The 129,495-nt window shown below is 39.9% G+C and overlaps 1 protein-coding gene across 1 annotated transcript; it reads left to right on the top strand.

Annotated features, from left to right (window-relative positions):
- Nucleotides 1-9,786: 9,786 nt before the first annotated feature.
- On the top strand, nucleotides 9,787-103,909 carry CFAP58 (cilia and flagella associated protein 58). The gene is made up of 17 exons (XM_041730926.1): nucleotides 9,787-10,113; nucleotides 12,223-12,371; nucleotides 16,389-16,545; nucleotides 17,573-17,767; nucleotides 20,069-20,206; nucleotides 22,371-22,530; nucleotides 26,397-26,479; nucleotides 29,712-29,903; nucleotides 41,033-41,194; nucleotides 41,973-42,119; nucleotides 48,567-48,707; nucleotides 49,456-49,679; nucleotides 52,694-52,805; nucleotides 54,841-54,945; nucleotides 96,837-96,956; nucleotides 99,785-99,918; nucleotides 103,798-103,909. The coding sequence occupies exons 1-17, from the start codon at nucleotides 9,787-9,789 to the stop codon at nucleotides 103,907-103,909; spliced, it is 2,658 nt and encodes an 885-aa protein (XP_041586860.1).
- The last annotated feature ends 25,586 nt before the right edge of the window (nucleotides 103,910-129,495 follow it).

The raw sequence follows: 129,495 nt of genomic DNA, 5'->3' as shown, positions 1-129,495 counted from the left end.
GGTGCTAGAGAGGAGTTGAGCACTATGTATATAATGCTGTGCTTATTACCGAGTCACAACACACAGTTTAGAAATCCTAAGAGGATACCGTCGGTAGAAGGCACTATATTCAGGTTTAAACAAAGAGCTTTGCAGAGGTATTACAGTTCATGATCATATATTCAAGTTATCTGGCAGTGCAAATGGGTGTGTCCTTGGCTGTCCCTGGTCTTTGCATTTGCAGCCACTTCTCTGTTATTCCTCCAAACCTCTACCATTCACCCACACTCTCTTATCAACATTAGTGTCCACTTGCCCCTGAGACGGACCCCACCCTCCCTGTAGCAGGATTTTTGCATTCTTGCCTTGGTATCTATTCCCAATGGTCCCTCCTATACTTGGGATTCCTTCTATTTTCTCATTTAAGGTCAAGTTCAAGGGCCATGTCTACGATGTAGCTTTTCCTAATATGCCATCCTTCACTGTTCTTCCTTATTTTAGAACTCATTCAATAGACATTTACTTAATAGTTATAAACTGAGAGGAGTGATGGCCATTTATATCAGTTTCCTGGGGCTGCTATAATAAAATACCACTGACTGGGTGCCTTAAACAACAAGAAATTTATTTGCTCACAGTTCTAGAGGCAAGGAGGCCAAGATCAAGGTGTCACTGGGTTTAGCTTCTCTACTTGGCTTGCAGATACCCTTCTCACTCTATTTTCCTCTGTGTACGTGTATCTCTGGTGTCTCTTTGTACGTCCAAATGTCCTCTTTTTATAAGGACACAATTTTGATGGTTTTAGGCTCACCTTTATGGTCTATTTTAACCCAATCACCTATTTAAGGGCCCCATCTCCAAATATAGTTACATTCTGAGGTAGGTGAGGGTTAGGGCTTCAACATACGAATTTTAGGGGGACATAGTTCAGCCTATAACACCAGCAGAGATAGGGCTGAACAAGGTATACATGATCCTTGTCTTCTTATTGTTCGATAGTCTGTTAGAGAAGACAGATTTTAAGCAATCATTTCTATGAATACATGATTAATTACCCATTGTTGGAGGGTCCAAGAAGTAGAAGACATGGTATTTGTAAAAGTAATCTGGTGTTGAGGGCTGGTCAGAAATGATCTTGAGAAAATGAGATCTGAAGGAAGGGTGGATGGGAGTCAGCCAGGTAAAGAGGGAGGGTTAGCATACCAGATGAAAGATCAGCCTCTGTGAACTCCAAGTAGTGGGAGAGAATGTGACATACACAAGGAATTGAATGAAGCCATTGGGGTAAGAAGTGAGCTGTGGGAGAAGGCACCAGAAAGTCAAAGGGGCCAGATTACACTGGATATTATATTTCGACATCCTCATTTCAGTGCTCACCATCCAGCCTTGGACTGTATTGAAAATTTTTTTGTGTAGGGGAGGGGTGCCATACATGTTTTGCTTCTCCTTATGTTCCCATAGGAGGAGATCCTTTCTTCAGCTCCTTTTTTATTCTCCACAGTATGCAGCATAGGATGAGCATATAGTAGATGCTCAATAAATAAATTAAGTGGATGTTATGAGAAATGAAATTGTTAGAAGCACTCTTGTCTAAGATTAGGAGCTGACTCAGTCTTGGTGGGGGAGTTTTCTCCTTGAGACTTTAAAAGGTAAGGACTTTTGGTAGTATGATGCCACCTAGTGCTCCTTTTTATTACAACCACAAAGGGGAGCAGGGGCCTCAGTAATCTGGGAAAGTGGAAATGAAGCGCTTTCTTACATCAGCATAAATTAATTTGTCCAACCACTCATCCTCTCATCCATTCATCCATCCAAGATGATGTCCACCTGCATCCCTTTCCTGTGAGTTGAATGCGTCATGTTCCTTTCCACCTCCTGTGGATCCCTGATTTCCTTGGTTCTGGTCCTTTTGTCCCCATATTTTGAGTAATGCTCTCAGGTATCAGTGTCTAGATGGCCAGAGCACCCATAGTGCTTGCTGTTGATATGCCATGTTCTAGATGATGGCATCATATAGTGTTAGAATTAATTGCATATTTTCCTTTCTCTCTTTCTCCCAAAGCCAGATTGTGAATGCAAAGGGCAGTGACTCTGCGTTACTTAACTCTGTGGTTCCTGAGGCCAGTCTTGTATGAACAATATAGCCAGTGCTTTAAAAAAGTGTTTTCTGGATTGAATTTCTATCACCCTGGCAGATCATCTACTTGTAAAACAATCCTTCAGGTGATTTTTGGGAAATGGGAAGATATGTGGCACCACAATGGACTCCAGCACAAGATATGGGTGGTCAGGGCCCTCTAAGTCTCTCTTTGTTGTTATGTACTTTAGAGAATGTTATAGAGTCTCTCTGGATCACGGTGGTCCCACAACCTGATAGTCTCCATATGTGATCAGGTCTCCTGTAAACACACAGAGCAGTCTGAGTCATGTTCACTGCCCTATGTTTACTTCATTTCTATTATCTTGGCTTGCAGTTTGGTGCAGACTGCTTCTCCAGCTTCATCTGCCACCTCTCCCATCACCTCCATGCACATTATGCCTCAACCATATTATGACATGTTTGTCTACCACATATACAATTTCTGTTCACAAAGGAGATATAATTATACAAATGTGAATTTTCCCCAAGTTAATTAATAAATTCAGTAATGTTCCAATTAAGATTTCTCATGAGGAACTTGAAAAACATCCTGAAAATTATATGGGGTGATGGAAGTTCATGAGAAGCCAGTGCAGTTTTGACAGAAGACATAGGGGTGGGGGACTTGCCCTTCAATCATGATGACTGGCTATAAAACCATCATAATAAAACCTTGTAGTACTGGCATAGGAGAAAACCAGAGAGCTCAGAACAGACCCATCTATGTTAGGGGACCAAGATGTTGAAAATGTGCTCATTCCATTGAGAAAAAAAATTGGCTCCTTATCTCACACCATATGTAAGAGTGAACTCCAAATGGACTCAAGAACTGAATGCTAAAAAATAAAACTATGAAACTAATGGAAGAAAATGATAGAGAATCCCTTTATGACCCTCCTGAACTTGGAGTTGAGAATGTCTTGTTAAATCATTTGAAAAGGCATATAAAAAATTAAAAAAAAAAAAAGAAAAAAAGATGACGGGCTACAAAATGAAGGATTATTGTCTTACAGAGGATGTTACAAGCTAAGTTTCTAGTCTTTGAAAGCAGATTAATGTCCAGACTTTACAAAGACCTCTTGTAAATCAAATCAAAAAGAAAAAAAGGAATTGAAAAATAGGCAAAGGCTATAAATAGAAAATTCACAGAAGGGGACCCCCAAATGGCTTATAGATACATGAAGAAATATTCAATTTCACTAGCAGTCAGAGTGATGCAAAGTAAAAAAAATACGTTGACACTACTTCCATGATAATTGACAGAATTTATAAAATTGGCTAATTAGATGAGTCAGTATTTGCAAGGCACTTAGAATAGTATCTGGTACTTAGTAAACACTATGTGAGTGTTTATGAATAAACAAACTACCATGTGCTGGCAAGGATGGGAGTGGAGGACAGAAACCCTTATATTATGCAGTGGAGCAGAGTATGGTGCAGCAATTCTGGTGTGCAATCTAGCAGTACTTGGTGAAGGTGAGTACATTGGAAAATAGTGTCCACCACTGGGCAGATGAATTTGAAAAAGGCATATCCTCTGGGTGGTTATAGCCTTCTTCTAGTTTCATGACTTGTCCAAAGAATAGAGCTTTTGTGGGAAGAAAAGGGCACATCTTCCTTCAGCAGGGCACATGGCACAGGATAGAGTAGGGGCTGAGTTCCAGCCCCCACAGGTCCCTTGGCTGGATGTCTTTGTACTGGACAAATTGCATAACCCAATGTGATGGCCCTGTGCATCCCCTGCAACTTCACCAATCTCATTCCTAGGCATATATTTCCTTGGAATTGCACGTTGGTCCATAAAAGACCATGCCCAAGGATGATTATCACTGCATTGTTTGTGGTATTGGAGAGGTGGTGGTAGCCTTGGTATCCATTTGGGAAATGAAGTCACTTGGGTGGATGTCCAATATGGAAGGCTATGCAGCAATCAGAAGTGATGAACTAGGATTGCAACACCAACCACAGAAGGACAGATGCAGAAAAAGAATATTGAGTGAAAAAAAGAAGAGAATGAGATGATTCCTAAAGTCCAATAGCTTTATGAAACATTTAAAAATACACCAATAAAAAGGTATATACACTTTTCAAAAATCCATATCCATGCACAGCAGCATGAATGACTATGGGGCTGAGGAAGGGTGAGAGTAAGAATGAGGATAGAGGGAAAAGATAAAACAAGAGCCGGGTCTTGCACGTTTCATGAACCAAGTTTTTTAATCCACCTTTCAGTACCTGAAGTCTATAGGGGGTGGTGGAGGAGGGGGAGAGGGAGAAGAAAGGGTCTTGGGAGCGGAGGCCCGGATGAAAGGTAGCTTTTCACAATGTGGCTCCACATTCGTTTTCCTAGGGTGCATCGAGCGCTGTACCCTATTCTTGTCACCACTGGTGACTGAACCTTTGGAAAGCAGGGTCTGTGTTTTCTCTATTTTGCTTTCCCCTCCGTGTCTTGCGTACCGCAGCTGCTTCATTAGGGTTGAATTGACTTGAACTGAGATGATTTCTTGTCCTCGCGACCGAATGTCACAGAGAGCAGAGGGGGGCTGCCGGTCCTTCCCGAAGCCTTTGATCCACACTTCCACTGGCTGGCCCTAGCGGCCTCCGGGATCTGCCCCTGCCTTCTCCCCGGGCGCCTCGGGCACGCACCTTGGGGTTGCGCGCAGCCTCTCGGAGGCCCCGCCCCGTCGCAGCCTTGGCCCCGCCCACTCCGGGTAATTTGCATACGCCTCTAAGGAACGCCCCAGGCGCCCGCCCCGGAGGCCCCGCCCCTTCCCCATCCCCGTTTCCCTAGGGGGCGTGGCGGTTGCCAGGCGACGGGAGGACGCGCCGAGCGCCGGGTTTCTGCCCCCCTGCGCGGGATACAAATAACGTGGCGCCCTTATAGACGCTGGGGGGAGTGCACAGCCCCTTCCTCAGACTCGGGCCCAGTTTCCGCGGTCACCACAGCAGGCTTTGAGGCCACCCCCAGAGAGCGTCAGGATGGCCGAGGTTAGGAGTCGTGCCTCTCTCTCTGTTGTCTCTCGCTCGACTCCGCCCCGACTCCTCCCCTCCCCGTCGTCCCTCTCCCCTGTCGGCTTATCCCCTGTCACATCCACGGATTCCCGCATTCCCGCCATCCCGCATTCTATCCCCACCCGCAGCCTCACCCCACCCCTCTGTCTCGTTGGTTCTGGCCCCTCTACCTCTTGTCTCACCTTCAACTGGGTAGACACCTCCCACCTCCACTCTTAAAGTTGGCGCTGTGTGAAATGTCGTCTGAATTCCTAGACGCACACCTGACAGGCACCCGCCCCTTTGACCCGTAAGGTGATACCACAGGACAGAGACGCAGAAATGTTGATGTCTCACTGGCTGGGGGACCTGGAAGAAGGCTTCATAGATACCCACTGTCACCCTTATTCACTGACCTCTGTCTGCCTGTCACACCACGATTCCCTATCATCTGATCACCTGCTGTGAACACATCTCCATTAAGCTCTTCTCCCATGGAGGATGCCCTGTGTCGTCATTGATCACTGTGTTAAAATCTTGTAGCATCCTTCACTCCCTCACTTCGTAGTATCCTCCATCTTTAGCCTCACTAATGAGGGGTCGTTTCTGCAGCCCCTTTATTGACCCTTTCCCATTAGCGCCCCTTTATTGACCCTTTCCCATTAGCATCCTCGTTTGTGATTTGTACAACCTGGAGTCCCTGTCATTTGCTGGTCACAGTCCCCATTCATCATATCCTACCCTATTCCTCCACTGTCCCATCAAAGTCCTCCCTCATCTCCCCTGTCACAAGGTCAGTCTCAACCAGGGTCAGCTACATAATTGGTGGGGCTCAGTGAAAAGTGAAAATGCAGAGCCGCTTGTTAACAAATTATTAAGAAATTAAAAAGGAGATAGCAGAGCATTAAACCAAGGGTGGGGCTTATTGAGCAAAGAGTTCCTGTGCACCCTGGCAGGTTGTGTGCTCATGAAATCAGCATGGTCCCTCCATCATCGGTCATCACCGTCATGCCCTGACCCCTATTCTAGTTCCTTCTATCTCCTCTGCACCATTCACATCCTCTTCATTCTGTCTCCTCCACATCGAGCCTCTCCTTATAAGCTCCTTCCTTCTGTGGACAGAGCTTCCTCCTTCTCTTAGCATCCAATCCCTCTCCCACCCTCCTCTTCTTCACTCCTGGGCTCCTTGATCTCTGTCCCTTTCACATCTGCACGGCGGTGGCCACCATATTCATCCCGTTTCCCTCGCTTGGTCATGTTCCTTTCCTCTCCATCTCCTGTCCCTTCATTTGCTTTTGAGCACTCCCATCCTTTCCCCCTCACAAGTCATCTTGGTTCATTTCATTCTTCTTCATAAGCCCCAGATACCCACACCATGAACAAATGATTTCCCAGTCTCCCTTCCCCTTCGTGATCTCCTCTCATTTCTTCCCTTCTTCTATTTTTCTTCTCTCACTCGATGTCAGCCAGGTTTTCCTCACCTCTGCTTTCAAAGTTTCCATTAACACTCTGGCCTCATTTATCATTGCAGCTCTCCTGTCCTTTTTCCTTGTCGTTCTCCCACTAATTGGTATTCCCAGCACCCAGGACAGTACCTGGCAGATAGTAAACACTCGAAAGATAGGTGTTGAATGAAGGAACATCACAGTTCCTTTCTGACTAGTTCATGTTGAAATTGTGCTTCCAAAATAGAAACCATTATATGCTCTGACAGTGTAGACATCAACTGGTTATTGGTCACAGCTCAGAGGCTATTTTTGCTGTGCTTTTAGCATGGTGCCTTTTAAAAAATGTCAATATGAACAAATCTGTTCATAAAAGTTCTTTTTAAAAACTTTTCTTTGTTTGATGTTTTTCCATTCCTGTGGTAAGTGCCAGATGTACAGGGAAAACCTCGTCTGCAAACAAATCATTAGGCTAGTGATCAAAGGCTGACATTAATACCATTTACAGGGATGGAATTGAGAACATTGCCATGATAAATTTTTTGTGTGTGCTCATGTTTAGCATCAACAAGGGGAGAAAACACAGGACAGCAGCAGCACCATATTTTCTTAATACGATTTTCCTCTCCTTTGTGGAATGGTTATAATGTGATGTTTGCAATAAGCTGCTTTTAGTCAGGAAGAAAACCTCTGTTGAGTTTAACATTAGTACTAATGTTGTTATGCAAAAATGTTATAGATATGCTTGTTACTCTACATCTATTTTAAGATGTGGGTTCTTTTGCTTGGGTGTCATCTTTGGAAATCAACAGAAGTGTTTTTGGAAACCAAAAATATGTAGACTTTCTCTATATCGGGCAAGACAGGCTTGTCAAAGCAGAAGGTAAATGAGATTGCTTACCCTAAATCTGCAGGGCGAATTTAAATTTTACTTTATTTTGGGGATTAGAGAAATAATCTCAGTTGATTTCTTTGATTATCAATAGAGTGTTGATGTTGAAGCTCCTTTTAGGATTGAACATCAAAGCATAATGATGCATCCATAAATAAGGCCTTTCATACCTTATCAGTTCCAAAGTCTTGCATGAGTCTGCATGGCCTACGATTAATCCACTCCATATCCCTTAGAATTCCATTCAAGTCCTCCAATCTGCCCTTATTTCCTTGTCTAGTCTTCTCTTTCCTTCTCGCTATCATACCCCTTACACTTCAGCCGCTCTGAGCTTCTTAACCAACCTCAAATCCTGAATACTTGCTGGGCTCTGAGCATTTGTTCAAGCTTTGCCCTGGGCCAGACATATCTTTTCTCTCCATATTTACCTGTGAAAATTTCACTCTCCCTTCTGGGCCTGCTCAAATACCACCTCCTTTAGGAAACTGGCTTTCATTCTTGCTACTGGGAATAATTCCATCTTGTAGAATTTTGAAACCATTTTATGGCAGATATCAAATTCCTTACTTCCATTCCCTGAAAACATATCCCATCAACTATTAATGTAGAAATTCCCTGTGGGAGAGCTGTTTATTCCTTACCTTTGTGCCTCCTACAGGCTTTATCAACTTACACAGAGCAAATGTTCAATAAACATTTGCTAAATAACTAAACAAATAAATTAACCATTTATATTATAATAAATATATTAACCATCCCTATTTTTTTAAGTTTTATTTTATTTTTGTGCTGTGTCTAACAAGAAGAAGGTGTATTAGTTTGCCAGGGCAGCCATAACAGAATACTGCAAACAGGGCGACTTTAAACAGTAGAGATTTATTGTCTCACAGTTCTGGAGGCTAGAAGTCTGCAATCAGGGTGTTGGCAGGACCTTCCTTGCCTCTTCTGGCTTCTGACAGTAGCTAGCCATCTTTAGCTTTCCTTGGCTTCCAGCTGCCTCAGCCTAATTCCTGTGTCTGTCTTCATGTGGTGTTTTCTGTATTTGTATTTCTGTCCAAATCCCACCCCTATACTTTTGTTTTATTGAGATATAATTGACATGTGACATTGTATTAGTTTTAAGTGTACAACATAATGATTTGAGATATATATATATATATATATATACATATATATATTATTACCACAGCAAGTTTAGACATCAGTCACTACACGTAGTTACAATTTTCCCTCTTTTTATAAGGACACCAGTCCTGGGTGCCTGGGTGGCTCAGCGATTGAGTGTCTGCCTTTAGCTCAGGTCGTGATCCTGGGGTCCTGGAATTGAATCCCGCATGGGGCTCTCTTCTTGCTCTGCCTGTGTCTCTCTGCTTCTTTCTCTGCCTCTCTCATGAATAAATAAACAAAATCTTTTTTTTTTTTTAAAGGAAGCCAATCCTATTGGATTAGGGCACACTGTATTCCAGTATGATCTCAAGTTAACTAATTATATATGTAATGACTCTACTTCCAAATAAGGTCACATTTACAGTTACTGGAGGTTAGAACTTCAACATATATTTCTGGGGGACGAATTAAACTCTTAACACTAGAGAAATAAGAATTCTTATATAACTGACTCCTAGGTTCTCATCTAAGTTTCATCTCATAGCCAGATCTGCTTGAATTACATCTGTACGTCTGGACTCGCTCTCTCTCTCTCTCTCTCTTTTTAAATTTGTTGTCCAGTAAGCACAAAAAGCAAATCTGGAGAAGCCCTGTGAGCATGGCATAGGGGGCATCTCATAAACTTGTGGAGATAATCGTGCCTAATTATTTTAAGAAATAAAAATGATGGAATATCTTTTAGGATACTATTTCCATATTTCAGATGGGGTTCATTGTATGTGTGATTTCATGATCTCAACACCAAAATCTCCTGATAGCTGACCATAACAGTCCTGGGGCCAGTAAGAAGTGGAATGAAGTAAAATCAGGGCTTGGAATAATCCTAACAGCTATCAAAGTTTATGAGTGCCTCCTGTTTGCCAGGCACTTGGCCAAATATTTAACATAAATGATCCTATGTAATCTGCTTGTTGATACCATGTGGTAGGAAATATATTATTATTATTATTATTATTATTATTATATAATGTATATAATAATTAGTTATAATAATATTATAATAATATTATTATTAAAAATCTTAACCCTAACACACATGTGTACATATATGCATGCATCGGGGGATGAACAAAATGTTTTTCCATCATGTAGTTTTTTGTCAGTGACTTTTATTTTGCTTCTGTGAAGGTTTTGTGTTCATAGCTATTAACAGCAATTCCCAAATAGTAGCGATGTATATGTTGCAATACTCATTTCCCCCCTGCTCTTTTGTACAGGGTAAAAGTGAAAAACTCGCACTGGAAGAAACTGCATTTGAAGAAATCGAAAGGGATTTTCAGGAGGTTCTCAATGAACTTTCAGGAGACAAAAGTCTGGAGAAATTTAGAATTGAATATGAGAAACTTCATGCTGTCATGAAAAAGTCTTATGACAATGAAAAGCGTCTGATGGCCAAATGCAGAGAGCTCAACGCAGAGATTGTGGTTAATTCTGCAAAGGTTGCCACTGCCCTGAAGGTCTCCCAGGATGATCAGACCACCATCGCATCCCTGAAGAAGGTCAGTGATCTTGTAGAAACAGAACCCAGGCAGAGCTGCCATAAATGCATCCTGTATTTAAAACATCCTTCTTTCTTTATATTGGCAGCTCTTGGCTGGTAGTAAATGAGTTACTAGGTGAAAATTTACGTGATTTATATATTTCATAGAACCTTACTGGCTTAGTTTCTAGGAAATTCTGGGTTAGCAAAAAAGAATTAGAGGTAACTAAGTATAATACTAGGGACCTTGGTATGTCTTGTTTGATATAAGATGAGTAATTAAATATCTCATGATGATAGCTTGTTAAACATTTTTAAACGATATTTTCATATTTTTGCTATTCCCCTTCTTTTAGGAGAAATTAACTTGAGAATTCCTAGATAGTGATTTTCACGATCTTGCTTCCTCCTTGATCCTCCCAGTTTCTCATAATGGGAGAGCAGGGATTCAGTCTGGGAGATATTTAGTAAATATGGTTCTGTTTTACCCTTTAATTTTTTATTTTCAAGTGTGTTGTATTATTTTGAGGGTAAAATGTAAATGTTCTGGGCGGCCTGGGTGGCTCAGCCATTTAGCACCTGCCTTCGGCCCAGAGTGTGATCCTGGGGACCCGGAATCGAGTCCCACGTCAGGTTCCCTGCCTGGAGCCTTCTTCTCCCTCTGCCTGTGTCTCTGCCCCTCTCTCTCTCTCTCAAGAATAAATAAGTAAAATCTTAAAAAAAAAAAATGTAAATGTTCCTTGTGATTTCAAGGTGATGAGAGATTAAGAGATTTTAATTTATAATTAAAACCCTAGTGATGAGAAATAACTCATGAAGTTTTTAAACTCCTTGATATCATACAATGAAACCACCCAGTTTAAGTGAATTTCCAACACCAACGCATATTATGACATCTGTTTTCTTAGAAAGGACCTTTTTAAAAGTGCCATTTTCTCCCTACTGCCATTTTCTCCTTTTGTCCAAAAAAAAAAAAACAATAAAAGAAGGCTTTAACTCATTCTATGATGATAAAAAATTTTTTTATTGTAAATTAAAAAATTGGAAATGGAAATCATGAACTGGTTAAAATATAATTGGTGATTGATTGAGACAAAACTTCATAGAATTGCATTTTCACTTAAATATCCTTCATTTGTTCTGCTGAAAATAGTACATATGGTTGCTACAAAAAAATACCCTATAATTGTTTTGAATCACTAAATTATGTGAAGTTACCCAAGACTCATTTCTCTCTCTAATGTGAGTACGAATTTATGTAAATATTCTCTTCCAATTTTATGCTTTGTCAACACGAAAGTGGGTATTGTCACCTTCAGCTTATAGGTTCTTACATGTATAAAGGACTCACATTCCACTTGACAAAATTTTGCAAGAAAATTGAGTGGCAGGGTAAAACTCATGGCTGTTGCAACATTTGCTTTGTTCACTTATTTGAATGGCTGAAATTCACTTTTAAGTATTTTGTTAGTATTCCACATTGCATTTCACAACAGTAAGAAAACCCAAACTGCATGAGTTGTTTCCATTTCCAGCTAGGGGCTTTGTTTTTTCCCCTGTGAGCATTTGATGAGAAGGCCTGAGCATGGGCTTCTGGAATGGGAACCACCAAAGCTGTTGTATACAATTAGATGACAGTGAAGACTACCTTGCTATGAATTGTTCTAAAGTTGACATTGCCATCCAGGACCACTTACTTGGGACCTGAGGACAAAACAGATTTTTCTATTTGGAACTGTCAGGAGCTTCAAATTAAATTCGAAGCTTAGATCTAAGGTCAGTCCTTAATTTTTTTTCCCAAAAATATCTGGACTTGGAAAGCACAAACTTTCATTTTTAATTTTGTAAACCTATATTAACATCTTTATTAAAGATATCCCCCTAGTTATAGCAGCCCTTGCAGGATGTGAGCCAGAACCCCTCCTAAAACTGCTGTTTAGTATTGACTAGCTCGTGTTGAGAAATTCAGTAAGTCAATATAAATGGAATGCATAATGTATAATATGTAACCTTCTTTCCCCACAAGTGATTACTATATTGGAGTTGTTTTATCATTCTGTTTACTCAGTTTATCTTGCATCTGGATCCTAGTTTGTTCTTTCTCACTGATGTCCCATGGCCCATATAGGAAATTGAAAAGGCCTGGAAGATGGTGGACTCGGCCTATGACAAAGAGCAGAAGGCAAAGGAAACGATCCTTGCCCTGAAAGAGGAAATAGTGAACCTAACCAAACTAGTGGAGCAGGGGTCTGGATTGTCCATGGACCAGGATAGCAAGTAGGTCATGACTCTTGATGGATGTTGAACTTGCTTTTGGGAACAGCCTTGGGGCTTGCAGTGTCACCTTGAATGTTTTTTGTTTTACAGAGTTTCCTTCTGTGGTGGTTTCCTGGAGATTGTTTTCCATCTATTGCTAGTTTTTACAAAAGAATTTATTTATTTATTTATTTAATTGCTTGCTTATGCCCCCACACCTTAGAACGTGCTGTTTTCTATGCCAGGAAAGCTTTCTCTTTCTTTCTCCATGCGAACAGCATGAGCAGGGGGAGGGGTAGAAAGAGAGGGAGAAGCTGACTCCCCGCTGAGCAGGGAGCTTGATGTAGGGCTCCATCCCAGGACCCTGAGATCATGATCTGAGCCAAAGGCAGACCTTTGACTGAGCCACTCAGGTGCCCCTATTTTTTGTTTTTAATGCTCCCTTTCTCATACCCAAGAACTCCTAATTTGTGTGTGTGTGTGTGTGTGTTTTTTAAGATTTTATTTTTTTATTCATGAGAGAGAAAGAGAGGCAGAGACACAGGCAGAGGGAGAAGCAGGCTCCATGCAGGGAGCCCGAAGTGGGACTTGATCACGAGTCTCCAGGGTCACGCCCTGGCCTGAAGGTGGCGCTAAACCGCTGAGCCACCCGGGCTGCCCACTAATTTGTGGTTCTGTTAAACTTCTGACTCTGAAGGAATATGGGCTACAACTTCTTCTTCTTTTTTTTTTTTTTTTAAGATTTATCCATTTATTATTCATAGAGACACGGGGAGAGAGAGAGAGAGAAAATGAGAGAGAGAGAGAGAGAGAGAGAGAGAGAGAGAGAGAGGCAGAGAGAGAAGCAGGCTCCATGCAGGGAGCCCTTCCCAGGACTCCATCCCGGGTCTCCAGGATCACACCCTGGGCTGAAGGCAGGCGCTAAACCACTGAGCCACCCAGGGATCCCCAATAATTTCAAAATGAGTAAATGTTTTAGGTTTATTTCTTTCAAACCTGTGTGGAATGGAACTGGCTGCCTTTCTGCTCCAATTTCCAGCTTCTTCCTCCTCCCCCCAAACCCCATGATTATACCCATCATCATCCTTCCTACTTCTCAGATTCTAGGCCAGGAAATAGGTTCTAGGCTATCCCTTAAAGCTTCATCTTGTTGATTCTGCCTTCTAAGTATCACTTCTATTTTTCCCTGCTCCCTATCAGCAGTGCTAATGCCTGCTTCGGGCCTCTCATTTTCTGCTGGATCTAGTGATGGACTGCTAATTAGTCTCCTTCCTTCAAGGAGACATCTCCCCTCTTCACTATCTTCCATATATCAGATTTAGGCTTCTGAAATGTGTGCCTGTGTGCTTCCATCTCTAGCACATGTTCCAAACACCTTTAATAGCTTCCCATTCCCAAAGGATGCAGCCTTGTCATTAAAAAAAATATTTTATTTATTTATTCATGAGAGATGCACAAAGAGAGGCAGAGACATAGGTAGAGGGAGAAGCAGGCTCCCTGTGGGGAGCCTGATGTGGGACTTGATCCCAAGGCCCTGGGATCACGACCTGAGCCGAAGGCAGACGCTCAACTACTGAGCCACCCAGGCAACCCTGCAGCCTAATCTTGAACATGTCTTTCAGGGCCTTCCTTACATAGATCTGCCATGCTAGATTCATGCCCAGAAACACCATGCTTGCTTATGCCCCCACACCTTAGAACGTGCTGTTTTCTATGCCAGGAATGCTTTCTCTTTCTTTCTCCACAGAGTAAACAACTATGCACCCTTCAAGACCCATCTCAAATACCATCTAATTTCATCAGTATCAGCATCTCTGTTTCAACCTCTTCCCCACCCCTAGAACCAATGACTAAGCATGAGAGTACTGTTTTCTCTGTTTCCATAGAACCCAACATCTATCTCCAGTATGGCACTGATCACGTTGTATTGAAAATATTTGTTGAGGGATGCCTGGGTGGCTCAGCGATTGAGCATCTGCCTTTGGCTCAGGGCATGATCCCGGAGTTCTAGGATCGAGTCCCACGTTGGGCTTCCTGCGTGGAGCCTGCTTCTCCCTCTGCCTGTGTCTCTGCCTCTCTCTCTGTGTCTCTCATGAATAAATAAATAAAAAATCTTCTTTTAAAAAAAGAAAACATTTGTCGATATGCTTTGCTACCCATTAGGCTGTGAATTCCTTGAAGGAAGACAACTTTACCTTCCCTTTAGGAGTCTAGCACTGTGCCGGGCATGCAAAGCCTTGCATTAATTAATTAGTCAGGAAAGAGCACACACTTCCTTAGCCATTTTTAGCTATATCTAACTGCTGTCTAGTTTTCTCATACTTTCTAGGTGCGTTTATCCAATATTGAGAGTTAATTCTAAGTGCAGGTGTTAGGGGAGGGAATAGGAAAAACAGAAGATGCAGTGTCTGTAATAATGGACTCTATATTTTCTCATCAAAGAAGTCAAGCATCATCAGAGCAACTACTGAAGAGCAATGTAAGGGAACTGATCGGTTAGGGGAAGTTTTTTTTTTTTAAGATTTTTATTTATTTATTTGAGACAGACAACAGGCACAAGTGGGGAGAGGGGCAGAGGGAGAAGAGGTGCCCTGCAGAGTGTAGAGTCCAATGTGGGGCTTGATCCCAGGACCCCAAGATCATGACCTGAGCTGAAGTCAGATGCTTAACCAGCTGAGCCACCTAGGTGCCCCAGTTAAGGTGAGTATTAATGAGAATTAGAACATGGTGAGGAGAAGAACTGAAGAAACTATCCAGACTAGAATTATATCTTTAATAATGTGCTTAGGCTGTCTTCATAGTAGTCTTAGAATTCGAACTTTGGTTTTTGGAGAAGTTGAATGTGGTCTTGAAGTGTCCTTATTAAATAGTTATGTTCTATCAAAGTTATTGGTAAGTAAACATTGTCGGATTACTGTGCTTCCAATAGTCATTTGATGACTGCCAGTGGCAAGTGCCTCTAGTGCAAGTTCTCTGCTTTCTTGACTCTCACATAGCTGCCTTGCTTTAGACCTTAATTCTGCTGCACAGATCAGATCAGACATAGTCTTTCTACTTTCAAAATATTAATTCTGTGGAAAGTCATGTCAAATCATATGTAGTGGTTTTTGAAATGTAGAAGTAACTGTTTATGATTATATCAACAAATATCACATACTCTCCAATAACTGGCATTATGAATGATTTTCCAAATTTTGTTCTTAGGAATGTCTTATCTGGGTTACATCTCTTTGGGAGAAACTAATCTCTATGGGTGAATGGAGAGAAAATTGGCAATGCATATTATTTGCTTATGTTTATGCTTCATTTTAGACTTTATGGCTGTGATCACAGTCCTCCACCGAACATAGTAAACAAATAATTTCTTAAATTAATATCTCCTTAGGGTTAATTACAAGAATTGACAATAGCAATATAATTGGGATGCCTGGGTGGTTCAGTGGTTCAGCGTCTGCCTTTGGCCCAGGGTGTGATCCTGGAGTCCTGGGATCAAGTCCCACATTGGGTTCCCTGCTTCTCTCTCTGCCTATGTCTCTGCCTCTTTCTCTCTCTGCGTCTCTCATGAATAAATGAATAAAATCTTGAAAACAAGACAAAACAATAGCAATATAATCTTACTGTAACAAATTCAAGTAATACAAAGGCATGGAAACTAAGGAGGAAAAATTATCCCTCCAACTCTTCCAACCCTATATTACACTTTTCAGAGATAACCAGTCACCAGTTTCAATTTTTTTTTGGACTTCTACAAAAATGCCTACAAAACACATATACATGCATATACACAGACAGTGTAATTCTTTAAAGATAAGAAAAGAGATCATATTATATATGTTATTATTGGAACTTCTTTTTCAGTTAATAACTCATGAGCAGCTACTGTGTCCATGACAGGGCATAAAAATCTTTCTCTTTCACACCTGGATAGTGTTAGTCCTGGTCCCGGAGTCTTGCCTATGAACATGAGCTCAGAGGATAATATGAAGGACTCCTGAGCAGATGGCCTTTTAGTCTGAGTCCTGTGTTGTTCTTTTTCAGCATCCGAGATTTACTGAAGTTCAAAGAAGAAGTGACGAAGGAGCGAGACCAGCTCTTGTTAGAAGTGGTGAAATTACGAGAGTCTTTAGCTCAGACCACTGAACAGCAGCAGGAAATGGAGCGAGGCAGAGAAGAGGTGGAGCAGGTCATCAGTCAGGTCTGCTCTGCCAAGGAGGGCAAGATGAAAGAACCTTCCGGAAGCCCTTCCTGTGTTGTTCCTCTGTTCGATTTACTGCCTTGTGGCCAAACGAAGCATCCACGGTTCTGGTTGTTTCTCTGGTTTTACTTCTGCAAGAACAGTTATACTTGTGCATTTCCTCTCAACATTGTGTGTCTGAGAAGTCACTAAGACAGGGCACTGCTTACAATTTTGGCCCAAGAGGATATCCTTGGAAATAGCCAGGATGCCCTGCTTTTGGGAAGGGTGGAAATAGGCTCTTCTCCTTTGTAAGGACTCTTTTATTAAAAAAAATAATTTGTTTATTCATGAGGGACACACAGAGAAAGGCAGAGACATAGGCAGAGAGAAGCAGGCTCCCTGCAGGGAGCCTGATGTGGGACCCGATTCCAGGACCCTGGGATCACGACTTAAGCCAAAGGCAGACGCTCAACCACTGAGCCACCCAGGTGGTCCTGTAAGGACTCCTTTTGAACACTTTTACATAAATTCAGAAGTCAAGTAGATGATTCACACGTGCAATCTCCAGAAGAAAAACATGAGATTCCTTTGAGCATAACAAATATTTTTTGTAGATTTTGGCCATAATGATAAAACTATAATGCTGTTTTTAGTAACATCCAGGACATGTGAAACATAATTTCATATTAAGGGTAGCAGGAAACATTTTATTTAGATCCTATTAATAGAGAATTGTATGAATTCTTTCCATGTTTAACTTCTCTAGAATTCTGGGCTTCCATATTTAATTGGATTTTATACCTTTCTTTGTGGATTTGTTTCCACCATCCAGGTGGTATTTGGTGTGAAGTGTCTGAAAAACAATATAGAATATTCTTGGAAAGTTTTAACATTGAGGTTCAAAGATAACTGTCCTGCAGGGGAAAGGCTACTACAAGGGGACTGTGCTGAAAATGTAAGATTTGAGAAAGGGAGAAGCTTGGCTGGGTGAGACCTGTCCTGGTATGGGCTTCATCTCTTTCCTCTGTCCTTTCTGTGTCCCTAGTTCCAACAAGAAATCCAGCAACGTCAGAATGAAGCTTCACGGGAGTCCCGGAAGAAGGAGAAACTAGAGAAGGAGCTTAGGCAGATTCAGACAGACATGGACACCAGGCAGACAGAAATTAAGGCGCTACAACAGTACGTGCAGAAGAGCAAGGAGGAGCTTCAGAAGCTGGAGCAGCAGCTGAAGGAACAGAAGGTGCACTGGGTGTGGGCTGTACGGCGGTCCTTGCAACAAGAAGGGTGCCTTTGGAGCACTTGGAGTTTTCTTTGGAAAGCAGCAAACTTCCTTCATTAGAGATGTGAGCAATACAGCACTTAGCACTGCATTGCTCTTTGGACAGCTTGTATAGGTAGATATGACCTCCCCACCCCCCCAGCTCCAATGGGTTAATTTCTTTTGAATCTTCTATGGATCTATAATATACATATGGGAAAGTGTGTAAGTCACAAGTGTATAGCTTGATGAATTTTCTCCACTTAAACACATGTTGGTCACCTGTATCCCCCCCAATATACACCACCCGAGATGTCCCCTTGTGCCCCCTCCCAGTCACATGCTCCCCCAGAGTTCACCTCTATGCTGAATTCTAAGCAGAGTTTAATTTTGTCTGTTTTTATACTTTACAGAAATGCAATGTGTACTCTTTTGTGTTTAACTTCTTTTGCTCAGTATTCTGTTTGAGGGATTCATTTATGTTGCCATGTAGTTATAGGGCGGCATTGTCCAGTATGGTAGCCACTGGCTACGTGTGGCTATTTAAATTTAAGTTATTTAAAATTAAGTAAAATTAAAATTTTAACTCCTCAGCTGCATGAGTACCACTTCAAGTGTTCACCATACTGAACAGCACAGATAGAGTGTGCTGTATCCATATCACTGTTAAAACTTCTATTGGACAGAACTCAATGGGCCATTCACACTCATAGTAATCATTGTGTGACCATTACATGATTCATTTTTAACAGGCTTATTTTTAAGTTTCAATTTTAGGAAACCATACTCAGTCTTTATGCATTTTAAAATCGTACTACTTTTAACATTTCCCCTAAAATAGCTGTTTAAGGTAACATTTGAGTTACAGTAATAATTCTGGTCTGTCTTTTCTCTTTCCTTTCCTTTTTTTTAAAGATTTTTGTATTTATTTTAGAGAGAGACACACAGAGAGAGAACATGTGTGTGGGAGCTGGGGGAGTGGCAAAGGGAGGAGAGAAGCAGACTCCCTGCTGAGCCCAAGGCGGGGATCCATCCTACAACCCTGAGATCATGACCTGAGCTAAAATTAAGAGTTGGATGCCCAACCGACTAAGCCACACAGGCGCCCCTCTTCTCTCATTTCTTAAAGAAGCAATTCATGTAATTGAGAAAAGTCATTTCTTGAAAATATTTTCTCTTAGGAAGGTTCCAAAGAATTGCCAAACCATACAGTGTTTTATCACTTACAAAATAGATATTAGAAAACGTTTCTTTGCCAATTGCCTCATTAGTTTTGTATAAAGCCAGAAATCAGATAGGTAATATACAATGTGCAAGTATCCACATGAAAAACATGAGACTTCTTTGAGCGTGAAATTTGAGAGGTTTTTGAACATCATGATCAAACTACAGTTCTTTGTTTAGCAATATCCAGGACTCACGTAAAACATAATTTCATTTTTAGCATAGCCGGCTATGTTTTATTTAGTCCCTATTGACGGGAAATTGGATGGATTCTTTCCGTGTTTAACTTTTGCTTACATCAAGTTATATTTTGGAATAATTGTCTAAACTATCTTCTCTCTTCTCCTTTCAGCACATTTGATATGTCTCCATCCTCCCACTAGTCTGCCAATAGAAATGACTCCCGGCTCCCCCAAATATAATCCTCTTTTAAAAAAATTTTTTTTAAAAAATAAAACCTTGTCTGCTCGGGATAGTCAAGGTAGGGTAGAGGAAATGACACTGACACTAAAGTCAGGTAGATTGAAATCATTGCACTGCTATTCCACGGTTTTGAGTTCAGTTGGATTTAAGAGGAATTGTCTCTGTGTTGGTGTCAGTGAATTGTTCTGCTCACAAAAATGTTGTAGGCATGTTAATGTGGGATCTGCTTCTGAAGATGTAGCATCCCAGCCCCACAACTGATAAAACCCGTTTGAATCTCTGGCTCATTTGCAATGATTATAGCAATTGTTGCATATGCGAAGCTTGCCAAATGGCAAACAGGCATTAAAATATTTATCCGCCACCTGTGAACAAGACTTCCCAAGGCTCTCAGAAAAAAAAAATGATGCTCTCTGTGTTATTCATTAGAAGACGTTGTTTTCCTCAGCCATTTAACATTTATCATATTTGAGTGCATTAGTGTTTTCACCGGGGATAAAGAACAATTTCTACAAAGACAAAAAAGAAGTGTGGTTGCTATGATCATCCCAGGAGATTTGCAGGGCCTCCTGCGTGGATATGCAGATATTGTGATCAGATTAAAAAGCATTAACCAGCTCGTCATGCATCTTTCAGATATTGAACGAAAGAGCTGCAAAGGAACTGGAGCAGTTTCAGATGAGAAATTCTAAACTTCAGCAAGAGAATGAACAACACAGTCTGGTTTGTGAGCAGCTATCCCAGGAAAATCAGCAGAAGGCATCGGAGCTCAAAGTAAACACCGTGTGACCTATCTGTTCCCTAGCACTCCCTCCTTTATTCCCTATTAATAGAGGTTTACCATTACGGTTGGACCCCTTGGTTGCGTAACCTGTATTAGCCTTGATATATTAGAGGCAGGCGCCAGTCTTAAGTGATGGTTTTCTGCCTGGAAGTAGATAATTTGATGACTTCCATTCTTCTAAAACCACAAACCTGAATGTCGATTATATGATTATGCAAATGTTTTTTCGAAAGCAAGCCCAGATGCTCATCTCTGTAACTTAGCCTTGGAAATAACTAGTTGCCCTGAGCTAGATATCATTTATATGAGTGAGTAGCAAAGAAGTCAGATTATATTTTACTACTTGTATGGAGAAGGTGGAATGGCAGGGCTGGAGATGGACTGGTGTTATTGGGTATCTACTTCCAGGATTGTACAACCATGATTTTTACTTTCATCTACTGCAAATTTCAAGACAAGCTTCCCATTTTTCTCCCTGTCTTCAATGAAAAGTGCTTGAATCTTATGTTTGGATAACAGTTTTATACTTGGGTATATATTGTATACCTACACACTTAACAGAAGGGTTTTATGTTTATCACTGATTCTTAAAAAAATCCATAAACCCTTCTCCAGTTATGTTAGGATACTAGGCACAAAATGAGTGACTGATCAAGAATGATATATAGATTTGATCAGTGAATCATAACAGTTTTTGCATCGTAAGCCCTTTTGACAATCTGATGAGAGCATGTACACACACACACACACACACACACACCACACTTATTTGTACATCTTGCATCTTGTTTGGAATACAGTGTAAGATTTCCAGGGTTTTTCTGTAGTCTAACCACAGGGTCTGGGTTAGTAACTATTGAGTTAGAACATCCTATTGTTCTAATTGGAAAGGGCCTTAGTTCAGCTAATTTAGACCATATAAATCTGAGGTAGAGGAGCATTTAAAGCAGTCCAGAATGGTTTGACTTGAAACCATTCTTTACGAGAAAGTTATAAATTGAAGCAGAAATGAAATGACTACTTAAGGCAAAATAATATATTATAGCCCCTAGGTGAAATTAAAATAAAAATACTTATGCCATCAATTCTCTTCTTTGATAACATGAATGGGGCGCCTTGAAAGATGGAATATTTTTGTTATCAGATTCTGAACCTATAGGATTCTACTTCTAGCAATAATCCGAGAATAGCATGCCCAGCTAAGTGCAGTTTCTTCCTTGTCAAGAGCTGGAGATAATTGCTAATGTTTATTTGCGGAAGAATCACTGATTGCTTTTCCAGCAATGTCTAAGAATGGCAAATTAAAAAAAAAATGAATTTAATTTAAATTGAAAAAAAGTCATAAAACTTGAAGTCCTTTGACAAAAATCTGGTGCTTTCTTTTGCTAGAATTATTATTTTGGTACCTTTTGCCATTATGTAGACTTGCTTATTCATGTCACCTTGTCCACCTATCTGTATGTACACCCACTGACTAACATGCTCTGAGGAGGCAGGGCCCTTTCTCTAGTATATGCTATTCTACTACAGTGGCCACGTGGGTTCAAAAGAGTATTTGAATATTTTATAGCATGTTAATAATCTTCTGAGACAGATTACTCTGTGAGTACATAAAAATTGCCAATCAAATACACCATTTGTACATAAAACTCATACATTTATGATACTCAGCATTCTTATCCTATTTGATTCAACAATTCAGTGATACCTTGAGACATCAGGTCTAATCAGTCTTTTTCATTATTTTTTAGCTTACATAGCCACATTTTTTTTCTTTAATTTTTAAATTTATTTATGATAGTCACAGAGAGAGAGAGAGAGGCAGAGACACAGGAGGAGGAAGAAGCAGGCTCCATGCACTGGGAGCCTGATGTGGGATTCGATCCCGGGTCTCCAGGATCGCGCCCTGGGCCAAAGGCAGGTGCCAAAACGCTGCGCCACCCAGGGATCCCACATAGCCACATATTTTATTCAGAGAATAGTTTTTTCAATTTCTCTCAAAATCAAACAGTCTGTGTTTTTATTTAACCCATAGAACAACTTTACACTGACATAGGAACAATTTCCTTTTATTGGTTCTGAGTTTGTCATCATCTAGTCACTGGTTCTTTATCTACTGAGTGTCTCTGGTTAATTCTGTCTCATTAATTACAGGCCAAAGAGGAAGAAGTCCATCAGATGCGGCTTGACATCGGGAAGCTCAACAAAATCAGAGAACAAATCCATAAGAAATTGCACCAGATTGAAGATCAAAAGTCAGAAGTTGAACAGAACAAGGAAACTCTAAAAAATCAGATCTTGGGATTAGAGAGAGGTACAGCAAGAACCATTTTGCACTTTGTTTTATTCCTTTGCAAACATTTCATAGATGACTGATGTATTTTGGTAATCCAGGGCTCTATGCATACAAACACAAACCATGCCAAATGTAATCAATAAAATAACTTTCAAGCTGGTAAGCAGCCAATATGCAGGGGACATAATTTTGCATATCTTAAACTTTCTTACCTTAAAAAAATTCTTCAACAAACTATATTGGCACAATGTAAATTCAGCCAAAAGTATTGCTCAGTACTTGTCACTGGAATAAATAACATGTATACCTTCAGGTCCTAGTTCTACATGACCTTCTGCTTTAGTCCCCTTTCTCATGGAAGATGGGGAATAAATTAAAATGAATGTCCCCCACTAGCAGTATTTGGGACACTATTATACAAAGAATCAGTGGAACAAAAATAAAAGGCTCCTAACTTCTTTGTTAGTATTTTACCATGTGGTAAACATTTGTTTTACCAGCTATCACATTGCCCTGTGGAGGAAAAGTTTAAGAGCCATGGAAGGCCATATAGCACAGAAAAGTCATTAAAGATACAAACTATGGAGTCACTGTCTACCTGGGGTCAGATCCCACCTTTAATGTATGTATTGTTGGAGGATGAGATGAGCTAATACACATAAAGCACTTGTGGATGGTACCTAACACATAGTAAGTGCTTACCAAATGGCATCTCTTGTTATCCAGGATATTACAGTTTATATAAGAAGTAAGATAGAAGACCATCTTATTCTGAAAAAGAATATGATTGAAAATAGGATATGCTAGTCAAATTTGGTTTGGCAGAAATAGCTCTGAACTTGGAGACAGAGGACTCAGGTTTGAATTTAATTATGCCAGAGTATGTGAGGCAGAAACATGTCATTGAACTTATGTGGGCTACTATGAGTTGTAGGTCACTGAAGGAGGTAACATACCTAAGAACATAAAAACATACATTGTCTCACTAAAAGTTAGGCAAAAGCTAAATATCTAGGTAAGGTTATCCAGTTGACTATTGAAAATCCAGTTGACTATTGAACAACATGTGTTTGGACTGTGTGGGCCCACCTGGATGTGGATTTTTTTTTTTTTGATAAATACAGTTCATATAAATGTATTTTCTCTTCTCTATTATTTTCTTAACAACATTTTCTTTTCTCTAGCTTACTTTATTGTAAGAATATAGTGTAGAATACATATAACATACAGAATATGTGTTGGTCTACTGTTTATGTTATCAGTAAGGCTTCCAGTAGACAGTAGGCTATTAGTAGTTAAATTTTGGGGGAGTCAGAGTTATATGTGGATTTTCAACTTCGTGGGGGATTGGCATCCCTAACTCCCATGTTGTTCAACAGTCAACTGTATTTGTTATGTAAGCCTTTGAAAAATGCAGATATTTTTCCTTCTAAAACATCAGGAAATAATCTTTTATTGAGGTATAGTTGCAGCTTATCTTGATAATTTCTCCATCATTCATTCAATGGCTTGAGTGCCTACTATGTGTAGTGCACTAATGTTGGTTGAGTGCATGGAGGTCACTGCCCTTAGGGTGCTTATGATTTTGCATGAGTTTACAATCTAATGTCTTCAGTGACAGGAAGAAAAATAGAATTACTAGATCATATTTTGTAATTGGTTTAGTGACTTTTAAAACACTCGCATATTTAAACTTCTATACTTTTGCCTGCTAAGTTTTGAAAAATAATTATTCATTCAGTGTTCAACCCAATTCTTCATCCTTAAGTCATGTTTACAGAAATTATCATGCTCTCTCCTATGGTTATTTTATAACCATATAACCATATTTTATTTTATCTCATTAGCATCATTATTTCTTCTTAGGTGCCTCTTCCTTTTGATGTGTCCAATCAAAGAGTGACATTGGACATAGTAGTTAGGAGCACGAGTCCTCCATGTGTTATGATTTTCTACCATAAAGCCCAAGGAACTAACTGATAAACTGCCAGAACTAATGAGAGTTCACTGAGGTGGCAGATTATAAAATAAATATATACATATCAATACTTTCCTTTCATACAAAGAATCAGTTAGTTAGAGTATATGATGGAAAAACCCCCTCTCACAATAGTAACTAAAGTAATAAAATATCTATAAATAAAGTTACTAGGACACTGCAAGACATGTATATAAAACATGCTACAGAATTCTATTGAGAGGTATAAAGGAAGACTTGAAAAATGGAGAGATATATGAAGTTCCTGGATGAAAAAGAGCAATATGATAAAGATATAAATCTGCCTAAATTGATCTATACACTTAATATTTCCAATAAAAATTTCAGTAAGTTATGTTGTTGGGAATTGAAAACTGAGTCTAGAGTTCCTCCTGAAGAATAAACAGGTGACAATAGCCATAAAATTCTGGAAAAGAGAAGTGATGAAGGAGCATTTGCCTTACTAGGTGTTCAATATTATGAAACTTCGGTAATCAAAGAGTGTAGTGAAAATGCCTCATAAATGGATCAATGGAAGAGATTGGAAAAAACGCAATAAGACTCAAGGTTATCATTAAAATAATGGTGTTGTTTCATACCAGTGCAGTATGGATAGTTAAGAAAATGGTAGCATGACAATAAGTTACTTTTTGGGATAAAAAGTTTACACCAGATGTGGAAACCAGAAGGCCAAGATTGAGAGATTTAATGAAATAAAAGCTGAGGGTTTTTAATGTATCAAAATTTCTCTCTATAAAGGCAAATTGACCAAAACATTGCCAAAGAGCTAATGTTTTTATTATATAAAGAGTTCTTAAAAATCCATGAAAAGGACAAACAATTCATGAGAAGAATGGGCAAAGAGCAAGTGTGGGCAATTTTAAAAACAGAAACACAAATAAATTCTCATTAAACATGAAAAAGTAGTCAACTTCATTACTAATCACAGAGCTGTAAATAAATACAGACATATGGTTTTAATAATCTATTGGATTGTCAAAGATCAGAGAGCATAATATTCACAGGTGTTTTGGGTGTGGATTTAAACTACTATTAGAAAAAAAAACTACTATCAGTTTTCTGGAAAGAAATTTGGTAGTAGGAGGAAATGCCTTTTTTTTTTTTTTAATCACCTTCAATCCAGGACTTCCTCTTCTAGAGTAACAAATGAACAAGAACTTTTACAGAATTATGGCTTATAATTGCAAATAAATAAGTAAAATGGAAGCAATTTAAATGTTAAGGTGGGGGATTGACTAAATATATTATGCATTTTCATATAGTGAATTATCACAGAGGCATTAAAATCTGTTGTAGATGCATATTTATAATATATAGAAGCATTTATTTTATGTTAGTTAATTATAAAAGCAAGCTACAAAACAGTATGTGCAGTATAATTCACTTTTGGTATATATATATATATATATGAATGTGTGTATATCTATATTTTTATGCACACATATATTTGCAAAGGAAAAAGTCTGGAAAGAGACCTATTAAAATCCTAAGTAGATTCTGGTTGACTTGAAATTTTTTCCCTCTAGTTTATTTGAATGTGTCATTTGTTTCTGTATCCCAAATTACATGTATAATTAAAAAGATTTAAAAGAGCAAGGACTTTTGGCTTCAGAGAAACCATGCTCCCAGCCTTAGCCCTGTCACCTAGTTGCAGACGGTTGGCATGTGGCTTAATCTCACTAGTCTCAGTTTCCATCTGTTCAGTGGGATGGGAGACCTCCTTCACTAAATTATAGTGAAGATCATCTAAGACTCAATAAATAGTAGTTTTATAGCTGCAGATAAACACGTAAAGCAGTTTCTGTGTCACATCGGCTTTGTCTTTGGCAGATTCTTTCTTTGGTCAGCTCCATATTTCTTCTTCTCTTTCTACTTTGTCATTTAGAGGTGGAAGCTTCAAAGAAACAAGCAGAACTTGATAAGAAAGCAATGGATGAGCTTCTGAGAGAAAGGGACATATTAAATAAGGTGAGCTTGTACCCATAGCATGGTAAATAAATATCTTTCTTTAATGCTATGATATCTGCCTATAACCAGTTGTGCAGGGGAAGGAAGACTCTGAAACGAACAAAAGTGGATTAGAAATAAATAATTGTGCTCCGTTTTCTTCCAAGCTGCCACACACAGGCCACCATTCACAGGCTGAGAACTGAAACTGCATTATCACCCTTGAGCACAAAGGGACTTGGGGGAATTACCATATAAAAGAGCAGAGGATTTAAGAGCATTGTGTGGATTCTGAGTTTATTGCTAGTGTGTTATTTGGCATCCTAAACAGTTGATCAAAATTTCTGAATTTAATATCTATGATCTACAACTTCTGCTAATCCAGAAGATACAAGTGAGTGCTAATACCATTTTACCTTTGAGTTTGGTTTAAGAAGGGCTGGTTGATGCCGTAAACCTTCCCTCCATCTTCTTTCCTAGACTGTTGTAGGTTTTGTTTTAGTTTCCAGCCCTTTCGTCTCTTAGTCTTTGAGCTCAGTCTGGTCCAAAGTTGAGGCTTGTGGGAGCTTGAGGCCTGCAAAGCCTCCACTCAAGGGATGACCCCTACCCTCACCCCTTTCCTCTTCAAATGGGTCCAGAGAATTCCTTCCATTGACATCACTCTTAGCAGGCTAACTACTTTCAAGGATTTAGGGTAAACTTTCCTGCCCTGGGATTTCCTCCAGGGAGAAAAAAATCCAAGGGCCAGGTATAGAGTGAGGAGGCTGCTTCCAGAACAGTCTATGGCCTTTGGCCAAGACAGCTTCATCTCATCAAGTAGAAACAACCTATATTTTTTCAACTTTCATTATTTCTTTAGGTTTCCCAGCGTTGAACAAATATTGACAAAATAGACCGCTTTGGAAGCTAAAAGGAGACAAAGTAGGGATCTCAGGAAGTAGTAGGAGATTACATATCTTTACATGCTGAGCACTTCTTAGAAAATCGTTGTTTTTTGCATAATCCTGGAAACTTTATTCAATAAATTCGCACATGCAAACAATTCGTTTGATTTAGAATTTTAAATGTATTTTTAACACATACATTGATGCATTTATATTTTTTGTATACTGGTAGACGACCAATAGATTTTCTGCTGCAATAGGACATGTAGTACAACATTAATTTTACATTTATTTGTTTGATTTAACTAATGTCAGTTCCTCCTCTAGGGCAGGGTATACTTTTTTTCTTTTCTGGCCAGTGCATCCTTAGTGCCTAGCGCAGTGCCTGACCCTCTGCAGGTATGCAATCAACCTTCACTGATAATACATTCCTTCCCCACTGACTTGAAATGCCATCTTCACTGAGTGAATGAGCTGCATGGTTTCGACAAGCGGCAATGTTAATATATTTTCGTTCTTTCAGTGTCATGTTAAAGTGGCTTTGTCTTCTAGAGAGTGAATGTTTAATTCAATACTTGAAAATCAAGTTGACCTTTTCTATTTTCTGCATCACCACCCAAGTGAGGTGTAATGTGTTTATGTTCCAGTGGTTTCAGACCTGTCTGCAGGTACGTATTGCTTAGAGATTTGGGAAGGGACAACCAAGTACCTCATCAAACCCAAGGACACAGCTGGGCCTCATGAACTAATGGGAGCCTGACCTGACATTCTTGGGGACACATGAAAACCCTCTGTTGCCACCACTAGATTTGCTTTCATTCCTTTCTTTCAGGGAAGATTGCCTCCCTGCTTCTCAGTCCGATAGGCATCACCAACAGCTCCCAGGTTTACATCCTGTATTGAGTTGCAAAGAGCTAAAGGCCCTGTTTCAAAAGTCCCTGGTCCATTCATACCTATGGTCAGAAAAGTGAGTCCTCTTGCATGAGCGTGGCTGCCAGAGTGGCCCTACTATTGAATCCATATTTTCGGGGGACAATCTGGCTTCTTGGGCAGCCAATACAAAGGAATTTCCATTTCAGCATCAGAAATCACTAGTGCAGCTTTAAAAAAAAACAATGTTGGTGCCTGGGTCCCACCCTAGATCCACTGAGTCAGAATCTCTGGGAGTTGAGACAGAGACATCTGCATTTTTTTAGAAACTGGGTTCATTGTGTTATTGTGGTAAAATACGCGTAAGGCAGGATAGACCATGAGTGACAGTGAGTCCCATCACAGTGTCACACAACCATCACCACTATCTAGCTACAGTTATTCCCCCACTCTCTGCCTCTCCCACCCTGACCAACTCTGACTTCTGCTTTCTTCTTCTGTGGATTGGACTATTTGGAATATTTATGTAACTGGAATTATATTATATATGATCTTTTATATACGGCATTTCTCACTTGGAATGTTTTCAAGGCTTCAACCATGCTATAGCTTGTATCAGGACTTCGTTCCTTTTTTATGGCTGATTGATATTCCACTGTGTGTATAGACCACATTTTGATGAACTGTTCATCAGCTGATGGACATTTGAGTTGTTTTTCCCTCTTGGCTTTTGTGACTAGTGCTGCTGTGCACATTCATATACAAATTATTGTTTGAACACCTGTTTTTGGCTCTACCGGGTGCATATACCCAGGAGTGAAATTGTTGGATCATACATTTACTCTAGACATTTGCGTCTTTAAAAAAATATTTTATTTATTAGAGAGAGAGAGATAGAAAGAACAAGCAGTGGGGAGGAGCAGAGGGAGAGGGAGAAGCAGGCTCCCTGCTGAGCAGCTGCCTGATGCGGCTCTATCCCAGCACCCTGGGATCATGACCTGAGCCCGAGGAAGATGCTAAACCGACTGAGCTGCCCAGACACTGATATTTGCATTTTTAACACATTGGTTTTATTCTACTTTGTAGTCAAAGCCCTGTTACATGATTCGATTCAGTTGTTCTAAGCTCACAGGAACAAAGCTAGAGCTGGGGTGGAGTTTACCTTTGGGGGGTCAGCCGGTCCTGGACTCAAATCCTGGCTCTGCCACTCCCCCATTGTATGAACTTGTAGGCAAGCAGCTTAACTTCTAAACGTCAGTTTCCTACCCTTAAAATGGGAGCAAGACAGTACTCACTTCCTAGTGACATTGTGGTCACTTAGTATATTTACGGATGGGTTTGCCTTGTGCAAAATTAACATAATAGCTGTAGAGAATATGATTATTTTTATTCACCCAAAAAACAATATTATCTAATTATTTTAGGGATGAAACAGGATAAATGTATCTCCAAATCCCCACACATTTTCAGTAATGTGGCTGCTCTTTTGTCATTTTTAGAACATGCTTAAGGCGATCAATGCGACCCAGAAACAGATAGACCTGGTAAAGCTCCATGAGCAAGCCAAGAGGAATCTGGAAGAAGAAATCCAGAACTACAAGGATGAGGCTCAGAAGCAGAGAAAGATCATCTTTCAGCTGGAAAAGGAGAGAGATCAGTACATCGATAAAGCCAGTGACCTTACCCAAAAGGTAAAGTCACTCCTTGAAGGTGTGGGTGGAGCACAAAGCACATCCTTTCTGATTGTCACACACTGTAGCAAAGAGAATTGCTTCAGATTTGAGCCTGTGGTTTGCATGAGAATTTAAGAGAAATGATGTTGACAGAAGGGAAGCTGTCCCAGAGCTGATCTGGGCCAAATTGTGAAGTGGACAAAGCTTAGGGGATCCCTGTTTCCCCCTTTGAGGCTCCTCCTGTGCACTTTCCCTGGGTTGGATGTATAGGTTGGGAGGAGGTGCTGTCAACATCACCATCTCCATACCCTTTGTTCTCACCCTCCACATCTGTCCTTGAAATCTTTGTCCCCTCTGACCAACTGCTTCCAACTAGTTGTTAGGAGAAAGGCATCTTAATTAAATGGTCTCAAATTAAGATGTGAGTGACTCCTGGCATCAGGTAAATGTTCACACATTCAAAGAACATTTCTATTTTGCAACTATTGTGAACCTAAAAGCTCACCAGTGGTAGAAATTCACACATCAAGTAGCTAAGTCCCAGATCTCTACTTCCTGTGAACAGCGGCATCTTGAAGAATGACTTCAGGGATTTGGTTCTACTTGAACCAGTTGTCTTAGCACGTTGCCAGCATTAAGCATGAGTGGTTAGACTCTGCTGTCTTCAGTGCATTCACAGATGGCATAGAGCAGGAGGTTTCATGAGAGGGGGTTTATGATGTCAGGAGGGGGCATTGGAGGAAAGCTTTAAAAAAAGATTTTATTCAGCTATTTGCAAGAATGAGAGTGAGAATGAATGGGGTGGGGAGTGCAGAGAGCTGTCTGCTAGGCTGGATCCAGGACCCTGAGATCATGACCGAGGCAAAGGCAACTGCTTAGCTGACTGAGCCATCCAGGTGCCCCTGGAGGAAAGTTTTAAGTATGAGGCTTAGAAGAGGTTTTGGGAGAAAAGACTAGTTTAATGAGATTTTTTTTACCTCCTGGTAAAATGTTATCTACTTTACACCATAAGCCCTCTCCTTCATCTCCTCAGTGAAATCTACAGTGTTTACCAATGCTCTTGTATGTTATTTATTTATTTATTTTGGAGTGGAATCTCAGTGAAGATGACAAGGACAGCCACCATTTTTTTTTTTTTTTTTGGACAGCCACCATTTGAGTGATAAACATTAACAAAGTGGGGGACCAGCTTTCCTGTTAGAAAATCAGCTTCTTCCTGCTTAGGCTAAATAAATGCTGAGCAGATGTCTGTTGAACATAAGTTTGGAAGAACACAAATACATATGCTCAGTCTAGCCCTGGCTGGACGTGTCTTCCTTGTCAAAGATCCCCCAGTGATTCTCATAGCCCTAATTGAGGGCCATTGGAATACAGTGTGTTTCTCTTCTGACTTAATCATCTTACAAGCACCATTGATTGATTTCCTGATGCTGAGAAAACCATCAGTTGTCAGTTCAGGAACTCATATTCCACAGTCTGGGTTAGCCTAGCCCATCAGGCTCTGCATCCATTAGCTTAAGCTGTAAGAAATGACCCTTAAATTTCAGTGGTTGATAACAACAAAGATTTATTTTTGGCTCAAATTAATGGCCTTTGAGGGTCAGCTGCCACCCTGCTTCATGTCCCCTTTACTCTAAGCTGATTCTGTTGGGATATGCTGGCCTCTTTCAGAGGGAAAACACTGTGATAGTGGACTCTGTGATGCTCTCAGAGCTTCTGCTGGTAAGGGAAGGGCACAAGGCAGGCTTGTCCACTCATATTCCCTTGGCCAAAGCAAGTCTAATGGCCAAACCCAACATCCCTGGGTAGGAGTATAATCCTCCTAAGGGAGGGGCACTGTATGGTGAGACGGTAAACATATCTGAACATATCATCTGTCGCAGCTCCTCCTTCACCCTCCTGGTACTCAGTCTTTCTCTACCCCTGGCCACCATCACACTTTCAAAGTTCACGGTTAAAAATTCCAATGTGATCTTAGTATCACTCCTGGCCTTATAAACCTTGGTCACATCTCAGCAACCTGGGCCTGTGCTTTCTAACATTTTTTTTTTGTATCCTTAGTAAATGTAGAAAATAATATGTCCATATCTTGTGGGAAGAAGGGAGAAATGGTTCCGGGCTGGAGAGGACTACCCCAGGGAGGCCAGTTGCCCTGGTCCCACCTGGTAGAGTGAGTCGGTATTTTGGTACATACCTCTAATCCATGCAAGACAAAGCAATTGGTCTACTGTGATTTATGGGACAGAGTCCAACCTTGTTGTTCTCTCTGCAAAGTCCTTCCTTCCCTTCTCTGCCTGGAAAACTCCTCTTTATCCTTCAATACCTGGCTCATAATCCTCATCTCTGGGGTCAGGCCTGCTCCGACTCTCTCCTTTATGGATTTGTTGGTAGCTCTGGAATGGCACTTATCATCCTGCAATTATTTTCTTTGCATATTTGTTTTTCCTACTTTACAGTGAGCTCATGGAACTAGGACTTCATCTCATTCATTTCTTCATTTCCAGTACGCTGGCAATAGTAGGCACCAATAAAGTTAAGCAAATGTATAGGTGATGAGTGATAAAAAGGATGCTGTCATTTTTTAACATAGGATTATCTATTTTTTTGTTTCCTTGTCAAAGTGTAGAGGTACCAAGTTTTGCTGGTAACTGTTTTTCATAATCTCTGATGTTTAACTGCACAAGATCATATAATGTAGCACTAAATTATTTAAGCACAAGTTCTTAACAAATTCTTTATCAACTACATTTTTTTTCTATTTCTTTCTTAATCCCTGACGGCATATATCAGCTGCTACAGCAACTTGCATCATCTTTGGACTTTTTTTCTTTTTTAAGGATTTTATTTATTTATTTTAGAAAGAAAGTGTGAGTGGGGTGTGGAGGGGCAGAAGGCGAGGGAGAGAGAGAATCTGAAGCAGGCTTTGCAGAGCCTGTCATGGGATAAAATCTCAGACCCTGAGATCATGACCTGAGCCAAAATTAAGAGTCTGATGCTTAACCAAGTCAGCTACCCAGGTTCCCCCGGGCTACTTACTCAGGACCTGCATGTGCCCCTCCCCATATTTTATTTTTTCTTTTCTCTCTCTCTCTCTCTCTCTCTCTCTCTCTCTCACACACACACACCCCTTATTCCCATAAAGAGAACATTCCTTTTCATGTATTCTGTTTATCGGGAGTTGACGACTGATACCAGGGGTTGGGGATAATGTCACAAAATTGTTGTTTTCATCTATCTCTGGGGTGAGTATATGTTGTCCCAAGTTTTGACTCAGCAATTTCTTTTGTAAGAACTCAATTTACAGAAAAATATATAAAAGAATATTCTTTAACATAAATTGTGCCACACTTACCTGATAAAATATTAAGTATCATTAAAAACATGTGTTTGAAAAATATTTTTTTTAAATGGGGAATACATTCACAATATGAATCTGATAAAAACAGAATGCAAAATCATGTACATGGTTTGACCTAGTTTTATCAGTGTGCATAGGAGAAGGATTGGTATTTGATTTTGAGCTCTTCATATTACTTATTTTCTAGATAGGTACCAAATATTTTTTGAAGGAGTGAATGGAAAGTGTAATTAGAGATCTGACTTAACGACTCAAAGACTTACTTTTAAGTATTTATATTAAATTCTTCTTCAATAATATATTTATTATTATGGGACTTCCTTCACTTTAGATTCACTGGATGCATGTTGCCAGAATGGACAATCTTATCTGAATTATCCTTAGCAATTTTAGCTGTGAGTGACTTGCGGCCTGGTCTCTTCTGCCTTCTGGGCTGCAAACACAGTGTCAACATTTGCCTTCTGGTTCTTTCTGTTTAGAGAAAGAAAGGTGAAATCTTAGATACTGAAAGCCCAACATTATATTTTATTAATTTAACTTGGCATTTGCAAATGAGGAAGAAGATCCTTTTCTGTGCCAGAATTGGATGGCTCAGAATCCCAAACCTTTTCTTATGTGCTTATCTCAGTCAACACTTGCCATAATAATGCAGCATAATACACAACCACCAAATCTCACTGGCATGCAAAAATAAGCACTGCTTTATTTTTTTAAAAATGATTTTATTTATTTATGAGAGAGAGAGAGAGAGAGAGAGAGAGAGAGAAGCCCGACTCAGGACTCAATCCGAGGACTCTGAAATCACAACCTGAGCCAAAGGCAGTCACTTAACCAACTGAGCCACCCAGGTACCCCAATGCTTATTTCTCACACATCTGCAGTTGAGTAGGAGTCGGGTGGTCTAGGCTAGGCTTGCCTGCACTTGGCTTGAAGCTGTGAGTTGGGTCTGGTTTTGTTCTACATGTTTCTGGTCTACCAAGATGCATGGTGTTCTCATGGGGAAAGGAAAGCAAAGGACAAACCCAATCACACGGGCACATTTCAGGGCTCTCTCCTTGCCTAATGTCCTCTGACATCCCATTGGCTTTGACAAATCACATGTCCAGGTCCAACAGCAAGGGGAAGACTCTTCCTGTGGAGATGGTAGGAACAGGGAGAGGGAGTGAATATTTGCAGAACCCTAAGATAATCTAGTACAGTAATTCAGCACTTTTTATCCTCATGCTTTCTCCTCTGCTGCACTCTAAATTTTACTATTTAGTTAAATTACGAGGCACCAGGAATGGCATTATAAGTTGTGGTCCACCACATTTACTGAACTTTTATAAATTCTGGGTAAAACCATTCCTGGTTAATCATTACATCCATAGCACATTTTGCACATTATGCAGTTGGCTCATTTTAGGACCCCTCCTTTCTCATCCTAAATATTAAACTGGCTATTTCCTTTCCAGACATTTTATATGCCAAAAAGCATCCTTTCACAATGAATCCTTACCTCTAGGTTCCTTATTTGCCTGTTACAGTGTCATGCAAAACTCTTCCAGGCAAAGGTTCTAAGAAATGAATCATAATGTGCTTTCAAGGGCTTAGAAGTAAGTGAGAAAAGCGAAAGTTGATCAAAAAAATATTGTTGATTAAATAGGTACTTCATGATGAAAGGAAGCTCCTGTTTGGTATTAATTTGAAGTTTTATACAGAGGATCTTTCATAGACAAAATATAAGCTTTATGTGTCATTCTAAAATTAGTATACTAGGGCTTACTATTTTCCTGCAGAATTTGTTCCATGGAAAAATCAAATTGATTTGTTAAGTACTAATATTACATAACATGACAGAATATGAACACATCATGATAATTTTTATTTATTAAATTGTGATCTGCTAGGATGGAGCAAATATATGATCTTCTGACTTAAATTCTCATAATAGCCCTCTGAGGTAGATATGATTATGTCTCTTATTTAATAATATGATGTAATATGTTATTAAGAACAGAAACAGAGGTGCCTGGTTGGCTCAGTCAGTAGGATGTGTGACTCTTGATACCGGGGTTGTGATTTTGAGCATCACGTTGGGTGGAGAGCTTACTTAAAAAACTAAAACCTTAAAAAAACCCCAGAAACAAAGATGTGCCTCTCTAAGGTGGAGAATAAAAATAAAATAAGAAAACAAGAAAAATAGAGAAGTCTTAAAAAATCTCACCTGCCTGACCACATAGGGTTTTTTTTTCCCCCAGAGAGTGAGTTTTTCAGTTTCATTATGAAGGTAAAGGCATTGTCAGCATTCAAACCATTGACATTGAGTCAGAAAAACTTATTGGAGGAGTTTATTATACTGATATTTCATCAAATGTAAGTTAAAGGGCTCCAAATTCAGTGACCTACTTTCTTATCCTGCCTTAGACTATGTGATGTTTTGACTATGCTGCAGATTTCCAGCATGCATTATTGATTTTTATCTCACTCTTCCTTCTATTGGCAGGTTGTTTTAACAGAAAAAGAAAAGGTAGTAGGTTATAAACTGGGACGGTACCGTCAGAGTGCACTGTAAGCATTTTCTGGGCTAGTCTGAAGTGGGCTTACAAAGGCTGGGATCTCCAAGTCTCCACCTGTAACAAAAGCTTTTTATTTTTAGGTGTGATTTCTGTCATGAGTTGTTTGAGGTACCTGAAGTGTAATCAATTAATTAAGCTCCAGTCCTATATCTGGCATCCCATATTCTCTGATATGCCATTTGCAACAGGGGACATTCTGTTGACTAAAGGTTTTGCTCCTATTTAACACTCCACACATTTTATGAATTTTCAGGATTTGACATTGGTTTGAATGATTTCCATCGTAACAAATTGAGTTTCAACACTTAGAACTAAATTGCTTTGTAAATTGTCTTTTCCCTTAGTTTCAATATTTTTTCCCATTGTCATTTAACTAAAATACCTTTGATTTTCCTTGTATCATGATGAGTTCTTATTATTCCCAGCTTCAAGAAGCCAGAAGCAAGTGCCCTGTGATTTCCTGCACTGTTATGTGCAGAAAGATGAACCTTGCTACTGGATGCCCCCAAAAGAAATGCCCTTGGCCATATCCTTTCTCTGGAGCATTATTCTGTCTCTGAAAGGGATGATTCTTGTTATAACATCTCTTAAAGTGATTGAAGGAGCAATTTTTTTCTTTTCTCTGATGTGTGCTGCTTGATATTCTGAATGCTGATGATACCGTTCAAAGTATTTTCAATCCAATCATTTCACTGGCTCCAAAGAGGATGATCATGTCCATAGAAAGGCTAAATTTAATTTTTAATTTTTATTTTTAAGAAGATTTTATTTATTTATTTGAGACAGAGAGTGTGTGCATAAGCAGGGGGAGGGGCAGAGGCAGAAGGAGAAGCAGACTCCCCACTGAGCAGGGAGACTGACCACTAGGAACTCTGGGAACTCCATACCAGGACCCTGGGATCATGACTTGAGCAGAAGGCAAATGCTTAACCAACTGAGCCACCCAGGCATCCCAGAAAGGCTAAATTTTAGTCCAAAATAGTGCCTTTCCCCCCCCTTTTTTTTAATCAAATGACAGATCCCCAGTAATGGATATCTTATTTAGGTTTTACAGTTATTTCTAAAACTTACACATTTTAGTTACCAGTGGTGGTACCTTAAAGACCACCTGCTACTCATTTTGAAGGAATCTACATATAGGGATCAAAGAAATGATGGGAAAAGTAAAGAGGTTTATTTTCATTTCAGATCAATCCACATACCTTTTCTCCAAATCTCCTTGTGTCGGATTTTTAAATTTTGTTCCTTCTAGGCCTTCAACCATTCTTACTCTTTGCTACTTTATTTACATACAAAGTGGACGATCACCTTTAATAACGATAAAACAGTGAAAGCATATAAAAATACTTGGTACGAATCTAGTGGCATACATTTAAAAAATGGGTTGAAATAGGTACTTCTCTCAAAAATACGTACACACATCAAGGTTTGACTTGAAGAGAAGTAGTAAATGTGAGAAGATCATTAACTATGGAAGCCACTAAAAAAGTTGAAGAATTATCCCCAACACTCGCAGAGGGCCCAAAAACTTTAGAACTGAGGTTTTCAGACTTTGAAGAATCAAATAATTCTCTGGCTACATAACTTTAGAAAAGGTGCTGCTCAGGCACTTTGCATTCTTTTGGGAGTGATACTGATTGACCTTGCTTGCATTGATAGAGAACCCATGCCTTCCGTGGGGATAATGAGTAAAGACTCCAGGTCTGGGAGACAGCTTGGGGTCTGATGTGAGTCCTTGGTTGGGATGGCTGAAGAATAAAAAGGAGGAGGTAGATCCCACAAATTATGTAAATCCGAAATATTAACTGCTCAGATTATATGTGTACAACCATTCTCAGAAGAAACTATCTATTAACCTTCCAGTGTTTTTTTTTTTTAAAGATTTTTTTATTTATTTATTTTTTTATTTATGATAGTCACACACAGAGAGAGAGAGACAGGCAGAGACACAGGCAGAGGGAGAAGCAGGCTCCATGCACCGGGAGCCCGATGTGGGATTCGATCCCGGGTCTCCAGGATTGCGCCCTGGGCCAAAGGCAGGCGCCAAACCGCTGCGCCACCCAGGGATCCCTTTTTAAAAGATTTTATTTATTTATTTGGATTTTATTTATTTATTCATGAGAGACCTAGAGAGTTAGAGGTAGAGACATAGGCAGAGGGAGAAGCAGGCTCCATGCAGGGAGCCTGATAGGGGACTTGATCCTGGGACTCCAAGATCATGCCCTGAGCCCAAGGCAGATGCTCAACCACTGCGCCACCCAGGTGTCCCAACCTTCCAGTGTTTGATTCTCTCATAACACCTAATGCATGTCTTAGTTTCCTGTCCTGGCTCTATTTATTCCTTGACTACACATTCTGTGGTGGAGTCATTCACTAGAGGTGACCTTCAGGATAGGGAATGTGTCTTATTGTTCTTTACATCACGGGGAGGGGCAGAGGCAGAAGGAGAAGCAGACTCCCCACTGAGCAGGGAGACTGACCACTGGGAACTCTGGGAACTCCATACCAGGACTTTGAGATAAATCCTCTCAATACATGTTTATTGAGTAAATGAATAAATGGGTGAGTGAATGAATGGCTGAACAGAAAGATACTCTGTTCACTTTACCAAACTAGTAGAAACCTTGATATTAAAATAAAATGGAAAAGAAAGTTATAGACTTAGATCACTTGTGAATATGTACGCAGAATTCTAAATGAAACTCTAGCAAACCAAGTTCAACAGTACATTAAAAGAATCATCCAGTATGACCAAAGAGGGTTTATCCTGAAACCGCAAGGATAGTTTTCTATTAAGAAAACTATTGCTGGCACTATGGAAATGTAAAGTGTTACAGCCATTTTGGAAAGCAATCTAGCACTATCTATTACAGTTAAAAATATATATGTCTTTTGAGCCAGATATTCCACTCCTGGGAATCCATCCCAACAGAATTGAAAACACAGTGCATAAGGACACATGTACAGAGATGTTTATTGCAGCAGGATTCAGAGTGGCAAAAAAGTGGAAGCCAAGCTAATGCCCATTACAGAGGAAGAGCTAAGGAGATGATGGCTCAGCCACACTGTGGAGTGTTAAACTACCTTTAAAGAGAATGAATTAGACCTACTCTACATGATTCTCCCAAGTATTATTGAGGGATTAAAAAGCATACAAATATATATTAGAAGATCACATTTTGCTAAAAAATAAAAACAAAACCTGAAAAGCAAGACAAAGGAAGACAAACAAATCCCTGTGTCTGAATATTTACTAGTTGAGTAGCTATGGATGATAATACTTTTTTTTTTTTACTTTTTTTGACTTAAATTTCCTTTGTAAAATGAGGGTGATAATAATGCACATCTCATAGGATTTTGTGAAGATTAAATGAGTTAATACATATAGAATGCCTGGTACGTAGAATGTGTCTGAGAACTATTAGCTATTACTGTGCTAGAAGGCCTGAGTAGAAGAATATGTGGAGTTCAAAGAAAAATGTGGATGAATACATACTAAATTGTTAATCATTGCTTTATATGTTGGTAAGGGGTTGATATGGGTAGAAGAGAGAAGGAAGGTCCAGATAAATAGGTAAAAGGAAAAAAATATTTCACACTGCTGAATTTATTTAAAATTATGGCACATGGGGCTCTGTACAAAGAAATAAAATTAAAATACTTGTAAAGGGAAGCATTTATTAGTAAGTATATCAAATTAATAGACCCAATAAGAAAAAAATGGTACAAAATAATATATGCCAAAAATGCATTTACTAAAATTTAATCCCATCCCTCCTTAAATATATCTAAGAAAACTTTGGGGATCCCTGGGTGGCGCAGCGGTTTGGCGCCTGCCTTTGGCCCAGGGCGCGATCCTGGAGACCCAGGATCGAATCCCACATCAGGCTCCCGGGGCATGGAGCCTGCTTCTCCCTCTGCCTGTGTCTCTGCCTCTCTCCCTCCCTCTCTCTCTCTCTCTCTATCATAAATAAAAAATAAAAAAAAAAAAAAAAGAAAACTTTGAAAGGTGTTTATTTAAAGATATAAAGGATAAATATATTAAACACTAGGCATCATTACCTCTGATGGGAAAACTTTAGAGTTTCTTGGAATGTATTTTCTGGCATACTAATTCCACAGATGGAACGAAAGGTTTATATATAGCAGTGATTCGGGAGCATGTTGCTCAGAGGTAGCCCACACTTGAGTCCCACTGACTATGAACATGGCAAAGATCTAAGTACTTTTTGACCATTAGGTTCTAGATAAAATGCCTCCTCTTCAGAGGAAACTTCCCTGGCCATGTGACTGCAAGGACATGCCCTGCCCTCTATTATCTGTCACATTGCTGTTTATCTCCTTTAGCTGTAATCATTAATTAAGGGAATGCCACTGTGAGGCAGTAAAACTCTGGAGAATTTTCTCTTTGTATGTTCTAGCTTTTGTCCAGACCATAATTCCATTGATTCAATCAGTCCTCCTTGCTAAAGTTTTTCTTCTTAAGGAATTTTCGAAAAAGTTTGTCTTTAAAAAATCAATTTCTGTGGACACTGCAGCTGAGAGTCATGATTATGTAATTTCAATGGTATGGATTGCTTGTTGAGAAGTTATTGGCTCACGGTGGAATTCGGTGCCTGGGTTTTTCATACTTGCAAAAAACAGGCAGTTATTCTCACATCTCATCTTGCCTAGAAATGTTTTGAGCACAACTGAATGCATTTTTATGAAGTCCTTTGAGTTTCCCTGATGGAGCGAGTTTGACATTGGCAAGACAGCATTTTGATTACTATCGATGTCCAAAGGCCACTTTTCTTTCTGATGGTTAAATTTATAAAGCTGTGAGTGTGGCCAAACAGCTAAGTTATCTCTTATCTTTCTTAGTGCTCCATGGGAAGATCTGTTTAAACCCGTGCCTTTTCTTTTTCTTTTGTTTTTTGGTGGGTGGGTGTTCCCGAGAGGTTTTCAGAATTCAAAGAATTCCTTTATTTATTTTTTTTCCTCTTGTGATCACAAAATAACTGTGCTAAGCCTTCATGCTTGAGCAGAACTCTAGTGTGATAAAATGTATGTTTGCCCCTAATCAGCTGGGCTGAATTTCTGTGTTGTACCGCAGTGATTATAGCCTCAGTCAGATTTTCTACCAGCTGTGAACATTTCTACCAGCTACCCTTAGATCAAAATCTGTTTGTCCCAAATTGATAACCACAGATTGGGTCTTTAACCCTTTCATATACTTCTTTCTTCTCCAGCTCCTCATGAACATGGAAGACATAAAAATCCGTGAAATGCAGATTTTTGACTACAAGAAAAAAATTGCTGAATCAGAGACTAAATTAAAACAGCAACAGAACCTTTATGAAGCTGTGAGATCAGACAGGAATCTGTATAGCAAAAATCTGATTGAGGCTCAGGTAAAGAATATATTTATGTCTTTACATTTGACTCCTCCCCCCTTCTGGGTTTAAAGCAGTTTCTGTTTTCCTGATGGCAGAATTTAGAACAGGGCAAGCAAGACATCTCAGGGAATTCACCTGAAAGAGAAGATCAGTTCGTGCAGAATTATCAGGTTGTTTGAAGTGGAAATGATACAACTCGATGGGATGTGAAGATCATGGTCCTGCTTTTAATTATTATGTAGAATTGCCATTCTCCTGTTTCTAATTTTTAGAGCTGCTAATAGCTATCATGACTCAGAGGGGAGCAGCATGCTCTTGTCATTTAATTGCAGATCTTTGCTTTGTAATCTTTTAGTTATAATGTTTGTTGTGGGGCCAATTTCTTCCTTATAAAATGAGGAATAGATGTGCATATTGTGTGTGTGTGTTTGTCATGTGTTGTGTTTTTGTGTGTGCTGTATGTGTGTTGCGTGTTTGTTGTATGTGTTGCATGCAGAATGTAGTGTGTTGTGTTTTGTGTGTTGTATGTATGTGTTTGTTGTATGTGTGTTGTGTATGGTATAGTCATTACGCATACTTTGTATATATCTCATGAGAATATTTTGAGAGTTAATGCTATGAAGTACTTGGTGGTTGATGGGCACAAGACACAAAGGAACAGCCCAGTGGTAATTGTTCAGACCATTGTTTTGAGAGAACCTCCTTTAAAAGCTATTGAATATGTATTGAATTCTATACAGATGGTGATGTCTATTTAATTCACTTTCAAAGATTCCTTCTTTCATTTTGTTAGGATGAAATAACAGAGATGAAGAGAAAATTAAAGATTATGACCCATCAGGTAGATCAGCTGAAAGAAGAAATCTCAGCCAAAGAGTCAGCACTTGTGAAGCTACATCTGGAACAGCAGAGGATAGAGAAGGAGAAGGAAACTTTGAAGGTACAGAACTTAGAAGAAAAGCGATGGACCAGAAGTCTGTTTGTTTGCCCCACTCGCGGCAGGCTTCCTGCTCGCTGAAGGAAAGGGGACAGGGACAGCAACCAGGGACCCAGGAGGATGAGCTCTACTACCTATAGGTCAGGCTTCCTTATGGGGAGTGCTCCCAGGTGGAAGGGGTAGGAGGCCAGTGGAGATGCATAAGTACCTACTTCACCTGTGCTGCTACCATCACATCAGCAGAAGAGAACACAGCAGGTGGGCAGTGCCCAAGAAGTCCTGGAGGTTACAGACTTGCTATAGTCCCTTTGCATTTACAGCCTGAGTCCAACACCCACATCTCACTCTCCCAAACTCCTCCTAAAATGGTGCTGGCAAGACCTTTTGTCCCTCTGCTCCTAATAGTTGTTTGCTTTATGTGCACCTGACTTTTCTGCCCACACTATCCTTAGCCACTCTTCCAGGGAACCACCTCTGTCTTCAAATTTGTTACTAAGACAAATCCTTTTAAATCTATGAACTTAGCACGTTGTATGTCTACTAATACAAAAACGTTTTCCAAGTATACATACCAAATAATTATACCATTATTTCAAATGGTATAATTTCAATCCTTGAACCAAATTTGTTTTACTATACACATTCACTAAACCTAATGTATTTTTCTTTTCCTATCTAATCCAAAAGATTTCCCTTCTAATCCATTTGACCAAGGAATTAAAAAGGAATTTCTTAGAGTATGAAAGTATTACTTTCATTTTGAAAATGTATATACAGAATACTCATGCATGTTTATGAGCCACTTGGAGGAACTATCTATAGCAAATGAGAGACCTGGTGTCTTGGTTTCTGCACATAATAGTTTTCAAAGATAAATCTTTTTTTGTGTGAAGATTTTATTTATTTATCCATGAGAGACACAGAGAGAGGCAGAGACATAAGCAGAGGGAGAAGCAGGCTTCTCTCAGGGAGCCCAATATGGGACTTGATTCCGGAACCCCAGGATCACGCCCTGAGCCGAAGGCCGACGCTCAACTGCTGAGCCACCCAGGCATCCCTGAAAGATAGTTCTTATCTTGAAAATGTGTAGCTGGTGTTGGACACTTTAATACCAAATTTCCTTGATTCCAAAATGCCATAGATTGAAATGTGCACTCTCAATTTCCTAATAGGTTTTGTCAACTTAATGATAGGTCTTCATGGAAATAAAACTACTACAGGAAATCAAGGCACATTTGGTATAAGAAAGATCAAAATACAACAGAAAAGATGTGATAATTGATATTTATCTGAGACTTTCATCTCTCCACTCTAGCTTATGATAAAAAAGGAATAAAAAATTCTGCATTAAAATTAATTTCCATATGAAGAAACATAAATATATTTTTTTAAATTGGAAAATAGCCTGCATCTTTGCCCCTGTTATCCTTGTTTGTAAAAATAATTTTGCAGATGGTAACTTGTTCCATCCCAGAGCCCGTAGTGGGATGTGTTTATTTACCATTGAATGAATCAGAGGAATCTTATAAATATTGCTTCACCCATGGGCTTCATGGACCCTATGTTAGCAAGGCTTCCATTTAACTCTATTTGGTACATCATATTTTTCTTTTTAAAGGATGACATCAATCCTCATCTCTTACATCCCCAGCTAATGTTCTTTTCAAAAGATTATTACCCCATAATGGGGTCCAAGGTGGAACTAACTGCCTTCTACCAAATTCTGCTTTAGAAAAAACAATATCCTAGGTAACAGATCAATTATTCCTAATTCTCTAGAGTTTGACTTTGGTTAATATTTGTTTCAGTGATGTCCTCCATCATCATGCATGTGTAGCTCCAAATAAGCAACATAATAAAAGAAAATAAAGGGCAAGAGGGCTCTGTTTTTTGGTCCAGGACTAGCAGAGCTGGGAGTGGGTGAACATGGCAGATGAGTATAAAAGATTTCTACCCTGGAGAGTCTGCTCTAAATGGGGAATCCAGAGTCTGGAGAGTTTGGAGCCATCGATTATAGAAAGGTGATTGCTTTGGACTTATTGTGAAGCCACAATGACTTTTCTCCCTAGCATTTCCCATTGAGGTAAGAATGAGGAATAGAAAAAGGATGTCCGCTTGATTTATTCTTTGAGGTTATCCAAGGGTGACTTGCAATGGTGCTTCGACTGGATAATTTTGGCCTATCATGAAGCCTGTTTGACATTCTTTAGAAAAATATGACAGCTCAAATGTTGAGTTTCAGCCTCTTGACTTTTTTAGCCTCATATTTGAATCACGTTTCACACATGTCTCTGGATTTCATGCATCTGAAGTTTGCAAACCAAAACCCCGGAGGGAAGGGCAGATTTTCAAGTAACCTTGCTCCAAGAGACATTTAGCTTATTATTATTGGGTTCTACAAAGCTTTGTGGGCACATAATCCCTCATGGAAGGGCAAGACCCATACTCCCCTGCCCTGTGTGGTAGACCATGAGACACCTTTTGACAGGACAACCTAATTTACTTCTCCAAGATGACAAACAGTTGTCCATAATAGATCATCTTTGTCCTCACTCATCCCCCTCAAAATACCAAAACATCTTGCTCCTTTCATGTTTCTTTTTCTTTCTCATTTGCTACCCGGCCCTACTGACTCCTCAGTATTCTAGACATTGTCAGCACATTATGGTTATGACAGAATGTCAATAGTCCTCGTAGACATCGCTGCATGTGTGTTCATTTGCCCATTCCGTCCCAGCCTTGTTTCATCAGTGCTGACGGAGCCATCTCATTTGGAGTGTCCTAACAAGCCCCTGATCTGCCTCATCATCTCCAAATCATCCCACATCATTCTGACAGCACTTTGATTCCTGGTGAATAATTCAGCAGCAGATTCTTTATGTCCAGAGCCCAGCATCACATTAGTGACTGGCTTCGGGACACCTTATCCTTTTACTGGGATGACCTGGTTGGGAGAGAGAGGGAAAGCCTAATTATTCCCATGGCTGGAAAACTTTAGGTCTTAGATGTAAAGGGATGGTTTCTGTGAAATGCAGTGAATATTGGGATCATGTACAAATGGGTGAAACACCTGTAAGTCTGATTCTTAAGATATGATTTATACCTGCAGCCAAATAGGATGATATATGTTCTGTAAACACCTGCCACAAAACTAATTGTGGAGTCAGTGACTAACAAGTGTGTCCTGTGAGTGTATTACAACTTCATACCACTGGTAACACCTTGAGAAATGTGGATACCCAACGGTCCACCCAGAACATTGCTTGATGTGCTTTTGGGCACACAGCAGTTACCATCTTTCCTGGGTAAGACGGCTCAGATTTATAGCTGCTAAATGCATTAGATTTAAGGTATTTTGTTGATGTTAACATTTGCTGCCATAGTCTAATGCCACATCTTGTTTACAGCCCATAAATTTATGACATAAGGAGACCATTCAGAATTTTGATATATTATGAAAAAAAAAACCACAGCAATGCCAAACGCGTGAATGGTTTTACATTTCAGACAGATATTTTTACACACCGTTGATTGCATTTTAATATAACAGGGGTTTCATTTTGTTCTGCTGATGGATTCTGATCAGCTTTTGGCACTTAGGAACAGGGAAGGGAATGTTGCACATCTGGGAAAATAAAAGTTTTATTAAAGAAAACATGAGCCAAACAGGTATTTATGGCTGTCTTCATTGTCACTGTAACTGATGTTAGAAAGAGAAATGTTGGTTCTTTGCTCTCTTTCCCAACAGGCAATCCCCCAAAGTGGTAAATACCAGAGAAGATCTTTTCTCAATACTTATTTCCTTTTGCTTATCCCTGGACCAAAACATATTTTGTGAGTGAACAAACCAAATGCCACAAAAGAACCCTTTGGTTTCCCATTAGCCAGATACATTTCGTTTGTGACATTATATGTCTGATCCTAGGTGTGCCGTATCTTCTATTGTTGGAACAAAAGCTTGAGGTATGGAATTAATGGTTCTTGGTCTTCATGAGTCCAACTCAACTAGAGTTGGGTTGAGTCACAGGCACTTGCAAATATGAGGTTTTCTATCTCTTGGTGAACTTTCTGGGTGGGTGGGGGAGGGAGGTCCCAATGCTTCCTTGAAGGAAAAATGTATTACTTTTTTACTGTCATTTGCCAACCTGTTAGCCATTAAGAGTTGGGGACTTAATATCATTTTGTCATCTCCCTTATGTTTTCAGGCATGGGTGAAATCTGAGCTTTCCTCTCATTTGTTTCTTATTGTGCTGACCTGGTCTGTCCTTCCTATGTGGGCCTAGGACCTCTCAAGACATACTCTTCTTTCCTTTAGTGTGAATACCTCAGTGGCTCCCCACTGCATACTCTGTACAGTGTGTGCCACACAAAACCCTTCCCAGTCTGGCTCAGTTTTACCTCCTGCTATTCCCTACCTAACACTCTAATCCAGCCACACTGGATGCTTGGCTGTGTGGTGAACACACCAGGTACTTTACAGTTTGCATGCTTGGCTGTTTAACACCTTCCCCCAACACAAGCCTCTCCACTTAGGAAATATCTGTCAGTTGCCAAAGCTCTCACTGGTTCCTCCCTCTAATCCCTAGGCAGGCAGGAATTAGAAGCTAATTCCTGGGTACTCCCATGTCCTTTTTCACCCAGTAGATAGCATTTCCACTGTGATGTGGTTGGTTATATTTGTCATTTCTAATGGATGATGAATCCTTCGGGTCTTACTTTTTTGTATTTCGCTTGGAATAATTGGGTAGTGATAGCTTCGGGGGCACAGGATTTGGAATCAAAAGATCTGGTTTGGAATAAACTCTGCTGTGTACTAGCTGTGTGACCTTGGGCAAGCTAATTTGTTTTTCTTTGTCATTTACTCATTGCATTTATAAAATAAGATAAGAGTAGGGATAAGAGTAGCTTGCAAAATGCCTGGTATTATGCCTGAGGTATTTAGGTCACAAGCACTTGTGGAATTGGAACGAATGTGTCCTTTAATGAGATGTGTTTTCCTTCTGAAACTGACCAGTTCATGGTACCCTGTCCCCATGACTCTTACTATTTCCATATAACCTCAAGAGCGTCAAGATCTGAGCTCTCCAGAAAGCTTCCCTAACAACCATAGTACTTTGACCTCCTGTAGCATCAATTCACTGCGTGATACTGAAAAATCACTGCTTGGACTTGTTAATATTCACATAATACTTGTATATCTTATTTTCTCATCTAGATTGGAAACATCTTAGGAATAGGATCTATATATCTCTTTATACTGTGACATCTCTGCTGTTCCATCAAGACCTTTTATAAGGTAGATAGTTGGCTCCATCTTTGTTAATTTAATTTTTGCTTGCAACAGGCTTTATCTTTGTAGTTGATATGCTGGTGGTGTTAGGACCATTACGGGAGCTGGTGTGTACAAAGGTCCTCCCCCATCTTCATCCCTACATCCTCCTTGGCACTATTCTTTGTGAATCCTCACCTTGTTTAGCTGGTAAGGGAAGAGCTGCTGAATACCAATGAAACCTCTGCTACACGTATATAGAAAAGTGATGGAAATCCCTCAAGGGCACAACTCATATAATAAACATGATCACGGTAATGTGCACTGCTTTTTCTTTTTTTATGAATTTATTTTTTATTGGTGTTCAATTTGCCAACATATAGAATAACACCCAGTGCTCATCCCGTCAAGTGCCCCCATCAGTGCCCGTCACCCAGTCACCCCCACCCCCCGCCCTCCTCCCTTTCTACCACCCCTAGTTCGTTTCCCAGAGTTAGGAATCTCTCATGTTCTGTCTCCCTTTCTGATATTTCCCACTCATTTTTTATCCTTTCCCCTTTATTCCCTTTCACTATTTTTTATATTCCCCAAATGAATGAGAACATATAATGTTTGTCCTTCTCTGACTGACTTATTTCACTCAGCATAATACCCTCCAGTTCCATCCACGTCAAAGCAAATGGTGGGCATTTTTCATTTCTAATGGCTGAATAATATTCCATTGTATACATAGACCACATCTTCTTTATCCATTCATCTTTTGATGGACACCAAGGCTCCCTCCACAGTTTGGCTATTGTGGACATTGCTCCTATAAGCATTGGGGTGCAGGTGTCCCGGCGTTTAACTGCATCTGTATCTTTGGGGTAAATCCCCAGCAGCGCAACTGCTGGGTCGTAGGGCAGATCTATCTTTAACTCTTTGAGGAAACTCCACACTGTTTTCCAGAGTGGCTGCACCAGTTCACATTCCCACCAACATGCACTGCTGTTTCTTTACAGGCTTGTGTGTATGCATGTATGTGTGTGGAGCTTGTTTTGCTTGTGAGAGTGATCAAGCCAGGTTAAATGAAACATCAGAGGAGAATATAAGAACAACTGTGCCTCTAAATCTGGGCCATGAAGACCCAGGTCCTACTGCCCTAGAGCAAAAATTTGTCTGTATCTTTCACTCTTTGTCAGGCCAAGCTGCAGAAACTAAGACAACAAGCTCTGGAGACCAAACACTTCATTGAAAAGCAGGAAGCAGAAGAGAGAAAACTCCTGCGAATCATTGCTGAGGCTGATGGGGAGAGGCTGAGACAGAAGAAGGAATTAGACCAGGTAGGAATATCTCCTCATTGGACCTGGAAACCTCATCAGCAGACATAACTGTTTGATTCAACTTTTCATGAATCCTCATTCTCCAAGCTCTTGCATTCAATCTATTGGAAGAACAGTAATAGAAGGCCATCTTCTGTTGATTAATTTTGAAACATTCACTCACTATTCAAGTCATATTGAGCACTTACTATCCCCTAGGCACCGGGGGATGCACTGGCCAACAGGAAAGTAAGGTCCCTGTCCTCAGGGAGCTTACATTCTAACACAAGACTAACTGCTCACATGTAATTGCAACTAATAATTACATAATTCTGGAGTTAGAAACTCAAAGGTATAATTAGGGGATTAGAAACTTAAATGCTTTCAGAGATTTGGCAGGTTGAAAAAAAGACAAATTGGCCAGTGTAAGACAGTAAGGAGTGGTGGAAACTGGCAAGAGCTACCCCACCATAGAGTCATTCAAATTTAAACAATAAAATAATGGGTTGGGAAAAAATCAAACACCCCAAACAGCCATGGGCCAAGAAATAGTGGATGATGATGGATAATTTGTCGTACTCTTTCTCTTTCCAATGGGACAGCAAATTTATGGGAGGAGCTCAGTGTTGACTGTGTAGCAGGATATTGCCCACTGGATGCCTGGCACACATAGGCCTTTGAGAAATCTTTGACAGAATCAAAGAGGCTGCCATAATGAAAAGTGAGACTTTTTGTTCCTTGATGACCATGCCTTTCCCTATTTTTCTAGGTCATCAGCGAGAGAGATATCCTTGGGTCTCAGCTTGTTCGGCGCAATGACGAATTGGCTTTGCTCTATGAGAAGATCAAGATCCAACAATCTGTGTTGAATAAAGGCGAGAGCCAGTACAACCAGAGGGTGGAGGACATGAGAATTCTCAAACTCGAGATTAAGAAACTTCGCCGAGAAAAGGGAATTCTTGCCAGGAGTGTGGCTAATGTTGATGAACTCAGGTAATAGGAAGCCCTTCAGAGGTGAGGGCACTATGGTCTATGGGGAGCTTCTGAAATGACCTTATGTTCATTACTTGTTGGTCATGGAAAGTCTTTATCAAGTTGTATAAATTAACGTTTTATATGATGGAATTATTAGCAAATAATGAGAACAACTTTTCCGTAATTTAGAATCTACCTTGTACCCAGTCTATGTCACACACACACAAAATGGACTAGTTTCCTCTCAAGGGAATATAAGTGAGTGCAAAAAGATTTTTTATGGATTTTATTTTATTTATTATTTTTTAAAAAGATTGTATTTATTTATTCATTCACAAGACACACACACACACATAGAGAGAGAGAAAGAGAGAGAGAGAGAGAGGCAGAGACATAGGCAGAGGCAGAAGCAGGCTCCATGCAGGAAGCCCGACGTGGGACTTGATCCAGGCACTCCAGTCTCACGCCCTGGGCCGAAGGCAGGTGCTAAACTGCTGAGCCACCCAAGGGTCCCTGTATTCTGGATTTTCTTTTCTTTTCTTTCTTTCTTTTTTTTTTTTTTTAAAGATTTTTATCTATTTATTCATGAGACACACACACACACACACACACATACACCCACACACAGAGGCAGAAACATAGGCAGAGGGAGAAGCAAGCTCCATGCAGGGAGCCCAATGTGGGACTCGATCCTGGGACTCCAGGATCAGGCTCTGAGTGGAAGGCAAGTGCTCAATCACTGAGCCACCCAGGAGTCCTTGTATTCTGGATTTTAAAAAAGAAATTTCAAGACAAATCACAGACCCAACCTAGTTACAATTCAGAAAATCATTTCCCCCATGAGCTCTTTAGAATTTAAGAAGGCAGCATGTAAGCGATGGAGCAGCAATATTTAAATTTAATCCTGGTAACATTTGCACATCTTTTTCTTGGAATTATACACAGAATGAAAAGAAGGGAAAAATTTAATCACTATTTGAAAACTCTGTTTCCTTAGAAGGTGGCCAAATTTTATATCTCACTCTTGATTTATCTTCTGCAGCTTTCACTTTAGCTTAGTGCGCCTTCTCTTGCTTTAAATCTTGCATTATACAAGATCTACTTCCCCTTTGGGAAAACATCACCATGTTTTATATAGGCAATTGCAGGAAACCAAATAAGAGGCCTGGTGTTGTCTCTGTATCTAACCTTATTCCCCATGGATTTGTAGATGAACAGTATCCTTGACCACCTTGGGACAAGGACACGGTTTGCATCAGCTTTTTAAATAAATTGAATTAGAAGATAGTTTTGATATTTAGGTGCAGTGAATATATTCAGGAATAGCAAGGGAAGTTGTCATTATCAAAGATGGATCAATACTTTTTGTTTTTTTAGAGTCACTCGTTTTTCAGATGATGCAAGTAGTACAAACTCATTGTAGAAAATGTGGCAAATGGAGAAAAAATATAAAGAGGAGCTTAAAAAATCACGCATAAGTTTACTACCCAGAGATGCCACCATTGACATTTTGAAGACAAACAGATTCATTCTAATGATCTCGAAGATCATCACTAAACTTGCCAGCCATGAGTTATTTTTATTATATACACAAAGGACCAAGTTCTACCCATTCCTAGTCAGTATCGCTGGCTTGTGGATAATAGATTTTATTTTTTCTTTTCAATGGAAAGATAACTTACTAAAGATATTGGAGGCAGGCAGGTATGAATTCCCATCTCAGCCTTGCCACCCACAAGCTGTGCGACCTTGGGGAAATCCCCTAACTTCTCTTAAACTTGTAGTTAAAATTAAACATGAAAAAAACACAATGTGCCGAGCACAGAGTCTTGAACAAAATAAGCTGTCAGTAATAGTAGCTAATACTCCGACCCTCCTCTTCTGACGACACTCTAGAAGATCGAAGTGTTAAAAATATGCTTTTAATTTTAAGCAGCTTGTGCTGAGCTCCCTGTTGAGTGAACATCATGCAGTTAATTCTAATGGTTTGTCTTGCTAATGAGGGGAAGTTGTATTATTGGTTTAAATGAAGCAATTAAGTAAAAGAGATGGCTTGGTATTAGTAATCTGCACACCCACAGCAGACGAGGACAGATAATAATATCCTTATTGCCCATGTCAATGTGAGTGTTTGCCTCTTCTCCACCCCTCAACAAAGCAGCTTGTTCCATAGGGTGGCAGCCAGCTCACAGAGCACTGTGAATGGCTCTAGCACGGTGCCTATTTGCTAGAAATTCCTGCAGATTGGAGAAGTAGTTTTGAGCCAGAGCTAGTACTTCAGGACTTTTGCAGCCATCTGTGTAGTGGTGGAACAGCAAATATCACTTCTAACTTGATTTTTCTCAATCCTGGCTGCACATTAGAATTACCAGGAGGACTTTACAACCTATGAAACCCAAGTAACATGCTTGACCAATTAAAGCGGAATCTCTGTGGGGATTGGGTCCAGGAAAAGGTAGGTCGCACAGCTCCCCCCCAGGTGATTCCAATGTGAAGTCAGGGTGCAATGCACTGCCCTAATTGTCGTCAGGTTATCACAAGAGCTTCAATGTCCTGCAGTCAGGTGCCATATTTTGTGGTAAAACATAAAAGATAGATTGTTCTTTATATAGAGATATTTAAAGTATATTGAAATTCTCATAATTCACTTCCTCCCTGTTCTTTCCATTGACTTGTAAATTCTTCGGGCTTTCGGAATCATGATTCTGAAGTTCTGGTACTTTCATTCAAGCTAATGCTGAAGTTTGCGCTCTTTAAGGATTGATAATATCTGTGTCTGGCCCAGGTTGGAAGCTGGTCTGTGTTCACAGAAGTCTCCCTGATGCCAACTTTTTATATAAGATGCTGTATGTCTATAGCCGCATAAAGACATGCTTTTCAAATGGGTGGAGAATTTCTCCCATCCAAGTACTAACCAGGCCCAACCCTGCTTAGCTTCCAAGATCAGACAAGATCGGGTGCATTCAGGGTGGTATGGCCGTAGACAATGGGTGGAGAATTTCTTAGCAAAAGACAGTTTGTCTTATATTCAGGCAGGAGCTTTTCCACATGCAAAGAGAATTCTTGAAGGAGAGGACACGATGTCGAGCCCTGGAGGAGGAACTGGAGAACCCCATGAATGTGCACAGGTGGAGGAAGCTTGAGGTAATGCCTGGCGGAGCCTTCCTCTCCTCCTCAGATCTATTCTCCTACCCTACACTGTCCCCTCTCTAATGCACAGGAAGGAGCTTGGTTTTATTTAATACTATGCAAAATGTCTATATCAGAGGTAAATTGGGTTGTTCCCAAACCAGATGGTTTACTTGGGTTTTGTTTAAAAAGTCTTGGACAAGATCCGTTCTGTTTAAAGAAGACCCAGGGGAAGTTGTGAACTGACTTCACCAATAGACATTTTTCCTGTTGAGAAGTTTTTGGTCAACCAATTATCCTCAGGCTGCCTGTCTCTGTTGCTGACCGTCTTCAGCCACATTGGCCACCAGCATCTATACCTTCTTTCAGTTTGTCTTTGCATTCTTTATGTTGCAGCAGGAAACAAGCCTCTTGTCAACTAGCTATTTTTTTTTTTTTTGGACTAGCATTGTGTTAGCCAAACCCTTTCTCTTAGGATCTGGGGACACTGCCAAAGTATCACTGGTAGGTGATGGATAACAAACCTCATATTTTATTTTATGACTTCCTGATAGATATTACCATCAGCCCTGCAGATAACAGGTAAAGACAAGCCCTGCTTATTCAAGAAAAAAACAGATGGCCATCTCCCAGAGCTGTAGCCAGCCATGTGGGTGCCAGGAGGGGCTCTGACCACACCAACAATTAGGGTTTGGGAGGATAGACGTATATGACATAAGAAAGTACAACCAGCCAGGTCAGTTTTGGTTTTCACTTCTATTTTTTCCTTTTAATGAAGAAAGCATTAAGGGTAATGCATTATAAATTGTTATGTAAACATGAGGCTTGAATTTTAACAACATCCAGTCTTGCCAGATGAATGTGCGCCAGATATACTCCCAATATATGGATATCAGTTGGCACTGCTTAGTATTTTTAAGCAAAGTCACACTCAGTGGAATGTTTTCTTCCCTTGGTGTTGACCCTCATTTATTCCTCTTTAAATGCCAAGAGTGGTGTCAACTAACAATAATATGGATGTGTCTGGGGAAGTAGAGCTGAAGACTTAAAATTCATTTACTGTCTCATTCATTTATTCCATGTGTTTTCAAGCAAATCTTTACAGTTTCCAATTCCATGTCAATTTCTATTTAAAAATTAGAAAATTTCAGGGAAGCAGATGAAAATATTTAGCTGCTAGATTAATTCAAAATGTCAGTACAGTTGAAAGCAGAACTTTGGCTCAAAGTCGAGAGGACAGATTATCAATTTATAACTGTAGCGTTTGTTTGAATTGTACATAGATGGTTATTGAAAGTGCCTCAAAGCTTTCTGGATTGATAACCCCGTTTGAGAGCTAAATGCCGTGGTCGTGTTTTGTTGCCAATTACTAGCAGAAGTCCACATCCTAGAAACCTTCCTCATCATAGGCTATAATGAATCTTCTTGTTGGCAATTACCAAAGGAGAATCCTGAGTTTGAATAAATTAGGGAAGCCTGTCTCATTCATTCGGAAACAGAGGGCATAGGAGGAAAAGCCTCAGAGCATAGTAATGAAGAACTGCAGGCTTTCGAGCCAGGCACATCTGGGCTTGAATCCAGCTCTGACCCTTACCAGTGTGGGTGGACAACTTAATCCTCTGACCCACGGTTGTCTTCTCTGTAAAAGGGGAAGACTAATACTGTCTTAAAGGAACTCGTGTGCCTAAAATTTGATGTTGTATGAAAAGCACTTAGCATTGTGTCTGGATGGTGGCAAAGAATTAGGTATAATGCATAGTAGCTATCATTATTGTTATTAGTATAATCATTGTTTTCCCTGATGGAACAAACATATTCATTTTCCATTTATTGGCTAACTAGAGCCAATAGGTAAGATATTAGCCAAACTTCATTTCTTTTTTGATGGCCATTGCAATCTATTATGCTTTTTTTTTTGGTCCTAATTCTCTCTGTATGGGGTCTGCAGGTTTGCAATACATTTTAATAAGACAATAATTATTTTACATAGAAACTTCAGTGTTTTGAACTGGTGATATCTCAGCTGCTTTACTTTGTTGCCTCTGAACAGGCCAGTGACCCCAGTACCTTTGAGCTGATACAGAAGATTCACACCCTGCAGAAGCGTCTCATCAGCAAGACAGAAGAAGTGGTTGAGAAAGAGCTGCTTCTGCAGGTAGCATTTTCCTTTTCTGGACTCAGTGAGGAAGCGTGTTTTCTGAGCATCACCTTCTCTAGGACTGCTTTTAGAATTAGCTATTTGGCAGCATTGCATGCCCCATCTTTAACTGTAGATGGCAACAGTGACTCACACACAGAGAACAAACAACATGATTAATTGGTCTTTTATGCTGCCATCACTGATATTTCAAGAATTCTGGAAAATTAAGTTGAAGGCTAGACTTACTGCGTTGGGTGCTGTGAGCCTTTATCCCCCACTTCTCTACAGTTTTATTTGTCAGATTCTTTTAAATACTTTTCTTTAAATCTTTATAAAATGGGAAATGCTATGATTTTGATTTTGAAAATAAGCTTTCACATAGAGCACAGATGATCAGTCCTCTTGAAGATTTGTGAGATGAACTGGAAGGAAAGACTTCTTTTTGTGGGTTTTATGCATTCAGTTATTCTGGAGTAATCAGGAATGCTAACATCCTTTTAGGCCTGTGTCTTTGCAAGTATAGGCTGTTATCACCAGCCTATACTGTCCTGGTGGCTTTCCCTACGTGTCTCAGTTCTTTTTCACGGTTCTGGGTGGGGGTACTGTCACCTCCAATCAGTGGATGAGGAAGCTGGGCTCTAGGCGTGCAGTGTGGATAAAAACGTAAGCTCCCATGTTAGGTGGGCTGGGTTGGAATCTTGTCTCTGCCAATTTAGAGCTGCGTGAAGTTAACTTCTCTGCCCCTGAGTTCTTAATCTGTACTATAGGATAATAACAGAACTTGTGAAAAGGGATGTTGTGAAGATGGAAGGAGCTCAGTATTATGCTTGGCACACAGTGTTTAATAAATATTGCAGCTATCCTTATTATTTCTAATTCCAAAGCCCATGCTCTTAACTGCTGAGTTACCATTAATAAGAGCAGGAACTTCTATACATGAGCAAAAGGCATTTGCCTCTTCTCTTTCACTTTTTACTTTAAAAAGACATTGTCCGTGAGGTTGGAGATATATATATATATATATATATATATATATATATATATATATATAGTTTCTTTCCAGAGCATGGCTATGCTGAATGGCCCATGGGTATATTCCTCTTCTCTTATAGATGAGCATAGTGGTTAGGAGGGCAAACTCTGGAGTCAGAAAGATCTGGTCTTGAATCGGCTCCAATGCCTTATGTTACATGACTTGAGGGAGACTTACATAAATTCTCCAAACCTCAGTTTTTCCACCCGTTAAATGGGGGCATTAACACCCAGTTTCTTTATGGGAGAAAGATACTCCCACCGGAGTATACAACTTGGAAGTCCTGTGGTAAGGATAACCGGTTAGTGCGTGGGCACCGAGGTGTGGTGGGTAGTTCAGGCTTCAGGCTATAACTCCATCAACCCAGCCACAAGTCACGTCCCACGGCCATGCAACTGGGAAGTGGCAGAGTGGCAGCTCAAACCAGACCGTCCCCTCCAGAGCCCACACGCTGTACCAGCGCATTACCTTGCCTCCCCAGTTGTTATTGCGTTGTTGGCTTTTACAAAGGACATTTTGTGTTTGCCAAACCTCTCTGTGGTAAGTTTGTTTGGTATTTCATTGACTGCTTTAATTTTATTACTTCTTTCCTTCCATAAGCTTTGGATTTATTCTGCTCTTTTTCTACCTTCTCAAGACTGGTGCTCAACTCATTAATGTTAAATCTACTTTTCTATTAGAAGCATTTGTATCTATAAAACATACTTTAAATGATTTCTGGAGTTCCTCCCGACAGGGTTTGCAATATGGTATTTTCATTTTCATTTAGTTCTAAATATTTTCTGTTTTCAGAATTACTTATCCTTTGAGAGTAAGTAATACCTGCTATTCCTCTTATGGTAATCAAAAGTATAAGTTTAAATTCCCAAATATATATGCATTTAGGTAATCACTTAGTTACTGATCTCTCATTTTTTTCTTTTTTTTGCATTGTGGTCTGTATTCTACTGATTCTTTGGAATTTGTTGAAACTTGCTTTGGGACCAACTAAAGTGGTCAGTTTTTCTAACTGATGCTTGTGTTTGAAAGTGTTATGTTCTCTACATGTTCAAGCTTCATGAGTCTCTATGATGTTCATCAGATCAACCTTGTTAATTGTGTTGTCCAGATCTGTATCTTTCCTCATTTTGTCTACATAATCACTGAAAAAAAGTTTGGAGATTTATCTATTTCTCCTTGTAGTTATGTCACTTTCTTTGCTTTAAGTACATTTTGGATTATGTTCATAAGGTGAGTAAAATGTTGCAATTGTTATTTGTTCCTGATGAATTGTGCCCTTAGTATTACCAATCCTTAATGCTTTTACTTACAAAATTGTTTGATATTAATATAACTCTACCTGGGGCTTTTGTGCATACGTACTATATAATTTTAAACTTTTAGTGTCTTTAAATTTTAGGTGGGTATCTTGTAATTAAAAAATATCCAATCTGACATATTTGTCTTTTGATTGGTATATCTAGCCTACTTGTATTTATTGATAATTTTAGGTTTATTTCTACCTACTTATTTTCTATTATTTGCCCTGATTTTTTTAATACTTGAAAAAGGTCTGTTCCTATATTCTATTGGATTAAGTCTTCTTTATTCCCTCTTTTTGCACTCCACTGGTTACTTCTCTCTCCTCATTATTCCCTATTCTCCTTTTCCTGGTTTATCCATTTATTTTCTGAATAGCTACCACTGCTCAATGTAGTTCTCACTCTCTGCCTTATGGATTTCTTCAAAAATTGAACACACATAGTGGACATCAAGTCTAAACCAATCCATAGTTGATGTTGATCCATATGCTTATTCTTAATAACATGAGGACCTAGATGCTTTAACTCCAAATACCCACTGTAGTCCTGCCAGCATTAGTCAGCATCATGATTTTATGGAGTCAATGAATATTTATTCAGATTTATCAAGATGTTGACCAGTTCTTTTGTTTTCTTTTGTTCAATGTGGGGCTTGAATTCACAAGCCTGAGATCAAGAGTCACATGCTCCACCGACTGAGGCAGCCAGGTGCCCCACAGTTCTTCTGTTTTCTCTTTCTTCATATCCCCAATTCCTTACTTCTAGGTTCCATCTCCTTTTGAAAGTGCATCCTTTCATAGTTATTTCAGTGATAAAATTTTCAGAGGCTAATACTCTCCTTTGTGCATCTACAAATATTTTTATTTTGGCCATACTCATAAATAAGCTGAAATTCTATTTTCTGTTTGTACTTTCAAGCTGACAGGCCTTTGGGTTAGCTTCTAGTGATGTCATTGAGACTCATGATTTGTGTTCCTCCTCAGGCATCCTGCCTTTGCTTCTGTTTGGTTGCTAGAGCTGCCCATTGTCTTTGGTGTCCTGGAAAAGCACAATGCGTTTGATAAGAACTTAGTTTTGCTGACTGTGCTTAGGATTTGCTGTTTCCTGAATCTGAATTTGAATAATCTTTGAATAGTATCTGCTTTATTGGAGTGCCTTAGTGGTACAGTCCAGTTAAGCATCTGACTCTTGTTTTTGGCTCAGGTCGTGATCTCATGATCATGAGATCAAGTCCCATATAGCTTGGAGTCTGCTTGAGTTTCTCTCTCCTTCTCTCTCTGCCCCTCCCTGGCTTCATGTACAAATTCTCTCTCTCTTTCTCTCAAATAAATAAATCTTAAAAAAAAAATAGTGTCTCCTTTATCTCCTTTATTCACTCCTTCTGGAACTCTTACCAGATATATGTTGGAATTTCTCATTTATTCTTCTTTATCTACTGGCCTCTTTGATATTTTTCTTCTCTTTATCTCTTATTTTACATTTTCACAGCTTTGTCCTCTTACTCACTAAGTCTCCCTTAAGGTGTGCTTATCTGCTAGTAGCCAATTGGACAAGATTTTGTTTTCAATGATTTTATTTTTATTTTCTAGAGGGTTTTTTTTCCCTCCATATGACTGGTCTTTGTTGATAGTGTCTTGATTTTTTATTATGTTTTTATTCTTTCTCTATGTCTTCAATCAATTTAAACATTCTATAGTCTTCATCTGCTTGTTCTATTAGTTGAAGGTGTTGGTGGTCTTTCCTATTGTATACATGACTACTGAGTTTGATTCGTAGTGGATCTTTTTACTTTTGTATTGTAATTTTGGATTTTGGACTAATTTTCAGAAAAGCTTTGTTTACAGGATTTGGGAATGGTTCAGGTTAAGTCTACATCCTTTCATTTGTTTCTCCCAGGTGCCCTAGAAGATATCAATTGCTTAGGATAATTTTAATGTTAAATTCTCACCTTGGGGCCTCTTGGACAACTTGGTTTATGTATATTAGAACCCCAAAGACTTGAGATGGAAGAGCCATGCATATAAATTCTCCACACAGCCAAAGTTTTTTTCCTCACTCAAAGCCTAGGAGACATTGTTAGACTTCTTTGTGGTCTTCCTATCCCAGTGGGTAGATTTCCATCTATTGTCTCTTTCACCAAAGGTGTAACCCTGTTAAGTCTATAACTTTATGTGGAGGAGTCTCAGTACCAGTTACCCACTTCATACAGGCCTAGCACCAAGTTATCTTTTATCATTTTATGGCCCCTTGTTCGGTGAGTTCAGTCACTCCTTTTTTTTTTTTTTTTTAATTTAATGTGTTGTTTTTTTTAATTTAATGTGTCGTTTTTTAAAATTTTTTTTAATTTAATGTGTCGTTTTACTCAGCAGCTCTCATGCTTTGTGGACTTTCATTGTCAGGTTTTTGTTCTGCCATATGACCATTAATAGCCATTTTTTTGTCTTCTCTAATCTCTAGTTTTCTCATTCATAAAATGGGGACAGTAGCAGTACTTACCTACAGAGTTGAATTTGTTAAGTACACATAAGATTTGCCAGTATGCTTGGTTATCCTTAACAATGTTCTCATTAACATAACTATTATTGTTAACATTATTAACCACAAAACAATTTTTTTTACAGTTCAAGGTTTAACACCCAGCCTCACTCTCCTTTATTCAGTCCCTCATGTAACTTTTCTTTTGGATGATTGGGTTGCTCTGTCCCTGCTGCACATTTCCTTCTGGGGCTTTCCTATATCCCCAGACAACATACCTTGTAATTTTGGGGAAGCCCCAGGTGCTCCACAGGTTTGGACAGTTTCTCAGTGTCATCTGTTTTTTAAAATTATTTGAGAAATTCTCTGCACTTAGAACATTTTGCAATTAGGAAGATTTTGGTTGAATTCCTCTGAGTATCAGAACATTTTTTAAATGACTAATTTGTTACATGGTAATGAAGAGATTCCATCATTTTCTAGCAGCAGATTAGATAGAAGCCTATTTACCCCAATAGACTTGAGTTATTTGAGGAAAGGCACTTGATAATTCATTTCTCTAACCCCAATGCCTGATATGGTAGCAGGGCACATGAGTAGTGCTCAATAATGAAGGACAGACTCTTTGCATGGGCAACTCCTACACTCAACCTTTATGCCTTAGCTTGAGTGTTATTTTCTTCAGAGAGGTCCTTATTCCTAGGTTAGGTATCCTGGTACCTGTTCCTATGTCTTGACTTATCTTTCATGCCATCCTTACACTTGTACTTAAAAAAATAATTGTAACTCTGTGTTTAATGACTCTTGCTAGACCATAAGCTTCACAAAAGTGGTACCTGTGTCTGTCTTGATGATCATTTCATTCCTAGTTTCTTGCACACAGATAGTTATTTGTTTAGTGACTGATTAAATGTTGGAAGAATGGTGGTCGTTCAGTAAGTGGTATGTCTTATAGCCATTTAAGTTCTGTCTTTGAGCTCTGAGACATTATGGTAATTATTCTTCTTGTTGCCTTTTCGTTTTTGTTACTAACTTCTAACTTTGTGGGAGTCTGGTATTTACTGTGACTTTATGGATCTATAAACTTGATGCAAACTGTCAGTGTCCTTTTAGTGTGCCTAAGCATGCTAATTCATGTGGTGCACTCAAAGTTCTCCCCTTGCTCAGAGTTAAGATGAAAATGGTTCTTGAGCTTGACTTTATAGCGTCAGTGGTAAGATGAAGAAGTCTGCATTCTTGTGAGAATTGGAATCTAAGGTGTGGATGGGAAAGATTTTTTTTCTTTTGCCTACCAGTCCACTCTACTATTCCCTTCAAAAGAGTAAGGGCAATGCAAGCATATCTGAGACATGCCTCCTGGTATCCTCTTCTTTCTGTTTTCTTTTTTTTTAAATTTTTATTTATTTATGATAGTCACACACAGAGAGAGAGAGAGAGAGAGAGGCAGAGACACAGGCAGAGAGAGAAGCAGGCTCCATGCACTGGCAGCCCGATGTGGGACTCGATCCCGGGTCTCCAGGATCGTGCCCTGGGCCAAAGGCAGGCGCCAAACCGCTGCGCCACCCAGGGATCCCTCTTCTTTCTGCTTTTAATGCATTTAGTCTTCATGTCTTCTGAATCATTCTGTGTTAATGACTTCTTTAAAAAACAAAATAGCATCTGTAGGATTAGGCAGGCATATGTGCCATGAGTGACTGCTATCCATTACCTAAGTATCATTATATCATCATCATCATCATCATCATCATCATCAGGATGGGATTCCAAATAATGGCATAATAGCATTAGAGTAGGAAGCTCTAACATTTGCCAGAGGCACTTAAACATATAAGAAACATAAATAGCAGTTGGGACTTGTTTTTTCTAAGTGTTTAAATATGGAACAGCAAACTCAAATATACTCCCCCTTAGGACCAGGCAGGTAACAAGAAAGACCACATTAAACTTTGTGTATCATGATTAGAAATGGCAAACTAAAATGGACAGGGGCCTCAGAATCAGAGGCAAATGGCAATGCTGGGGACTGCAGTACATAGGGGCTGCAGATCCCTTGTCTAGGAAGCGGCTAACCCTACCCTCCACTATGCTCTCATGTCATCAGATCTTTAACTTTTCAAGAATAGCTTGAAATGTGAATTTTTTTTCTGTTCCCTATAATGAGTTTTAAATATTGGCAACTTTAGAACAGTGTATAGACTTCCCAGAAACATATCTTCCAACCACCCTTGACCCACAGGAGGCTTGTTTGCCACCTCTGGCTTCAAGGCCTGATGGGAGAAAGAGATTTAAGAGAAAGCAGCAGCAAATCAGCTTTTACTTGTTATAATTTCTTTGATCTAGTCCTTTGTTGTGATTCCTTGATGGAAGTACAGAGCATAAAAATCATAAGAGAAAGAGGAGATGAGGAGGGAGGAGAAGGAAAGGCTGTAGGTGTCTTATGGTGATAGACGGTCAGAGGTGAATGAAGGTGGGTTATTTCTGAGGAGGCAAGCAAAAAGGTGGGCAAACCTGGGGTATGTTTTGTGGGACCAGGCATTGGTGGACATAATAGAATATGAACCTTCTTAAAATATCTTTCCCCCTGCTGCTAATGTCTCTGTCTTAGTTTCATTTTTTAAGCTTTTCTAAAACAGAAAAGAATTCCCTGAATTCTTTTTTTTTTTTTAAATTCCCTGAATTCTTACAAAGACAAAGGGTTGCCTCCTGGCCCTCCAGGGCACAGGCAGCAGATGTATTGCTGGTATCCACTCAACTGATAATTACTGAGTGCCATCTATGTGCCAGGGCACCTGGGATTCCAGGATTCCACTTGATCTTGGCCTTGGAAGACCATGGAGCTCTACAGCCACAATGCAGTGTAACAAGGGCTTTGATTCTGTACAGGATCCTATGGGACTCTGAGAAAACTTTGGTGTGGTCGGGGTCTCAGTGTGGATTCTCCAAATCAGAGAATGAGACTTGGCTTGGGTTCCAGTAGTTTGGGAGGTGGTCCTGGGAAGTTGGAATGAGAGAGTAGGAAAGTGAGACTGGGAAGGAGGAAAGCCAGTAGAAGGAGGGAGACAGCTGGTCACTCTGTGGATATCTGAGTTTCAGTTCTACTGGAATTTCTCTGAGGAGCCACACTGAAACGACTGAAGAGTTGTCTTGTCAAGGAAGATAGACTGGGATATTGTTCACTGACCCCCATTCCCCCCTGGTTAAAAATTGCCCTTGGGGGCTTTGGGCTGCTTGTGAAAGCAGACTGAGATATTTTAGTTGTATCCATGCCTACATCTGAGGGAGCCCTGGCCTGAGGCAGAAAAGCTGACTCCACCTGCACTTGAGGCAGAAGCTGCCAGAGTGTTCTGGAAATGATGGCCATGCCAGTGTGCCAGGCATTTCATCCATAGCTGAAATTTTGAGGTGGGCTGAGAGGATGAGACTCAGGGCTGCAGTAGGAGATATGTCTTCCTGACAGGTCCTGAAGACCAGCAACCAGTAGACCCTGTTCCTCCCAGTTCCTTACTCACTTAGCTTCTCACCTGAATGGTAAATTGGCAATCCAACTTCAGAAAAGGCAGTGGCATTTTCCCAGCCACATTCCCATCTGGCCTTCCCCCATCCCATCAACAACCTGGCATTCCAGGTGATATCCAATAACCAGATGACATGGTAATACTGTGGTTTGTTTAAAAGATGGCACCCCAAGTTTGCTCTAATCACAGTCATCCATTATTGCATGGTTCCTGTGTGTTAGGCTCTGTGCTTTCCCCACACACAGACCTCAGGGATGGTGGTGAGCACACAGTGAACAACAGCTGGCCAGATGGGAGGGTGAAATAATGTGTGATGCACCTGAGGAGGAGGTACAATTTGGGGGAAGGAAATAAGCTTGACCCCCACAACATGAGCACTAGATTATCTTACTCAGAACATTCATCATATAGATGAAAACACTGAGGCATTTCCCTTAATATATAGAATAGCGGCATATCACTGGAAGAGTTAATTACTTTAGGGGGTTATGATGCATGGGAGCCCACTACCTACCAAAGTGACACATTGAAATGACCCAAGCAAGAAAAGTACTTTTATAAAGTTCAGGTTTGTGTGGCTTAGGAAATTATCATATACATTCTCCATTGTTTCTTTGTGCTACCAGTCTAGAGAATGGGCATGCCCCAAAGATAAATAAATAATGAACTGAACTGGAAACCACTGCTTCTTTGTTGGCATCTGGGTCCTGCCCTTTCAAGGTGAACTTTTCCTGTAAGTTAATTTTATGACTGACTGGCTGCAAGTCTAGTTTATTTAACTGTAAAATGGCCTGAAAGATAGGAGAGTTTGAATGGATCAGCTCAAGTCATTAGCTGTACAGGGGAACAAACCTCTCATAGTACATTTTTGGATAATTCTTTCATAAGGCTTCTTAGGATCCTAAGGATCTTCTGATTATCCTACATTTATTGGACATTTAGAATGTGTTAGACATTCCTCTAAATGCTTTATATATGGATTATTTCATTTAATCATTGTTACACCCCAAGAGATGAGAGCTGTCACCTTTCCCCTTTACAGGTGGGAAACATTAGGCACAGAAAGGTTGAAAGACTTGCCCCCAATGCTACACATCTGGCACCTGGTGGAGGTATGAGTCTAACTTCAGAAGTCTGGCTCCAAAGGCTCTTCACCATGGAAAATCATGGCCACTGATTCATCTTGTATAGACTACTTTGGTCATTAATGGGCAAAATTCACATTTCTCACTGCATCTAGAGCCTGACTACTCTAAGCCTGGTTCTAGAACCAGTAGCACTGCGTCATCTAAGAACTTGTTAGAATGCAGAATCTCAGGACCTTGCTAGACCTAATGAATCAGAATCTGCATTTCAACAAGATTCCCAGGGGTATAGGATATTGGTTCAGATAGTCACCCTTTCTTTGCAAGGGCTATGGTTCAGGAAGGAGCCCCACAACACCTGGTTACTAGGCATGTGGTCTTACTTTCTGCATAACCTTCCAACACTTCAGATCTCCTCTGAAACCTGAAACACTTCTGTGAAACTTGGAGCTCATCACTTTATCGGCATCCTTCAGTTACTGTGAAGATGATAGGAAGGAACTGCATGAAGCCCTTCTTAGAGGAATGCCTGTCGTCATAAGAATTGGCCAGTGCTCAAAAAATATCATGATTTCTGGTTTAGGGCAAGATAACCTCACCCTCTGGTTCACAGCTCCTGAACTCCAGGGACCAAGACCTAGGAGGGAAACTGAAAAATGAGTGCATCCAGGGTTTGAGGCATGTTTTAGGGCTCCATAAACTCTCAATGGCTAGTGTTGTTATTATGAAAAGTCTAGAATGTTTCTTTGTTGATAGAGACATGAAAAACCTTGATCTTGTTTTATGGCAGCCTGGATGAATTTGGCAGAAGCTGCAGAGAGTTTTGAAGAGTGGAGGGGAATGGCAGTCACAGCTCACATTTATAGCACACTGAGTACGTGCCCAGCTGCCTTGCGCTAAAGCATTTTGCTTTCACTGTATCCACAGGAAGCCCAGATGAGCCGGTGCTGTTATTGTTTCTGTTTTATAGGGGAGGGGACTGGGGCTTCACAACAAAACTTGCCTAAGAGTTTACAGCTAAGAAATGCCAGAGCTGCAGTTTTAAACCAGGGTTTGGTAAACGATGACCCAACATGGCCCATACAAAGAATAATATTTATGCATGTAAGTGGTTAGAAAAAAATAAAATGATCACATCTCATGACATGTAAAAATGAAAAGAAATACACCTCAAATTTCTTTTTTTATTTATTTTTATTTTATTTATTTTTTTAAGTTTTTATTTATTTATGATAGTCACACACACACACACACACACACACACACAGAGGCAGAGATGCAGGCAGAGGGAGAAGCAGTCTCCATGCACCGGGAACCCGATGTGGGATTTGATCCCGGGTCTCCAGGATCGCGCCCTGGGCCAAAGGCAAATTTCTTTTTTTAAAAAGATTTAATATATTTATTCATGACACACACACACACACACACACACACACACAGGCAGAGACATAGGCAGAGAGAGAAGCAGGCTCCTCACAGGAAGCCCAATGTGGGACTCGATCCCAGGACAGGGATCATGCCCCGAGCTAAAGGCAGACACTCAACCACTGAGCCACCCAGGCATCCCTACACCTCAAATTTCTGTGTCGGCAGATCAAGTTGTATTGGTGCATAGCCACACTCATCCATTTATGTATTGTCTATGGCTCCTTTTGTGCTAGGGCAGCAGAGCTGAGTAATTGTAGCAGAGACCATATGGCCCACAAAGTCCACAAAAGTTACCTCTGGCCTTTTGCAGAAAAGACTCACTGACACCACTTCTAAACCTTAGTTATCGGAAGCCAGACCAGAACCATTCACCACCATTCTATGGTTAGTCCTAGTAAAGCCACTGAACATTTCATTTCTATGACTACTTCCCCCTTCCCCAATTCCAAATAAATGGGTCAATTATTAAAGAACCGCTTTGAGATATGGAAGGCAGCATTTTAATACTGCGTCCCATTGCTGGTGGTATAGTCTGTACCAGACATAATTCTTGCCCGCTCTGTTGTCAGATAACGTGTTCATCCTCCGCAAAGCTGAGCTGAAATTGTAGGAGATGCTCCCTCACCAGACAGACCGGGGGACAGAAAGGCAGAGCAAAAGCTGCTGGCTAGAAGCCCATCTGCAGATTTTTGTTCTGTTTCAAAATCAAAGGGAAGGAGAATGAGATGAGAGGGGGAGACACGTCAACAAAGTCTTGCTGTCCTTACCAAAGAATATTGGAAGTGTCAGAAATCGTTGAGGAGGCCTCTTCCCCAGCATGCTCCTTGTGGGCTGCTTCTCCGCTGATACCTCGTCCTCAGACTTCCTGGGGGATGTCCACTTTCCTGCACCTGCTCCTCATGTGTCAGCGAGGATGAGGAGCAACTGGAGATGGGTTGTTCAGAAAACAGAGCACTAATGCTGGCCATTAACAGAGATGTGCATACATCCATGTGGCCTGTATGCTGGTCCATATCTGGTTTGTGCAAGGGCCTTGATGTGAATTCTAAGAGGGTGGGCTCCAGGGCAGCTTGTTTGTGATCTTACAGCGCCTTGGCAACCGTTAATGTCTGATGGGCACGTTGTGAAGTGCTTTTTCTGCATCATATCTCAGTAGCTCCCGAGTGCTAATGTGGGGGCTGGGAGAATGTGTATGTTCCCAAACACGAGTGTTTCATTGATTTGAAATGTCATGAGCACAATGACTGGGTAGCATAAGGCCGATTTTACTTTTTAATTTTGGAGACTGCATTTATCCGCCCCCGCATTCTTCTTTCTTACCTTTGGAGATGTAAAATGTTATGGAGTTTTTGAAATGGCCTTCTCTTTTATTTTTCGTGCATTCCTTTCCTTTATGAAAGGAAAGGATTGGTAAACACTCCTGACAATTTCCTATTTGTTGATAGTATGGATGTTATTGCTAGATTACTATAGTTGGAATGCGTGGCTCTGCCACGAGCTCTGAGCCCCTGGGTGGGTTACTTAACCTGTCTGTGGTGACTTGATTTCTTCACTTGTCAAGTAGGGATAATCATGGTTGTCTCACGGGTTTGCTCGAGAGATTATATTAATATACGTAAAGCATTTAGAATGGTCCCTGGACCAGAGCAAACCTACATCAGTATATCTGTTAGTCTTTTTCTATTTCATGTTAAAACTTAGCAGCAGAAGAAATTAGTAAGACCATGCTGGTGCTTTCAAGAGCTTGGTAGGGTGGGTGGGTGGGAGTTATTCACATCTAAGAAATCTAAAATGAAGGAGCTCTGGCTTAACCTCTTCATCTTTGCAACAGCCCCATTTAACAGATGAAGGAACTAAAGGCTGGAGAGGTTTGTGGGCCCTCAGAAAATGTATGGCAGCCTAAGAAAAAGGGTGATTGTGCAGGACCCGCTTGTCTCCTTGGCGGGAGCAGGCTTTTAATATGCAGATGTTTGGTGGCATTAAGAAATCATGTTCAGCTTCATTTAAGGTCAGTATGTTTCTCAACCTGTGTCCCTTCACACATGCTCAGTTATCACCCACCTTCTATTCCCTCTCACTGGTTCTCTATCAGTGTGCCAGGACTAACTTCCTGGGGTGTTAGAGTCCCACAAACATTAGGAGTTTCTTAAAAAAAGAGATAGGCTCTGGTAGGCTCCCTTAGGCAGACAGAGGTTAAAAACCAGTTTATACCTTCAGCCGTGAGTACCTTAAACACTTGTAATTCCAGCCAACCCAAGGAGATGCTCAGCCACCTGGTGCACTGGATTTCTGATTTGCTTTAGGAAGGGTTTTGGTCATGTTCCTTCCTTTGAAACAAGTGGTTTTCAAGCGGGGTTATCTTGATGGACTCACTTCTCTTCTGTCTTGTTTTCATCTCAGCAGTAAGAGAATTGAGGCCGTTTAAATTGTCAGGAATCCAAGAAATAGCAGGCCTGCTTCCAGAGGTTTCATTAACAAAGGACAGACAGATATTAAATGCACAGCAGACATCAAACCTCGTTCCTCTCCTCAAAGGAACTCTTTCTCTAACCGCAAGAAACAAGGACCTTCTTCCCAACTGTCCACTGATTTTTCTAGCTCTTTCATGACTCCTTTCTGCTCCACCCCCTTCCACATCTCCGCAAGACTGGAAAGGGAGGCGTTGCTGCTTGGTTGGTACATACTCATGAGGCCTGGGCCACATACTGCTGGTGGGCCAGGCCATTCTGTGTGGCATAGCCCATGCCCATGTGCTGAAGCTCCCCGGCTCTCCCAGTCTCTGTGTCGGAGGGCAGAGGGCCAGGGCAAAACCCAGCATGTCCACTGTCTGTTCCAACTCTTCTCTGATTTTGACTAGGTGGGTCAGCCTCATTGGGTCTATTCTATCTGGCCGTCTGGGATCCAGGAAGAAGAGAATAGGTCTCTTGGTGTAGACAATTTCTCAGCCCAGTGGACTGGAGAAGCCTTCTGTGGGGGATGGGGTGGGGTGGGGTATTAGGTAGAAAACCTAGTGATTAAGAGCTTGGACTCTGGAGCAAATCAGGTTTGTGAGTTCAAGCTCACTCATAATACTGTGTGGCCCTGAGCAAGTTACTTAAGTTCCCTGAGCTGCAGAATCTGATTTGTAAAATACAGATGATAATAATCCCTTTCGCATGAGGTTTTGTATGGATTAAATAAGATTATCTTTACCAAGCCCATAGCCCAGTGCTTGCGCTCAAGAGATGTTAGCTGCTAGTGTCATGGTATTGTACTTTGGATGTGGATATTATATATTTATTTCAAATATTTGTTTATTCATTTATGCCTCTCTTAGAGAGAGGCAGAGACACAGGCAGAGGGAGAAGCAGGCTCCTCGAGGGGAGCCCGATGTGAGACTCGATCCTGGGTCTCCGGGACCATGCCCTGAGCTGAAGGCAGACACTCAATCACGGAGCCAACCAGGCATCCCTGGATCTAGCTTTTAGACAGGTCTCCACAACCATAGCTTATAAGGGGCTTAAGTAGAACAATTGAGCATTTCATATGCAAACTCACTTTCAGGAATAACTGCTCGACCCATCTCCTTAGGGCAGCCTTTCACTTTACCTGGAGAGTAGGCCATAAATAGTTTCTGTGATGACCTCGGTAACAGTTAGCTTTTACCGTATGACAAACCAGTCTAAAACTTAGCAGCTTAGGGTAGCCCTGGTGGTACAGTTGTTTAGTGATGCCTGCAGCCTGGGGTGTGATCCTGGAGACCCGGGATGGAGTCCCATGTTGGGCTCCCTGCAAGGAGCCTGCTTCTCCCTCTGCCTGTGTCTCTGCCTCTCTCTCTCTCTGTGTGTCTCTCATGAATAAATAAATAAAATCTTAAGAAGAAAGAAAGAAAGAAAGAAAGAAAGAAAGAAAGAAAGCAATTCTTAAAAAACTTAGCAGCTTAAAACAGCAATCGTTTATTAGGCTGTGATTCTATGAGTTGACAATTTGGACTGGATGCACATAGCCAGTTCTCTCGGGCTTGCCTGGACCCACTCATGTTTCTGCTGGCAGCAGGTTTTTGGGAGCTGGTTGATCTAAATGGCATCGTTCACATATACAGTGTCACACTTTCCCTGTTGGCCAAAGCAAATCACATGGCCAAGATAAATGGAGGAGATGACTGTTTAAGATCATGGACAGAGCAGCCTAGGTGGTTTGGCGGTTTTGTGCCACCTTCAGCCCAGGACATGATCCTGGAGACCTGGGATTGAGTCCCACGTCGGGCTCCCTGCATGGAGCCTGCTTCTCCCTCTGCTTGTGTCTCTGCCTCTCTCTCTCTCTCTTTCTCTCTCTCTGTCTCTCATGAATAAATAAAAAATTTTAAAAAAACATCATGGACATCCAGCCATTACTGCAACAACATATCTCAATTTCTTATCTTTGGTGAGTTTGACTGGAAACACTTTGCATTTAAGCATTCAAGTGGTATAAGATTTCTTTTTTCAATCCTTTGTCAGATATGGTATTTTAATGTGCCTGGCATCTGGTTGCTATCCTTGGATTTTATTGCTGACATGCTTTTCTTTTCTTTAATCTTTTATTCCCTTTATTTGGGAAATTATAGTTTGCTGTAGGACATAGTTCTTTTTATAGGAGAAACAGCTGTGATGTCATAACTGAGCATTTTTCCTTAGGGAAATGCATTTATCCCCATGCATTTGGAAAAATGATCCACAATCCATTTGTTCATTTCTATTTTGGTGTCTGACTTCACATTGAATTGGAGCAAATATGTGAGCCAAAAATGTATTAGTTGATAAATTAATATCTAAAAAATGTTATTTACTATTTTCTTTTGATTTCTAGTTATTGAGCTCTCATAGATGAGGGGATGTTAAAAAAGAATTAATTTTCTTTCTTTTATAAGGGTCAGTTGGAAGTTTCACAAAACCAACTGAGAGGGCGAATCATAGGAGTTTCTGATAGAAACTATTCAATTCTTTTCATTACAGAGGTGTTTAAGCAGGATTTTTTTTTTTTTAGTAAAAACAAATGCAATAATATGACTAGTAACCTAAAATGGAAATAAATAGATTACTTAGAGTCCAAACAAAACATTTTTTTTTTTTTTTTTTTAAAGATTTTATTTATTTATTCATGATAGTCACACAGAGAGAGACAGAGAGGCAGAGAGAGAAGCAGGCTCCATGCAGGGAGCCCGACGTGGGATTCGATCCCAGGTCTCCAGGATCGCGCCCTGGGCCAAAGGCAGGAGCCAAACCGCTGCGCCACCCAGGGATCCCCAAAACATTTTCAATAAAGAATTTCTCAGTGGAACATTTAGATTCTTATTGAATCTGTATACAATTATATTTTACTCCTCAAACAAAACAGAGTTTCAGTGATAAATGTTTTTGGACAGCAGCAAGATTCAATTCAGTTTGTTTCAAGATGCAGATTTATTTGTGAAATTAGAGGAAAACAAACACCCACCTGGGGAGTCCTGTCTATCTTTAGCTACTCTGTTGGTTTCTCACCCAGAAATACCTCAGAGATAGAGGTGCTTCTTACAAGGATGAGAAAAATTGCAGCTGGAGCAGAAATTAATTTGTATTTATAGTCCAAACACCTACATGAATCCTTAATATGCTTTTTTATGATTTTAGGGGAATTTATAGAATCGTTTAGATTGGAAGAAATCTCCAGTGGGTTATCAAGTTTCCTCTCCTTATAATGGCAGCACTGATTTTATTATCCTTAAAGCAGCTCTGATAGATGGGTGTCAAGTCTGGCTCATGTTTCATGCATTAAAAAATGTATATTCCCTAGCCTGAATGTATTTAATCTGTAGGAGACAGAGTGAGAGCTGCCTATATGCCCAGGAGACCTTTGCTGAGTTCCTGAGACACAGTCTTCTCTGGAATAGATGCCAAATATGTAGCATATTAAGCAGTATATTGATGCCTTCAAACTGAGTTTACTTTTGGCTTCTGACCATTGGAAATATTTTTCCCAGTGTGTATAGAGTCTGAGGGTGCTATCTGTTTTGAGATAATAATAGAAAATCATTCCCTCTTAAATCCTTTTGTCCTGCATACGTCCAGGGATCTATCATCCCCACAATTAAGAGAGCCTGGTTGGAAGACAGGTTATGAACCAAAAGGTATTTTGGGGGTGTTTCTAATGTCTGCAAGAATTTGTGAGACACAAAGGAATAGAAGACATGGTCCTTACGTGCAAGAAATTTATATTCTGTTTCAGAAGATTTCTGAGGTATATCTAGGAAAAAAATGAGATTGGTCTCTATGATCAGTGTCTAAAAAATCCAGACTATCACTTTATGGTTCCACTTAGTGAACAATACCCAATTATGCATCATTACATTATACTGGATACTGACAATAGTGAGTGTCCAATTATGCAGAAGAGACACTGTCTAGGAGAGAATATAATATGGTGTTTGTTGTTTAAAACAGCTGTAAGTGCCAAAGGGGTAAGAGTAGGGGAGATGAATAAGAACTGGCTTCCTCACAGACAAAGAAGATGTGATTGGGCCAGATTTTGTTACATTAAAATTACTTATCCAACCATTGCCTGAAAATACATGTTGAAGAAAAATGGGGTAGCAAGGGGGCTCAGACCTAGTCTTGAGTCCTGGTTTTACCAATGCCCAACTTTGTGATATCGAACAAGCAACTTACCCTCTCAGAGCCCAGCTGTAGAATGGTCAGAGTAATAATATCTGGTTCACAGTGTTGTTGTGAGGACTGAACAAGAAAACTCATTTGAACTGTCTAGGACAGGGGATCCCTGGGTGGCTCAGCGGTTTAGTGCCTGCCTTTGGCCCAGGGCACGATCCTGGAGTCCCGGGATCGAGTCCCACGTCGGGTTCCTGGCATGGAGCCTTCTTCTCTCTCTGCCTGTGTCTCTGCTTCTCTCTCTCTCTCTATGTCCATTATGAATAAATAAATAAAATCTTAAAAAAAAAATGAACTGTCTAGGACAGCGCTAGTCACGTAGAGTAGTAAGAGCTGACTACACATGACATCGATGGCATTGATGTAGAAAGGGCTTGTAATGTAAAGTGTTCTTTTTTTTTCAAGATTTTATTTTTATTTATTCATGAGAGACACACACACACAGAGAGAGAGGCAGAGACATAGGCAGAGAAAGAAGCAGGCTTCCTGCAGGGAGCCCGATATGGGACTCGATCCCAGAACCCCGGGTTCATTCCCTGAGCCAAAGGCAGATGCTCAACCACTGAGCCACCCAGGAAAAAGCCACCCTGGAAAGTGTTCTTGCGGGAGGCATATTTGGAAACAAGGGAAAGGGACATTTTAGGTTGAGGGAAAATAAAGAGTCAAAGTTCTGAGATGGGTGATAATGCCTGCAGCTACCATGGCAGAAATTATAGGTTTTGGATGCCTATTGTATAATTATGTGTCCAATCCTGTGACTGATTCTTTATGTTACGTATTATTTTTAATTCTCACAATGATTTTTACTGTTTATGTGGTAGGCCAGTTTTACAAATAAGGAAACTGAGGCTCAGAAAGATTAAGTAATATGGTCAAAGTCACAGAGCGACCCAGTGGTAGAACTAGGTTTCAAATTCATGCAGTCTCTGGTGAGAGGTGAATCCGTATTCTATCCCAGCTTGGCTAGCCTTCCAGGCCTATGTTCTGCAGGATATTAACTAGTCAGAGGAGTGACCAGGAGGAAAGACCGAAAGGGCAAGGGGTCAAGGATTGGGCTGAAGGAGCACCAAAGGACAGTTGTAATTTGGGCCCAAGTTACTGAGGATATTGGTAAGGGACAGGCACTGAAAATAACGAGAAAGGAGTAAACCAGTGAGATCTTTAAAAAGATGAACTGAAAGGACTTGACCATTGAATGTCTGTGAAGGTCAAGGGAGAAGAGTCAAAAATGGTTGTCAGTTTTTATCCTGATCAGTGATAACTCCCAGGATACTGCCGGTGACTCACTGCCTTGGGGCCCAGTAGCTACATCACATTGGTCCTCTTGTGCCTGTTCCTTACCCACCCACCCCACCAAGGTTGCCCAGGCTGAAACTTGGACCAGGAGATTCTTTGAATCTTGAACAGAAGATGAAAATAAAACAAAACGGGAAGAACACCCATGTTGCATGAAGGCTGCTGTAACAGTTACCATCACAGAAAAACTATACAGATTCGGTAATCCCTTAATCCCGTGTCACTCATCTGGATTCTACCTCTGGTACAGATTGGCAATTAAGGCAAAAAAAGTCTTTCTCCCATTACATGTTTCAGTTGCACAGTTCATGGCTGTTCATATTACTGCTGCCATATCAGAAAGCTATTGATTTTTCATACTTATTTGTATCTAGCTCATCCTGCTATGTAGCTTCTCAGTTGATTTTCTGGGGTTTCTAGTTATATAATCATGTCTTTTCTAAAAAGTGATGGTTTTCCTCCTCCTTTCCAATAAATATTCAATTTGTTTTTATTTCTTGGCTCATCACTTTGTTTATAATATTAGTTATTTTAATAAATTAATTGGACTAATTTGGGTTGTTGCATACCCAAAGGAGGGATGGATTGGAAATCAGAGAGCTAATATAGAGAGAAAGGCCCAGAAACTACTGCAGTATAACCATAATGTTATGATGCCCAAGGAGATTGAAATGAAAAAAAAAAAACTGAAATAGTCACAAGAGAAAGAGCTTTGGCCTTCTTATGGTGGGCAGGGCACAAAAGATGACTTTCAGGCCTCGACTCCAAAGTCTGTGGTCTAGCTAACAATCACCAGGAACTTTGACTCTGTTGTTAATAGAGTTTGAGGTTTATTGTAATCAGTTCATCTGAAAAGAGGTGAGAAAATGGAAATTAATTAGAATTCGCAGTTTATAAACAGCTCCAGAAAGGTGGATTTAAAAGAAATTAGCAGGTATTTTAATTTTCTTCAATATTGCCATGGTCAGACTCTTAATCTAGCTTGAGGCAAAACATCACGTAATAATTACAGTTAAAAAATTTTAAACTGCTTTTTCCAGTTGACAAAGCAATCTTACATACATTGTCTTATTTGGTCTTCAACAACTTCGAGATGGATGATGATGGAAGCATCTAACATTTGTCTAGCAAGTTACGTTTTGCAAAGCACTCGCACCTATTCTACCTCATGCTTACACTCATTGATTTCTAACATATACTCAAAAGGTTTCTCTAATTGTCTCTACACACAGTTATTCTTTTCTGTTCCTGAAAATAAAATTCCCAGAGAATATCTGTCCTTGCTTTGTCCATGCAGCAAACCCCTCTTTGTTTTTTAAAAATCCTGTTCAGGGGGTCCCCGGGTGTCTCCGTTGGTTAAACATCAGACTCTCGATTTCAGCTCAGGTCATGATCTCAGGGCTGTGGGATCAAGACCCATGTCTGGCTCTGTGCTCAGTAGGGAGTCTGCTGGAGATTCTCTCCCTTTCCCTCTGCCCCAACCCTCATTCTCTCTCTCTCTCTCAAATAAGTAAATAAATCTTAAAAAAATAAAATATTGTTCAGGTAGGACATGGTCTTTGCCCTCTCCTCAAAGAGTGGAGAAAAGCTGAGTGAATCAGCCTGGGAAAGGGGGACCCAGCTCTGGAGCCTGTGCGGTGGGGATGTATATAGAAGATGCCTGACAGGAAGTCCCCTTGGCTGACTCTGAGGGTTATGAGACCTTTAGAGTGACCTTCTCATCTTTGGCTTTTCCCCAAAGTGAGGACAGTGGGGAGGGTGGCTGTGTGAGGGTATGTAGTATTTAGAGGATGATGTTTCATAAGCAAACACACACACATTTAGAGCCTCCCCATTCTATTGTGCCTGTCATTTCCCTCAACTTTAGAAGAAAAAGAAGCTTGTTCGGCTGTTTGCAGAGCCTTTCAGGGAAATGTGTCCAATTTTGCAGCAGAACTCAGAAGGCAGTCTCACAGAAGCCAAGGAAGGAGAGAATTTCAAGAAGGCAGTAGGTTATCACTGTTGGCATCTCCTGAGAGAGGTGGAACTCAGGGAAGGATGTGGCACTCACTGGTGCCCTCTGAGTGTCCAGTTCTGAGAGGTTGTTGGATATGGAAGCCTGACTGCCAAGGGCTCAGAAGGAAGAGGTGGTAAGAGAGTGGAGGGAGTAGATTTAGGTTATTGATGTAAGACATGTGGATCTGAAAGACTGGAGGAAAAACACTAAACACACACATTATATAAATACTTTTTTGTTATAAAAGATTCAAGATATATTGAAATATAGAATAAACCAGGCAAGGCTTCTGTTCCTTTTTGTGGCAGCCCCACTCCCCGAGTGTAATGGAGTGACATGTGCTCTTCTAATCCTTGGTAAACATTTTAGAGATAGGGTGAAGTTCATGTTTATGTCAGGCATGAGTGCGAAGAGGAAGCACAGAAGGAGAGGAGGAGATTCAAGGTAGGCATGTGTGTTTGTGTGTGTGCAGGGTTATAGAATATGTGGATTTATGTGCATGGGTAGAGTCTACCTATGTTATTCACATGCACATACCAGGAAAGAAGATGGAGACCACCAGCTCTTCATTTGATGTGGACAGGAAGGGAGTGAGAACTTACATAGCACTGGTGCCTTGTGATGAAGAATGAGGTCTCTCTCTTTTTTTAAGTTTTATTTATTTATTCATGAGACACACACAGAGAGGCAGAGACATAGGCAGAGGGAGAAGCAGGCTCCTCGCCTCCTCGCAGGGGGCCTGATGTGGGACTCGATCCCAGGATCCCAGGATCAAGCCCTGAGCCTAAGGCAGACGCTCAACCACTGAGCCACCCAGGTGCCCCAAGATTGGGGTCTCTTAAGATGCCTTCTGTCTGTTCAGATCAGGTCACCTGCTGAGAGTGAGTGTCCATGGTGAAATTGGGGGCCAGAGGAGAGAGGTCTGAAGAAGCCGCTGAGCAGATGGTATCTGGATGTTCACAAGAAATGAATATGAGAATTTCTGAGAGGAAGGAAGGAAGAAGTCAAAGTACCTAACTTGAACCTGTAATGGCCCTGCTCTGTACATCCTGCACTGCCCTTTAGCAGTGCTGGATGGCCTGGGAGCTGAGCAATGGTCAACAAGAGAGAGGACCATACTCTCTGGGAACATACCTGCCAGGTGTAATAGAAGGTCAGGGAGGAGGGCTGAAAGTGTTGTGGAAGGCACTCAGGAGTATTTGACTCTAGGGCAGTGGTGGGGGGAAGCAGAACCATAAAGCCAGGAGGAGGATAATGGGCTGAACCAAGTGGGAGGGTTGAGTGATTTGCAGGTCCCAGTGATGGCAGTGAAGGAGGGAGAGCAATGGCGGGCTAGGAGTCTGCATTCAGAGATGGGGAGCATGGATTTAGGGCGCGTTTTCAAGCCAGCTCTGGAATTAGTGGCATTCATATTAAACTGGTCATGGACTTTCAGGTAGACTATTTCAATCAGATAAAAGCCAAACCCAAACCAAAACCAAACAAAAAAAACTCCCAGTGCTTGTTGCAATATATCTGACTCTATTTCCAAAATTTATAAAAAATTTCCTTCTTATTTACAGTCCCTTTGTAAGAGTCATTTCTGAAAATCAGTAAGTCTTCAAATGGCACCTATTTGAAGAAGACTTAATTCTTCTTTTATATAGACTGTTAGTAATGCTCTCTGACTTGTGAAATCCTTCTATTCTGTGAGACCTGATCCCACTTGAATTACTCCTCAGTAAAACATGACTCAAGGTACATTTTTATACTTCCCCTCCCTTTCCTTTTCTTTTTTTAAAGATTTTATTCATCTAACACACACACACACACACAGAGAGAGAGAGAGAGAGAGAGAGAGAGAGAGAGAGAGAGAGAGAGGCAGAGACTCAGGCAGAGGGAGAAGCAGGCTCCATGCAGGGAGCCTGACGTGGGATTTGATCCCGGATCTCCAGGATCACTCTGAGGGCTGAAGGTGGCACTAAACCACTGAGCCATCGGGGCTGCCCTCACTTTTCTTTTCTAAAATCTGATATTTTAATCAGTTGAGCTCCCCATTGTGAATCTTCAATTAATGCATATATTTAGAACTCCTGGCTTTGCAAGTGATGCGGAACATTTTCTCATGTGCTTTTTGGCCATGTCTATGTCTTCCTCTGAAATTTCTGTTCATGTCTTTTGCCCATTTCATGATTGGATTGTTTCTTTGAGTTTAATAAGTTCTTTATAGATCTTGGATACTAACCCTTTATCTGATATATCATTTGCAAATATCTTCTCTCATTCTGTAGGTTGTCTTTGAGTTTTGTTGACTGTTTCTTTTGCTGTGCAGAAGCTTTTTATCTTAAGTCCCAATAATTCATTTTTGCTTTTGTTTCCCTTGCCTTCATGGATGCATCTTGCAATAAGTTGCTGTGGCCAAGTTCAAAAAGGGTGTTGCCTGTGTTCTCCTCTAGGGTTTCGATGGAATCTTCTCACACATTTAGATCTTTCATCCATTTTGAGTTTATCTTTGTGTATGGTGTAAGAGAATGGTCTAGTTTCATTCTTCTGCATGTGGCTGTCCAATTTTCCCAGCACCATTTATTGAAGAGACTGTCCTTTTTCCAGTGGATAGTCTTTCCTGCTTTGTTGAATATTAGTTGACCATAGAGTTGAGGGCCCACTTCAGGGTTCTCTGTTCTGTTCCATTGATCTATGTGTCTGTTTTTTGTGCCAATACCACACTGTCTTGATGATTAAAGAAAAAACAGAACTCCTAGCTTTGGCTGGTGTGGATAGGACACCAAATGTAAAAGTCAAAATTTTTTCAGAGTTTTTCCCTCTTCTGTCGCTAGACATAGTTCTGGCTTTCTGCCCTTTTCCTGGCAATCCTTCTTTCCCACTCAGGGGAGAGATCTATCCTTGTCAGAACAGTTCCCCTGGCTTTTGAGATACATAGTCATGATAACAATGAAGGAAGGAATATGTGGGCAGCACATGAAAGAAGTTTTCCTAGGAATTTTGGAATTGAGGATGTGAGAACAGCTGCAGGTTATGGGAGAAGAGGGGTTTAAGTATTGATGTGGGTAATATACCCCCTTCATAGACATTGGTGCCAACACGGTCATTGGTGCCCCCTTCACAGTCATTGGTGCCCCCCTTCACAGTCATTGGTGCATCTACAGAAGTTAGTCTGAAATTACTTTTTGGTCGCTTTCCTTGACCATGATTCTTCTCTGTGACTGGTCCACATCCGGATCTTAGTGTCAATAAGGCTACATTAGAATTGTCACTGTCCAGACAAACGGAGACCACGTTAAAAAGAAAGGTACCCCAGGATTACTGAGTAACATGAGCTGGTTCAGCAGTTGTCCACGGGGCAACAGAAACATTAGGAGACTGACCACAGAATGTCATTTCTTTCTGGTATTTCACGTCACCTTCTCGCCTTATGGTCTACTTTTGGAAATGAGCCTATTTTGTATTACAGAACTTAATACAAAATTTTCCACTTCCCTAAAATTTTATTAAGTGCTTTATGGAACAATTTGTGTAAGGTCTAATTTTCCAAGTTGTCAGCTGTGCAGTGTAATGACCTCATACTTTTTCATCTAGTTTCATACCATTATTTATATAAAAAGGGGGCTGGTTTGCATTCAGATTAGGCAAATGTGATACCTGGGCATGTTTTTTTCCTCTACAATTTTAGATCTAAAGCAACATTGTTGCTCTATTTTAGTGCTATCCAACAAGAAATAAATAAAAAGCCTTATCTGTAATTGTAAATGTTCTAGTTGTCACAACAAGGTAAGGAGAATCAGGTGAAATTAACTTTGATGATATAGATTGTTTAACCAAATATATCCAAGATAATTATCATTTTCACATGAAATGAATTTTAAGTTATTAATGTGATATTTTAGATTCTTTTTTTTTTGGTACTAAGTCTGTAATATCTGGTATGTATTTAACATGAGAGCATCTATCAATTCAGACTCTACATGTCAAGTGCTTGGTAACCACATATGGCAAGTGGCTACCATACTGACTGGCATATATCTACTTTTTGGCCATAATTATTGAGTTTCAGTTTGGCTACTAAATTCTCTCTGATTTGCAGAGTATGTTTATATAATCTGAATGATGGTGCTCATAGAAGTGACAGAGAATTATTTAGTCGTTAAGAATCATTCATTTGCTTATTCACTCACTCATTTTCAGTTACTCATTAGAATTCTACTTCATACCTCATACTAAATTTTACATATATCGAGAAAGTTATAGAATAAAATAAAAGTGAATTTCTATATACTCTTGGAAGGTAGAGGAAATCCCCTATTTTTTCATTTGGGGGAAGATTATAATGCAGAAAAGTAAAGTATGAAAGAACAAATATACCTGCCACCCATCCAGAATGGTGAATATTAATGTTTTGTCACATTTGTTTTAGATTAAAAAAATAAATAGAGTAGCTTTTTCAGTTTGGGTGGACCCCCTTGAAGTCCTATTTCTTTCCTGACTTTTCTAGGGGCAACAACTATCAGGAATTTGATGTATATTCCTTCAGTGTATTTCTATGATTTTACTACAAATTGATGCATCTACAAAATAGAGAGTTATTTGGTGTACTTTATATTTATGCATGTGGCATTACAGTATATGTATTATTATTCATTTTGTTCTTTTTTTCCACACTCAACATTATATTTTTGAGAAATATCCATGGTGATATACATAGGTGCTATGGATGATTCTATTGTATATTTCTTTCTTTTTTTAATCAATGCCCAGAAATCAGTGGCATTTCTATACACTAACAATGAGACTGAAGAAAGAGAAATTAAGGAATCAATCCCATTTACAATTGCACCCAAAAGCATAAGATACCTAGGAATAAACCTAACCAAAGAGGTAAAGGATCTATACCCTAAAAACTATAGAACACTTCTGAAAGATATTGAGGTAGAAAAATATTCCATGTTCATGGATTGGCAGAATTAATATTACGAAAATGTCAATGTTACCCAGGGCAATTTACACACTTAATGCAATCTCTATCAAAATACCATGGACTTTCTTCAGAGAGTTAGAACAAATTATTTTAAGATTTGTGTGGAATCAGAAAAGACCCTGAATAGCCAGGGGAATTTTAAAAAAGAAAACCATAGCTGGGGACATCACAATGCCAGATTTAAGGTTGTACTACAAAGCTGTGGTCATCAAGACAGCGTCTTGATGGCACAAAAACAGACACATAGATCAATGGAACAGAATAGAGAAGTGGGCCCTCAACTCTATGGTCAGCTAATATTCGATAAAGCAGGAAAGACTATTCCCTGGAAAAAGGACAGTCTCTTCAATAAATGGTACTGGGAAAATTGGACAGCCACATGCAGAAGAATGAAACTAGACCATTCTCTTACACCATACACAAAGATAAACTCAAAATGGATGAAAGATCTAAATGAGAGACAAGATTCCATCAAAATCCTAGAGGAGAACACAGGCAACACCCTTTCTGAACTCGGCCACAGTGACTTCTTGCAAGAAACATCCACGAAGGCAAAAGAAACAAAAGCAAAAATGAACTATTGGGACTTCATCAAGATAAGAAGCTTTTGCACAGCAAAGGATACAGTCAACAAAACTAAAAGACAACCTACAGAATGGGAGAAGATATTTGCAAATGACGTATCAGATAAACGACTAGTTTCCAAGATCTATAAAGAACTTATTAAAACTCAACAGCAAAGAAACAAACAATCCAATCATGAAATGGGCAAAAGACATGAACAGAAATCTCACAGAGGAAGACATAGACATGGCCAACATGCACATGAGAAAATGCTCTGCATCACTTGCCATCAGGGAAATACAAATCAAAACCACAATAAGATAATTTTTTAAAAATTTGTTTGAGAGAGAGTGAGTGAGAGAGAGCATGAGTGGGCAGAAAGAAAGGAGAGGGAGAAGCAGGCTCCTCACTGAGTAGGGAGCCCGACTCAGGGCTAATCCCTGGATTCCAGGATCATGACCTGAGCTGAAGGTAGACACTCAACTGACTGAGGCACCCAGGCACCCTTCTATTGTGTATTTCTACTATATCTACCTATATTTTAAGTGATGGACATTTAGATATTTTCCTCCAACATTCACTACTGTAAAAGTATTCCAGTGGGCACTCCCGTGCAAGTTTTTTTTGTACACCTGTATAAGCATGTCTCTAGGGTATGTACCTAGGGGAAGGGCAAAGACTTTCTAAGTATTATACCAAAGGCAAAAATCACAAAGGAAAAGAAGAATAGCTTTACCTACATAAAAATTTGAGAACATCATCAGTCCAGAAGAAAATACTTTAAAAATGGAAAGGCAAAATTTTGCAATGAATATGACAGAGAAAGGATTCATATCCTTAATATATAAAGAATTTTTGCAAGTCAATTTGCTTTTTGCTTTTTTTAAAAAAGATTTTATTTATTTATTCATGAGAGACGCAGAGCGAGAGCGAGAGAGACACAGGCAGAGGGAAAAGCAGGCTCCATGCAGGGAGCCTGACGTGGGACTCGATTCCAGGTCTCCAGGATCAGGCCTTGGACTGAAGGTGGCACTAAACCACTGAGCCACCAGGGCTGCCCTTGCAAACTGATTTGTAAAAGATAATCACCTCTGTGAATAAACTGCTGGAGGTCATAAGTAAATAATTCACAAAAGAAGAAACACAAATGGCTAATAAACATAAAAATATGATTGGCATTACTAGTAATCAAAAGAATGAAAATTAAAAGAATAATTTTCTCTTGTTTTTTTGCTTATCAAATTGGCAAAGATGAAAAATAGAGTGATGATACCTAGTACTGGTGAGAACATGCAGGCAATAAGCATTTTTATATACCATGGGTAGAGTTTGCATTGATGTTAGCTTTTTAAAAAATATTTTTAAATTTATTTATTATTTATTTATTTATTATTTATTTATTATTTATTTATTTATTTATTTATGAGAGACAGAGAGCAGGCACAAGTTGGACGAGGGACAGAGGGAGACGGAGAAGCACACTCCCTGCTGAGCAGGGAGCCCTACATGGGGCTTAATATCAGGACCCTGGGATCATGACCTAAGCAGATGGCCGATGCTTAACCAACTGAGTCACCCAGGCTCCCCTCAACATTTCTTTTTAAAAATATTTTATTTATTTATTTAGTTGAGAGAGAGAGTGTGGAGGAGGGTGCAGAGGGAGAGGGAGAGGGACAAACAGACTCCATGCTGAGCGTGTAGCCCAACATGGGGCTTGATCACACAACCCTGAGATCATGACCTGAGCCAAAATCAAGAGTTGGACACTCAACTGACTGAGCCATCCAGGTGCCCCTGTGTTGATGCCAACTTTCTAGAACAGAATTTGGTACTATGTATTACAGGCCTCCTAATGTGGCTCAGAAATTCAACATTAGGAGTTGATAAAAAAAAAAAAATCCTCAGTTGTGCATAACTCAGCCACACTGAAATGCTTACTGTAGTATTATTTGTGCTATATATACAGTTAAAGAGGAACCAATGATGATAAGGCACTATAATCCGAAGAATACAATAGTTTCCCCTTATCTGCAATTATACTTTGCATGATTTCAGTTACTTGTGGTCAACCATTGTCTAGAAGCTGGTGTAGTTACCTAAGGTTAAGTCACAATGCCTACATCATTCATCTCACTTCATCTTATCACGTAGGCATCGTCTCATCTCACATCATCACCAGAAGGGTGAGGACAGCACCATAAGATGTTTTGAGAGAGACCACATGCACCTACCTTTTATTACAGTATATTGCTGTAATTGTTCTTTTTTGTTGTTAATGTCTTACTCTACCTGATTTACAAACCAAGCTTTATCAGGGCTAGCCATGTATAGGAAAAAAATAGGCTTTATAGAGTTTGGTATTTGCAATTTCAGGCATCCACTGGGGGGTCTTGGAACATATCCTCTGCATGAAAGTGGGGACTACTCTATGACTAAATCCACCCAAGGTTAAAATACCTGACAACAGGTGGTAACATCAAAGATGCTATTAATTTGAGGAAATTGGAAAAGCTCCCCAGTGGAAATTACTTTGAGCAGCATTTTGAAAGCTGAGATGTGTTGGACAAGGGCTAGAGCTGGAAGTGGGGGGAGGGCGGTAGAGAGGAGTGGGTGGCCAGTATAAAGGCCAGAAGGCTTGAGAGAACCTGGTGAATCAGGAAGGGAGAATGACTTAGTGTGACGGGCACACAAGGAACATGAAGGAGCAGAGCAAGGACAGAGCCCTCTCTGCTCTGAGCCCATTCTGTCATGTCATGGTCCTCTGATTACTTGGAAGCTTTTTAGGATTTAATCACAAAATCCAAATTACTTGGAGTTATTTCAACTTGAGTATGTAATTCCATCAGAGTATTTGTTTTAAAATTGAATTTGGCTTATTTAAAACTATGTACTACTCCAAGGAATTTTCCAAGTTAGCAAGATTTCCCTTAGCTGCCTTTCATTGGCCCCATTGCATGTTTTAATAACTTGACTATGTAAGGTCCTTTCTTTATGCAGCTGTCATTGTCGATGTGTAGTTATACAGCTGCTCTATTCTCTCCTGATTCCTCTCTACCTTGGCCATCCCTCTGTTTTGACTGGTGCGACTGAGAATAGTGGAGGCAGGGTGTTTGATGATGGGTTGGAAGAAGCCAAGAGTGTGCTCGTCCAGGCTTGCAGTCATACTGGCATGGGTTAGAATCCTGGCTCTTTAATTTGTAGGTGTGTGATCTTGGACAAATTACTTAGCTTTGCTGAACCTCAGTTTCCTTAATACATGTTTGTCAAAAGGATGTCCTGTTGACTCCTTAAAATCGGGCTCACCATCTTTTTCCTGAAGCCAGCTCCTTCCCTGGCTTGGATATGCACATTCATGGTGTGGCAGCTTGTTCAGGCATCTAGAGGCTTGAAATGACAGAGCCATTTCTGACTCCCCCATCCACCTCCCACCAGGTCAGTTGCTGAGTCAAGTAAATTCCATCTTCCCATGCTCTTGCATCTATTTCTAACCTTATATGTTTGTTCCCTCAGCCACTCTTCTGATGTAAGTCTTCACTTCTGTTATCTCAGACCAGTGTTCAGCAATGTAGATGGCCTAAGACAATCTACTGAGTGTTGGAAGAAAATATCACAACATCTAAATATATGTGCTTTTTAATCTCAGTCTTTAAATCTATTTTATATATGTCTTATAAATTATTACAGTAATACATGTATATAATAACAAATAATATATTAATGTTATTAACATAATATATTATTCACCAAGAATCCCTCAGTGGTTTCCTACTGCCTATTATGTTGGAAACATACTCATCGATCTGTCATTCAAGACTCATATAGTCTTCTTTTCTAGTGAGTAATATATGGTTGCTTGCAACTTTTCTTGCATACACTGCAGGATTACTGGATGCTTTTATGTTCTCACCTCCTAACCTTTATGCTTTTGTTTATATTTTTCCCTTCTTTTACTTCCCACTTCTTTTACTCCCCACTATAGGAAGCAGTGTGAGTAATGCTTAAGAACAAGGATGGAAGGCAGCCCCAGTGGCCAGTGGTTTAGCGCTACCTTCAGCCTGGGGTGTGATCCTGGAGACCCAGGATCAAGTCCCATGTTGGGCTCCCTGCATGGAGCCTGCTTCTCCCTCTGCCTGTGTCTCTGCCTCTCAGTTTCTCTCTCTGTGTCTGTCATGAATAAATAAATACCATCTTAAAAAAATTAACAAGGATGGAGATATATACATACATGCACACATATATACATATACACACATATTTATACATATCTATCTTTTAAAAAAGATTTTATTTATTTATTTGACAGAGAGCACAAGCAGGGCGAACAGCAGAGGGAGAGGGAGAAGCATGCTCTCTACTGAACAGGGAGCCCGATGTGGGGCTTGATCCCAGTACCCTGGGATCATGACCTGAGCTGAAGGCCTTTGCTCAACCTACTGAGCCACCCAGGTGCCCCTGTTCATATCTATCTGTATCTATATCTGTATCTATGTATCTATACACACATCTAGTTATAAAATATGGTTTTCTCAATCTGTGACATGCTCTATTTTCTATAGGTTCAAATAGTGGTTCTGCCAGTTTCTAGTTGTTTTATTTAGATAAGTCACTGACACTTCTGAGCCTCAACTTTCTCATCTGGAAAATAGAGATAATAACAATCACTTCTTGGGTTTCCTGTGATGAGTTATTGAAATGCCACATTTGAGGGGCACCTGGAGGGCTCAGTAGGACTTCTCGATCAGCAGGGAGTCTGCTTATCTCTGTCCCTCTGCCCCTCCCTTCCACTCATGCTGTCTTTCTCAAATAAATAAATAAAATTTTAAAGAAGAAAAGAAATGCCACATTTGAACTGAGCACCACGCTTGACATACCCATAGTACCTGTTCTGTAGATGAGAGCTGCTGTGACTGCTTCTATTACTCTTTTCTAGAATATTTTTGTCCAGTTCTACCAAATTCTGAGATTGTACAGAAAAGTTAATATTTTCATAATATCAATATATTCACTAATGAGCTTGCCATTTATATGGCTGTTACCTACTCAGATGTCCCTTCCAGCATCATGTGAGTGATTCCTGCACATCTTGGTATCATTGGTCTCTCTTTTTTGGTAGAATTGTCCAGTGTCCAGTGTTATTATCAGCCAACAAGAAATGCAAATATAATGCAAAGCAATTGTAAGCTTTGCAAAAGATTCCAGATCACTTGAAGTCAATGCAAGTGATACTAGATAAATTCTAGAATCATATCAAAGGCAATGGCAAATCAGCATCTGGTAAAAGAGAAAATCAAGCAATTTTAAGTGTAGGTACCTCAAAACAATGTTTTAAATATCAAAGGATTAAGAGGGGATTTGGGAGAAATAAATGAAGGCTTTGAATATTTCTGCTAAGGGAAGTCTTTTAAAAATAATTGATCTGAGTACTTAACTAAAATACAAAAAGCACTAACCATAAAAGAAATTATGGATAAATCTTACTACCTTATCAGTAAGAATGTCTGCTCTTCAAAAGAAGTCATAAAGAAAACAAGGCACAAACTTTATATATCTTCATCCAGAATATATAAAGAATTACAAATCAGTAAGAAAAAGACAATGGTAGAAAACAGGAAAACAATGTGTGTGAAATAGGCATTTCTCAGAAGAGGAAACACAAATTATGAACAAACTAAAAAAAATGCTCAACCTTATTTTTATAAGCAAGGAAATGAAATATATGACCACTTTGAGATATTTTTTTTACTACTTCTAGAGGAACAAAAGTTAAGATGTCTGTATTAGTTATCTATTGCCTTGTTATAAATTACCACCAATTTGGCCACTTAATATACATTATTTCATAATTTCAGGGGATAGGACTCTAGGTATAGACTTTTAGTTGAGTCTTTTGTTTAGGGATGCCTGGTGACACTCAGCAATGGCAAAGGTGCAGATCGTTGGGGGTTTTTATATAGCACTTTGGAAAATCATTTTACATTCTTTTTTTTTGTATATTTTTTATTGGAGTTCAACTTGCCAACATATAACACCCAGTGCTCATCCCATCAAGTGCCCCCCTCAGTGCCCATCACCCAGTCACCTCAACCCCCGGTCCACCTCCCTTTCCACCACCCCTTGTTCATTTCCCAGAGTTAGGAGTCTCTCATGTTCTGTCTCCCTCACTGATATTTCCCACTCATTTTCTCTCCTTTCCCCTTTACTCCCTTTCACTATTTTTTATATTCCCCAAATGAATGAGAACATACAATGTTTGTCCTTCTTCGATTGATTTACTTCACTCAGCATAATACCCTCCAGTTCCATCCACGTTGAAGTAAATGGTGGGTATTTGTCATTTCTAGTGGCTGAGTAATATTCCATTGTATACATAAACCACATCTTCTTCATCCATTCATCTTTCGATGGACACTGAGGTGCCTTCCACAGTTTGGCTATTGTGGACATTGCTCCTATAAGCATTGGGGTGCAGGTGTCCCGGCGTTTCACTGCATCTGTATCTTTGGGGTAAATCCCCAGCAGTGCAATTGCTGGGTCGTAGGGTAGTATCTTCAAAAAAAGGTGTTGCCTGTGTTCCTGTCTAGAATTTTGATAGATTCTTGTCTCACATTAAGATCTTTCATCCATTTGGAGTTTATCTTTGTGTATAGTGTAAGAGAATGGTCTAGTTTCATTCTTCTGCACATGCCTGTCCAAGTTTCCCAGCACCGTTTATTGAAGAGACTGTCTTCTTTCCAGTGGATAGTCTTTCCTGCTTTGTTGAATATTAGTTGACCATAGAGTTGGGGGCCCATTTCTGGATTATCTATTCTGTTCCATTGATCTATGTGTCTGTTTTTTTTTTGTGCCAATACCACACTGTCTTGATGATCACAGCTTTGTAATACAACTTGAGATCTGCCATTGTGATGCCCTTGGCTCTGGTTTTCTTTTTATATTCCCCTGGCTATTTGGAGTGTTTTCTGATTCCACACAAATCTTAAGATGATTCGTTCCAACTCTCTGAAGAAAGTCCATGGGATTTTGATAGGGATTGCATTGAATGTGTAAATTGCCCTGGGTAGCATTGACATTTTCACAATATTAATTCTTCCAATCCATGAGCATGGAATATTTTTCCATCTCTTTGTGTCTTTCTCAATTTCTTTCAGAAGTGTTCTGTAACTTTTAGAGTATAGATCCGTTACCTCTTCATTTTACATTCTTTTACAAAGTTGAACATTTATATATCTTTAAGACGCAGTAATCCCACTTATAGGTCTACATGCTGGGAAGCCTTGTAATTGAGGACATGCACAAGAATGTTCATGGCACCATTATTGATATAAACAAAACCCTGGAGACAACCCAAATGCTCACTGACAGGAGAATGGGTAAATTGTGGAATTTTCACCCAACAGAATATCAGACAAAATGCATGTATGGAAGACGCACAACAACATCAATAAATATTTTACCAATTATTTTGAGTAAAACAAGCAAGTCAAAGGAACTAGGCATGCCAAGATGTATTTTTATGAAGCTCAAAGCAAAGCAAAATTAAAAAAATAGATGTATGATAAAACCAAATGGAAAAAACTAGGGAATGACAGTAACAAGATTCAGATGGTGCTTACCTTGGCTGATGGTGGCAGTTGTGTAGGCACAGGGATGGGATGGAGAAGGGTTTACACAAATGTTGGGTATTGATGATATTCTATTTCATAAGTTGTGTGATGGATCCATAATGGATTTCATTTTATTGTTATGCTTTATAGTCATATATACTGTATATTCTTTCGTATGGTTGTTACATAATAAAAAAATTAAAGAGTTGTACTGCAGAAGTAAGACATATGAAGGAAGTAAAATTGTACTGTAATATTGTTAGCTATGTAAGAAAAATACCCAGGGATACCTGGATGGCATAGTCGGTTAAGCATCCAACTTTTGGTTTTGGCTCAGGTGGAGATCTCAGGGTTGTGAGATTGAGCCCTGTGTCAGCTCAGCATGCATTCTGCTTGGGATTCTCTTCCTATCTCCTTCTGCCCCTCCCCTTTCCTCACCTCAAATAAATAAATCTTAAAAAAACAATAATTTTTAAAAAAGTTTATTTAAGTAATCTCTATACTCCATGTAGGGCTCAAACTCAGGACTCTGAGATCAAGAATTGTGTGTTCTTCTGACTGAGCCAGTCAGGTGCCCCCAAACCCAATAGTTTTAATTGATCCAGTACTTGTACATTATTACAATTAAAATGCAAATTTTAAAATTATGAGACAAAATACTCAAATAAAAAATTAAAGATATTCTTAAAATGACTTTTAGATCAATTTTTCGGGGGGAAAAAGTCTCAAACCTTTTTCTGTACTATTTATAATGAAAATTGATCACATTTTAGGTGGATCACCTTTAAGTGGCTTTATCAATTAAGTTTGTCCTTTGGTAATGAGTCCTTTCTCTAATTCATGAATGCAAATATTATTGCTATGACTACTACTCCCACTAAGATCCATCTGAAATATTTCCCTTTCTACAGTCCATCAAAAGGATTTTGTCTCTATTTTTGGACATACCCACACACTGCACACTACTCCAAGCACCTCTTTGGAGACCTGGCAATACTCTGTCTTATTTTATAACTTAGTTATTTGTTTTTCTCCTGCTGAAAAGTGAGCTCCTTGAAGTTTGGACCTTATTTATCTTTGTATGAAACTAGCACAATCATATGTGTAGTGCTGTCACTAAATAAAAACTTAGTGGACTTGAATTTTTCTAGACCTGTTTCATTATAGGTTTTAAGAAAAGTCAACACCATCATTACTTAATATGTGCAAATTCTTCACATATGTTAAGTTGTGAGGTAAGGTGCAAGGGTAAAACAAGCCAGCAGTCTTGGTAATGAAGTTCAGGCTGGTCTAGGCAATTCTATACAGTCCAGGACTTCACAAACATATATTTGCATTTGGGACAAAACCCATTGCAAGGAGATCTCTCAAGAAAGTTTGTGTTGTTTACATTAGAAAGCACCAGAAGCATTTTCCCTATTATTACAAAAACGGTGAAGGTTAGCATGTGCAGATTTCTCCTATGCCTCATAAAACACTTAATCATCTACATCCAGAGCCAAGAACCACTGTGTAACCAAACAGTTTCCTTCTCATGAGGAACTCAGCTGTGTAATTCTGTTTCATCCCCAAATCCAGCATCTCCCAGCCTCTCCAGGGGGCCTTACCACTTCATGACACCATAAACAAGATAGGTCCAGAGTTCAGGTTAGCTGACATTTTCGTTATAAAGCTAATAAACAAGAAAGCCCCAAGGTATCAGCCATTATTTTCCCTTTCCTAAAGCTAGATAGAAATGTAATATGTTTACAGAGTTTCTAATTTATTTTCCTACTAACGAAAAGAGACATTTCTAGATAAATTAGATGGTGTTCTGGAGTTGCCTTCATATAAAGGGGGAAGCAATTTTGCTTAAAATTTTAAATTTGGCTTTAGTCTTTTCTTAAGGATTATGGGTGGGGGTAGGAAAGTGGAAAACAAACTAAAACCAAACAGGAAAAAGTGTAATGCATTTTTTTTAATTGTAGAAGAAAGTTATGTGTGCAATTAGGATTCTTGTGATTAAGGAGGCTGTTTAAAAAGTCCACACATTATTTGGTTTACATGCGTTATTTAGTTTGCTTGCATTTTCATGTGTCTCTATGTACATACATATACAAGCAGAGCTTCAGAGCCAGTTAATGTAAATACCTTTGCCACTCTTATGAATTAGAAGAAACATTTGAAACCAGTTGCACTATCAGAAACCACTATAAACATTTTACTAAGAGATCAAGGCTGTATATCAATTGTTTTCATGAGTTATACACAGCATGCATGATGATAAGGTTTCACTCAAAGGTATATGATTTATAGGACCAACTAGCTCGTTAGGGTGAATTATATAAGCTCTGCTGACTGGGAGTTGTTACCCAATGTTCTAATTTAAGTAAAAGTTCTCAACATAAATATATCTCACCTCTGTTGATGTGTATTACTAAAATATGATAGGCATAGTTTGCTGACAATATAATTTCAAGCAACAAAATTATCAAACACCTAGAATGAGTAGAACACAATAGCAGGTATGAGAGACACACAGAAAAAGCCACCATTGTTCTGACCTTTATGGCTCATAATGCAACGAGGAAGAATGGATTCATAAGTATTAAATACTGAAGTGATATAGATGGTATTTTGACATTTTGGAAAAAAGACTTTCTTTTTCTTATTTTTTAATATCAATGAATTATTTGTTTTATTAATTAATTAACTAATTAAGTAATATCTTTCTTTATTGGAGTTCGATTTGCCAACATATAGTATAACACCCAATGCTCCTCCCGTCAAGTGCCCCCCTCAGTGTGGAAAAAAGATTTTCTATATATTCTGTGGAGTTGGCTCTCCCACAAGTAGTGATTGAGGGATTTTTTTTTTTTAAACCAACTTCATCTTGAACCCACAGGTGAGCTAGAGTGAAGATAAGGTGATGTCTCTTTCTTTGGAGCACATGGTATCCAAGCATCTCAGTGAGTGGCTTTCACCCTGGTGGGTATAGATAAGCATGTGACTTGAGAGCCGGAGCAAGGTTGCCTGATTCACATGAATTAGCTAGTTCTCAGGGTGAAACAATTATTTGCAACGCTCACCCAAGCAAATTGATGAATCCAGGGTGAACAGAATCAATGCACTGGCATTTGCCAAGCACAGATTTAGATTAAAACAGAATAAATTAGTTCCTCTTAATCAGTTATTGCCTCAAGTAGGTGAGCTGAAGAAGAGATGTTAAGGTACACATTGAGTGCGAACTATCTTCTATTTTCAGATGAAGATGCCAAGCAAAAGACAGGGAATATAAACAGACAGTGGATATGAAATTGTAGCTCAGTGGGGAAAGAAGGTCTGTGAGAAACTCCATTTCTTCCTCTGAATTGTACCCAGAATAGCACTGACTCCTATTTGCATAGACTGTTCAGAATGTAGGCTTTTAATTTATTGTCAGATAAAATACAAACACCTGAAGTCTGAGTGACTTCATGTTTGGAGTTTCCAATCTGGGGTTACAGACTGTCACCATGTAATGACAGCATTATTTGAGGCTAATACTGCAATTAATTTCTTACCACTATGCTCAGCCAATGTTAATAATGAGCCATGCTGTTATCCAGCATAACTTGGCAGAGACTCTTGCAGCAAAAGAATCCATAACCATGTCTGACAGTCTGTCCAACTGAGAGGATGGGATGCCTAGCAAGGGAGCATCATTTCGAGGATGGACATAATATGTTTTATGCTTGCAAGTCGTGCTCAGCCAAAGTGAGAGCTAGTCTCCTGATGTTAAGAGTCTAGCTTTTTTCCAGTATAGCTGTTCACAAAATAATTTAGAGAGTAAGGCATGCTACGAAGTAATATTGATGTGCGTTGTGAACACACTCTGAATAAATAAAGAAATGCCAACCTGAAGATGCATTTTTTTTGTTGGTGGGGAAATAATAAACTATTTATGATCTTCTTATGATGTTTCATTGACATATGGTGCTTCTAACCCAGTGACAAATTAATTGACTTGGTTTAAAAAGAAATGAGTGCAGCTTAACGAAGAAGGACAGGATATGTATTACAAGGCAGCTGGTTCTGCCACTGCTGGCTTATGGAGACAATATACATCGGACAGCCTAATGAGTCTCTCTGTTGCATAAGATAGATTCTCTTTATAATAGAACTGCACGCTTTGTCTCTAAATGGGGTTATTATACACACCATTGCACAATGTTTGAAGAGCTTGGTTGGCCCTTGTAGAGGGTTAGGAGAGAAATAAATTGGAAAACAATCGTACTTAAGACCTTCAATCCATCAAACACTCCATATTTATCTAAATTACCAGAACGCTCTCCCAAAATACAAATCTGTATGATACACACAGCTAGAATGTTAATGTTGACCGGTCTTCACTTTGGTTTTATCAGTTAGGTTTTCTGTTGTATACACAGACCAAAATTCGTGCACACTGAAGCCTGGTAATGCATTTCAGCCGCTGTCCCCCAACTCCTTTCCCCTCTGCTCTCCTCGTTTCCACTGTCTTGGTATTCATTTGGTATTCTCTCCACCCACCGCCAACACACATGCTTCACTTGGCCTGGATGATGTAACTTAGAACTTTTTGACTTTGAGTGCTGCAACAGTTTTAATGGTAATTCACTAAGCTTCTTCACTTTTCTCCACACTTATGAGTCCTCACTGTTCAGTTGCTCAGTTATTCTTTAGAATAAATACATTTCAATTCCTTTTATGGCCTTGGGAAAAAACTGGGAAGCAGAGATAGGGGAAGACAGGCTACATGGTGGCCTCATTCACCCTGTACGTGAAGATTGCACGTCCTGTTAGAGGGCGTGGGTGGAGCCCACTCAACTGGTCTAGGCCCCGGGTGCCAGGAGTTGAGTCATGCTCTTATCTCTACGTGCTCTCATCTGGCTGCCCAAACAATTTCATCTTCTGTCTCCATTCTTCTACTGATAGTATCGTGTAGCCTTTAGGAATTAGGTAGCACGATTTCCTCCAGATTCTTTCAGGCTTATAATATTTCAAGCCCCAGAGGAGGCATTGCATGGGAAAAGTGATTCCCGAGTATATCATGGCTGGGTTTTGACTTGTCACACTTTGGGCTTTTGGATACACCATTCATTCCTATTGACCTTGGGATTCTCACTTATGAGATGAGGTAGCAATATTTGCTTCTTCTAGCCTCTCTCCTCTGTGTCTCTTTCCTTCCTGCCAAGAGTGGTTGAAAAGTGTTACGCCTGGGAAACATTTGAAGGTTCTTGGAGTAAGACGATCTTTTCAGTTTAAGACATTATTATATCCCAAACCAGATTGCTTCCTCCTTGTCTTCGTGGGGTTCTTTACTTTTCAAGCCCACCTGTGTTCTGGTATAGAGGAAGGGGAACTGAAAGAAACGGACAAAACAGTTTCATGGGCTTCTCCACGTATTTATTACCTTCTCCAAATTGAATCTTGAAGCCTTGTCAGAAATGTTATTTCTCCAACAGAGCAGGCATTAAGTGGCTATAGAAAATAAACTCACCTTCTGACATCTTTCCCATTGCTTGCTACATCCATTTACTGGGAAGATTATATTATAAGGTGTGACGAGAGGTGTTGTACAACAAAGGAAAATCACCACTTTGTAATTCTATTTGTTCAAGTTTTCTTTTGCACGGGCTTTTGGATTTCCTTGTCATTTCTGGAATTATTTCTTAAATGGTGAGTATTATTTTTGGATACATGTTTCTCCAGAATCTTGTTCTATCCAACTAATTCTTAAGTTGCATGCATTCTTTTGAAAGTAGAGTCATGTTATTTGTGATAAAATTTCTATAATTCAGCCAGGGGGAAGAAAAATCTAAAACAAATGGTAACAATGAGTAGTTAATGAATTTTCTTCTACCGACTTTTTTTTTTTTTTTTTTTACTGACTCTCATGTCCTCTGTCAAAAACAGATTATTTGATGACAGCGCTAAGAATACTTAGCTCCAGGTAAAAATTAGTTTCCATTTGCTTGGATGTGTCACTTATTGAGAGAGGGCTTTTACTTATATTTTTTTCTCTAACATAATTACCTTAAGGAAATAAATATGTACAGAGACAAATGAGTAGACAGACTAGTCTTTATCAATGTTTGTTCAAATTATTGCAGTTTAGAGAAATGGGAATGCAGAACTGAGATGCCTAAGAAATAAATCTTCCTTTGTATGTTGTTTTTTTTAGTTCAAGAATCTGAAAACACCTTACAAGCAATTAAACTTTAGGGTACAAATGGGAATTCTATATTGTTTCTTGGTTAAATTCAACTACAAAATTATGATTTGCTCTGGGTTCCTAGAAAGCCCTTTCTTGTAGTTCTACAAATGTGCACATCCTAGTTTTCTTTTTACCTATTCTCTCACACTACTTCTAGATCTCTGTTCTTCCTGTGTCATATTTCTTAAAAGACTAACTTTCTTTACTTCCTACTTCTGATTTGTTCTCCAGCTGTGTGACTTTTGCTCCCTTAGTGTTATTGCAAACTCTCTAAGGTCATGGTGTCATCCTAATAGGCCTCCCCCAAGGCCATTTTCAATGGCCCTCTCCTGTTTTTTCTCTTTGCCCAGTGGTATCACTGACCACTCATATCATGCCTCCCTCTTTGTTTCTTTTTTATTTTTAAAGATTTTCTTTATTTACTTGAGAGAGAGAGAGAGAGAGAGAGAGAGAGAGAGAGAGAACAAGCAGGGTGGGAAGGAGCAGAGGGAGAGGGAGAAGCAGATTCCCCGCTGAGCAGGGAGCCCAATGCAGGGTTGAATCCCAGGATCCTGGGATCATGACCTGAGCCGAGCGCAGATGCTTAATGAACTGAGCCACCCAGGTGCCCTATGCCTCTTTTTTTAAACATTGCCATTTCCTGGCTGGGGGACATTCAGTTACTCTCTCTTGCCCCTTTTCTTTGGGTCGTTCTTCTTTGCCTCCCCCTGATATGCTGACTCTCCCAAAGATCTCGTTGTCCTGGGAGATAGCCTCTTTGGGGGTTGATAGAGCCACTCTTGTGGTTCTAGCCATGACCAATCTCCAGTTCCAACTTCAGTTCAACTCCTCGATAGCCCACAACACCTCAAGCTCAGCGTATCCAGACCCCACTGATAATCAGAAGAGAATGTGGGAAGAGTTTCTTCCCCCCTCTCCACACTCCTTCTTTCCTACATCCCTGCATCCATTACCACCACCTTCCAGCCCCCAAGGTGTCCATATTAGAAGCCTTGGAGTCTTCTTGGCTCTGCTACTTCTTTTCTCACTTGTCTGATCTTTCACCAAATCCCACTGATTCTACCTCAGGAATGTCATTATATCTACCTCCTTTTAATCCTAGTTACCTTAGGTCTACCTGTTTTCAACTTCTGTTTATCCTGGTGCCCTGAGCAGTCCCCTTACTCTGTTTTCTGCCTTACTGCTGGAGCTATTTTCCAGGCATGCCTCATCCTTTCCTCCCAAACCCCTAGCCTGAAACCTACCTAGGAGCCCAACCTCTTCTCTCCACTGCTCCCTCCTTCAGCCCAGTGCACGTGCTGGACTAGACTCACTTCTCCCCTGTCCTGGCTCTGAACCTTTGCCTAAAAAGTTTTTCTTTCCTCTCTCTGCTTGGGGAAAACTCCCACTCATTCTTCAAGCAACAATTCAAATGACATCTTTGTGAAAACTCCCCTACTCCCTACTTTTACTGGCCACGACACTTGTGCAAACCTTCCATCGCTGCCCTTGTCTCTCAGTCACATGATCGGAAGTTGAGGTAGAGAGAGACTTTCCCTTCCTCATTTGTCTTATTATTTGTATTCAAATGCCAGGCACATCCTAAGCTTTTAGCCAGAGTTGTTTTGAGGCACTTCTATAGAATCTATGGTGACTGTAATCAGCGTGGCACTCCAGAGTACCTTAGGATGGTCCCAAGTTCTCCTGACCATATGCTGGTACAGGCACTTTCCATGTCGTGATGGGGCTGTTTATCTCACTTGTGGTTATGCTCTTCACCAGGAAAAGGAGAAACTCTATGTGGAACTAAAGCATATCCTGGCCCGGCAGCCTGGTCCCGAGGCTGCAGAGCAGCTGCAGATCTATCGCCACACGCTGCGGGAGAAGACCAAGCAGCTGAAAGTAAGTGGAAACTTCTGCTTTTTCCTGGCAGGTGGACAGCCGCACACCAGGGAGCTGGATGAGTCCACTGCCTCAGTTCAAGGAGCCAGTCTCCCAAATGCCACATGCCACAGAGGTTGGCTTTAATTTTTTTTTTTTTTAAAGAATTCCAGTCCCAGGAGAAGCAGACCACATCTCAGCCTTATCCCCCTGTGTCTAGACTAATAGACCCCACGGTTCTCTGTTTCTGAAAGAGGGAAGTCAGCAAATAGAGAAAAAGTTGGAGAGAGGATGATGGCAACAGAATGGAAGTTTGGGAGATGGGGTGTGTAGGGATGATCTCAAGATGAGTGAGAGATCTTGGACAGTGGGAAAGAACAGAGGAAATGTTTCAACACCATCATCCACTGAAGCGGACCACTGTGCCGAAGGAGGTTTTTGCTATTCCATTCCACCTGCAATAAATGTTCAGAAAGCACAGGCTAGTCCCTAGCCCCCAGGGCCTTCCTTCATGACCATCTGTCAAGTAAGTCGCTATGAAAGGAAGGTAAAATCATTTTAGAATTCTGTTAGCATAAATTCCCTTCTAAGTGACTTCAGAACCTCAGCTGGGGAGATGGAATGTTTTATTATTACATGTGCCTTTTAAAAGTTTTCTCAAAAACTGTGTGTTCCCATCATATCTGGAGCTGTACCTCCTAAGCAAGTGGTTAAATATTCTTGGCATGTCAGGGAAGTCTTATACACACACACACACACACACACACACACACACACACACGCATGCACAGAATGTAGCACACACTAGCTGAGTTCTGGCACTTATCTGCCGCAAGGAGGGTAATAATGTTGCCTTTCTGCCTGGGGTAATGTAGATGCCCCCTATAGTACCAATCCTTTCACAAATAGGACATTGTAAAATCACCTCCTCCTACTTTAAAAAGGCAGATGAAACAAATGTGTAATTAGAACATTAATTTTCAACTTATCACTCACAGTGTTTATTGCATATGAGTATCCTGAGATGTAATTTGAGTTTTGCACGAGGCATAATCTTTTGATTATTTTTATCCTTTTAAACAATTGTATATTCCAAACAAAATAAAAGCTCATTTTCTCAGGAGTGGGTATAGATTAGAAAAGCACACGTCTGTCTTCACACTGCTGTCAGAGAGCTACACTTAGCGCTAGATTGCATTATATGGCTCACAGGAGCCTTCTGGTATTTTAACCCTTTAACTCAGGAAATTCAGAATTTTACTCTGATGAAATGTGACTCCTGGTGGAAGAGGTTCAGAGGTGGTGGACCTGAGCCTGTCTGCTAGTTTGTCCTCATTTTCTGGGCTTTTTTTTAGGAAACACTATATTCATTGTTTGGAAACAGAGTCTTTGTTCCTAATTTTTTAATGATCAAGGCAGGTTTTCTCCCAACATGAAAGTCCTATTCTTCAGCTCATGATAGCATGGTCAGAATCGTTTTCACAGCGATTAAGGGAGAGAGTGCAGAAGCAGATGAACACTCAAAAGACAAAGATCTCCCTTTTGTGCAGATTTTTAAAATAGTGAGCAAGAGGAAAAACAAATTCGTCTATTGTGTGCCTCTTAGAATGGTAACCTTTCTTCTTTCTCTTTGGTTTCTGTGGGGTGCACCCCTAGCTTGGGCATGCTTTACACATCCTGTTCAGATGAGTAAATTCCCAGTCTTCTTGCTCAACTGAGACCAGTAGCATTTATTGGACAGTACAGTGGAAGAGGTAGAAAATCAGGGTTCCTATTACATGTGCTTTAGCTCCCTGCTTCTCTGAGGTGAATGTTGCCATGCTGGGAGAAAGAAGGAATCTGTGAAGAGTTCCAAAGAGCACAATAAAGAGATGATAGACATTTAGCAGAACAGCAGCCTAGGAAAGCATGTAAGCTGAATGCCTACTTAGTGGTGGTGGCGGCAGGATGATTCTGGAATAATTTTTACTATAATCTTCAAACGAATCACTCTCCCTGGTGAGGACTTCCCTGAATGCTCTTTAAAAAGACTTTATTTGTTTGTTCGTTTATTTATTTATTTATTTATTTATTTAAGATTTTATTTATTCATGAGAGACAGAGAGAGAGAAGAGAGAGAGAGAGAGAGAGACAGAGAGACAGAGAGAGAAAGAGAGGCAGAGACACAGGCAGAGGGAGAAGCAGGCTCCATGCAGGGAGCCCGAAGTGGGACTCCATCCAGGGACTCCAGGGTCACGCCCTGGGCCAAAGGCAGGCGCTAAACTGAGCCACCCAGGGATCCCTAAAAAGGCTTTAAAAGCAATTTTATACTGCATGCCTGGGAGTTTTTCTGTCTCTGCTCACAATATACCTGAAACACATTATATCATTCGTGTGTGAGCCTGTTGAATGTAGCCCTAATAGTTCTTTTAAGCAGAGTTCTTTTCACTACGTTTGCCACTGGATTATGAGTCTTCAGACCTCAGTCAGATTTTTACCTCCATGCAGATCTTGGGAACTGGCAACTGGCAGAAGGGGATGGATTAGCTCTTACACTTGGGCATGGGTTTGCATCTCTAGCTTCACTGAGGTAAATGGTAGCAGGATCTTGTCTCACTGCATATCTTCTGCTTTTTTTTTTTTTTTTAAAGATTTTATATATTTATTTGACACAAAGAGAGAGCACACAAACAGGGGGAGCAGCAGAGGGAGAGGGAGAAGCAGGCTCTCTGCTGAGCAGGGAGCCCGATGTGGGGCTCGACCCAGGATCCTGGGATCATGACTTGAGCCAAAGACAGACGCTTAACCAGCTGAACCACCCAGGTGCCCCTGTGTATCTTCTGCTAATGCTGCTTTCTTTGTCACGTTAGGTTTTGTCTTCAGAGTTGAATATGTATGAATCACAGAGCCAAGAATACAAATACGAGATCGAGAAGCTTACCAATGAACTGATGAACTTAAAGAAGAAATATCTAGCTCAGAAACGTAAAGAATACATCCAGAGGTAAGAATTAACTAAATGTTCTTTTAATTTAGTTGTGCCTATTACCTGCAGATAAGAAAAAAACCGGCAGACAGTCACAGAGTCAAAGAATCCGCTGGGGTAAACCAAGTCACAGGGTGAACAAATGACATTCTACAGGTCCCCACTGGTTTGCGTCAGAGCAAGATGCATGTCTCATCTGATACTAAAGCCTCTCCTTAGGACTCTAACCGGTATCTGTTATTCTCTACTCATCAGTGGACCTCACATGGAGCAGAAGAAGCATAGTGTGATTTTTTTCCCCCACATTGTTCTCATGGTTTGGAGATGATCATGCCATAACAATGTTTGTAAATGAGGTTCCCAATCAGGCTTGTATGAATGAAAGCACATCTATGTTTAAAATCACAGGTACTTTTGCTAAGGGGTATAGGTTTGGTAAAGCTGTTCTTTCCAAGAATGCAGTGCAGCTGTGTCACTGTAATGATGAGTTGCTCACAGATAATTTTTACCTATGTTTTAGATGATCTGTCTCTGAACTGTCTTTATGTCTAGTAACTGATTTCAGTATCTGCTGAGGCATGGTGTGAGCTCTGATTCTTCTAGGAGATGATAATTTGACTTGAGGTTATCATTTTGCATTTCAGGATGCCTACAGGTGGAAGGGTAGATGTCTCTTCATTTGGTTGTCATCCTTTGCCTAATGCTAGGGTGAGAGAGTGGGCCCGAATGAATCAGTGGGTTTGAACCTTGGATTGCTGTATGGCATTACCCAACTCACCTAGTTAATTCTGTAGTGGCTCACATCGTGTGCTTAAGTCAAGTTGGGTATTTCATCCATGTGGGTATTGTGAGGACATGGTGAAAGGGGTGCCTCTGCCTGTGATTTGTTCATGGCAAACTATTTACAGTAACTAGATGCAAAGTGATTTGCTGGGAAAGAGTTGCCCTGCTTGTAAATCAGAATATCCCCCTATTCCACATTTAGATGCCAGCTTCTTGGTAGAATAAAATCCTGCTAATTTCAATGGGTCTGTCTTAACGTGTGGGTCTGGCAACTATCTGATTCAGAATAGCTGGTGGGATTTGTTAAACATTCAGGCCCCCAGGCCCCATTTCCAGATGTTTGCATTCCATGGGCTCTGGATGAATTTGCAGGTCAGTCACTCCTCAGGTGATCCCCACACATGCTACAGCTGGAGAACTAGTGTATTAATGGTGTGAATCAGTGCATGTTGGGTGGAGACACTGTGGTTTCTGTTAGGACACCAGGATCATGCTGAAGGCTAGTTCCTACGTAGGGCACATGCACAGCTGAGTGGTCTTTGAGAGTTTTGATCATACACTCTTATCAGTACAACACTTTTGAACTTGTAGTCTCCCATGTATGAGCATGTACATTAAATATATATATTTGTTTTCAGTTTTAAATTGAAAATTTTATTTTAGGAGAGTTTTATACCTCCAATATATTTTAATTTGTAGAAATTGCAAGCAAAATACTATTGCCATTTTTTCAGTGATTTTTAGTAAACAAATTTTTTTAATTTTTGAAAGACAAAATATGAATAGAATCTTAAATATCTTCTTTGCATTTCCTGACAGGTCATCTTACTCATCTTTTAGAGTACATGCGTCCATTTTGGAGACCAGCAATCTAGTTCATATAGTAATAAAAAGTCAGTTTAGGGGATCCCTGGGTGGCTCAGCAGTTTAGCATCTGCCCTGCCCAGGGTGTGATCCTGGAGTCCCGGGATCGAGTCTCGTGTCAGGCTCCTTGCATGGAGCCTGCTTCTCCCTCTGCTGGTGTCTCTGCCTCTCTGTGTGTGTCTCTCATGAATAAATAAATAAAATCTTTTTTAAAAAAAAGTAAGTTTAGCTAAGTAGTTATCTTTCCAGAACTAACTTCCCCACCTTGGCCCTGGAGTTTGGTCTGTTGACTGTATTGACTCCTCCCATACACTCTCCACACAGTTTTCTGGACACAGAAACACTGTTGAGCCAACAGAAATGCCCTTCTGTTGGTTTAGTCCCTCCCAGTGATGCATCCACTAGAACTGCAATGCCACCTGGCCTTAGGCCACTTCTGGATATTTAGATTAAAATGAATTACGGTTAAATCAAATAAAAAATTCAGTGCTTGAGGTGCACTAGTCACATTTCAACTACTTAATAGTCACATGGAGGTAGTGGATGCAGCATTGGGCTCTAGATAGAGAGCTTTGCCATCATTACAGAAAGTTCTATTGGATAGCACAGTTATAGAATCCTTGCTTTTACCTAAAATGCTCATTACTTATAGCCATTCTGACCTGGTTAGGGCATCATTGGTAGTTCCATTTTGGTGGGGATCCATATACTGGAGGTAGACAGAGAGAGGAGTTCACAGGAGAAGGGCAAAAGGATTCAGGGTCTGAAGGAAAGTATACTGAGGCAAGAACAGTGGTGCCCAGAGGGTGTGGACTGGAAGGCAGGAGGCTGAAGGGGGCCAATGTGATGGTCTACAGATACATTACAAAGGCAGTGGGCATCATCCCATCAGTCAACTTAGAGCAAGCCAGCAGCGGTTAGCAGAAGTTCCTTCAGAGAGGGAAAATTACTGTATTGAAGGCAAGAGAGGGCCAGACAAGGGGGCTGCCTGCATCCTCCAGCCATCAGGGATGCAAGTTGCCAAGTACTTGAAAGAATCCTCTTTACTGGATCCACTTAAGGCTAAAGCTTTTGTCCTACTTATGGAGGATGATTTTTTTTTATAATAATGAAATCAATCCTGCTAAGAGACTACTGGATTGATTAACTAATCCTCTACAGGTTCTTTCCAAATGGAATAATTTAGAATAAACTCTGTGGATGTTCTCCCTACACTTGCTCTTTATAAAAGAGTAACTCATGCCATTTTTACCTTTAAGCCTTCTTTCATTTTTATCAAACACCCTTTCATCATGTTTCCATCCTGACCTGCACCCTCACCCACCTGCCTCTGGTTCCCTTTGCCCAGGATGGTCTAGAGTTTGCAGAACTAGACAGATTCTTTCCCCAAAGGTGGAATTCTCTCTCCTAAGGTAAATAATTTCTAGTTGTCAAGTCTAATTGGTTTTGGTCTTAGTCATTAGCTTAATTTTTATTTTTAAAGAGAGCCCAGAGATGTTTTCCATAAGACCCCTAAATACACAATAGGGAATTTGTGTAAATTTAAGCTACCTCTGCAGGAGACCTGAACGTGTGAGTGTGTGAATGTGTGTATATGTACGTGTGAATGCCTGTGTATACGTGTGTGTATTTAAAGGAGATCTATGTAGGAGATACATTGTAGATTTTAGGATAGAACTTCCTTTATCTATTGCCAAATGTACTATCTTATTTGTCCTTCTTGTAACTTAAACTATTTCTAATAATAACTGCTGCTTGTCTAAAGTTACAGGAAAATTTGTATTTTATGAATATCCAAGTTTGATGAAGATACCTTGTGTGTGTGTGGTAAATATTTATAAGTTTCCACTGAAACTTTGGAGTATAAAAGTTGGTAAATGATGAATTAGTCATTATAACTGAGCCAAGAGAAAGATTCTTCTGACTGATCTTTGGAACTAAACAAATGTTTTATAAAACAGGAAGATGATTACAAGTCGGAAGTCTCAAGTCCACAGTGATTGAGTTATAATGAGGTCTTATGTCCACATTTAGATCAACATTAGGAGGGCACATTTAATTGTGTCTTTCCCTAATTCTATGTGTTATCAATGAACACCTAATTAGGTTTAAACAACCACCTTGTCTAAAACTGGAAGCTTTAATCAAAGCAGGTTTTAGTGGCTAACTCACCCTAGGAATTTAGAGAACACCAAACTTATAAGCGGAAAAGGATGTTAAGGAAGTTAACTTTCCCCTCCTGTCTTTCAGAAATAAGGACAGAATATCCATGGATAACACCTTCTCAATGGCCAAGCCAACTGGCCCTCGTTTTACTGGGGGTGGATTTCCCCTCAGCAAGCCATCCAAAGTGAAGTCCTAACCTGATGAAGCTCCTGGCTTGGTGCATTGGAACAGCTCATGAAATTCGCTTCGAAACATTTTGGAGGAATCTCTTTCAAATCCCTTGGATCCCAAATATTTAGAGAAATCAGTGTTCAAATTCCAGGATGAAAAGAAATGCAAAACTATCATCATCATGTACATTTAAGAGTGATGACATTCTACTCAGTCCTCATGGATATTAACAGACTGTAATTATATCATTCAATTAGGCTGATGCATTGCATAAAGCAAATCTTTTGTTACTACCACATTGATTGATTTGAAATGCACCACATATCTAGACACTCAGTTATAGATGAAATTTGGATCTGGATTTCTCTATTATAAACATTGGTGTGTAGGTTTTACATTTTAAAAATATTTTTGAAATGCAGTGTGTTCTTATTAATAAGAATCTATTGTAATTATTCCTCATTAACAAGTCATTGCATGAGGTAAGGGAAAAAAAAGACAAACTCTCAAGTATTTACAAAGTATTTTGAGAATGATTTCTATGTGGAATTTCTTTTCAGGCCTGGGGTATGAAAATCTTTTCCAAAGAGACATACTAATAAATACTTCATCATAAAAAATAAAAAAGAACCTTTGTAGAGATTTTGATCTTTGCTTTGGTAGAGTATGTAATTAAAGTTTAAAACTACTTTGAGAAATGTTTAACATAAAGATCTGATTCCGAGGAACCAAGACTTTAAAATAAGGGGCTTGGGCTGGCATCCTCTGAAGGCCTGGTGTTTCTAAGACCTCCCACTTGGAGAATACAGTTATGTAGGACAAGGATCTGTTTAGCTTTCAGGCTTCAGGCCAACATTAGAGTCATTGAATCCATTGTATTGTCTTTCTGTTGAAGCCACAATTATGTGGACCTCAGTTCAAAGTTCCCTCATTAAGAGGGTCCATTCAGGAATATTATGCGAGGAAAATCTGGTCATCTCTCTCACAAGAACTTGACCTCTGCAATTTTTTAAATTATAGAGGAGTAAGCAGCTCAGAGATAAGGACAATATAAGTGGATCATTCCATTTTGCTATGGGACCAAGTTTCCCACTGCAAGGAGCAGGAGACTTAATGACCCCAGAATGCTTGTTCAGATTATAGAGAGGTGAGATTTTAGAGGGATCATCTGCATATTTTGCCGTCTTTCTCAGTTCACCCCCAGAAACAGATCCAAGGTAGTGATGGCTGTGAGGTCATTTATTATGAAGTGATCTCATGACTAACAGTGGAGGAATAGATCAGAGAAGGGAAAGAAATCATCTAGGGTGCAATCTCAAGTCAAGTTCCATGGTGGAAGACTTCAGCTACATTTCGCAAGGGGGCTCTGGAGACAATGGAATCTCAGCTCAGAGTTGTCCCTGTGGGGGAAGAAAGTTATAAGGCAGCTGGGATATTTATAACCTCCATGCCATGCTGGCAATCATTGGTCAAGGACTGCTCTGAAGGAGTCCTTCTGTCTGCAGGCGAAGCAGGGTCTGGCTGCCTGGGGGCGGGCGTGAGACAGAAATGGCGTTACTGTCAGCAGTGAAAATGCTAAGGGCTGGGGGAAGGGGGTTAGGCAGTGCCATGCTCTGTTGCTTTTCCTGCATGGTTCCGGGAGAAGGACAGATGGGAATCACCCTCTACTGTAGCTTATGACCCTGTGGTGAGGTGTGGTTGTCAAATTTTGTGTGTCATATAGGAGTGTGGAGGACAGGTGTGGACCCTGGAGAATTTGCCAAGGGAAGCTTAAACCTAGGAATCACACTGGGACCATTTCCAGTTTTGAAAATCACTGGTGATATCTTACAACAGGGCCATCTTTTGTTTAGACAAAAGACTTGCAGGTAAGGTAAAGCAAGGTAGTTATTACACATGTACACCACTGGATGTTTTCCAGTCCATTCAAGGACATTTTGCAGTTTATCTATAGCCAACTTCCTTCTGAGTCCTTGGGTGGCTTTATAAGAAGTTCACTTCTTTACGGAAAAGGGGTCTATGATTCTTGATCTATCCTACCACGGTGAAAACTTTGGAGGCAGATGCTGGGTTTGAGTTCTGGCATATCATAACAATGAGTTGTTTTGAGGATTAAATGAATTAATGCAGAGGTAAGATTAGAACAATATCAGGCACATAGTAACTTCAATGAATATCTGCCATTATTATTGCTATTACATAGAGATAACTTATGTTTTGAAATTAGAGAACAATGTTTGTGACAATATAATATGGGGATGAAGTTGGATCTGGTAGTGTGATTTATAGTTGAATATCTTGCAGAAATGCCACATTGGGTACCTCATGAAAAATTCTGTATATATTTTTTGTAACTGTGATCTGGGGACAGACTCTTCACTTCAGAAATCAGAGCTTCCAGCCAGAGGGAAAGAGCTGGTGACCTCTAGCTGCCATCTCTTTGTTTTTCTCCATGGGATAGAGAAGGGCGGTCAGCCTCTGTGGATGACAGAGGTCCCATGAGCCAAGATGGCACAGTCCCCAGGAGATGACAGGGCAGCTCAATATGGCTCAGTCTGCTTATGTTCATGTAGAAGGAGTAAATTAAGGCTTGAAAAGGTGGAAGGTAATGCCACTGCTTCTCATTTACTGCACACCCTGACAGCCAAGGGTATTATAAGCAATAACTATTTAGGTGTAGGTGTTGCCACCATAGCCACCGTACAAAAATGAGTTGTTAAAAACACTGAGATTTGCAAATCATTAAAGATAACTGTGAACTCACATTGCGCTGAGGTGCTTTTAAAATCACAAATTTGAACTGCATTGTAAAGCAACATTAGGAGATCATATAGTAGCATCATTTTACCCTGGGATTTTCAGAGTTTCAGAGAGAAGTCATGTTGCTAAACTAGCCATTGACTCTCCACTGGGCTGATGGGGAAGCTGGTAGGGTTTCTCTGTGGATGGAGAGAGACATGACAAAGGGAACTCGCTGGTCATTATTTGCTGATCATAGCTTCCCAGCAACTGCTCTTATAGACAGGTTTTTATCATGCTTACCTCTAAAGAAATTGCCTAGAGCAAAGGTTTGTTGCTGTGATAAGCCATAGAGACGGAGGTGGTTATACTAAGAGGAGGCAGTAGCAAATCTCTGGTCATGGGCTGTAATTTTGCTATAAAAATGTATCCAGGGTTGATAATTATCATTTGATCTCCTGGCTTGCTCAGTCAGATTCTGAACTTTGACTTAGGCCAAGATACCCATCAGGAAATACTATATAATGAATTTTGAGCAATGTGGCATTTCAGGGCCTGGACTACTTGAGGAAAGATACTAGGTCTCTTAGTAAACATAATCAATTATATGGAGATCGAGTTGGAATAGGAGGAAAGGGAGGGCATTTTAAAATATTAAAATGGTAAAATAGTTTAAAAATATATCTCACTATTTTCTTTGTAGTGGATGGGAAATATTTTTATGGCATTATCCATTTTTAACTCCTAATTCAATGCTGTTTTAGTACACCATTTCTCATATCTATTATTTAAAAGTTCCATTAAGATTTTGAAACCCGTTAGAATTTTATAACAGTACGAAATGTGGTATCAACAGGGTACCATTTTTCTTTTTTATAATTAAAGATTTTTTCCCTTTTATTTTAAAGTGCCTGATTGAAAATATGGGTAGAAAGTTAGAAGATACAAATGAGCAAAAAGAAGAAAAGGGCATCATAAATTTCACCATCCATTGATAACTGGTGTTTTCTGGGGCCAATGCTCCTCTCATTCATGTGGGTTGGCAATTCCAATTGTTCATGCCCATCATTTGTTCTGACTGATTGATGGTTAAAATTCACAACTGTTAAATGTTTTGAATGTTACATTTGAAATTCTACAGTTTCATAATCTTGAGTATATATATCTGGACTTTTAAAATAAGCATATGTAAATATATTTTGTTTTTTTTTAAATCAAAGATATAATTGAGATCTAATTTACGTATAACAAAAGCACATATTTTAAGTATAAAGGTTAGTAGGTTTTGCCAAATACATAATACCCAATAATTATTGCCACAATCACCACCTTCCAGGAGTGTCCTTATGTCCTTTGGCATTAATATTCACAGTCCCCATCCAACCAAAGCAACAGTGGATCAGTTTTTCATCATTATATATTAGCTATATCTTTCTTAGAATTTCATGTAAGTGGAATCATACAGTATTTACTCTGTGCCTGTTTTTTTTTTTATGTAGTGTGCTTTTTAAGATTCACCTATGTTGTTATGTGTATCAGGGATTTACTCATTTTTATTGTTGAGTAATATCCCATTACATTGACATAATACAATTTGCCTATGGATTTACCTGTTGATGGGAATTCAGATGATTTCTAGTGTTTAGTTATCGTGAATCAAGTTGCTCTGAACATTTATGTACCTGTCTTTATGTGAGCAAATATTATCATTTCTCTTGGGTGAATGCTGAGGAATGAAATGGCTGGATCAAAAGGTAAGTGGACATTTATCATGGTAAGAAACTGCTGGACTATTTTCTTAACTGATTGGACCATTTTACCTTCTTACCAACAATGTGATTCAACTGTGACTACTCCAGTCCTTGTGAATATTCAGTATTGTCAGCATTTTTAAGCCATTCTTTTAGATACATAGTGGTATCTGCTATTTAAATTTGTGTTTCCTGATAATATCAAGCACTTTTTCATGTGCTTTTGGTTGTTTGCATGTGAAGTGTCTTCAGATCTTTTGTCTATTTTTTTATATTAGTTTGTAGAAGTTTTTTGTATACTCTGGATACAAAGCCTTTGTCAGACAGATGGATTTGCAAATATTTTTCACTCAGCTTGTGGATTACTTTTCCATTTTCTTACCAGTGTATTTTGAAGAGCAGACATTTAAAAATTTAATAAGGTCCAATTTGTTTTTTTTAATGTGGTTTATACTTCTCTTGTCCTGAGTAATTTGTGCCTATTCCAAGACAGCAATGATTTTTTAATCTATGTTTTTCTCTAGAAGTTTTAGCTTTTATATTTTAATTTATGATTCATTTAGTTAATTTTATGTATGGTATAGAAGTTAGAGTAGAGGTTCATTTTTGTTCCATATAGATATCTAGTTGTTCACCACCATTTGCTGAAAAGACTGTCATTTTCTCATTGAATTGCCTTGGCACACTTGTAGAAAATCAGTTGACTATTTGACTAGTTCTGTTTATGAACTCTCTGTTCTGTTCTGTACTCCCATATACCTATCTCTCTTGATAACAATAGCTTTATGGTAACTCTTAAAATTAGATGGTGTAAGATTTCAACTTTTTCTTTTTTAAAAAATTATTTATTTATTTGAGAGAGAGAGAGAGAGAGAGAGAGAGAGAGTGAGAGAGCATGGGCACAAGCAGGGGGAGTGACAGAGGGAGAGAGAGAAGCAGACTCCCTTGCTGAGCAGAGAATGTGATATGGGGCTCGATTCCAGGACTCCAAGATCATGACCCGAGCTGAAGGCAGATGCTTAGCCAACTGAGCCACTTAGGTGCCCCAACTTTTTTCTTCTTTAGAATTATTTTTTTATTCTAGATCCCTTACATATGTATGTACAGCTTAAAATCAGCTTGTCGATTTCTACAACAAAGTATGCTGGGAATTTGGTTGGGATTGCACTGAATCTATAGATGAAGTTGGGGAGAATTGTCATTTTAACAATAGTGACACTTTCAATCAATGGTACATGTTCTCATTTATTTAGTTTTAAATTTCAGCAACTTCTTGTAGTTTTAAGTGTACAGACATTGCACATATTTTATTAAATTTATATCTAAGTATTTTGCATTTTCTGATATTACTATAAGTGGTATTTAAATTTTTCCTTTCATGGGATCCCTGGGTGGCGCAGCGGTTTGGCGCCTGCCTTTGGCCCAGGGCGCGATCCTGGAGACCCGGGATCGAATCCCACGTCAGGCTCCTGGTGCATGGAGCCTGCTTCTCCCTCTGCCTGTATCTCTGCCTCTCTCTCTCTCTCTGTGACTATCATAAATAAATAAAAATTAAAAAAAATTTTTTTACTTTCAGGGCAGCCCTGGTGGCGCAGCAGTTTAGCGCTGCCTGCAGCTCGGGGTGTGATCCTGGAGGCCCGGGATCGAGTCCCACGTCGGGCTCCCTGCGTGGAGCCTGCTTCTCCCTCTGCCTGTGTCTCTACCTCTCTCTCTCTCCCTCTGAATAAATAAATAAATAAATAAATCTTAATTTTTTTTTTTTTTACTTTCCATTTGTTATTAGTATGTAGCAATGCAACTGTTTTATTTTTGTATGTTAGTTTGTATTCTAGGACATTAATTTGTTTCATAGCTTTTTGGGATTATGTAAAATATTCTGTGAGCATAATCATGTTTTCTAAAAATAAAGACAGTTTCTCTTTGTTTTCAATCAGTATTCTTTCTTGTTCATAATTACTATACTTGTACTGGTTGGGAATTTTAGTACAATGTTAAATTGAAGTGTGAGACCAACATCTCTCCCTTGTTCTTGATGTTGGGGAGAGCACTTCATCAGGAAGTACAATGTTAGCTGTAAGGATTTTCATAGATGCCTTTTATTGGGTTTGTTTGGAGAAATTCCCTTCTATTTCTTGTTTGCTAAGAGATTTTAATTGTACATGTATATCAAATTTCCTCCATGCTTCTTTTGCATGTGTTGAGATAATTATATGTTTTTTTTTTCATATTTTGTTAACATGGTGAATCACTTTGATTTTCAAATGTTAAACCAATTTTGCCTTTTCTTGGGTAAACCCTACTTTGTCACATTGTCATTTTAATGCATTTATATGTTGTTGAATTAGACTTAGTGATATTTTGTTAAGGATTTTTACAACTATATTTATGAGGTTTATTAGTCTATAGTTTTCTTATAGTATCTTTCTCTGGTTTTCTTATTAAGATTTTGCTAGCTTCATAAGCTGAATTGGGAGATGCTCCTTCTATTTCCTGAAATACTTTGTGTAGAGTTGATATTATTTCTTCCTTAAATATGTAATATAATTTGCCAGTAAAGCCATTGTGAAATTATAATTTTTCTTGTGTGAAGGTTTTAAATAGATATAAAGCTATTCAGTTTTTCTGTTTTATCTTGTGTCACTTTTTATAATTTGTCTTTCAAGGAATTTGTGTATTTCATATAAGTTGTTGAATTTATTGACCTAAAATTGTTCAAAATGTTATTTTACATTGCTAAGATCTAAACAAAGGTTTCCTATTCCATCCTGGACATGAGAATTTTTTTTAAAGATTTTATTTATTTATTCATGACAGACACAGAGAGAAAGAGAGAGAGGCAGAGACACAGGCAGAGGGAGAAGCAGGCTCCATGCAGGGAGCCTGATGTGGGACTCGAACTCCAGACTCCAGGATCATGCCCTGGGCCAAAGGCAGGTGCTAAACCTCTGAGCCACCCAGGGATCCCCTAGAATCATGTTTTTATATTTGTAAACATTTAGGTGCTTTTCCAGATAGCTTTTTGTTACTGATTTTTAGTTTAATTCTGTTGTCATCAAAGAACATGTCCTGTATACTTTATTTAATTGAATTATCTTATTTTATTTTAATTCCTATATAGTTAACATACAGTGTTATATTAATTTCAGGTGTACAATACAGTAATTCAACAATTTCATACATCACCCAGTGCTCATCATGACAAGTGCACTCCTTAATCCTATGACCTATTTTGACCAATCCCCTACCATCCTGTATACTTTGAATTATTTCAAATTAATGGTCTAGAATATGGACTATCTTGGTTCTTGTTCTATGTGCATTAGAAAAGAATGTGTTTTGCTTCTGTTGGATGGAATGCTGTATAAATGTCAATTAGGTCAAGCTGTTGCTAGCCTAAATTTTTATTGATTTTCTTATTTGTTTTATTGATTACTCAGAGTGGAGTGTCAAATCTCCAAATGTGATTGTGGCTTTGTCTATCCTCTCACTGTTAGTTTTTGCTGACTGGATTCTGAAGCTTTAAACACTGCATAAATATTTAGGATTATGTTTTTTTTTTTAAAGGTTTTATTTGTGTGTGTGTGAGAGAGAGAGAAAGAGAGAGAGCACAAGAAAGAGGGAGAGGGAGAAGTAGCTCCTCACTGAGCAGGGAGCCTGACGTGGGACCCTATCCAAGGACCCCGAGATCATGCCCTGAGCCAAAGGCAGATGCTTAACCAACTGAGCCACCCAGGTGCCCCTAAGATTATGTCTTCTTGAAAAATTGACCTTTTTATTATTAAATATTTCTATGGTAATATTGCTTGTCTAGAAGTCTACCTTGTCTAGTATTAATATAGTCACTCCAGCTTTATTATTCATAGTGTTTTCATATTATAGCTTTCATATCATTTTCCTTTTTTAAAAAAGGAAAAAAAAGGATTAAAAATGATTTATTTATTTTAGAGAGAGAGAGAGAGCACAAGCAGGGGGGAGAGAGAGAAAGGGAGAGAGAATCTTAAGCAGATCCTGTGCTGAGTGCAGAGTGTGATGTGGGACTTGATCTCACAACAATGAGATCACAACCTGAGCTGAAACCAAGTCAGATGCTCAAGTGACTGCACTACTCGGGCACCCCCATATCCTTTACTTTTAAGGTATTGCTATCCTTTTGGGAAATGGTCATTTTAGATAAAATATAGTGGGATATTGTTTTTTTCAAGTTCAGTGTGGCAATCTTGCCCTTTTAATTGGAGGAATTAGACCTGTTAAATTTAATGCATTTATCAATATTGTTTAGGTCTACCATCTTACTATTCACTCTGTATTTGTTCCATCTGTTCATTGTTTCTCTTTTCCTGTTTGCTTTGTACTGAAGTTTTTTTTCAGCTTTATTGAGGTATAATTGACAAATAAAATTGTAAGATATTTAAAGTATGTAACATGGTGATTTGACATGTATACATTGTGAAGGGATTCCCCCCATTAAGTTAATTGACATATCTATCACCTAATATATTTGCCTTTTATTTTTTGGAGGGAATAAGAACATATAAGTTCTACTCTCAGTAAATTTCAATTATATAATACTTTGTTATCAATTACACTCACCATGTTATACATTAGATTCTTAGACCTTATTCACTTTATAACTGAAAGTTTGTATCCTTTTGCCAACTTCCTCCTTTGCTTGTTGCTAAATTGTTTTCTGGTTTGTATTATTTTTTATTAGACTGCAAATATTTTTATCTTTGCTTCCCTGAATGTAATATGTCTTTTGATTTACAAAATTTGTCTTTATAATTGATTTTTAGGATTTGATTATGATGTGCTTTGGTGTGGTTTTCTTTATGTTTATCCTGCTTGGGGGCTATTGAAATTCTTGAATCTAGAGGCTATAGTTTTCATAAAATTTGAAAAAAATTGGTCATTATTTCTCAGATATTTTTGGAAACACTCTATCTGCGATTATTATTATTTTATATTAGTTTGATAGTATTGAGTAGGCATTAAATTCTCTATTTTCCCTCCTTTTTATTTTGTTATTCACTTTGTATAGTTTCCTTTGCAATGTCTTAAGTTTTACTAATATTTCCTTGTGCAGTTCTTATTCTGTGGTTAAACAATGTTTAATAAATTTATTATTTTAGATATTGTATTTTTCAGCTTTAAAAGTTTCATTTGGTTATTTTTATATCTTCCCTCTCTCTCCTTTTTATGTTCATGCTTCCTTAACATCCGTGAGCATATTTATCATAGCCATTTTGAAATTCTTGTCTATAATATATCATTGCTGTAATTTGTGACTTTTTCTATTGACTAAATTTTCTCCTGGTTTGGGTCACATTTTCCTGCATCTTTGCATATCAGATAATATTTTGAAGATTTTATTATTTATTTGTTTATTTGAGAGAGAGAGAGAGAGAGAATGAGCAGGATGGAGAGAAGCAGAGGGAGAGGGAGAAGCAAGCTGTCTGTGGAGGGGAGCCCAATGCAGGGCTTGATCTCAGGACCCTGGGATCATGACCTGAGCCAAAGGCAGATGCTTAACTGACTGAGCCACCCAGGTGCCCCTGCATATCTGGTAATTTTTTATTAGTTGCTACATAATGTGTTCCCCTATTGAGTGTCTAGAGTTTAGTGTCTTGCTTTTAAAAGTGGGCAAGATTGTTTTGGTAGGTAAATTGCATGTGGATTACTAGAGGGCTATTCAAACAATTTTTTATTTTAATATTTAGAGAAAAGTTGCAAGAATAGTACAAAAAATTCATTGATATAATTCACCCAGATTATCCAATTTTTATTATACTCACTTTATTTATCTATTTATGTTTTTTTCTGAACCATTGAAGAGTAAACTGTAGAGATTATGTCTCTTTATTCCCAAATATGACAATGTTTTTTCTAAAAATGAGGAACTCTATTACATAACTCCAATAAAAATCAAACTCAAAAATTAAACTGATATAACACTATTTTTTAATCCATAGACTTTATTGAGATTTTTGTAAGTTGCCTCATTTATATTCTTTATAGCAAATGAAAATTCAATACCATATCTCTTTAAACTCCTTTTAATCTAGAAGAGATCTTTAGTCTTTGTATTTCATGGCACTAAAGATTATTTTTCAAACTCAATTTGATTTTGTTTAATGTTTTCTTTTTTTTAAGATTTATTTATTTAGTTGAGAGGAGAAGGGAGGAACAGAGGAAGAGGGAGAGAGAAACCCAAGCACTCTGTACTCTACCTGAGTGCAGAACCTGATGAGGGGCTTGATCTCATAAACCTGAGGTCATGACTTGAGCCAAAATCAAGAGTCAGATGCCCAACTGACTGTGCCACTCAGATGCCCCATGTTTAATGTTTTCTTATGGCTACATTTAGGTCATATACTTTTGTCCAGAATGTCACAGAAGTTATGTTGAATTCTTCTCAATGCGACAGATCGGAAGGCAGATGATTGATCTCATTACCGACCATATTAAGTTTGAGTTTGCTTTAAGATGGCATCACCATGTTTCTCCACTGTAAATTTACTCTTCAACTCTTGTAACTAATAAATATCTAGTAGTAAATAATTTGAGACTATGTTAATATTCTATTCCTCTTTAAACTGTACCTACTAGTTTTAGCACCACTGATGATTCTTTCTTAATCAACAGCAATTATTAATATTGGCAAAATATTAATTCTACCAAATAGTGATATTCTTATTCTATTATTCCTTCTCCATTTATTAGCTGGCTTTTTATTGGTCAGAAGAATGATCCTTCCCTTCCTCATTCCCTGACTTCCTTCTTTCCTTCTAGTACTCATGTTTTCTAAGCTATTTGTACAAACAATATGATTGCAATAAATATGAAAATTTTTGAGATGGACAGAAGCTTTCACAATGTGGGCCCTTTGGCAAATCAACTATTTCCATTAAAATTTCTCATTTAGTGAAAAAATGACGATTGAAAGTATGTTGAGTCAACAGTATGTTTTAAGTTTCTATTGTATATAACTTATTGTGCCAAGTACTTTAGGAAATGTAAAAGTGTCCGTGTAAACTTTAGAATTTGTGTGTTTTCTTTTTACTTCTCAATTCCTTTACATCCTTTCCCCCAGATACCTGTTCTCTCTTTTATTCTATCAAACAAGAGAACATGTCTACTTTTTCTATAAGGTTGATTCCTCCATTTTTTGCCCATAACCCTGTTCCCTTTTATGTCTTATGGAATCTTGTAAGTAGACAAGATGGCATAGTGGTTAAAAGGACACAGATTTTGGGACCAGACAGATTTTTAATTTGAATTCATATTCTTCCAAGTATAGGTTTTTGATCTCAGGCAGGTTAAGTAACCTCTGCAGCCTTTGAACTCTCATTTGCAAAATGGGGATAATAATCCATTTCAGAATTATTATGAGGATTACAGGAGACCACATGTGATATTTGCAAGGTGCCTGGCACATAGTAAGTACTCAATAAATGCCAGCTTTAATTTTTATTATCTGAAAATCATGTCCTTGCCCTAATAACAACTTGGAGAGTTTTAAAATATTGTTCTATGTGGTCAGGTGAATGGATAATAAACATTGTGAAAACTGCTTAACTACTGCCTGAATGGATATGGTCAAGAATCCTCCCTGGATTGTGAAGTCTCCTATTATGCTCTTTAAATAGATATTAGAAGATTGAATGGCTATTAAAGTGTATTGTGCCAATTCTGTCTCTTTTACATAAGTGATTAGCCTTTCTTACACTTAATCTGAGACAGAATGCCAGGAGCTCTTTCCTCTAGTTCCATAATAACACTGTTCTATTTAAACAAAGACAATTTCTTTTCCTCCTTCCCATTGTGATGATGCATGGGAACTTATTAAGTGTAACAATAATTGTAATAGCTGCCATCACAAAGGCTTTTAAGAACCCAGGCAACACCCCAGTGTCTTTGGGAGAGGAACCCATATCCTCTCTCTCTCTGCTGCAATGGCCTGGCAAGGATCCTATTTATGTGTGCACCCATTGCCTTCTTTTTACTCCCTTTCCTTATTCCTTACCTTCTTACTTTAAACTCATGGATTGCCTACTTAACTGAGACTCTAGAAGCCATAATCTTTCCACCAACAAACCTAGACATCTGCTTGGAATTTTACCTGTCATTAGTTCTCTCCTGTTAAGAGATAAGAAATATCTCCACTTCAACCAAGGCCAGCATCTCTTCTTGTGCTCTGGATCCACCTCCTTACTTCCTCAAGGACTTGCTGTTTCAGGAAGTTTTATTACCTCTCTACTGCATCATTGATCTGTTCTACTCTATAGGACATCTCAACAACTTATAGTTACCAGCATGGCCCATTAAAAACCAACAAACAGTTCTACTTGATTTTACATCTTCCTTTAGCTTGTATCACAATTTCTCTTCTTTATTTTCCAGAAAACCTTTCTGAACCCATTATCTATCCTTGGTTCCACTTACTCTTCAACCCTTCAATGCTTAAATCCAATCAAATTTCAGTCTCCAGCCACACCTCTGGAAACAGTCAAATCAGCAAACTTTTTCCTGTCCTAATCTCAAATAATCTCTCAACATTTGCTCTACTTCCTCCTCTTTAATCACGATTTCATAGATGTCCTCCAATATGAAGTTGTCTAATATTTTTCTTATGATTAGATGGGAATTATGGTTTTTGAAGAAGAGAACCATAGAGGTGCAGTGCCCTTCTAATCTCCTCATATCATGTGATACATGATAGCCGCATGGCATCACTGGCAATGTTCACTTTATCATTCACTTTATCATTTGGTTAAGGTAGTGTTTGCCAGGTTTCTCTACCATGAAATTACCATTTTTCTCTTTCCACACTGTTCTTTGGAAAAGAGTCACTAATTCTAATGCAACCTCAACCTGTGAAGGGATGGTAATAATTAAATTCTACCAAGAAAAATACATTTGTCCCAGTTTTCAGATGAGGAAATTGAAGCACAGGGAGGTTAAATGAACATCCTAAGGCCACACATGAATGGATGATGAGTGATGTTGGCTAATTATCTAAATAACTTAAAGCCATCGAACTTGTATTTATGCAGACAGGCTTGCTTGAAGGATTAGTTTGTTTAAAATAGTTAAAAACAAACAAGCAAGCAAGCAAACAACAAACCTCCAGGTAGCTGCAAATAAATGTGCTCAGCAAGACACTTAATCATTTCTGGAGGCCAGTGTGTACAACAAAAATAAAAAGGTATACCAGACGACATTTGCCATTGTCGTTTAAACCTCCATATACTTAATTCGGAGAAGAGAACATTTTAGAGATGTGATTGCAACTTGTGTTCTGTAGTTTGGATCTGGCTCTCATATGTGTTTCATTTAGCCTGCATGGTATTTGAAATAATTTCTTCTTTTGGTTGTCAACTTTTAAAAATTGGGAAAACTGGGAAATCTCACATAAAAATACAGATTTCATACTTCTCTTAGAAATTTGAAAGATTTGGTACCAGTAAATTTCATTTACTTATGCCAAAGGTCATGTGGTGCCAAGTCACTGCAGATCATCTTGGATGATTTTCTTTCTGGTTCCCCAAGGTCCCACATAGCTACCTAGTGTGATTTTTGGCTTTTTCAGCTGTCTGAGACCAACACCCTGCTACGAGAGACCAAGTTGCTGTCTCTAGTTGATTGAGGGGTTACCAGGATAGAAGAGGAGTTGACATAATCTATGGAGCTCCTGAGAATGGAACCAGAGTCAACCACCCAAGCTGTAGGAGACAGACTCCAGTGAATGTAAGGCAGCATAGGATGCAGGTGTTTGCAGTGTGGCAATGTAGCAGGTGGCCCCAAATGCACTGACTTTCTTTTCACCTGAAGTGTTTTAGCAAGGGGGAGAAGATCACTCGGCTATCAAAGAGAGGATTTGTGCAATGGAGAACATTTGGAGCAGGGACACTGGAAGAAGCACAACCAAAATATTATGCAACCCTGTTTTCCTGAAGAATTAATAAAGTTGATGGAATGGAAATTTTACTCATAAATAAGTATTCTACCTTATGACTGGTAATATAGGGAAGACCACGTTAAAACTCGTAATCATTAAAAAAATATGGGCACCTGGCTTGGTCAGTTAGTAGAGCATGTGACTTGATCTTAGGATATAGAGCTTGCTTAAAAAATATGGGAAGCAAAAGCTACATGTATGAGCTACAGGGGATGGTGAGCAGGACAGAGACCTAGGGAGAAAATAGGGTAGTGGCACAAGGTAAGGGACCAGCAGCAGATTGTGCTTTGTTGTAGATGGACAAAGAGGGTTGAGGATGTGATGAAATGATCCAGTTAAAGGAGAAGCATGCTTATCACTAGGCAAGCTGCATGCTGGATTTTGTTTTCCGATTGAAGAGCGTTGGCTTTCTTGAAATAAAAGGAAAGCCAGATGTAGTATAAATAATTTGCACAACCTCATCTAAACACAGCATGCCAAAGATAGTGTTTTAATCTTTTTTGTTGTTGTTGTACCGTCTTATGCAGAGTGACGGCAAGAGTGGCTTTGGTTTAGGTGGTTAAAGAAGGGGTACTCACTATTTAGTTTGTTATCATTAGAGATTGTGTTGGCTTTGCCCTGAGTTGCAGTCGCCCACGTTTATGTGGTTTGTTATAGGCTGTTTATGTTTACAGATGTGAAGATTTGCCTGAGGAAGCATTTTGCCTCTGTGACTCTTTTCATCTATGAAGAAATCACTCAGAAATTAATTTGGGAAGTGGTGTTACTAAATCAAGACAAGCAGAGCACACCTATCCATCAGGTGGGCTTATTACCCTAACGGTGATATAGACATTAATCTCCTTGGCATCAGTGGTATCTGAGACGAGAAAGAAATGCTTGTGGCAGCTAATTATACCTCCCTGTATTAATTACCATGTTAAGTGACAGTTTTGTTCACACCTTGTTGTTTTGCTAAGGAAAAAGGAAAAGAACAATTCTGTGTCATTCTCTGAAGATTTAGAACAGGAGTCTTGGCCCTTGTTCTTAACAGAATTCAGTTGAAAGAAGGAAAGGAGAGAACTATTCCACTTGTGCTTGGTGGCTTAATAGAAAAAAAATTAATGACTTTCATCTTATTTTGACTCAGACGCCTACCTGAGATATGATTTGAAATGAGTTTCCTATTCCTGACTCCCCTTGTTGAAGACCCAGGGATTTATCAATACCTCCCGACAACAAAGAACATTGCTCAGTACGATTTGACACAGATGCTGCTTCCTGCTCCATGGAGCCACCACACATCTTCTTAACTTCTATAGATTTAAGCAGGATTTATACTTCATGAACCCAAGTGTGTATCCAAATCCTCTTGTTATTATAAAGAACGACAACAAAAAAAGCCATCCTCGGAATAAGCCAGTCTTGTTTTCTATAAACCTCTAAAGAAAGATTTGTACTTTCCCCAGTCTTAGCTTTAGAAGAAATAAACCCAGTTTGGCTAGCACCCCTTCTGGAAGGCAGTATCTGAGATCAGACCCTGGGGCCCTGTAACTTTGCAGGCACTAATAGCAAGGACTCCGCAAAGCAGCTAAAGTGAATTTGTCACTAACACTTCTTTTTTAAAGTAGGCAGCAACTTATGTTTATGTTTGTCTTTCTGGAACATTGGCATGTCGTGCTGTTATCTAGTCAGAGACATTTTTATTATTTCTTTATGGGATTTATGACCAGTAGGGTTATTTCCCTGCTGATGTTTAGCATTACATTTTAGAATTATGCCCACCTGACACTTCAGGAAATTTCCTCTGAAGAGGTCGTATTTAAGCCAGAAATGGCCAAGCTTGTCCAGAGCCCATTGCTCAGCTGCCACTTTCTATGCAATGGAAGAAGGACTCTTTAAGTTAAATTGATTTTACTCATTTAGAGTTAACTCTACCATCTATTTCCCTTTTTCATTTGAGTTATTCTCAGCTGGCATCCTTGCCTGCATATTAATATATAGTCAATGCAGGAAATACGGCACCTGAGCATTACACGAGCATATCATGCACACAGTGCCCACAGATGTGCACGCCATGTGCAGGTATAGCTGGGGGTTGGGGGGTGCTGGAAAGGTCACATTGGTGTCACGGAAAGAAGAAGAGCACGGGACAGACTTGAGAGATAGGTTTGGATTAAACTATGATTCTTCCAATCACTAGTATTATTCACTGATTTCCCACCTTCAAAACCTTGTAGGGTGGTTGTAAGGTACTTCTTGAAAAATATGTATAAATCGCAGAGGGTGAATAGTAAATATTTATTTCTTTTTTAAAAGATTTTATTTATTCATGAGAGAGACAGAGACATAGGTAGAGGGAGGAGCAGGCTCCATGCAGGAAGCCCAATGTGGGACTCGATCCCAGGACTCTGGGATCACGCCCTGAGCCAAAGGCAGATGCTCAACCGCTGAGCCACCCAGGCTTCCCTAAATATTTATTTCTGACAGTTGTTTTCCTTGGGAATTATGTCAGATTCAGAGCCCATGTGAATATTACATATGTAGCTTGGTGTTCAATCATTTAATGGTTTCACATCTGAGAAACACCAACATACTTTAAAAATTGTATTTCTTATTTGATCAGCAACCCTACTTCTTCTAAGATGGATCTGGGTATAAAAGTTTAAAATACTTTTGGCTGGCATATATGTGTATTTCCATACCTGTGTGACAAAGCACTCCATGAAAAGTACTGCACTGTACCAAGGCACTTTGATCCTATTCAAAATATTAAGATCTAAGCTTAAGCTATTTCAAAGGTCTGATAATTTCCACTTTTATCCCCAACACAGAGATGACTCTTAATGGAGCCCCCGACCCCAGTTAGAACATTTCTGCTGCTGTTCACAGGAAGGGCACATTCCTTTAATGCTCAGTGTGGACAATTGCTGATTGCATCAAAAGATTACCCCCTCATGAAGATGATAGGAAGTGCACTGTCTTTTACTTAGCTACTAATGAGTAATGGCTCTGTGGCCAGCAGCAAATGTGGCTGGCCACCACCGGGCTATTGTGAGAAGATAAACACTTTTATCCTCCAGGGTTTTGGATGCCGCCTTCAGATTTTGCCAAGAAGAGGCTGGATGTTGGGCCAGCATCTTGTGAGCAGTCTGAGACTCAAGAAAGACTTGATAAATTAGCATGATGGAGTACTATTATTATGGAAAGACATAGCTATTGAGCGCTCTGGATGGTTAGACTATTTTCTCTTCTGTAGCAAAGTTGACTTGGGAAACTCATCTAAGCCTCAAAGGATTGCTTGGTGCACATAGAATCAGAGGAATGAGATTGAGAGGCTTTTAGCATTACATTTTCCTTTTAAAAATTATATAAGCAATACATTTTCATTACGGAAAGCTTGGAAAACATGATAAACAAACTAAAAAAGGAGCCACACGCACACCACTGAGAGATAACCAATGTTAACGTCTGGTTGTATAGGCTTCCATACTTTTTTGTGTATCTTTATTGAGTTTTGGACACTCTAAAGCTTGAGGATAATTCATCCTTTTGGAGACTTAGGCCCTCCCTGGAAATAGCAATTTTTAAAAAATTTTATTCTGAGCAGGGGCAAGAAGGAAAAGATCTTGTTCCTATGAAACCAACTCTTTTGCCAGATAAATGGATGGATGGGTGAGAGAAAGGAGAGATGAATAGAGTAATAGAGTAGTTGGAATGAAGATACCTTAAATTAACTGGTTGAGTACATTTCAAAGTTGGATAGTTTTCTTTGGGTGGGCAGGATTTTGTCTGCCAACATCTTGCCATCAGGGGAACCCCCCTTTTTTCTCTACTTGATGTGATCTGGTTAGTTGTCAAATATGTTGTTATGCCCTCTCTCTAGACCTCCTAGCCACAGGGGTGAGCATGTGATCCAACCTGAGAAATCATATTATTGCAACCTCATGGATACAATGACTGGTTCAGGGGTGGGCATGTGATCCAAACAGGGCTAACCAGAGTTTTGTTTTGTTTTGTTTTCCTGGAATTGATATGTGAACGTTAGGAGGAAAAAAAATCTCTTTATAGTGAAGTAGCTCACTGGGGAAAATGGACAACAAGGATACCTTCCTGCCTGCCATGTGGCAGAGAGCTTTTCTGAGAGTAGGAATTAGTAGTGCAGAGATAGGGAGAGATCATAGGTGATAGATAGATAGGCAGATGATAGATAAATAGATAGATAGATAGATAGATAGATAGATAGATAGATGACTGATTGGTAGATGAGAGAGATAGAATAATGAGAACTTTCTGTCATCAATGAGTTGGCAGTCTTTGAGCCCTTGGATGTAGCCATCCTTAAAATTCCGTTATGTAAGCTAACTAAATTTTCACTTTTACTGAAGCTAGTTTTAGTTGGTTTTGGTTAAATATAACTTAGAATCATGACTAACGTACTTCTTCAGCTCTTTGGGGACAGGGCCTTATCTCTAAGCACACTGCCTGGCACACACCTGCCTGACTCACTGAGTTACCTCTTCTTTTTTGTGTTCAGGGTATCATTTTTCCTCCCTTAAAAACTTCAGCTTCCAGCTCTGCTCTCACAGTGGTGATGGGCCAATCTCATCTGGGGAGAAGAGGAGCCCAAAGCATCCTTTTGGCAACGAGCATAAGGTGGAACCTGTGACTTCTCTGACAGCTGATAGGGTCAGATGGGTAGGGCAGGCCCAGTTTTGATTAATATGCCTATAAAATGGAATTCTGGGACTGACCTCCATTCAACTCAAGCAACACAAAGATAATTGACCTTTGGAAACTGCCTTTGTCAGTCTTTTTATTATTTTTATAGGAAAGTCCTGCAAACCAATTACATCTCACAATGGGCCTTTTATGGTGCTATTAGTTTAATGCAGCTTTCAGAGAAATTAGTCCTCAGGGAGCCTGAAATTCTAGGAAAAAAAAGTCCTCCATGGACTTATTTGACTTTTGGATTAGCAGGAAAGATGGATTGGTAGCATGATATCCCCTATAGTAACTTTTGACATTTGAGCCATCTGACCAAGGTACCAAATTCCCATTTTGAGCCCCTGGTGACTGCCCCAAGCAAAAGGAAAAAATAAATTTAAAAGAGGACAAGCTGGCTATTTAAAGAATTCAGTCTACAAATCAAAAAGGGTTTATTCCCCCCTCAGTCTGAGGTTAAGGAGGAACAAAGTGAGAAAATTGAAGTAGAGCTTCTGCTTAGAGGTTTGCGTTTTTCCAAATGTGAAATTACAGATGTCTGTCTCAGATCCTTATGTTGGCTTTTGCCTCTCTTGCCCTGGCCACAGTTATTTGCAGAGTGACAGTTCTGGGGCCACTGTCACAGAGTCAGGTCATAGGTCTGGGCTGACAGAGAGGAGGTGTCACCTCAGCAAACTCACCTTGCCCTGGCCCAGGGATCAATACATGGGGAATGGAGGCTCTGAAAAGCTGAGCCGGGGTACAGAGAGAGCTAGAAGGTGGCAAGAGGACCAAGGACTTGTAAGGGATACTTTCATTGCTCAGGGTCTGATATGGATGTTGGTTGCCCATTTCATCCCTTGTATAGGGAAGGGGCTGGTTGAGGGGTGGGGGGCGGGTCCACAAGGGCCAGAGGGCTCTCCCATCAGCCCAGCCCTTACCCTTGTATCCACAGCCTTGCCTGTCCCTGTGTCGTCTGGTCATTAGCCAGGCTGCCCTCAGGAGCTCATAGGCCTTCTGTTCCCTATAGCATGAGGACTTTCACTGTGTTCTTATTCTCTTCCCCTCCCAGTTCCTATTTGTTCTGGCTCTAATCTTGTCATATGCTCCTGGCATACACAACCAGGGCTTTTTTCTGCAAGCCCCTGCAATGGTGTGCCTGTGGGCTTCCTCTGGTTGTAGGAGGAGCTTGCTTAGCCTGAGCAGGTGGGACAGGCTGAAAGGCTGGGACTCCTGTCACAAGGAAGCAGCCCTCAACTCTTTCTCTGAATGTGTTGGTGGACTAATACCCCAGCTCTCTCGCCTCTTTGGTGGGATAGTTCTGAGGTATGTTCCACATCTTCTCCTGGAGTTCTCCAGTTCAACTGAGCCCCAATTGCCCCAAATGATAAACTTCTTATTAATGCCCTGTATTTGCTTCCTTCCTCTCCTTGTCTCAGTTCTCATTCCCCTACTACTGCTTCTCAGAGTCATTTCTCAAATTATGTTTAAATTCAGTCTTGTCTCAGCGCCTGGCACTGGGGCTCACACCCTAAGCCAGACCTCACATCTTGTTTCATGTCTGCACTGACTCTCTCCCTTTGGGGCCAAGATCTGAGGTGGCTTGTCCCGTACTGTTTGGGGCTCTTCCTTATCCCTCCTTACCTTGAACTCATGTGACTTCTCAGATCATATCTGTCTTTGGTTCCTCTGATCCATGACCTGGCTTAACTGCCAGGATGCTCCCCTGGTCCCTGTGGCTGGCATTCCTGCTGGGTTTGACTCAGTCCTTGAGTGGAAAGAATGGAATCTCATTTTTAAGGGAGAAAGGAATAGAAACAAAGAAAGAAACCCTGAAGGACCACACCTTGGATATGAAATATAGGGATGTGTCTCTAGAGAAGAACTGGGTGGATGGAGAACTGTGTTCACCACCCAATGGTCATGTCAGCCTCCGGTCCTAACACTTGAAATGGGCAGATAGTTTGGCTTTGTTAGAAATGGGGCTGTGCGGGGTGCCTGAGTGGCTCAGTGGTTGAGCGTCTGCCTTTGGCTCAGGTCGTGATCCCAAGGGTCCTGGGATAGAGTCCTGCCATCGGGCTCCCTGTAGGGAGAAAGCCTGCTTCTCCCTCTGCCTATGTCTCTGCCTCTCTCTATCTCTCATGAATAAATAAATAAAATCTTAAAAAAAAAAAAGAAATGGGGCTGTGCCCTCTCTCCTTTCTCATAACGCTACCTTTGGAAGCAGCAGCATCTTTCTTATTCGCAAAGCAGCAAGCTTCAGCTGCAACCACTGCTTGTGTGACGTTGGGCAAGGTGTTTAATCTCACCACAGCTCAATGTCTTCATCTGAAAAATGAGGCTCATCATGCACACCTCATAGGATAGTTGCAAGGAGTAAATAAGAAAATATGATGAAGTGTTTAGCAGAATGCCTGGCACGCAGTAAGAGCTCAGTAAGTGCTAGCTGTTCTTATTAACCTGGCATGTACTGCCTGGTTTTGTTCATTATCTTTTGATATTTTATCTCCCTGCAGGCAGGAGGCACGCAGTAGCATCTTTCTTCCTCTTGGCATCTATAGTATGTGTATATAGTAAATATGTAAAAAGATACACGTGTAGGTACCAGGTAGGGTAACATCCTGTCTGATCCTTGCTTCTTCCTCCTGATGTCTCAGGCACACCTCAGCTTTATCCACTGCAGACACTTCCAGTTGCATAGAAGACACACTGGTGCTAGAGGATTAGGATACTGGCCTTGGCTGTAAGGCCAGCTGGGGATTAGGGAGTGCGGAGAAGCAATTTGAGCTGTGACAGGGGTTCAGTACCATCACTGCGCTCCTGAGGATGCAGCCCAGTTATGATGTAACTCTTCCATCAGCAGCCTCTCTTTATCATGCTTAAAACCCACAGACAGTGCAGGGGCTCATCCCTGGGGCAAGGCCAGTGCAGCAGTGGGGTATTTCACACTCTGAGGTGCAAAAGTATTTAAGCTGAACAAGTCACTTAAATGATGGTGTTATCTGCTGCTTCCCTTCAGTGTTCCGGACAGATAAAGATAAAATAGCCGAGGTAATTGTGGAGATGGAGTGTCGCTGGCAAATGATCTAAGCACAAAGACCATTTCCAGAGACAGATGGAGTGGAGGCTCCGGTAATTTTTCTTGAATCATGTTTAAAGTGGCACAGTCTGAAAACCAATTCAGCAGGAGGGCCGCTCAGGGGGTCCGAGGCCGCCTGAACTTTGAAAATATGAAAGTCCAGTGAAGTTTTTCAGTAACAAAGAAAGCACACTTTCCCCCACGTAGCCTGGTATAGGGGTGGGTTGCTGAGGCGGGGGGGCTTGACGGTCACCCCCTGGAGAAGTCCACCCACTCAGCCCTGGGAGCCAAGTGCCGATGTGTAATCACTGGTGAATCTGGCAACGTTGCCGTCTGGGCTTGGCTTGGCTCCAGGGCCAGGAGAAACGATTGCACAGAAACAGGTGGGATCAGCTGAGTGCCCTGGGAGGCTTCCTCCCTCGGTCTGTTCGGGGGCACTGAGGCAGTGGGTTCTAGGAGCCCGGCTCCGTGAATTCGAATGTGCTGGCACATCCTGCGGTGGAGGGGAAGCAGTAGAGGACCTCCCTCCACTCACTCTCAACCTGCTGATGAAGGAAGTAAGGGGCTCTGAAGGTAAAACGACAACTTCCTATGGAACACTTTGCAGCCATGGAAAACCATGTTGTAGCAAACTAATGACTCGGGGGAATGTTCGTGACATATTGCTAGGGAAAAAAAGTAGACGACAAAACAGCATGCAGGTGTGCTCTAGGTATTTGTTTTTAAAGTTACAGATATGCACACCTATGCAAAGAAAAGTGACTGAAGAGACAGCTAAGATGTGTTATTTACAATTTTCTTTTTGCCTTTGAATCTTTCTATATTTCCTGATTTTTCTATAATGGGTGTACATTTCTCCTGGAATGAGCCAAAAAGATACTAAAATATCTTACATTCATATGATATTTATAGTTTTCAGAGTTTTCTACATGCGTACTTTCATTTGACCCTCATAACAGTTCTGTGAATTAGGTAGAATTATCATTCCTGTTTTACAGATCAGGGAACTGAGGCTCAGAGGGCTTGAGTAATGCATTGCCCAGTGTGTACACCCCTGAGCCATGGCTAGATCTCAAATTTTTACAGCCACTGGCTGTAGTGTTCTTTCCACCACATATTAGGGGTTTTGAGACAGGACCATCAACAGTATCTGTCATCTTGTAACTGAGGTCCTAAGTCATGTCACATCCCCAGGAATGCTCCCCCTCCTCCCTACTTGAGACCAGCTCCTTTGTTATGAGCTCTCAGATCTGAGTTCATTTTTCTCTGTACCGTCCAATCCAGTAGCTGCTAGCTACCTATGGTTGTTTAAATCTGAATTTAAGATAATAAAAATTAAATAAAATGGGGGCACCTGGGAGGCTCAGTAGTTGAACATCTGCCTTTGGCTCAGAGCAGGATCCTGGGGCCCTGGGATTGAGTCTGTCATTGGGCTTCCTGTATGGAGCCTGCTTCTCCCTCTGCCTGTGTCTCTGCCTCTCTTTCTCTGTGTCTCTCATGAATAAATAAATAAAATCCTTTAAAAAAATTAAATAAAATGAAACATTTGGTTGCTCAATCACATTAGTGGCATCGTAAGTGCACACTAGCATATGTGGCCATGCTGTATTTATAGATATTCATAGTCGCAGGAAGATCTGGCAGGCTATTCTGGATTGTTTATTTCCCTTCATGATTACACGTTGGTTTATTCAGTTATTTTTGGATTCATATCTGTTCCCTGCACTACGCTGAAGTCCAAGAGGGCAAGGATCACCACTGATTTGCTTCCCTCCGAATCCCCAATGCCAATACCAGACTTGAGACATACACGTTGCTTAATAAATGTCTCTTGAATGCTCTCCACTGCTTTAGGATAAAGTCTACATGCCATAGTGTGGCTTCTCAGTCCCTGTGTAAAGTGATCTGTTCCCCCTCACCTCCAAATATTCACCTCCTTGTCTCCGACCATCTGGTTGACCCAGGTCTCTTTCTGTTCCTTGGATATCTCATTCAGTCTTGTTACCGAGCCTTCAGAACACTCTTTCCTCTCCATGCAGCAGCCACTGCCCCCTGCCCCCCGCCCCTGGCACTTCTCCTGGATGACTCTTTTAACCTTCGTGTCTAAGGGTTAAAAATGGAATGCCCCCACATCCAGGAACCCTTCCCTACCTCCCTCAATCTGGGTTACATGCTCCTCCTATGCACATTCATAGCACTCGGAACTTCCCCCACTCCCCCAAACTTACCATGCTGTAGTGTAATGGTCTTTGAAGGTCTTTATCTCTCCAGCCAGATTGTAAGCCCCATGGGACAGAGGCTAAGCCTCTTTTACTCGCCATCATGTCCCCTTGTGCCTAGATCAGTGTGTGGCACAAAAGTAATTAATTGGTTAACAAATGCTTACCAGCAACCCACTATGTGCCAGGACCATTTTGGGCACTGGACACACATTAGCGGACAAAAGAGACATAGTTCTGACCTTGAGGGGCTTCCAGTCTTTAGAGCCCTCCAAATGTTCATTGAATGAATACAAGACTGAGGCTATGTCTGATGAGACTGGCCTAAGGCTCCAGCTGGGTGCCAGGCCAGGGCTGTTTGATGGGTTTTGTTGACAGAGGAGGTTCTGGTTGTGGGCATTCCTTTTTCAAGAGCCTGTCCTAGAGTTCAGGTGAGATATGGGAGTTTGAGAAGGATGCTCCAAAACCCACTTCTCTGTGCTGCTGTCTCTCTGTCTCTCTGTCATTCTCTCTCTCTCTATATATATATCTGGAGCTTCTACTTTAAGTCTATGTTAAAGTACTCCTATTACCCTACCCGCTAGCCTATTAAAACTGCTTGGGCTTGGTTGCTTTTTCAAAGCATCTCAGGTCTTTTCTCTTGCTTGGTGAAATGAAAACAAAATTATTCTAGTGGAACATTTTGCGTTAGATGCAATCTAAGAAAACAGCTTACAGAACTGAGGGCTCATTTGGAAGCAGCCAGGGCTTGGAGGGGTGGGAGGGGAGAGGGAGCAGATAGCACAGGGCAGGGCAGGGAGGGCACAGCCAAGGATGCAAAAGTCTCTAGGAGCTAGGGTGGCACCAGAATAAGTCATGACACAAATTGATGACCCTTTTTAGTATTTTTATCCCCCTGGGATTTAATTTTTATTTTAGCACAGAATTATACAGCCCTTTACCCAGAGCCTCTCTCCCTCCTTTTATCTTCCCATCCACTTGCTTTTAATGTTTTTTTTTTCCTCTCTACTTCAAATTTTTACTGCTCGCCTAGCCCCAGCCAGGGCCTCCACTTCCTCTGACACCCACCTACCACGCGTCTTTGGTGGTAAATGAGCCGCCCCAGCAGGAGACAAAGATTTCTAGCTCTTCTCCTTCTTCCTGCGGAGGCTCCGTAACTGGGAGTTTTCAGCTCAGCCTGTT

Source organism: Vulpes lagopus, chromosome 2 (genome assembly GCF_018345385.1).
Source record: "Vulpes lagopus strain Blue_001 chromosome 2, ASM1834538v1, whole genome shotgun sequence".
Taxonomy (NCBI): domain Eukaryota; kingdom Metazoa; phylum Chordata; class Mammalia; order Carnivora; family Canidae; genus Vulpes; species Vulpes lagopus.
This window is presented reverse-complemented; position numbering and strand designations above follow the sequence as displayed.

Excerpts from the sequence above, each read along its gene's own strand:
- CFAP58 (XM_041730926.1), top strand. The coding sequence starts at position 9,787 with ATGTATATGTTGCAATACTCATTTCCCCCCTGCTCTTTTGTACAGGGT. Across the intron at positions 17,768-20,068 it reads AGCAGCTGAAGGAACAGAAG|ATATTGAACGAAAGAGCTGC; the intron begins GTGCACTGGGTG and ends TGCATCTTTCAG. Across the intron at positions 99,919-103,797 it reads CGTAAAGAATACATCCAGAG|AAATAAGGACAGAATATCCA; the intron begins GTAAGAATTAAC and ends CCTGTCTTTCAG.